Source organism: Diceros bicornis, chromosome 10 (genome assembly GCF_020826845.1).
Source record: "Diceros bicornis minor isolate mBicDic1 chromosome 10, mDicBic1.mat.cur, whole genome shotgun sequence".
NCBI classification, from domain to species: domain Eukaryota; kingdom Metazoa; phylum Chordata; class Mammalia; order Perissodactyla; family Rhinocerotidae; genus Diceros; species Diceros bicornis.
In genome coordinates this window covers 58,455,803-58,599,981 of record NC_080749.1, presented here as the reverse complement: position 1 = coordinate 58,599,981, position 144,179 = coordinate 58,455,803, and the positions used below count along the sequence as shown (strand labels likewise).

At 37.7% G+C, this 144,179-nt stretch overlaps 3 protein-coding genes and 1 pseudogene across 6 annotated transcripts; 2 read left to right on the top strand and 2 right to left on the bottom strand.

Moving 5' to 3' along the window:
• Nucleotides 1-3,078: 3,078 nt before the first annotated feature.
• On the bottom strand, nt 3,079-18,014 carry RBM45 (RNA binding motif protein 45). 4 transcript variants are annotated; one of them, XM_058549321.1, is made up of 10 exons: nt 17,598-18,014; nt 13,569-13,691; nt 11,346-11,472; nt 9,057-9,188; nt 8,111-8,284; nt 7,780-7,909; nt 7,521-7,605; nt 7,152-7,315; nt 5,996-6,196; nt 3,079-3,336 (listed from the first exon to the last, which is right to left on the bottom strand). In XM_058549321.1, exons 1-9 carry the CDS (start codon nt 17,895-17,897, stop codon nt 6,004-6,006), a joined length of 1,428 nt encoding a protein of 475 aa, XP_058405304.1. In that variant the 5' UTR covers nt 17,898-18,014; the 3' UTR covers nt 3,079-3,336; nt 5,996-6,003. The 4 variants fall into 4 exon arrangements, with proteins under 4 accessions (XP_058405304.1, XP_058405305.1, XP_058405303.1 ...); XM_058549322.1 differs by lacking the exon at nt 3,079-3,336 and adding an exon at nt 3,502-3,547; XM_058549320.1 differs by lacking the exon at nt 3,079-3,336 and adding an exon at nt 3,502-3,533.
• An 8,586-nt stretch (nt 18,015-26,600) lies between these two features.
• Nucleotides 26,601-38,543, top strand: LOC131410857 (cytochrome c, testis-specific). Its single transcript, XM_058549319.1, has 2 exons — nt 26,601-26,769; nt 38,366-38,543. Exons 1-2 carry the CDS (start codon nt 26,601-26,603, stop codon nt 38,512-38,514), a joined length of 318 nt encoding a protein of 105 aa, XP_058405302.1. The 3' UTR covers nt 38,515-38,543.
• A 20,936-nt stretch (nt 38,544-59,479) lies between these two features.
• Nucleotides 59,480-141,636, top strand: LOC131410455 (dual 3',5'-cyclic-AMP and -GMP phosphodiesterase 11A-like). The gene is made up of 3 exons (XM_058548595.1): nt 59,480-60,742; nt 120,162-120,320; nt 141,451-141,636. Exons 1-3 carry the CDS (start codon nt 59,831-59,833, stop codon nt 141,634-141,636), a joined length of 1,257 nt encoding a protein of 418 aa, XP_058404578.1. The 5' UTR covers nt 59,480-59,830.
• On the bottom strand, nt 89,463-90,878 carry LOC131410856 (cytosolic 5'-nucleotidase 3A-like; annotated as a pseudogene).
• Nucleotides 141,637-144,179: the final 2,543 nt, after the last annotated feature.

The following is a 144,179-nucleotide window of genomic DNA, read 5'->3' as shown; positions in this document are numbered from 1 at the left end:
CAAATAATTACCACCCTTTACAAACATCCCAAAATACTTCTAACATGAAAAAGCTGGCCTGACGTTTTGGTATTTATGAGACTGCTTGTGTTTTTCAATTTACTGCAATTCATATTTACTGATATTAAATTGAGGGGAAGCAGATACTTAATTCTAAAAAATGCCCAAGGTAAAGAGACTTGGAAACTTATCAATGTCTTACTTTTATAACAGTCCAACCTAAGGTCCAATATATGGCATCTCTTTAGGCCAGGATACTGCCAAGTCAATGTCATTGACAACTCTATCAGAATCACTTAGGCAGTTTGTTGAAAGACGCACCCAAACCTGCAGAATCAGTGTACCTGTATCTTAAACAAACATCTGAGGTGATTGTCACGGACACCAAAGTTTCAGAACCACTGCTTTACACAATACAGATTCCACCGTTTCAGGCTCAGAGCCATATACAAGGCTGGAACGCTGCACTTCACTGTCTGTGAGTGGCAAAGTTTATCACCACCTAGTGCTAAAATCTCTTATTTCTACTTTCCATTTGTTCATTAATATTGAGTAGGTTGTGAATTAAGAGAATAAAATTCAGAGAAGGCTAAAATTTTAGAGTAATAATTTCCTTGGTATTTTGCATTAACATTTTATCTAGGATGGGATAAAAAATTTTAAAAGTAAACTTGCAAATAAAACCACACCATACCATATGAATAAAAACAGTATATATTCTAGAAGAATCTTTCCCCAAATATATTCCTTGGACTACCAGTGCCCTGTTAGTAGTGTGCCTCTAAAAACACATGTCACAGTGCAAAGTATGGTCCTCTTTTGGAGATACAGGGATGATGTTTATTAGCATATTAAGGGCTCTGAGAAGTTGGTCAAAAAAACCTGTGGAACTAATAATAACTGAACATTTTCTAAATATATTTGACCATGAAAATTTCTTTCCTAAAGAATATCTACTGACTTTTCTCAGGACACTAGTATTTCAAGGAAGCTAATTTGGGACATGATGCTTTAGGAGCAGCAAATTTGATAGCTGCTTTCAGCACCTGTAATCTACCATAAAAGAACTGACAATGAATTTACAAGAAAGTTTTGATTAGGCTTTATTGTAAATTTTATTATTTGAACCACATATTTGAACGAGAAATTTATTGACCTGTACTGTTTAGCATTTTTTTAAAGAAATACATACCTAATAAAAACCCCATGTTAGCAATTTTAGTAACTGACATACGCACAGCATGTAATATCAATATGTCTTTATACCCAAAGTGCACTTGAGAAGTAAACATTTAGGTGAAGACATTAAACGCTAGATTATTAAATACTCTCTCTTAGGTTCTAGAATTTTCTCAATTTAAGAAAAATGTGACATTCTGGCTTTTAAAGTTTTAGGAATCAACTGCAAGAGACAGGAAGGTAGGCATAAGGCTAAATTATTGAGAGGATTAAGATTTAAGGCACACCAAAGCCAAAGTAACCACCGTTCACTGAGACATGCAACTGGGAGAGAAAACACAGCAGAAGGTTGCACTATAAAAGCAAAGAAGTGTTTCATAGGCAGACAGCTGTTAAAGAAGTCTTTTTAGAATTTATAGGACTCAAGGAAAGACGAGGCACTTCACTGAAACCACAACTGTTTGCTGGAACTGGCTACCTGACCTTGGATGCAGAATGGATAAATTGGGTTTATTTAATCTGAATAGAAAATTTGGAGGGCAGGAGGGTAGCATGATAGCTACCATGTGAAAGATTCAACTTCTATATGGCCCAGTGAATACTTAAGACAAATAGGAGAAAACTGTAGGGAATCAGATTTTATGTCCATTATGAGGATTAACCAAAGATGCAATGGACTCAGGAGGTAGGGAGCTCCCTACTTTTACATTATCTAAATTAACCGCCTGGCAGGAATATTTTGGGAGAAATTCAAGCATTACTTGAGTGGCAGAGCCAGATAACCTATAGGGCACAATTTAATTCCAATCTGTGAAAATGGAACTATGTGTGCAGTAAATGAGTCTGGGATGAATAAATCTATCTGTTGGTAATTAATCTTCAACTCTCCTCACTCAGGTTTTTCATTTCTAAAAACAGCATTCACTTTCTTTTTTAAATATGCCCTTTGGCTCACAGAAAGATACCTAGTTCAATTCTCATTCAGTAAGTCTTGCCTAGATGATAAGACTAGAAATTTTCTTATCTAAATTTACTAAAATTACTGATTCAAAAAAAGGATTTAATTTTTCAATGGAGAGATGTCCAAGTATGAAATACTCTATTATGCTCAGTGAATTTAATCTTTCACTATTTTTAATTTAACTCAGGATGTGAGAGGCATAATGAGGAGGTAATTAAGTGATGTTTTAACAACTACATTTATAATGTCTTTTTTTTAAGGTGCCAATTTCTTGACTTACATATACCTTTTTTGATACATATCATTCACCTCAAGAGCAGATAAAAATTTTTTCTTGGATTTTCAAAATACAAGCAGAGTAGGTTCCTAATTTTTAATCTTTTTTGCAATGACTATTCTTCCTATCATAGTCTGTTCTGAAAACTGCTTACGTCATACTTTTATTCTATTTATAAAGTGAAAATGTCCACCCTCCAAAGCCACTGACAATTATTCAAGCTTTATTATCAATAACATAAAAAATTTTTTTTCTTTATCATCACTGCTCTATAATCTCAAAAGATCCTTATGAAATTACCAACAAATTTTGGTATAACTATAAAAATACAGTATAAGAATATCTCTAATGATATGTCTTTTGGCTCTTGTCTTAGAGTAAGTTAAGTAGCCAATCTGCATGTGTAGATTGAGCAGCAATTACCATATTTTATTGAATCTAAGATGCAACTGATTAAAGAAGCACCTTTATTTTATGTTCCACTAAGAAAGAAAAAAAGGTTGTCAATTACACTATGGTACAAAATTGATATCAAAATGTTTCCAGTTTTAGAAGTGTAAAAATGTGCATCTCAAAATCAATGAAATATGTCATTTAGTCAAATTCTAAACACTGTCTATTAAATTTTTCCATTCTCATCTTTCACATAAATAAGGCATGATTTAGTTAAGCAAAGAAAACTTTATTTCCGCTGCACATAACAACATATTGCTCTAAGAAACAACTATCATATCAGTTTTAGCATTAATGTGTGGATTCAAAAATACATGTCAACAATTCCTGTTCCCCAGACAAAACAATTTTGTGCACAGACTATCAGGTATATGAAAAAAAAAAGCTGTCAACTGTCCACAGGGAGTGCGTCCAGTCACATTTTCAGTCAGTCAGCTGAGGATTATGTCATTACTTAGTCTTTGTTCTGTAGAAAGAACACAACACAAGTATGAAAATCATCACCTGAAAGGAAAGAGCTGTTGTATATAGTACTCCTAAAATGTTAGGAATTGTTCCTTTATTTCAATATAACCAATGTTATCTGCTTACTTAATCACAGATACCCCCAAATAAGCAAAACCAAACTTACTCAGAAGGATGAGGCAAGCAGGTACTGAATTTCTGGAGGGAAAATGCTGTGAATTAATACAAAATCAGGATGCTCTGAAATACTAACATTTCTATTTTCCTCAAATAGAAAGAGAAACATATTTGCACATCAGACCCACCTCAAATAGAATTCAACTACTTTCAAAGTTATAGTTTTAGACCAGTTTCTTCTATTTTCTAGGTAGGGCTCACTTAATCCTACACTTATTCTTCAGAGACAAAAGGAACTAGACTTCATGAGCAGTATTTGTATCCACTTGAAATTAAAGAAACAAATAAAAAAGTGCCCTCCCCCCCAAAATATTCAACTGCCGCAATCATGTAAAATTTGGGAAAGTTTTGAACCTTAAAATAGGATAATATATTTCTTTAATGTACTAACAAAGGAGGAGAATCTCATTATGGAGTCCACGGTAGATAGAAGAGCCACAGAAAAAAATAAAATAAAATAAAAAAGCCATGCTGCAACTAGAAGACATTCAAAACCAATACAGCTAATTATGTCCCACCATTTTTAACTAATCTGACTCTACTTTATCTTTGCTCTGAATATGTGTAACAATTCAATAAAGGGAAAAAGAATAGATTTATACTTTATGACGTCACGCTGAAGAATATGCACTTCTTCTAAGGGAGGGAATTGCACGAATGTACATCCCTTGTATGGGGGGAAAACGTGGTATTACAAAGCCTCATTCTCACAGCACCAGCTGGCCACAAGGTAGTGTTATATCACCAAACTTCTAGCTTCTGATCATTTGGATGAGATGACATCTCCAAGATTTCACTGAAGTCACCAACGCAAGAGTTTTAGCTTACACTTACAAAGCATTTTTAAATTTTATATTATAAGAAACTTCGCTGACTCATGTTCTCTCAACAACCCTATGAAAAAATTTGGCCTCAGAAAGGTGAAGAGATCTGTCCAATCATAGTCAGTTAAGTGTCAGAGCTGGAATTTCAACCCAGATCTTCTGATTTTAAGTCTAATATTCTCTATACCATATAAATAATCATTAGGAAAGGCTCAATCACAGGAGTAATTTATGTATTTTTCCTACACTAAGAAGTTAGTATTATTGTCCTTTTTTAAGAATAAAGACTCTTTGACTAAAAGTAAGAATTGTTACCTGTATGTTGAAATATTCACAGACATGAATAAACACATTTTTGCAGGCTATTTTAGAAGATAGCTTGTCTAAACAGAATTCAGTTCTTAACATTTTATTTGTAAACACTAAAAAACTTCTTTATTATAAGAAAGACTTGCTAATTCTTTTCACCAGCAAATTTAGTATTTCTACATTGTATGGAGTAATGTGAGTAGATTTTGTAATTAAATCAAACATTTGAAAACATTTCTAAATTAGGATTATTCATAATGGGCCCAATGGGCACTTCCTATTGCTAACTGCCTTCTAGAAAGGAGGAACCAATCACTTGACTTGCTCTGTTAGAGGAAGGGTCATGAGCAGTAAGGCTTGAGACAATTCATTCTGATACTGCTAGTTCTCATAATTGGTCAGAAAGAAAACCTAAAGTGAAAAGAAAATTGCTTTCAAGCAGTAACTTCAAACTGAATCTAAAAAGTGCTTGCCAACTGCTATCATTTGACCACCAGTGGATTTGGGAAGCTGGTGTGTATGGGAACCGAGAAACTCGGAATTCATTTCCAGAATAAAAAAGTGAAAGAGCTGAACAATTATGACTTTAAAGAATGTTTCCCCAAACCATGGAGATATGAATTGACTGCCATAGACAAGGAAATTTACGTTTAATTTCTAAAAACTAAAAGAAAAAGGAATTCATATGGCTATATGTATCATTATTTATAATAGACAAGAGTCTTTGGTAAACTGTCAGGGTTTTTTTTTAATACATAGATGCCCCTGAGAATATTTTCTGAATGTGTAGTTTGAATGCACAAACTTACAAATATAAGTCCAGAAAAACACTAACATTTAGGTTCAGGAAGTCCAAAAAGATGTATTATTTGATATTGCTTTTTAGGCATTTCATTAGTGAGATGTCAAAACATTCTTTATAAAGACTGCTATAAATTACCTCAATTCATAACTCAAGACATTAATTCTTCAAGTTAAAAATCTTTAGAAGTATTTTAATTTTAAAGTTTATGTAAGCACATAGTAGAAAGTCCAATTCTTAATATCTAAGATATTCACAAACAAAAAATTACTATTTAATTTTCTAAATTGAAATCCGATTTTATTTTATAGAAGGGCAAAAACATTCTCCCAGTAAACATCAAAAACATTTTTTTAAATTTACAAAGTTCAAGTTTAAAAAAGACACTGTAAAATTAACCCCTGAGCTGTGGTTTTTATCAGCAAAGTTTTAAGCCACAGAGCTGTTAACTGACAACTTCTAAATCCCTAAAAAGAAACTCTATACATATTCCTCTTGCTATACTATTTAGCCAGTGTGTTTTAAAAGTCAGATTAAAAAGGGCTTACCTCAAGAATCAGTAAGTTCTTTGTCGTTTGTTAGATTCTTCTCTTGGGGAATCCGCCAGCATAACTTTAAGTCTGACTCCATTCAGGATCTTTCCATGTAAAGCGGTAATGGCATCATTAGCGCTTATTCTATCTGCATACTTGGCATACCCCACATTTTTTCCTGACACAAGGTAAACCTCGATCAGGTTACCGAAACGACTGAAACAAAGTAAAAAAGTCAACTGAAATTGATAAACACAGTTGCTCAGGTCTAAAAGTTGGGGTCCATTCCTTTTTCACTCCTCTCCTCACATCCAATTTCCAGTTCATCTCAGTCTTCCCTCTTAAACATCTCCTCTATTAGTCAATTTCTCTTCATCCTCACTCAGGTCTCTCCTCACTCAGACCATCATTCTCTCTTCCTTAGAGTCCTCTACTACCTTCTTCACTAGTTTCCCTGCGCCACTGGGCTTGTCCCTGTCCAATCTATTCTCTACCCTGTCTTCTGAGTGATCTTTCTAAAATACAAATATGATCACTTCCTTCCTAAAAATCCCTTTGGCAGCTCTTCGTGCCTCCAGGGTAAGGACAAACTCCTTAATGCAGGGCCTGCGGGCCTTTCTCGACAGGGTCCTTATCCTCTCCAGCTTCATCTTCCTTCAAGGTTTCTCAAATTCCATATTCTCATCACCTCCTTTCACATTCTCTCTGGCAGGAATAACCACCTACACTCCCAGCTTTCTTCCCCGGCTAAATTACTTTTATCCTTCAGGTCTCCACTATACTTTGCTATTTTCAAGTAAAAAAGTCTTTTATTATTCTAGATTCTAGAGGACAGGTCTATACAGATGTCTCTTCTATCAAGAAACAAATGATTTGTCCATTCTATGCATGCAACTTTTCAAAACAATACTGCAGGATTTATGCCTTTAGAACAAAATAACAGGAAATTCTGGGTAGAGATTTAAGATGTGTAAATAATAAAGAAGAGAAGGAAATCATAATATATTTTAAAAGGTGATATAAATAAGGACTTAATTAAACCACAGTACCAATCATCTCTGATAGCAGATAGGTATTGGATATAGGAAGTTTCACGATTGTGAGAATGCTTAAATAACTGGTTTAAATAAATTATATTATAAAACGTAACTTTGTGGAATAGAAGTCTTACCAGAATATATCCTCTAATACATCTAAAGGTAAAGGATGAGGATTAAACACGATAAAAAGTCTTTCTTTCACAGGAGTTTCAGGAGGGGCTTTTTTTTTGCATGATGGAAGTACAACATCTGTCTGGATTTGAGGCATCTGTGATCCAGAACTTCCTCCAAATTGCTGTTGAAGAGTTAGGTACAAAATGAGAAAAAGAAAAACTGCACTTTAGGCATTTTTAAGGCAAGAGCTAAAGAGATGTGTATCATGGCACCTATGTGGTCTTTACTATAGCTCTGAAAATTTGCTTACATAGGAAATAAACAAAGGCCACATTTATTTTATATGCTACTGATGTATTGTGAAGGTTAAATTCTTACCTACTTACCAGAAATTGCTGCTGACTTGGGTTATTCCACACCATTGATGCAAGCTGTGCAGCTACCATCTGCGTTGCCATTTTTCTAAGGAGACTGGAGATAAGAACTGATAATTTACATAAAACTAGAACTATTCAGTCTCTTAACAAGCAACTTGTTTCGTGTGACTTCCTCACTTGAGAGGTCAATTGTTTTCGATTTTCATTCTTTAAGTCACATCATGTACACCCAAAGCTCGGCTTTAGACACTCCTGGAATTGTACTTACTCTGTTGCGTTACTCCCATCATCAATGAAGGAAACACCTATCCGATTCCCGGGGGGGTACTGAAATCCATGTAACTTGTATTTTGCATAAATAGCTGATGCTACATTAAAATACTGAACCACTCCATGACCTAAAACAAAGCAGAGAATATATAGGAATTAAAAAGAAAGCAGATTGAATACCGAAAGCCTGTGTTGCCACAAAAACGAAACAAAATAGAAAAGGAAACAAAACTATCACACAAACAGTATCTGACACAAAAAGTGCCACTGGAGAATAGCCATTTTAACAAAATACAGCATACTTAAAAATAATATAGACATTATTTTACCATAATTAGAATAAGGATCTCGTTGAACTTCACAATATTCCAATCCTGGTACTATATCAAAAATGCTGAAAAGCTGCTCTTCAGTGAAAGGAACTCTTGATACAACTGACAGGCGTTTGGAGATAGCTTCCTGGCCTCTGTTGTCATTCTTGTCAAAACTTGAAAATTCAGATTGTTGTTCTCCAACAATATAAAAAAAAAGTAAACATTTAAATTTCTATATGTTCAAGAATTCATTTAACAATTTTAGGTACTAGAGAATAAAATGAACTGCCACTAAGTCCACTGCATTGAACAAAGGGACTGTACTTTGTAGGATGCTCTCAGTGATCAGCATTATCAGAGGGACCAATGACGAGAAAACAGACAATTCTCCCTGCTCCCCTGCCTCCAACACAGAAATATAAGAAGAAATGTGTAGTCTGACTTCACAGGAATATGTTTAGTATGCAAAACTGCAAAATATGGCAAGTGTTTCACCTAAAAGAAAGTTTACGCCAAATAACATTCACGGGCCATCCTTTCATCACTCATTTTCCCCTTTTTCTAGCATCTACTTTTGTCACTCCTCTCCTTTCTCTAGCCCTAATTTTAAAGCAATAGTAGTTTAGGGATAAAATTTTAGGACTCATACTGAGGGGACATCTCTACATGTCTTTCGTACTTTTTGGTCAGCAGCATAGAGGCAGAAGCTCACCCAACAAAGTGGCAGAGACACAGTCTAACATCTAGATAATGCATAACTAACCACAGAAAACTATAATTGGAAATAAGTTAAACAAAATAACTGTTAAATATTAAGGACATGAGGAGTCATGACCAACTTCTTAAAACTCCAACTACATTAAGACTTATTCACTAAATGAGATTTACAGATTGTTGATTAAAGAATATTTAAAAAAAAAATCAGATTGCATACAGTACTTTTACTATTAAGTAAAGGTAGCCCACTTACCAAATGGAAACATATTTACTCTAGGTTCATGTCCCAAAGTCTCCTGCCTCATGTTACTATAATAATCTTGTTCTGAGGATTCAGATGCTTTATTTTTAGGTTCAGCCAAGATTGCCCTAAAACCTGAAAAAAGAGAATCCATGAATTTCAAGCTTCATAGCAAATTTAACAGACCTTCAAGTATACTTGATTGCTAGTGCTTGACTTAGTGTTATAAATATAATTGTATAAAACAAAATCTACACAATGGCCATCTCCACCAAAACTGCTTCACTGGTTTTTGGAAGATGGCAAAGAGTAAATGAGAAACAGCAAGAATCCCAAATTATGGGTCGATGTGACATGAAAGATTAGCAATTCTATGCTATCCTTTCCAGTCTCCCCTACCACAGGTGACATCATCACTTGCTCTCCCAGGCTCCTCAACATCAAAATCCTATGCGCTTCTCCACATTCAACCTGCCATCAAGATTCTCCCTTTGAAATACACTTAGAAGATGTTACCTTTCACTAGAACTTCCCTGTCTTTGTTTTTAAATTAGATCCTCTTCAATTAATTACCACAACCCTTCAACTGGTCTCTTTGCCTCTGAATCAAGGGTTTTAATTAGGGGCCCAAGGATGAGCTTCAAAAGGTGGGAAGGTTCCACAAACCCTCTAAAACTTTAAAGAAAATGCTTATGCATACGTGCATATGGGCCTATTTCAACGGAGAGGCTTCATAGCTTTCATCATATTATCTAGTGGCTCCAAAAGCATAAAACTAGCTACTTTGAATTCTTTCTCTGCAAATGCATCCATGATACTGTGGTTAGATCAATTGTCCTAAAAGAGTTTTTATTTCTTTCTCCTTTTAAAACAATTTACAAGGGATTCCTAACACAGACTAAGCTTGAACTCTTCATAACCTCCCACATACAGTTCCAACGTACCTAGTCAACTTTGTCTTGTAATTTCTCAACAGGAATATCATGCTTCACTCAAACTGCTGCCTTCACCGTATTAAGCAAAGACATGTTTATTCATAGCTCTGTGCCTTAGCTAACACTGCTCTTACCTTCTGTCCTGCTTACTCTATACCACATACAAATCCCACCTCCAGATGCATTCCCATGCTCATCAGGAGCACTTGTGTTTCACCATTGATAGACCGTACCACACACTTCTGAACATCTTCTCATTTGGCAAATTTTTATTGAGTCTACTATAAATGGCAGTACCTTTGATAGAGATCTCAATAAATTTTTATTGAGGGCCTATTACTATACTAGGTACTTGGGTGACAAAAACCGACAAATAAGACATACTCCTTGCTTTCAAAGAGCCTTTAAAAAAATTCCTCTATTATTCTTTAACTATTTTTTACCTTTAATTATTTTTTACCTATTAGATCTTGGCTACCCAATATGAGTTCCTTAAATGCTAGGGCTGCTATATATTCCATTTATATCCCTCTACTTAACATACTGATGAGTATACCATAGGTACTCAATTAATCCTGGCTGACTGAGAAAGTCAGAAGGATCTGAGAGGAAATTCTGGTGTATAACTTAGAGTTATCTAAGAATTCTCCTGATTAATAATAATTATTTCTAATATATAGATTTTTATAATATCCTGAAACCCACTAACTTAATTATTCCACATCTCATTTCTAACAGTCAATATAACTAGAAATATGACAACAAAGAATATTTTCCCTGGCTTCTTTAAAATTCTTATTCTTCATTATGGATACCAGCAACAGCAGAAGATCTAATTAATGTTATTCTAGCTGAAATTAACCCAATGTATATTTACTTACTTATATTAGCAAACTTTATAAATCCCATCCTTAACCTATGTTTATTAATATACTTAATTTTACTTAGGATTTAGGTTAAATATGAACAAATACTAGAGAAAACTTGAGTTTTTTTAATACAAAGAATATTAAAAAAAAAACTGCAAGGGTAGGTCAACTTTTTAATACTTAAAATTCTAAATTACTTAAAAAAACCACAAAATCTATAGAAATAATAACCAAAATATGGCCACAGCATTCTCACTTACTAAGTGAATGCAGTTGCTCATACTGCTCTTCAAGACAGTGCCTCAATGAAAGCTTAATCAGAGCCCCCAAATAATTTTCATCCTAGGACTATATATATTTAAACTCCCACTGCTAAGATTAAATTAGCAGGTATGGTTTTTAGCAAAAACCAATACTAGATTCAGTTAATTAGAATAATTAGAATTTTTTAAAAAGTCTTTAACAATGTTAAATGAACACATCCTTACTTCGATCACAATTTTCTATTGCTTGGGCAGCTTGTGATGGTTTTAAGTATCGAACATAGCCCAAACCTTTACTTTCTCCGGTAACTTTATTCTTAATAATGCTGCAATACTCGATATCTCCATACACCTATGAGAGTTAAAAGAAATGATCTTAGAGGAGTCAAAATTAATAATTGAACAGATTATTTCAGAACTAACAAGGTTTATTTGTGCTTCTTACTTGCAAAAAAGAAATCAGAATTAGAATTTACAGCCATTTTTAATAACGGAATCAAAATGTCACAAACTGATGAGGCACTAGAAAAATAACTATAATAATGATATAATCAAATAACATAACCAAAATAATGATAATTTTTATTTACTGAGATTTGCTTTACACATATTATCTTATTGTTACAATAATCCTTCAAGTATATATATATTATACTGCTTATTTCACAGACAAAGAAGCTGGGCCTTAGAGAAATCAAATAACGTGCCTAAGTCATGGAGGGAGAGGAAGAATTTGTACATGGTCTGGAAAGCTCCAAATTCTTGCTCAGTAGTGGTTAACAGCAGAGGCTCTGGAACTGAACACTCTAGATTCAAATCTTGGCTCAGCCACTTATTAACTGGGCATTAGTTATTCTCTGTGCCTGTCTCTTTATCTGTTAAATGGGGCTATTAGCTGTACCGACCTCATAGGGTTGTTTTAAGGCTTAAATGAACTAATACACCTAAAATGCTTACAAAGGGTCTGAGACATACTAAACACTCAGTAAACGTTAGCTATAATTATTTGTCTGCCTCTAAAAGGAGGAGAAATGATTCTTTTGAAGGAGAACCTCTCAAAGTTATCTCTAAAACACACTGGTTCACTCAGAAAGTTTAATACTCTGTAAGAAATATGTGGTAAACATTTACTTTTAATGTTGAAAGAAATCTAGCACAAATTTTTAGTATTTATTTTATAAATTCCTCATGTAACCAATTAGCAACTTAATTACTATGCATTTAGATAAAAATGCCATATTTGTTCACTCAGAAAAGATAAAAATTTATAAATATATAAGATAAAAACTTTTTCTTACTATTGGAGAAAGTACAGAATATGTATTTTTGGTATTATCTTTCAGGTATTTTATTCAACTCTCAATTGGGGTAGGACAGAGGGAGCTTGAGAATTACTTTTTGTTACTTGTTTGTTTTCTTTCCGTTCACTGCCCACCTGATTCACGGCATTGGGAAGATTAGTACAAAAAGGATAAAAAATTATAACTCAAACCAATTTAAAAATTGCTTTTCAGGGCCAGCCCTGTGGCACAGCGGTTAAATATGCACACTCCGCCGCTGGTGGCCTGGGTTCGGATCCCGGGCGCGCACCGATGCACCGCTTGTCAGGCCATGCTGTGGTGGCGTCCCATATAAAGTGGAGGAAGATGGGCACAGATGTTAGCCCAGGGCCAGTCTTCCTCAGCAAACAGAGGAGGATTGGCATAGATGTTAGCTCAGGGCTGACCTTCCTCACACACAAAAAAATGCTTTTCAATAATTTTTGTGAAAGTATATCACTGCATATAAAAGTCAATGGCTAAAAAGAGATTTAAAATTGTCTCCAAATTTCATTGACTATAATCTTGTTACAGTTCAGAGCTGCAGTTAGTATTTTTCTTTAAATATAACTCCCTCAGAAGCCTAATTTTGGGACAGAAACTCTATGAAGGACAAGCCTTTCTGTGAATAAGTATATCAACATGCCACAGGCTTGTAATAAATACTGGATAATACAGTTCACACACTCACGCCTGCCTGATTCATCTCTACATGAGGGGCAATAGAAAGGAGTAGTAAAAAGGTGCTTTGAAATTTTAAAGACCGAAGGCAGGCTCCGGATTCAGACAGCCCAGGGTTTAAATACTGGCTCCACCACCCATGAGGTTATGTGACCTTACTTAAAACTCTGAGCTTTATAGTTCATTTTTCTGAATCTGTATTTTCATTGTACGGGGGAAAAAACACCACCATTAATATTTTCCAGTTTTTATACATTCTTTAAAAAGTTAATTTATTCTAGGTTTAATATTTAAAAACTAGATTGAAAAAGATGACAAAAATAGTTATTTAATTCTCTACCACCAATCTAATGATCTAACTCAAAGAACACTTAAGATTTACTAACCCTACAATTGACTTAGGATTATAAATTGTCACAGATGCTAGCTGATTGGAAAATCTACGTACCTTAAATTTTTCCCGTAGATCTTCTTCCGTGTAGGACTTTGGTATCATAACAAATATTCTTGTAAGTTCTTCATCTTCAACATCTCGGTGACTTCCAGATGATCTGGACTGAGCAATGAAAACCTAAGAAACAAACAAAACCCAAAAAATAATGTGAAAAAATCAGTCAATTCTTTCCCTATTTTTTAAGTATACTTCATTATTAGTATGAGATTCATGTTAGGTTAAATGCAATGTAATAGGGTTGTATCAAAAAACATTTTTTAAAGCAATCTTTATTGCAGTGACTTTCTATATGAGTTTTCTATATGAGAAACAACAATTTCTGCATTGTTGTTTTTCCAAACGTATTTTTACTTTTGTTTTTGTCCATGAAGAGCAACAGTCAGTGCACCGAAAAAGAATGTGTACTCTGCAGTTATCGGGTACAGTGTTCAACAAACGTCAATTATATAGTTGATACTGTTATTAAAACATTACATATCTTTATTGATTTTTGTCTACTTCTTCTATCAGATACTAGGAGAGGAGTGTAAAAATCTGATTTTGAATTTATCTTTCTCCTTTTAGTTCCATCAATAATGCTTCATGTATCTTGAAGCTCTATTATTGGCTGTATAAACACTGTTACCTACTCTCTGATTTTTTGTTCTTATGAAATTACCCTATCTCTGTTAATACTCCTCGTGTTGAAGATCATTTTGTCTGACACACCAGATTTTTCTATCTTTTTACTTTCAACCACTTTGTATCTTTATACGTAAAGCATGTCTCTTGTAAAGTGTTTAGTTTGGTCGTCTTTTTTTTTTTTTAAATCCTGACAATCTCTTTTAATTGGAGTGTTTAGTACATTTATGTTTAAAGTAATTATTGATACAGTTAGGTTTAAGTCTAGATGGTCACATTTTTAATTGTTTTCTTTCTAATATTAATCTTTTAAAAAAGGTAACATAATATCCTGGGTGATCTCAACGACCATTCAAATGACTTACGTGAGCAAGAAAATGCACAGGACGACTTTAGGCTCTTTTTCTACTATTAGTAATTTTTATTGAAACATCATCTGTGACATTAGATTATTGGAATTTAATTTGCTTTGTAGTATTGCTTTTACTTAATTTGTAAAATTGTTTTGGTTTTATATTATTCCAGAAGAATGTTAAAATCTCTAACTAGGATTGTGGATTTGTTTATAGAACTACAAGCATAAGAGTTTTAATGGCTAGTTTGATTTTTTTTTTATAACTTGAAGAATTATAATAAAATTAACATAAATCATCACACAGGGCCCTTGAGGGTTTTCTTCTTCTTTAAACAGGGGCTGTATACCATTCAAGTATGAGAATACTTGGATCTACGGAATTCCAGAGTAGGAGGCAGCAACCAAAAGGACACAGAACTTATACCGCCATGGGATTTTAGAAATACTGAAAAAAAACGTTGTTATGTTTGCTTGGAAAACAGCTGGCATAGACATGTAGGACCTTGCTTACAAGATACAGCTGGAGACATAGCCCTAGAGAGAATCTACTTCTAGTTATTCCTTCAATAAACCCACACTCTCTGCCAAGCACTGTATGAGGTATTAGTAATAGAGTACTGAGTAACACAGAAATGGTCCACTAAAAAGTTAGTCTAGTGGATGTATTAGTAATGAACGGTCAATAGGGAAATACAAATAGACAGCCTTTAAACATATGGGGGAACACACTACGGCACAAAAAAGTGTCTCAAGTAAGATGATTGCAGGTGCCATCAGATCACAAATCTCTAAATTTTAGAAGACTGGAGCGTTTCAAATTTCTGATAAAGGAGACAGTATCTAAGTAGAAAACATGTATAACAACTAACCACCTAATGGATGATTTCTCCTGGATTTTATGTTCACAGACTATGGGCTCTAAATAAGAGGCATTCTTGCAAAACTAAAAACCACGATTTTTCTCTTCCGTTTTCTAGGTTTACCCCTTTCCTCCAGATAATGTAGCTGGTCACAGAATGACTCTTGAAAAATCTTTTCTGGCTGTAGGCCTGGTCCTATAATTTTCTTATTTGTCTTATAGATCTCCTTTGGAACTTTGCAAAAACAAAGCATGTGAGAAAAACTGAAACTGAATTAATTTAACTGGAAATACTGAAAAAGACTACATTCCAGTGAAAGACAGCCCAAGCAGGAGCTGATGAAAAATGAACTTAGACTGTCTAACCAGGCACTGTAGTACAACAACTCTCTGGCTGAAACTGAGTGGAGAAAAACGTGAAAAACAGAATTTAAACTTTAATTATCTTTGGGAATAGCTTAACTTCTATGTGGCTAAAAGGGAGAGTACATTTCAATGTTGGGACTTTACTTCTCTTGTAGGAATGTAATCAAGGAAAAGGGAGTCTGTAAGTTTCAAATTTGGGGCATATCTTTGGATTGCCCACAAGATTTCTACGGTTATATTATACTCAAAGTATAAAAACTGTCTCTGCTAAGATCATAATTGGAAAGAGATGATAATTATCAATCTAGTGCAAGAGTCAGCAAACTATAGTTTCCTGTTTTTCTACAGCCTATGATCTAAGAATTATTTTTACATTTTTAAAGGGCTGTTAAAAACAATAAAAAAATATGTGACAGACTGTATGTGGCTCAAAAAACCTAAAATATTTACTCTCTGGCCCTTTACAGAGAAGCATGCCAACCCCCGATCTAGTATACGCTGTGGCCTTACAATTTATTACATTGATGATCTGTTCTGACCCATTTCAGAGGGTTGGGGAGGTGAGAGGACAGGGAATGTCTACTGTATACTGTGTTGTTGGTATATTCCCAGGCTCCTTCTCTTTGGGGGGATGGTATAAGGAAGACCTCCAGAGACTGAAATATCTGAGTCTTGCATTTATATAAGTCCATATTAACAGTCTTCTCGGTTTTCTGTAGTAAATGGGAAAAAAATGAAAAAAAGTTGAGGGAAAAGAGAATTTTATGGAAAGCTCCAACAGAATTTCATCTACAGTAACTATTTCTACAGGACAGGTAAAGGGTACAGTTTAAGCAACTGCCAGATTCTCAGGATTGGGTTCTGAACTGAGTTCACAGCAAGTAAGAAGTGACATCTTGGCTACTACTGACAAACAATAAGGATATATCGATAGCTTACCTTGTGGCAGGCAGTGTGCTAAAAGCACAGATTAAATCATTTAACCCTCAAAATCACCCTTCCTGCCACGTGTCAGTTATCTTAATTTTACATACAAGTGAAGGAAACTAAATAAAAATTCCGCCAGGGTGAACTAAGAGTATACAAAGAAGCATTTAATAATAATATAACTACATTACCATCACTTGGCTCTTCCTAAGGCAGTTGACTTTGGTCTGCTTTCAAAGAAAAGTGGCAGTAACAAAACATACTATTAATACCTTCACCAAGAGGCCTTATTGTAAAATGATTTTAAAAATCACACAAGTGTAATAAATATGCAATAGTAGTAGTTTTAATCACCCGCACTTAGATATTATATACATGCATACTTTTGTCTGGGACTAGGAAAATGCCCAACATCAGAGGGCCACAGTTGAACACTTTCATCAAGTTGTTAAAGCCCCACACCCGCCTGAGGAAAGCAGTCATCTGTTTTTACACACGGTAACCCGGGGGTCTGAGAGAGGAGGGTCAGAGAGGTCCTCAGAGTAGGCCAGGGCCAGAGTTGGGCCGTGGAATCCAGCGGTCCGGATTCATGGCAGCGGGAGGAGGGGGAGGCCCAGCCACTGCAGCTCTGCCGCCCGAGTCGCCGCGGCTGCCCGGTGCCACCCGGGTCCCGCATCCCTCAAGCCTCGCACCCCGGCGCAGCCTTGCGGGCGGGGGTCCTGAGGAACGCTCTCTCCACGCCATCCTGCCCTCCTCCCGCCCCCGGACTGCCAGGTGCTGCCTAGTCCGCTCCCCTACTCCACCCTGACACAGCTTCGGGCGAAGGCGGGCCCGAGAGACCCAGCCCCCCGCCCCCGGCACCACCCCCGCGGGCACCCCGACCGGGCGCCCGCACCTTGATGGGTTTGGTGTCGTTGGGGCTGAGGCACTGGCCGTGCATCTCCTCCATGGCCCTGCAGGCCTGCGAGCTGCGAGCGAACTTGACAAAGGCGATGCCCTTGGACTCCTTCGTGTGCTTGTCCCGCACCACCCAGATGTCCTGGATCTCCCCGAAGGGCGAGAAGCGCTCCCTCAGCACCGATTCCGGCGTGTACTTGCTGATCACCAGGAAGATGCGGCTGTTGGGCGGCTCGTCCAGGCTGTCCACGCCCGGGCGGAAGCCTCCGCCGCTCGCGCAGCTGCCTGCTTCGTCCATGGCGCTCCACCCCGGCGCGGGAGCCGGGCCCGGGACCCCTTCGGTCCTCCTCGCTTCCGCCGTGCCGGCCACCGCAGCTCTCGCAGCCCCAGCCGTTGCGGGTCCGGCGCTCCGCGTCCGGAAGGCGGAAGAGCCTGGCGCCCGGCGCTGTCCAGCCGCGCAGACTGCCGGCTGCCGGGGAGCGGCCTGCAGCGCCCCCCAGCGGCCCGGGGGAGTCTGACCCTGTTCCGGCCTCCAATCCTGCGGAGCCGAGGCCCAGACATCGGTGTGCAGTCCTCCCCGCCTCGGCCAGAACAGCCCCGTCTGGTGCACAGACTTTCCCAACGCGGGCCTTACTCCGCCCCCAGAGCCCAAGGATTCTTCCCCCAAACCTGCCATTTTAGTCATATGCTCAAGAGAAGACCACCGTAGGACCATCGAGTTAAAACTATGCAGTCTTAGAGCTGAAAGGAATCTTTGAGATAATCCAATTCCGGCCTCATCAGGTAGAGATAGGGAAATTGAGGCCCATGGAATAGCGAAAGTAATAGAGAAACAACAGAGCCCAAACCAGAACCAACTCCGAATGCTGATTTACTCTACTCCCGAAAGCACCCCTGGGGATTTGAGGGCAGAAAGGGTGGACTGCTCAGCTGTGGAGCTAGGAGAAATTGTAAGGTGCAAGCAAAGCGGGAAATGCGTACTGACTTCCAAGGCTGCTTCTTCATGAGCCTTAGAGGAGAGGTCAGCAGAAAACTAGCAGAAATCCAGAAACAAGGCCTGGATTTAACAGTGGCATTGGAATGAAGTGAAAGGAATAAACCAGAAAGTGGTCCAGGAGCAGAGGTCCTTAAATGTTCAAGTCCAGGCTGCTAAGACCTGTGTTGCTAGGAAATCAAACAGATAAATATGATTTATTGTGTGCCAACTATGTGCCAGGTTCTGTGCAAGGAGCTAGACATACAGTGGGGAACAGGAAGGACGTGATCCCTGCCCTCAGAGAGCTTTTATCCTATTGTGGGACTCTTACATGTAAATATATAATGCAAAGTAATGTCAGATTGTGTTAAAAGGTTTTGCCACTGAATTGTGTGAGCTTGGATAAGTTACTTCATTTGTCCAACTTCAGTTTCCTCAACTGTAAAGTAGAAATAATGTTACCTACTAAATGGTGTACTTGTCAAGCTTTACTAATTAATTGGTCCATTCATTTAAGCAACAAATGTTTTTGACTGTTGACTATGTGTTGGGCACTGTACTATATTCAAGTGATATAGTATTAAACAAAATGGTCACTCTCCTTCCCTTATGAAGTTAATAGTTTGGGCTTGTCCAGTTAGGATTATGTGAGATAATATATATGGAGCTAACAGCTTAGAGATCAAATGAGATAATATGTGTGCAATGGCACAATAGGGATTAATTTTCTTGCTCTCTTTGACCATGGTGTCCACTCCCTGACTATTGATGTTGTGTAGACGTGTGATGGCAACTAAGAGTCAGGGATTCTGGGTTCCTATCCTGGCTTTAGCACAAGATTGTGACAATTTCTCCTTGCATTATATTCCACATCTGTAAAATAAGGGCTCTGTTTACCATGGAATTTAGCAAGTCAATGAAGAATTTTGTCTTAACTTTCCACTTCTCTTTATCTTATTCAGACCAATCAAGGTGAATGAAAACAATGTGGTAATGTAACAGTTTTATTGATTTGACCAAGTGCAAAGATTCTAGCAATACTGTTTGCACACTAGTGCCATCTAGTGGAAAATGTGTAATTTTCTTAAACTGCACTGACTGGGCAATTTCTATTCTTTGTAAAACAACATTACTGAATTGGTATCCTGAAGATTTTAGGCTGATATTCAGAGCAGTTACTTTTCTTTTCCTTAGAGAAGGGGTAAAAGATGCATAAAACAAAACCAAGAACATAAATATTGGGAAATGCTAGGAAAGCAAAATTTCTTTACCACTCAATCATGTGAAATACAGCATACTCGAGGAAAATAAGAAATTTACTTATAAATTACTAAAATACAGTAAATACATTTTTCTTCATATGACTTATCTATTTACTTTAAACAGCTTTATTAAGATATAATTCATATATCATCCAATTTATCCATTTAAAGTGTTTAATTAAATGATTTTTAGTATGTTCACAGAGTTGTGTAACCATTGCTACAATCAATTTTAGAACATTTTCATCACTCAGTAATGACAGATTTGTCATGTTTCAAGTCATATAATATCATATTTGAACATGAATCACATGTAACTAAAACAGCTGCAAATTCTGAGGTTTGAGAGAATGATTATTAATTGGTCTTATATTAGAGAAAAGAGGTTCAGGGCATTAGCAGATTAAATTTTTTCAAGGCTTTAATACATGTAGGCTATAATGCACAATTATTAGAATGATAAACACATTTATTTCACATGAAATTCAGATTTGCCTTGAAATTTTTTCTCCCAAAATACTTATGAATTTCTTTTTAAAAAATAAGAAATGATATTGTGACTTAGTTTTGACATACAAGGAGAAGATAGTAAATTCTTGTCGTTTTCCAAAATGTCTGGAATTATGATGTAGTTACAATGAGCCTCACTGGTTGTCGATATTAATCTTCATCCATTATATTTAATTAAGTAAAAACATTTTGCCTTATTTGCAAATTTTTAATAGATTTTACCACTGATATTTATTGGTTATCAATTAGTAACTTTCACATTGTTCTGTATGAATATGATCCAGAATCTTCATTTTTCCCATCTGTAAGGCTACTGGCTACTGATAATGTATGCTAGCACCTAGCTTGGCCTGTGGTAGCCATTCAAGAAATGATAGTCTCCTTTTTCTTGAGTTTGCATATCTTTGTTTGAGTTTGAGAATAATATTTAATTCCTGATTTCTTTTCCCCGGTAGACCTGGTCATTTTGATTCAATTTGATGACATATATCTTTTAAATATGTAGATCACAGGACAAAACTCATAGGTATCACTTAGAATAGTTTCATTCAACCATCGGGTAAGTGTGGTTATTTAAATTAAAATAAAATTAATGAAAATTAACTATAAATAAAGTAATTGAAAATTCAGTTAGTCACATTAGCGACATTTCAAATGCTCAAAAGCTATTTGCAGCTAGTAGACAGCCCTCATGAAGAACATTTCCAACGTGGCAGAAAGGTCTGTTGGACAGCACTTTAGAGAACAAGAATATCGGGTAAACCTCCCACTTACCTAATTCACAGAATTTTCACTATCACTTTCCCAAGTACCTTGATTGTTGAGCAATTTAAAAAATTATCTTTATATTCCTATTTCTCTGTCACAGCCTTATCACTCATGTCTCACTGAGTAATTATGTGACCAAAGGTAAGCTCCTTTCCCTTCCCATGTTTTCCTAAACACAGGTTCAACTTTCTCATCTGTCTGCCTTGAGTACCCTCGTCTTCGTGTGGCTTTCTCAGTTCTCCCCTCCATATCTCCCTCCCTTGCCCTTTCAGAACTCCTTCTCTCTCTGTTTCTAGTCATACGCCATTCCGCTCTTTTGGCAGTTAGCAAGAAGCTTGCAACCTTGCTGTCAGTTCTTGTATTATTGTATTTTTATGTAGCTCATTTATAGTGATTTAATGTATTTAAATCTTGCTCCAGCTGCATTGTAACTCATAGAAAATTGAGGCTGCAGTTCAGTGTTTATATTTCCAAGTTGCTTGGCACAGTGCCTGGCTGATAGTAAGGTCTTGTTTTCTTCTTTTGTTGACGTGACTTGATTCTTGTGATCAAATGCTAATGGACCATTCATAAAACGTTGAGTTCCTACTTCAAGCAAGAACTGGTACACGCTGTAAACATACATAGATAATTTAACTCTTTGGTAAGGTAGAAGTTAAACAAATGGAACAAAGCCGGACTTCGGACTGCTTCGCTTGAAATACAATTCACTTTGTCACATTTAGACTCAGCCAGCGACAGCACAGCAAGCGCAAGGCTTTAAGCCCCTGCGAGAGTTGCTATCCCGCGGGATCTGGGGGCCAATCAGCAGCGTGGACGGAGCCCCGCCTGTAGTTGGCTGACGTCCACCGGAAGCACATGCCTGGTGGCCCTGCAGTGCGAGTGTTTGAGGCGCTGCTGCGGGTCAGCCAACCTGGAACTTGGGACGCAGGCTTTGCCCCGGCAGCGGCCCGGGTGACTGCCAAGGGTTCCAGGGGAGGTGGAGGGTGGAGCCGCTGGCCCAGTGGTAGGTGTGGGACCGGCTGGGAAGGAGTGGGCCAGGCGCTGGTTATGAGCCGATGCATTTTGGGCCTGGGTCCACCCAGAGAGGAGCATCCAACCGTCCTGCTCGTCAGAGGCTTGCCCTAGCCCCAGCCTGCTGGGACCCAGGTGTCCTTAAATGCAGAAGACTTTTCTAGCGAGGGGCCTCCCCAGCCTTTCTGAATTCTGGGTGGGACTGATTTTGAGTAGAATCTTCCACCCACAGTTGGCAGAAGTCAGCCTCGAAATGCAGGTGGTGGCATGGAGGGGCCCAGATTGGGAGTTTGGAAAGGTGGATTCTCGTTCCTTGTCGGAGATTCATTCACAGCTGATTAGACGTGGGAAAGGCCGTAGACACCTGTATGTGTTGGCGGGTGGTTCATAGACGTGAAGTGATTTATCCAGGATCCCATCTTTGTGATGCATCTCACTTCAGTACTTTTTCCACTGCAACATGCAGAATCCCACTTAAAATCCCACTTACTCCTCTTTAAGCACTGTCACTCAGTTAAGCATGTGCAATGTGTCAGACCTAGTGTTCAACACAGGGTTGCCTGGATCACTCTTAAAAGGGAATTGTTAAAATTAAACTGCTGGGATTATACATTTAATATTGCGCTTCCTCTCACCTTTCACCATTTCTCTCCATTTCTCACCAGCTTGTGACTTTACACAAGCTGCTTAACCTCTGTGTGCCTCATTTACCTCATCTGTAAAGATAGAGATATTCATGGTATCTATCTCACTAGGCTGGTGTAGGATTAAATGCGTTAGTAATATATAAAGATCTTAGACTGTGCCTAACACATATTAACCATGTATAAGTGTTTGCTACTCTCACCCTGTCTATTTAGCATTAGAATTACTTCATTCTCAGATGAGTGATCATTCTCATACCGGATGTCAAATCTTTGCCTATTTTTAGTGAGATATTTCTTCTTAATTGCTAAGTACCAGTAGAGTGCCAAATGATTATAGAACAAAATGAATTCTCTTGATATCCTTTCTGGTTTTCCTGCCTTCTCCCTTGCTGCCACTGTTGAATCTGTTGGTTTGAACGCACTTTGAACAGGGTCATAGGTACTTGCACAGCAGTGATTAAAGATGGCAGCAGTGATTTTTTTTTTTTTTTTTTTGCTGAGGAAGATTGGTGGGGAGCTAAGATCTGTTGCCAATCTTCCTCTTTTTGCTTGAGGAAGATTTGCCCTGAGCTAACATCTGTACCAGTCTTCCTCTGTTTTGTATGTGGGCCGCTGCCACAGCATGTGGTGCAGGTCCACACCCAGGAACTGAACCCCCGGCCGCCAAAGTGGAGTATGCTGAACGTAACCACTAGGCCAGGGGCTGGCCCCAGCAACAGTGAATGTTTTAAATTCTGATAAATACTGGTGGTTTGAACAATGATAATGGAAATTTTCTCCTAAGTGACTCGCCTGTAAAATCTGTACAAGTAAAGAGAGTTTTAGTTTTTTCTTTTTTTTTTTTTTTTGTGAGGAAGATCAGCCCTGAGCTAACATCCATACCAATCCTCCTCTTTTTGCAGAGGAAGACTGGCCCTGAGCTAACATCTATTGCCAATCCTCCTCCTTTTTTTCCCTTTTTCTCCCCAAAGCCCCAGTAGATAGTTGTATGTCATAGTTGCACATCCTTCTAGTTGCTGTATGTGGGACGTGGCCTCAGCATGGCCGGAGAAGTGGTGCACTGGTGCGCGCCCGGGATCCGAACCCCGGGCCGCCAGCAGCAGAGAGCACACACTTAACCACTAAGCCACAGGGCCAGCCTCTAGTTTTTTCTTTTTTTAAAAAAAGTCTAGTTTCCTGAATTACCAGTAACATTTAATTGGTATAAAAATCAGTCCAATTTTTCTGCTTTATGTAAAAATTAGAACTAAAGATTCTTTAGTTAGTACTGAGGTGACGTTTTGTTTTTATATGATACAAACTGTATAGTTATAGTGAATGTATTTTGCTAAAAGGCTGTAATTGTTTTTTTTTGTGAGGAAAATCAGCCCTGAGCTAACATCTGCCAATCCTCCTCTTTTTGCTGAGGAAGACTGGCCCTGGGCTAACATCCGTGCCCATCTTCCTCCACTTTATATGGGACGCCACCACAGCATGGCTTGCCAAGCAGTGTGTCAGTGCGCGCCCGGGATCGGGCTGGTGAACCCCGGGCCGCCGCAGCGGAGCGCGCGCACTTAACCGCTTGAGCCACCAGGCCAGCCCTGTAAATTTGTTTTTGTGACTAATGTTTTTCTCTCTGTGGCTCCTGTACAAAGGCTCAAGGAATTGTATATCTATATAGAGAATTGGTAGAATTTATACAGAGGTAGAAATTGAATGCACTGTTTGGAGTGAAGTTTGGAATTTTAAAGTCAGCGTCTCTTGGATAAAGTGAATTTTCTTACTCCACTTTTTATCGGACCTAAAACATTGATTAACAGCTTAGTTGTTTTGGATACTGCCCAAAGAAAACTTCTGTCTTACCTTTAGGTGCATTATTGACACTGCTTTGGGTTTCCACATAGATTTGAAGAAATTAGGAAGATACTAATTTCGCAGGTTACCGTATATGAAGTACTGGCCTCTCTGAGTGATAGCTGACTTTAGTTAAACAATACTGTGCTTTTCAGTATTGTCAGAATAACACCCACATTTTTTATTTCTCACTAGAGTTATAAAGGTAAAAATCTGCTTAGAACTATAGTGTCAAAGAATTAGGTATTTTCATTATTTCTATAATAGTAACTCTTAGGTTGAAATCTATCCCCACCGCCACCTCCCCAGGACCCATTCTTTTTTTTTTTTTTTGAAATTATTATTATTATTATTATTTTTAATTTATTGATGTTTTAATGGTTTCTAACATTGTGAAATTTTGGGTTGTACAATTTTGTTTGTCCATCACCATATATATGACTCCCTTCACCCCTTGTGCCCACCCCCCACCCCCACTGCCCCTGGTAACCACAGTCCAGTTTTCTCTGTCCATGTGTTGGTTTATATTCCACATATGAGTGAGATCATACAGTGTTTGTCTTTCTCTTTCTGGCTTATTTCACTTAACATAATACGCTCCAGGCCCATCCATGTTGTTGCAAATGGGACGATTTTGTCTTTTTTTATGGCAGAGTAGTATTCCATCCTATATATATACCACATTTTCTTGATCCAATCGTCAGTCGAGGGACACTTAGGTTGCTTCCACTTCTTGGCTATGGTGTATAATGCTGCAATGAACATAGGGGTGCATAAGCCTCTTTGGATTGTTGATTTCAGGTTCATTGGATAGATTCCCAGTAGTGGGATGGCTGGATCATAGGGCATCTCTATTTTTAATTCTTTGAGGAATCTCCATACCGTTTTCCATAGAGGCTGCACCAATTTGCATTCCCACCAGCTGTGTATGAGGGTTCCTGTTTCTCCACATCCTCTCCAACATTTGTTGTTTTTTGTCTTGGTGATTATAGCCATTCTAACGGGCATGAAGTGGTATCTTAGTGTTGTTTTGATTTGCATTTCCCTGATGATTAGTGATGTTGAGCATCTTTTCATGTGCCTATTGCCCAGCACCCATTCTTCAAAGAACACAAAGAGCAGGTAACAAAACCCAGGTACTGCATTCATTAGCATTTCAAACTACATTTTTTCAATAAGTTGAAATTATTTTAATTTTTACATCATTTTAGGTGGAGGAGGCATTTATTTACTTATGTAACAGGATTTTTGGCAGTCTTAATCAAAATATCTTTGTACAAAATTTATTGTATATATCTATCACCATATAATAAAATCTTTCCTACTTAAAACTGTATATTTGCCACTACATTAATATTAAACACGTAATAATGCTGACTGAACTCGATGTTATTTGATTGCTTTCAGATAATGCTTGATCTAGTCTGATAGATTTGTTAATAGCTGAGAGTGTAAAGTAAATGAGAAATTGTGCTACACGTAGCTTGCTCTGGCCCCATTCTTTTCTGTATAGTTTTTAATTTTACAGTTCTATTATTGTACGCATATAAGTAGTCATAATAAATATCATATTTAAGCACCTTTCCATTTTGTTCTATTCTTATTTTTAAGTAAGGGAATATCAAATTAGACCTATGTGTTTCACATGATTTTTTGCATGTGTACTTTTTGGAAGTGAAAAGAAAAAATGGAACATGATTCACCTAGATAAATTACTATAATTGTTTGAAGGCCGAAGTAAAACCAGGCTTATGCCAATAGCAGTTTCTGAAGTAGCTATAGCTAGAAATTGAAGATAAACCTGATAAAGGAGATGATTAAGTCTTCATAAAATTGGATGTTATGTTTGTGTTTTTGAGCACTCCGACTAAATTATATTTTTGTTTAATATCATTAATATTCATTTCAAGATGATGGAATTCCTTTTTTTCCAACTTTGCAAATCTGGTATTTTCTTTGGTCTGTGGTTTAATGTTTCATTACAGAAGAAAATGGGAGACGCTGAAGCAGGCAAGAAGATATTTATTCAAAAATGTTCTCGGTGCCACACAGTGGAAAAAGGTGGAAAACACAAGTCTGGTCCAAATCTCTGGGGCCTTTTTGGCCGAAAAACAGGACAACCACCAGGATTTTCTTATTCTGATGCAAACAAAAACAAAGGTAAAAATAAGGCAGCTGTGGGAGAGAACCAGAAACTTTGTAGCAAAGAAGAAAGCACGTGATTTGATATTATAATAATTTCCTAATTTGCAGCATTAAAATGAAATCCCCATGTTTATATTACTGAAATAGTGATTTATATCATAAGATCTGCATTTGACTAACTGTTCATCTGTTTGATCAGAGGAATTAGCAATCCTCCGTGGCATAGGTTTTTGCCTCTACAAGGTATTTCATTTTATGCAGTACATTTATCTTGAAAAAGCATGATCTAAAAAAAAAAAATCAAATCGTATTTTAGTGGCATAATGGTAGTTTTCTATTTGTAGTGATGAGTCTTAGGAGTTTAGGGGGACTGTTATATAGTTTGAAAAAGTATTTTCTTTTTTTTATTTTATTTATTTATTTATTTATTTTTTTCCTAAGAAATGTTTGTGCCTTTTTTTAAAAAAATTTTTTATTTATTGCAGTAACATTGGTTTATAACATTGTATAAATGTCAGGTGTACATCATTATACTTCTATTTCTGCATAGATTACATCATGTTCACCACCAAAATACTAATTACAACCCATCACCACACACATGTGCCGAATTATCCCTTTCACCCTCCCCCCTCCCCCTTCCCCTCTGGTAACCACCAATCCAATCTCTGTCTCTATGTGTTTGTTTATTGTTGTTATTATCTACTACTTAATGAAGGAAATCATACGGTATTTGACCTTCTCCCTCTGACTTATTTCGCTTTGCATAATACCCGAAATGTCCATCCATGTTGTCACAAATGCCTGGATTTCATCGTTTCTTATGGCTGAGTAGTATTCCATTGTGTATGTATACCACATCTTCTTTATCCATTCGTCCCTTGATGGGCACTTAGGTTGCTTCCACGTCTTGGCTATTGTGAATAATGCTGCAATGAACACAGGGGTGCATGTGTCTTTACTCCTTGCTGTTTTCAAGTTCTTTGGATAAATACCCAGCAGTGGAATAGCTGGATCATATGGTAGTTCTATCCTTGATTTTTTGAGGAATCTCCATACTGTTTTCCATAGTGGCTGCACCAGTTTGCACTCCCACCAGCAGTGTATGAGAGTTCCCTTCTCTCCACATCCTCTCCAACACATGTTGTTTCCTGTCTTGTTTATTATAGCCATTCTGACGGGCGTGAGGTGATATCTCATTGTAGTTTTGATTTGCATTTCCCTGATAGTTAATGATTTTGAACATCTTTTCATGTGTCTGTTGACCATCTGTATATCTTCTTTGGAGAAATGTCTGTTCAGGTCTTTTGTCCATTTTTTAATTGGGTTGGTAGTTTTTTTGTTGTTGAGATGCATGAGTTCTTTATATATTTTGGAGATTAACCCCTTATCAGATGTATGGTTTGCAAATATCTTCTCCCAATTGTTAGGTTGTCTTTTTGTTTTGTTGATGGTTTCCTTTGCTGTGCAGAAGCTTTTTAGTTTGATATATCCCGTTTGTTTATTTTTTCTATTATTTCTCTTGCCCGGTCAGACATGGTGCTTGAAAATATGTTGCTAATACTGATGTCGAAGAGCGTGCTGCCTATGTTTTCTTCTAGAAGTTTCATAGTTTCAGGTCTTACATTCAAGTCTTTAATCCATTTGGAGTTAATTTTTGTGTATGGTGTAAGGTAAGGGTCTACTTTCATTTTTTTGCATGTGGCTGTCCAGTTTGCCCAACACCATTTGTTGAAGAGACTTTCTTTTCTCCATTGTATGTTCTTGACTCCTTTGTCGAAGATTAGCTGTCCATTGATGTGTGGGTTTATTTCTGGGCTTTCGATTCTATTCCATTGATTTGTGTGTCTGTTTTTGTGCCAGTACCATGCTGTTTTGGTTACTATAGCTTTGTAGTATATTTTGAAATCAGGGAGTGTGATACCTCCAGCTTTGTTCTTTTTTCTCAGGATTCCTTTAGCTATTCGGGGTCTTTTGTTGTTCCATATAAATTTTAGGATTCTTTGTTCTATTTCTGTGAAAAATGTTGTTGGAAGTTTGATAGGGATTGCATTGAATCTATAGATTGCTTTAGGAAATATGGACATCTTAACTATGTTAATTCTTTCAATCCAAGAGCACGGAATATCTTTCCATTTCTTTGTGTCTTCTTCAATTTCTTTCAGAAATGTTTTATAGTTTTCGGTGTACAGATCTTTCACCTCTTTGGTTAAGTTTATTCCTAGGTATTTTATTCTTTTTGTTGCAATTGTAAATGGGATGGTATTCTTAATTTCTCTTTCTGCTACTTCATTGTTAGTGTATAGAAATGCAACTGATTTTTGTATGTTGATTTTGTATCCTGCAACTTTACCATATTTGTTTATTACTTCTAAAAGTTTTCTGGTGGATTCTTTAGGGTTTTCTATGTATAAAATCATGTCATCTGCAAATAGTGAGAGTTTCACTTCTTGCTTTCCAATTTGGATCCCTTTTATTTCTTTTTCTTGCCTGATTGCTCTGGCTAGGACTTCCAGTACTATGTTAAATAGGAGTGGTGAGAGTGGGCATCCTTGTCTGGTTCCTGTTCTTAGAGGGATAGCTTTCAGTTTTTCACCATTGAGGATGATATTAGCTGTGGGTTTGTCATATATGGTCTTTATTATGTTGAGGTACTTTCCTTCTATACCCATTTTATTCAGAGTTTTTATCATAAATGGATGCTGTATCTTGTCAAATGCTTTCTCTGCATCTATTGAGATGATCATGTGATTTTTATTCTTCATTTTATTAATGTGGTGTATCACGTTGATTGATTTGCGAATGTTAAACCATCCCTGCATACCTGGAATAAATCCCACTTGATCATGGTGTATAGTCTTTTTGACGTATTGTTGTATGCGATTTGCTAGTATTTTACTGAGGATTTTTGCATCGATGTTCATCAGTGATATTGGCCTGTAGTTTTCTTTTTTTGTGTTGTCCTTGTCTGGTTTTGGTATCAGGGTAATGTTGGCTTCGTAGAATGAGTTAGGGAGCTTCCCCCACTCCTCAATTTTTTGGAAGAGTTTGAGAAGGTGAAAAAGTATTTTCAATGATTTCTTTATTGGTGGCAAGTGGGTAGATGGCAGTTAAAGTGAGAAAGCATTTTAGGGTTGAAATTAAAAATGGTTGGAAAAGACTATATCTTTGCAAAGCAATTTATTCCTCCTGGATATACATATACATACATACCTACATATATTATTAGAATTCACTTCAAAAATAGGGTACAACTCTAAAATAGAGTGCAACTCTGTTTTGAACTGTTCTTGGGACCTAGTGTTTCTTACAGGCCCAAATTTCAGATCACTACTACATTACTATTTGGAAAAGTTTTTATTTTATTTTATTTTTTCTTTTTATTCCTTTTATTGAGGTGAAATTCACATAACATACAATTAGCTATTTTAAAGTGTTGTAGCATATCAGTACTTCATTGAAGTTGAGGCATACATCAATACTTCATTCCTTTTTATGGCTGAATAATATTCCATTTGTGTGTGTGTGTATATCACAATTTGTTTATCCGTTCATCAGTTGATGGACATTTGGATTGTTTCTGCCTATTGCCTTTTGTGAATAGTGCTGCTATGAATATTTGTGAACAACTATTTGTTTAAATGCCTGTTTTTCAGTTATTTTGGATATATACCTAGGAGTGGAATTGCTTGGTCATTTATTAAATTTTTGAGGAAAAATCAAATTGTTTTCCATAGCAGCTGCACCATTTTACATTCCTATCAACAATGTAGGAGAATTCCTATTTCTCTATATCCTCACCAACACTTGTTCATTTCTCTTCTTTTTTTAATTGCCATCCTAGCAAGTGTGAAGTGATGTCTCGTGATTTTGCTTTGCATTTCCTTAATGAACCATGATGTTGAACATCTTTTCATGTGCTTGTTGCCCATTTGTATATTTTCTTTAGAAAAATGTCTTTTCATGTTCTATACCTGTTTTTTATTTGGATTGTTTGTCTTTTTGTTGTTGAGTTGTAAGAATTCTTTATATATTCTGGACACTGAACACTTATCTAATATGTGATTTGCAAATATTTTCTCTTATTCTGTAGATTGTCTTCATTTTCTTGATAATGTCCTTTGATGCACATAAGTTTTTAATTTGTATGAAGTCCATTTATCTGTTTTTGTTGATGTTGCTTGTACTTTTGATGTCAAATCTAAAAATCCACTGCCAAATCTGAGGTCAAAAAGATTTACCCCTATCTTTTCTTCTAATAGTTTTATAGTTTTGGCTCTTACATTTAGGTCTTTGACCCATTTTAAATTAATTTTTGTATAGAGTGAGGTAGCAGTCCAATGTTATTCTTTTGCCTGTGGTTGTCCAGTTGTCCTAGCACCATTTGTTGAAGAGACAATTCTTTCCCAGTTGAATAATCTTGACACTCTTGTTGAAAATCAATTGGCCATATATGTTAGGGTTTAATTCTGGACTTTCAGTTCTATTCCATTGGTCTGTATGTTTATCCTTATACTAGTACCACACAGTTTTAATTACTGTAGCTTTGTAGTACGTTTTGAAATTGGGAAGTGTGAGCTCACCAACTTTGTTTTTCTTTTCTGGTATTGTTTTGGCTATTCAAGGCCTTTTGCAATTCCAGGAATTTGAAGATCAATTTGTCCATTTCTGCAAAATAGGCCTTTGGAATTTTGATTGAGATTGCATTGTCCAGTGAAATTGGACCCCTCTCTTCCACCACTCACAATATTTAACTTGAAATGGGTTCAAGACTTAAACATAAGACCTGAATCTATAAAACTCCTAGCAGAAAACATATGGAAAAAAGATCCTTGACATTGGTTTTGGCAACAGTTTTCTGGATATGACACCAAAAGCACGAGCAACAAGAGCAAAAATAAATATGTGGGACTACATCAAACTAAAAAGTCTCTGCACAGCAAAAGAAACAGTCAACAAAATGAAAAGGCAACCTATGGAATGGGAGAAAATATTTGCAATCATATATCTGATAAGGGGTTAATATCCGAAATATGTAAAGAACTGATACAACCAAATAGTGAAAAACAACCCAATTAAAAAATGGGCAGAGGACCTGAATAGACATTTTTCCAAAGAAGACATACACGTGGCCAACAGGTACATGAAAAGGTGCTCAACATTGCTAATCATCAGGAAAATGCAAATCAAAACCACAATGAGATATTGCCTCATGCTTGTCAGAATTACTATCATCAAAAAGATAAGAAATAGCAAATGTTGGTGAGGATGGGGAGAAAAGGGAACTTTTGTGCACTGTTGGTGGAAATGTAAATTGGTACAGCTGCAGTGGAAATCAGTATGGCGATTCCTCAAAAAATTAAAAATAGAACTATGTGATCCAGTAATTCCACTTCTGGGTATATACTCAAAGGAAATGAAAACAGGATCTCGAAGAGATCTCTGCACTCCTGTGTTCATTGCAGCAAAGATATGGAAACAATCTAAGTGTCTGTCAATGGATGAATAGATAAAGAAGATGTAGTATTTATATACAAGAAAATATTATTCAGCCATGAGAAAAGAAAATTTTGCCATTTGCAACAACTTGGATGAAACTTGAGGGCATTATGTTAAGTGAAATAAGTCAGACAAAGACAGAAAAATACTCTATGATATCACTTATATTTGGAATCAAGAAAAGCCGAACTCAGAGCAACATAGAGTAGAGTGGTGGTTACCAGGGCCCGGAGTTGAAGGTACCAGGGAGATATTGGTCAAAGGGGACAAACTTCTAGTTATAAGATTAACATGTTCTGGGATCTAATGTATAGCATGGTGATTATAGCTAATAATGCTGTAGTATATACTTGAAAGTTGCTAAGAGAGTACATCTTAAATGTTCTTACCACAAAAAAAGAAGTGGAAATTCTGTGATGGGATGGAGGTTTTAGCTAACTCTATGGTGGTAATCATTTTGCAATACATGTGCATCAAATCAACACGTTGTACACCTTAAACTTATACAAACTTATATGTTAATTATATCTCAATAAAGCTGGGAACAAAAAGAATAATATAAGCTACTATGTTAATTGAGCTAGGGTTTTATTTATTTTGTGAGGGGATCAGCCCTGTGCTAACATCTGCCAATCTTCCTCTTTTTTTGCTAAGGAAGCCTGGCCCTGGGCTAACATCCGTGCCCATCTTCCTCCACTTTATATGGGACGCCGCCAAAGCATGGCCTGACAAGCGGTACGTGCGTCAGCGCTCGCCCGGGATCCAAACCAGGATCTGAACCTGCGAACCCGGGCCACCACAGCAGAGCGCGCGCGCACTTAACCGCTTGCGCCACCGGGCTGGCCCCGAGCTAGGGCTTTAAAATAAGGTTATTTAGAATAAAATAAGGATTTAAAAAATACTTTAGCACAGCTTGACCAAAGACAGACTTGAATAATTAAGCACAAGGACGTCAGTAGTTGAATTTTAATATAAATTGTGGAACACTGTCCACCATATTTATTTTCTATGTGTGATCTTTCTCTTGGAAATAATTACACTATTTTAGTTTTCAAAAGAATACGGAAATTCCCATGTTTTAAAGAAGATTCTTTGTCCCGTATGACTTGCTTAGTGTATAGTTTTACAAAATTCATAATTGTAGCAATAATCTTATATTGTGTGGTTTTTTAAAATTGTGGCAAATATATATATAACATAAAATTTACCCTTTTAACCATTTTTAAGTGTACAGTTCTGTGGTGTTAAGCACATTCACATTGTTCTGCAGTCATCCTTCTCTCAACCTTTTTTGTCTTCCCAAACTGAAACTCTGGACCTATTAAACATGCCCTGGCAACCACCATTCTACTTTATGTCTCTATGAATTTGACTATTCTAGGTACTTCATATAAGTGGAATCATATGCCTTTTTGTGACTGGCTTATTTCACTTAGCATAATGTCTTCAGGGTTCATCCATGTTGTACCATGTGTCATAATTTCTATTCGTTTAAGGCTGAATAATTTCCCGTTGTGTGTATATACCACATTGTGTTTATCCATTTATCTGTGAGTGGATACTTGGGTTGCTTCTACTTTTTGGCTATTGTGAATAATTCTGTGAACATGGGTGTACAAATATCTGTTCATGTCCCTGCCTTTACTTCCTTTGGGTATGTACTCAGAAGTGGAATTGCTGAATCATATGATAATTCTGTATTTAATTGTTTGAGCAACAGCTGTACCATTTTCCACAGTAGCTGTACCATTTTATCTTCCCACCAGTAATAGACAAGTATTCCAATTTCTTCACATCCTCGACAACAATTGTTATTTTCGTCCTTTTTTTTTTGATAATAGCCATCATAACGGTTGTGAAGTTGCATCTCATTGTGGTATTGCTATGCATTTCCCTAATGATTAGTGATGTTGAACATCTATATTGTGTTTTTAAATACATCAGTAAATTGATAAAATTTTTCTTTTGAGAATAATACCTTATAAGTATTATTGAATACCTATATGCTGTTTGCATTTTTTGGGCAATGATAATTGAAGCAGGTTTGAGAAACAAATTGTTTGAATTAATTCGTGAGTTGCCCAGGGTTCTATGCTAACAAGTGATAGAACTAGGATTCAAATTCAGGTCTTCCTGGGCCTTTAAAGAAATCATGTCATGGGTTAGCATATTCACTAAACTGACATTATTAGAGATTAGTCTTTTTTTTTTTGTCTTTTAATTCATTTATTTATCAAATATTAAACTGCTACAGTGTGTCTAGCACTGTCTTAGATACTGAAAATAAAACAGTGTAAATTTTTACAAACTGAAATGAACTGTATATGGAATTAAAAATAATCGATCATCACAATTACATGCAAAGACTTCCACCTCTGGAGTTTCTGATTCAGTAGATCTTGGGTAGGTCCCAAGAACCTACATTTCTTTTTTTTTTTTTTTACCCCTTTTTGTTTATTTTATTTTTAATTTTTTATTTATTGCAGTAACATTGATTTATAACATTGTAAAAATTTCAGGTGTACATCATTGTACTTCTATTTCTGCATAGATTACATCATGTTCACCACCAAAATACTAATTACAACCCATCACCACACACATGTACCGAATTATCCCTTTCACCCTCCTCCCTCCCCCCTTCCCCTCTGGTAACCACCAATCCAATCTCTGTCCCTATGTGTTTGTTTATTGTTGTTATTATCTACTACTTAATGAAGGAAATCATACGGTATTTGACCTTCTCCCTCTGACTTATTTCACTTTGCATTATACCCTCAATGTCCATCCATGTTGCCACAAATGGCTGGATTTCATCGTTTCTTATGGCTGAGTAGTATTCCATTGTGTATATATACCACAGCTTCTTTATCCATTCGTCCCTTGATGGGCACTTAGGTTGCTTCCAAGTCTTGGCTATTGTGAATAACGCTGCAATGAACACGGGGTGCATGTACCTTTGCAAATTGGTGTTTTCAAGTTCTTTGGATAAATACCCAAGAGTGGAATAGCTGGATCATATGGTAGTTCTATCCTTGATTTTTTGAGGAATCTCCATACTGTTTTCCATAGTGGCTGCACCAGTTTGCACTCCCACCAGCAGTGTATGAGAGTTCCCTTCTCTCCACATCCTCTCCAACACATGTTGTTTCCTGTCTTGTTTATTATAGCCATTCTGACGGGCGTGAGGTGATAGAGAGATTAGTCTTTATCTTTTGCCTATTGTCATGTCATATCTGTTAAGAGAGGCAATAGGACACACTAAATCATAAATGTGTTAATAATTAAAAAACTATTTTGAAATCCATGTACATTATATCAAAATTCAAAGAGTTCCAAAGAATACTTCCTAGTATGAGTGATAAGGAAATTGTATATGGTCACTTCTCCTCAGCTTTCTCTATTCCTTTCCCTTTATCAGCTAATTTTACTTGGTAATAGTATTAATTTTAGTGGCCGTGTTTATATTTTAAATAATATCCGTATACCTCTATTATTTGATTTATCTACTTTAAGTAATATCTGTATATCCCATACCATGAAGGATGAGAAAATCAAAATGGATATACAGCCTCCCATATTTTCACACTTTCTCCTACCTCTTGTTATTTATGTTGTTATATTTACTCTGGCGTGATGTGTATCATTTACATCCTATGTAATCCCATTATTACAATTGTTTTAACATTTGTCCTACATTTAAATGGTATCAGTGCTTACTCCTAGCTTTTACACAGTGTCTGTATTTATCTGTTAGTTAGTGGAAGGTTATCTATCTATCTAGTGATGCCAAGAAAGGATTATTGGAACTATATTACCCTAGTTCTTGGATGTTTGAAAACATCTGTGGATTCCCATTACACTTGGATAATAATTTGGCTAGGTAGAAAATTATTGGGTGACACTTTCAATTCCTCAGGGTTTTGTATGCTTCATTTTGAATTATGCTTTGGAGAAATCTGAAGCCAGCCTGATTGTTTTCTGTTATTATTTACTTGGTTTTATTTATTTGTTTATCTTTTATTTATTTTTTGGTGAGGAAGATTGGCCCTGAGCTAACATCTGTTGCCAATCTTCCTCTTTTTGCTTGAGGAAGATTGTTCCTGAGCTAACATCTGTACCAATCTTCCGCTATTTTATATGTGGGATGCTGCCATAGCATGGCTTGATGAGTGGTGTGTAGGTCGGCTCCTGGGATCCAAACCTGCGAACCCCAGGCCACTGAAGCAGAGTGTGCAAACTTAACCACTATGCCACTGAGCTGGCCCCAGTTTTATTTTTATTTTATTCTCTTTCCTCTAAGTTTTAGTAAATTCTTACTAAAATTTAGTAACTTTGTTAGGCTGTGTGTAAGTCTTGATTGGTCTGTTTCAGATTTTCCTAGAATATGTGTTCTTCTAATTGATGTATGTAGGACTTTTATTTTTGAAAATTTTCTTGAATTATATGGTTTAATAATTTTATTCTATTTCATTTGTTTTTTAAAAAATCTTACTTGAGCCACCAATTATGCATATTTTGAATCTCCTTTGTCTAAATATCTTCTGTATCTGGCATTTTCACTTTGATCATTTTAAACTCTTCATTCTTTCCATTTTGTTTTTATCCATATTTTCAAGCCTGCTTGTGCTATCAGCAGCATCTGTTCTTTTTGCTGCTGTTTATGTCTTGCTGTTTTATCATTTTCTCCATGAGCCTTTGTAGCTCAGCTTTGAGCCTTTGATTCATAAATACCTTTTTTGAATCCATAGGAATGTGGTCATGAGTTTCATTTGCTTCATATATATAATTTCTGATGTGTATTTTTCATTTAACTTTTGTTTTTTATATTTCTTTCTACTATGTGTGTGTATGTATGTTGTGTGTGTGTAGGTGTTTTTAATATGCTTTTGTGCTGATACCTTTTTGATTATTACTTATCTTTTGATGAGGAGAATTCTTTTTGGACTGGTTATTTGCAGAAGGACAGTAAAAGTGAGGGTCTGAGTTTTCCAGTTAGTTATGAAGTCTTCCTTACCCACAGTTAAGTGTTAGAGATATGAGTTATGTGTCTGAGTATTTATGTGTGTATGTTGGTAGGGAGTTTTTTGGCTCTTAACTTCAACTGACAAAGACTGACAGTTCTAGGGTTATCCAACAGCTTCAGTTTCTCTTCTATCCTGTAACAAGGTAGAATATTTTTTTAAAGATGGCATGTCTGTGTTTTCTTTAATCCTGGATCCCCTGACCCTCCATGGTATCGAATTGAATTTAGGGAGACTTTCACAGCCAGCCAATATACACTCAACTCTTTTGGGGGCCACAGAATTATGACTTTGTCCCTCAGGATTTGTTTCCTACTTTGGAGAATGTTTCTCTTCTTCTTTCGAGATCATTAGTGACAGTTCTCCTCTCACTCTGGTCTAGGTTTTCTGTCTGTGGTAGGCTTCTAATTATATCAAGTTTGGGGTTATAGGTGCGTCCTCAAAAATCTTATCAAAAGTGGAGTTAGCGTTTCTGTTTCTTTTTGTCTGTGTTCTTTTTGACTGATTTTAGAAAGAGAAAAAGGTAGAGGCAACCCTTCTCTCTCATTGTGGAACTATATTCCTGAAATCATAGTTTTTTAATAGAGATCTGGACAGAGGCAGCTTGGTATGATTGGCAGAAAAAACATGGAAATATTAATTAGTAGTCACAGATTCTTGACTCTAAGTAGCCTTGTCACCTTAGGGCAAGTTATTCCCCTCTCTTTGAGTCATCATTTACTCGACTGCAAAATGAGAGGTTGGATTAATGGATCTCTAAGATCTTTTCTAGAAGGAACTCTCTGTGATTCTAGGAGGATGGGGTACTGCTTAGGCATAACATGTATGGGTTAGTAGTTTATTGGTGTTACCTTGGATAATCCTAAACAGCATGTGAGTATTGGATTTTTAGAGGGAAGCGAAAGAATGGAGCACCAAAGACTAATTTTGGAATTTTCTTGTGGGTCAGAAACTGTGAGTATTCCTTGTTATAATAGCCTTCATGTTGAATCCAAGAGTAATCTTTTGTTCATGTATGTGGGTCACATCAGAAAGTAAGCCTTACGAGTGTAACTACACAAACTTAATACTTTTTTTCACCTTTATAGGTGTTATCTGGGGAGAGGAAACTCTGATGGAATATTTGGAGAACCCAAAGAAATATATCCCTGGAACTAAAATGGTCTTTGCTGGTCTTAAAAAGAAGAGTGAGAGAGAAGATCTTATTCAGTATTTGAAACGGGCAACATCTTCATGAAATGCTCTTGCAACTTCAAAAATATTAGTTATAAGCCAAATTTTCCTATTTCAAATATTGCATGTTCAAAGAAGTCATATTTGATCTTTCTTATCAGCCTGTAGTAAGTTTAACATTTTAAAATAAAAGTTGATATTTTTGATTATGTGTAATCTACTGATCAAATGCCCTTTAGAGTCTGAACTTACTTTTGTCTGCTCACTAAGGATGTGCATAAGGTCAGGATGGAGGAGGAGAGGAAAGGAAACTGAAGTTTATTGTGCTTCAGTAGTCTCTATGTATGCAAAATATTCTATAAGACTACCAACTGCTATTGATGATGGAGATAGTTTCCACATATTTCTCTGTAATTTAAATGTAAATATAGCAGACAGTAGCTTTAGTTTTTATTAAGCTGTGTTTGATTATGTGTTTGCCTTTTATTTTAAACAGCGCTTAAAGTAACTTGAAGGAAAAAAATAGAGGGAAAAAAAATGAAGTCAAAGATTTTATCTTACTTTAGGAATATCATTGGAAAAAAAAAAAGTGCAAATTGTTGACCGTGGGTGACATAAAACATAGAGAGAAGGAGAAAAGCATGTTCTATGTTAATAAACATTTATGTCACATAACATATAATCTTTTTGCATTAATATTTTTATGATATCCTTTTAATCCTGAGTAATGTAAAGCTGGACTTCAGGGGAGGGATAAGAGGGACCCTGAGAGAGAGGGAGAAAAAACAAAACAACCTTCTCTATTAATGTGGAAAGACCTCCCACCTCACAGAAGTGGGAGTGAAGCATGGTGGAGCAGGTCCGCAAGAGGCCCTGGGTGGAAGGGAACAGTGGCTGTGTGTGGTGTGAGGTGGCCCCTGAAGTGGCTATGCAGTCTACAAGTACTCTGTCACCCAAATGCTATGGCCCAATGCAAGAAGGTGAAGCCGATTCCTCACCAAAGAGGTGGGTAATGGACTGGTCAGGGGACGTTATGGGTGAGGATAGGACATTCGTTATCTCATTTCCACTTCACAACAACACCCTGTAAGGTGGATTTTACCTTCTACATTGAGACTTAGAGATATCTGGTGCCAGGACCAAAACTTAAATCTTCTACTCCAATTCCTGGTGACTTTTCACCATATTATAGGGATAATAAGTTAGCTAGTTAATTTATTAGTAGATGCTACTACTGAGAAGACATCCTAACAGAAAATTCCCAAAGTGAGGGGAACATGGTTGACAAAGCTGACTTCCAGAAGGTTCTATTAAGTCAACTAAGTGCCTGGGCTCAATTTTAATGCTTCTGGTAAGTAGGAGAGAATATACTTCTCATGGAGCCCAGTGCCAGTACTGTATAGGAGACTGTGTCCCTGGGAGCCAAGGAGGACTTCAGGCAAAGCTGAGTTTGTTACTGTCTCCTCCCAAGGAGGAATTTGGTGAGGGCAGAGACGCCTGTAGGGACTCCAAGAGTGTATTAGGGATGTTGCCAGTCTCAGAGCTGAGTTGGCTTTGCAAGGATGTAGAATTAGGTGACATACCTCATATCCTAATTTACATGAGACAGAGACCTCTGCGAGAAAGAGCTTGAAGTTAATTCATATGCATAATTACAGTTCAGATTTATACAACCCTGACAGATGGACTTGGTGGCTTTGACAAAAAGCCACATTATAGGGAGGAGCAAGAATGCCTTATGTTTGGAGTTTAAATACTTTTGGCCTAGGAGAAGTAGAAAGAAAATAGAATGAGATGAGCTGAGATGACAAAAGGCAACTGGGTGGAAATGGAGAAATATTAAATAGATTTCTTCCGTTTAAAAAATTGTTCGAGGGGTCAGCCTGGTGGCATAGTGGTTAAGTTCACTTACTCCGCTTTGGTGGCGGCCCGGGGTTCGCAGGTTCAGATCCCAGGCGCGGACCTATGCACCACTCATCAAGCCATGTTGTGGTGGCATCCCATATACAAAATAGAGGAGGTGGGCACAGATGTTAGCTCAGAGCTAATCTTCCTCAGGAAAAAAGAAGAGGATTGGCAGTGGATGTTAGCTCAGAGCCAGTTTTCCTTACACACACACAAAAAATTTGATTAGTGATAAGATGTTGAATGTTGCTCTACATTTATGTTTATCTTAACAAGAGCAAAAGAAATACCTCTTTGCTTCTAGTGATGTTTCTAGTATTAGATAGAAAAAAAAATTTGGAGGAAAATTTGCAAATAAATGCAGTAATTAAAATTCTATATTATGATAGGCTTTATTATTGAATGAATCTATGTTGTCTCTGCAAGGCTTAAATCCATTTTGGGATTAATTTACACGAAAGGACTTCTGGGCACTGTGGTAATTTTATCCTGTGCCAATTTAGCTAAGCTGAACTGTGTTTGCCAGAATTCTCTTTTCTGTATGGCTCCTGGCTCTGTAGGGCTGGTCACATAGAAGTCTGCCTGAGATTTGGGAAGCATTGGATTTGGGAAGATTAGGCAGAAGCCTTTACATTTGTAAGGTCAGTACAGGGCCCCAGGTGCAACTCATACTTGGTGTCACGAATCTGTTGACAGCAGCCTTTGTGCCATAGGGCAGCAGCCAGGCACTCAGCTCCTCCAACTGCTACCAGATCTCTTTCAGCTTTTGAGTCCTGGGTCAGGGGTATGTGCAGTTTTGAGGGGGAAGGGCCTACCATCTTCAGGTCATCCATGTAATCAAAGTTTGAAGTGGTGAGAAACAGACTACACGGGTACGAGTTTGTTCTCATGGGTTTGTCCCAGCTCTTCTTCCCAACTTTAGGCCCATCACCAGATGCAGAGCCAACAACCCTCCCGAGTCTTTACCAGCTCCCCTTTGTGTCTTAGCAACTTTGCTCTGATCCTTCAGCTGTCCCCTTCTGGGACATTATTTGTTTCCTCAGCTTTTCCCCAAATTGTATAAGGTCTAGTTCCTATTATAACTCCCTAGTTCACATCCTTCTTAGTGGTCCCGCATCCCTCATCAAACCCTCCCCGATACAGGCACCATATCTGTGCAACACACCTCCTTGTGAATAACAGGAACCTCTAGGGGAGTTACTCTCTGAGTGCTCTTCAATCTAAATTTGGTGTACCTTAACAGATCAAAGGAAAGAATAATTCACTTTACAACAATCTGAAGTTGTCAAGTTATTGAAGTCTGCCAATGTCTCCTAAAGTTGAATTAAAGATTCAGGAGAAAAAAGATTCATGTTAATAAGAGAACAGATTCCTATGATTCTGAAATCAAGAAAATGTAAGTATTCTTGTTCTATGGCACCATTAACAGGAAGCAGGAGACTTCAGTGACCAGGAAATATTGTGCTGATTGCATATCCACAAAAAGATATGTGAAAAGTATTGCAGACAGTTGGGTGATTACATAAGATGTCCATTTATTGCTTTAGCATAAGCAATTCTAATATACATTTTGATAAGGATCTGGAAGAATAAAGTGTTGTTTCATTTAATTAGAGTAAAAATGTGAGATCAGTTAACTTGGCAATAATTCGTGTGTTTCAAGAGGAACAGAGAGAACTCTTCAGAAAGCAGTGGAACATTGTTAGTTCTGCGTTCTTAAAATTTTCTACACTAGCCAGTGAAGTGCTTCCCAGATATAAACCTCTAGTCAGTGGTTCTTGTGGGAAACAACATACCGTTAATTTTTTTAGGAAGAGTAATTTTTTGGATTGAACACTTGTGTCCTACAAGATGTATATAATACAGCATGATTTTGAGAGTATTTTGTTGGCTTATTCTCCCTCATCGCCACTTTCTTTTAAAATATTAACATGGGTAGGAATTTAGAATCAAATTTTCTTCTCTGTGTTTTTCACTGAGTGATCATCATCATCAACTTGTGAGTTCGAAATCACAATTTCATGCAGTCCTTCAGCTTAAAATTCCCCACAAAGTGGGGCCTCATTTAAGCACAGAATACTATGGTGGTAGAGCAGGTGGGAGGGGGAGCCACCACAGGGGTGGAGTGTTGCATGAGGGCACAAGAGCTAACGGCAGGCACTAAGAAGGCAGAGGGAGGGGTGCAGAAAGGGGAAATATTTCCTCATCTATAAAGCATGCTGGGCTGGGCCAGATGGCTCATTTTCAAATATATTTTATTTGCAGAACTATTGGTTTAAATGCAATCCTTCTCCAAAGAAAACTCAGCCTTTGACACAGAACCACTCTGATTGAGGAAGGGTGAGACACCCTCCCTACTTCCCCACATCCTTCCTCCCTACCTCCTGTGAGTAAGACTACTTTTGAATAAAGGATATAGAAGCTAGAAAATGTATGAAAACTGATGGTCCCCATGCTCTCATTTACAGTTGAGAAAACTGAAGTCCAGAGACTTTTCCAAAATCAGACACTTAGTGTTAGTCCTCAAAACTGGGACTAGAACCTGGGTCCTCATTCCCCAATATCTGATTTTCTTACTTTTTATGTGGGGTTCTGGCTAGATCCACATACTTTTAATTACTGTTGTCCATCCACCTACTTCTTCACATTTAACTTTCCTTTATAAAAACTGCAACAATGCTATGGAATCAAAATCTTTTTAATAAAATCTTTCCTTATTAATCCTTCTAAGAAGTTTATTTCTGGTTCATTTTCCTTTTTTGGTATGGTATTTGGAATAGTATGTGAAAATCATGACTATGTAAATGCTGTTTGATAGTGAAAATAAGGGGGATAATCTTAAACCACTGTGTGCCCATCTCTACTACAATAAGAATGTGGTCTGCTACAGTGGAAGGTCATTAATTAATTAGTTTAATATTTATTGTGCGTTGTGGCAGCTGGTGTCCAAAGATGGCCCTCAATAAACCAGCTTGCAGGTATTCATGCCTTTGTGTAGTCCCCTCCCACGTGGAATCTGGGTTGACCTTGATTCGCTTTAATAATAGAATGTGGTAGAAGTGATGCTATACCAGTTCTGGTCCTAAGCCTTAAGAAGGCCTGACAGCTTCCACTTTTGCAGTTATGGAAGACCTAAGTCACCATGTAAGAAGTTCGGCAATCCCGCTAGAGAGACCACATGGAGAAAGCTTATGGAGAGTGAGAGGACCTGAGAATTTAGAGGAAGAGAGAGAGAGAAGAAGAGGGAGAGGCAGAAGGAGAAGGAGAGAGATTGATTAATTTAGCGGGGAGAGTGAGAGTGAGAGAGAGAGATGGATTGATTCAGCTGTTGCTGAATCCCATCGAGCCCAGACTTCTAGCCATCTCTGTCAAGGGGCCAGACACAGTGAGCCATCTACTCCAGTCAAGCCCCCAGATGACTGTAGCCCAAAGATCATTCTCATGTTTTTAGCAGTCACAGTCCTTTTTAAACCTAGGATGGTGGTACAACGGACTCCAAAAGTCTCTTTGATTTTTGTTTTTTGTCGATAGTATTCTGTGTTTATCAGGCTTTCAAGGAGTCACATTCTTTTTCTGAGCCATTTCTTTGCCCCAGGACTGAGTCTTGGTTTGGCCTTTGTTGCACAGAGTATTTTTAAATTTCATCTGAAGTTGAGATGAGGAACAGTTGTAGCTTTCAGGGTGGCATCTCCTAGGATTTCTGCATTCTCTATTTTCCCAGGCATCCTGCTTGTAGATAGGCCAGTCCTTTTCCTGAGCTCAATTCTTTTGTAAGATCTTATTAAATATAGCTAGTAATGACCAAGGTAAACTAGTAACTTATTTTGTTTTCGCATTTTCTTCACTCAAAGCCATAAATTCGTTAGGTTTATTACCTGTTGTTAAAATTATTTCAGGTGACAATTTCACCAAATATTTGATCCCTACATAACATGGGTCACCATTTTCCAGCTCTGAATAACAGTTTCCATGCCACCTGCTATCTGGTGCTGAAAATAGGGTCACATAGCAGCATCCCACTTCTAGGTACCAATTTATGTATTAGTCCACTTTGCAATAGTAGCGAAATCTTAGGGGCGTGCAACAATAAAACATTTATTTCTCATTTACATAGCGTGTAGCCATTTGGTCAGCTGTGGCTGTGCTTCAAGTGTCTTCTCATTCTTGGACCCAGGTTAAAGGAGAAGTACCTATATGGGATGTTCCCATTCTTGTGGCAAGGGAAAGATCCAGAGCCCTGAGAGAAGCTCCTGATGCTTCATAAAGCTTCTGCTCAGATGTGGCATATATCACGTGTGCTCATATTCCAATGACCAAAATATGTTAAGTGGCCAAGCCCAATGCCAGTGAGGTGAGGGGGTGGGTATATTCCACCTTCAGGAGGAATGGCAAGTTACATAACAGTAGTGTCTCATCTTAAAAGGAAGAGGGTAGTGAATAACGGCAAACAAAATACCATCTACCATGTATATGCATTTCCCTTGCTCATGTTTTCACTTCAGACAGTCTGTTGGACTCAGCCTCTTTGCTCTTTGATTTACCTGTTACCCTGACTGATCATACTCTATATGTTAACTTTGTTCTATTCTTTTTTTTATTTATTATTTAATTTTATTTATTTTTTTAATTGAGATATAATTTACATATAAACATTATATTAGTTTCAGGTATACAACATAATGATTCGATATTTGTATATATTGCAAAATGATCACCACAATAAGCTTAGTTAACATCTGTCACCATACAAAGTTACAAAATATTTTTTCTTGTAATGGGAACTTTTAAGATCTATTCTTAGCAACTTTCAAATATGCAATACAGTATTAACCATAGTCACCATGCTGTACATTACATCCCCAAGACTTATTTATTTTATAACTAGAAGTTTGTTCCTTTTGACCCCCTTCACCCATTTTGCCCACATTCCACCTCCTACCTCTGCCAACCACCAATCTGTCCTCTGTATCTATGAGTGTGGTGTTTTTGTGTGCGTTTGTGTTTGTTTTTAAGATTCCACATATAAGTGAGATTATTTGGTATTTGTCTTTCTCTGACTTATTTCACTTAGCATAATGCCCTCAAGGTCCATCTAAGTTATCGCAAATGGCAAGATTTCATTCTTTTTTAAGGCCAAATAATATTCCATTGTATATATATACCACATCTTCTTTATCCATTCATCCATCAGTGGACACTTAGGTTGTTTCCATATCTTGGCTATTGTGAATAATGCTGCAATAAACACGGGGTGCAGTGCAGATATCAATTCGAGTTAGTGTTTTCATTTTCTTTGGATAAATACCCCAAAGTGCGATTGCTGGATCATACAATAGTTCTATTTTTAATTTTTTCGAGGACCCTCCATTCAATTTTCCGTAGTGACTACACCAATTTCCATTCCCACCAACAGTGCAAAAGTTCCCTTTTCTCTACTTCCTTGCCAACATTTGTTATTTCTTGTCTTTCTGGCAATAGCCATTCTGATGGGTGTGAAGTGATATCTCATTGTGGTTTTGATTTGCATTTCCCTGATGGTTAGTGATGTTGAGCATTTTTTCATGTATCTGTTGATCATCTGCATTTCTGTTTTGGAAAAATGTCTATTCAGATATTTTTCCCATTTTTTAATTAAATTCCTTGTGGGTTTTTTTTGTGTTTTTTTTTTTTTTTTTGGCGAGGAAGATTAGCCCTGAGGTAACATCTATTGCCAATCCGCCTCTTTTTGCTGAGGAAGTTTGGCTCTGGGCTAACATCTGTGCCCATCTTCCTCTACTTTATTTGTGGGATGCCTGCCACAGCATGGCCTGATAAGCAGTGCTTAAGTCTGCACCCGGGATCCGAACCCGTGAACCCAGGGCTGCCGAAGTGGAGTGCACGAACTCAATGATTACACCACCAGGCTGGCCACTGCTTGTTTTTTTTTTTTTTTTCGCTATTGAGTTGTACGAGTGCTTTATATATTTTGGATATTAACTCCTTATTAGATAAAGGACTTGGAGATATTTTCTCCCATTCAGTAGGTTGCCTTTTCATTTTGTTAATGATTTTCTTTGCTGTGTCCTTGTTTCTATACTTGCTTGCAGGCTGCCTGTTCCCATTTCAGACTTGCTCATATCTGCATTCTGGCTTGTGACACCATCACCTTTGCTCTAACTATCTCTACTTCTCCAGTTCTGATATGTGAGAAAAAAAATAAAGCCTTAGAAAATTCCAATTTTAGATTAACTATAAGCTAATGATCAAATTATTGTGCAATTGTACTTGAAGCATGAAAAATTAGTTAACTGAGATCCTTTGGTAGCTAGAACTAGAAGATTCTATTCTACTATTACATACGAGAACCTTGGTGAACTACTCAAGAAGATAATCTATTGTTAGAGGTTAAATTCTGATTCAGAAGAGAAAGTTATTTCTCTTATAATTGTAGACAGAATCAATATGGTCTTTCCTCTTGGAGTGTTACTTTTACTTGAAGATAAAAATCTTTTTTGAATTTTTATATTTTTCAAAGGCTTTATTTGTTCTGATGTGGAAGGATGTCTATAATACACTGTTGAGCAAAGAAAACAAATTTCTGATCAATGTTATAGAAAAGTTCAATTATCTAGATAGTTTTTTTCTATGCACATAAAAAATACGTATACATCTATATGTATATATGAAGGTATCTATTTAGCTATTTGTTTATTGATACATACCATACCGATAAGTATGTGTTTCTAGGGAATGGAGATGGAAGACGTATTTTTTCCTTTATATAATCTTGTTATATTTAAATTTTTAGAAGCGTATATTATTCTTATAATAAAAAAAGAACAAAGGATAGCTCAAAAGTCACTAAAATTTTATTATAGATACAAAAGCAAACTCTGTGAAACTTTTCTGTGTCAGTAAATCTCATTTTATGAAAATCCAGAAAGAAGAACATTTTCATGCATAGTGAGTTATTGGAAAACTTATTTTGTATGTATTTTGGGAATGTGGTGTTATTAGTAGTACAGCTTGTCAAAGGCATGGTGGCTACGGTAGCAGGAAGAAGTAATGCTGACACTTCCTGAGAGGGCTGGCTGTGTTGGTCTGTAAGAATCCTCTGAACATGTGCGTTCTTGGCCAATCTATGGAAGCCAGCACAGCCTGTTCTTTTGAAAACCAAGTATGTCATCTTTCTAAGTAGTTTTTATTGTTTGTTTGTTGTTTTTGGTTTTTGGCTCCTCAAATTGGTCCAATTTCCTGCCACAATTGTGCTCCTTCAAATATTTAGTTCTGTTAAATTCTATTTTTTTCTACAGAGATTTTTCAGTTACCCCCAACTAGCAGAAATTATGGTTTTTGAAATAATTATTTGCGTGAGCATTTACTTTCCTTAAAAAATAGTGTAAGTATATAAGAATTAGATTTCTTTAAGGAATATGCATTGGTGGTTAAAATAATGATAACAACAACAACAATAATAGGAGGGCTAACATTTATTGAAATCTTACTATGTATCAGATACTGTTCTAAGTGCTGTCCATGTATGAATTCATTTAATTCTCACAACAATCCTGTGAGGGAAATGACTCACATCTTATAAATGTGGTAACTGAGGCACAGAGAAGTTAAGTAACTTGCCCTACCATGGCTCAATACCAGTGAAAATATACAAAACAGGGAAATTCAGATCAACTTAGAACCATTCAGGGTGGTGACAGAGTTGGCCTGTGCCCGAGGCTCCCCACTGTGGCCTTGGCTGTGACCATGATGATGACAGATAGCATCACTCTCTCTTCACTAGGGAATCTACAAAATGAGAAGAGCCAACCTACAAAGTATTGGATAGTTTCTGATATCTATTTAAAACATGAGTTTGCAATTTAAGAAAGAAAAGACTGGGTTAGAAGCAGTACAATGAAGTCACCATCACAAACAAACAAACAAACAAAAAATGCTTAATACTCCCTCCAAGATCAGTGTCAGAAAATCCTTGGTGGGTGTAGCTCATTTAATAGGGAAAATCTGGCAAAGGCCACTCTGAAAAGATGAATGAAAGAGTACCAGAAAAGGCAGGCAGGCTGAGAAGGATGTCTGTTTTGGTCATTGTTAACAAATGACACATTTTACTGTGCTCAAAAGAATAGCTGGGTGAGAGATTGAAATTAACCATATTCTTTATCTTATTATTATAGCACGAATTTAATAATTTGGCCAACTTTTGTTTTTTTCTTTCTTCACTGTATTTATAATGTTGATATTTCGTAAGGCATTTAATTTGGTCTATTTCTTGGTAGTAAAATAACTGGTAAAGAAATTTCCCACACATGTAACAGTCTCATTAAGAAGCAAGTTTTATGCTAAAAAAAATGTACAAGTGAGAAAATCTTTCAGAGGATAAACTTCAGGAGAAGTATCCAGCATCAGGTTCTATCTTGGATTGAGTGGTTACACAGTGCACAGGGCTACATTCATTAGCTGTTCTTATAACACATAGCAGTGATGTAATTAAAGTTTCCAGAAGGATAACTAATTATATTAGCTGCTATTTTACATTATATCCCATATTAGTAAGATTAATTTGGCAAGAGATTCATGGTTTCTCAAAGTTCAAATTGTCTTTAATTTTGATGTATTTATTTTAGAAAGGTAAATTCTGACATTAAAATGTTATAAATGTTTTATGAGTAACATATAGAATATTTTCAAAAATGCTTATTTGAAACTTATAGCTGCTTGGCCTTGCTCTAGTCTTTCATTTATCATGATCACTCAAAAAATAAAATAAATAACTGAGAGTTGACATGTTTGTTTTTTGATATTAGTTGCTATAAAAGTTACTTTTGGGAAGAATATTTCATCTTTGAATCAAACCATAAATAACAGATGAGATAAATGGAGACTGCCTTTTTGATGATAAAGCATCTTTATTCTATTCTTATAATATTTTTCCTAGACATGTAAAGCAATGCCTGGAATGATTAATTACTTTCGATTTAGTGAATGAAGGCATGGTAATTAAGAAGAAAAGCATCCGTGTTTAATATTTATTTCCACTCTTCTTCTTATATATTATTTCCCTAAATAAAAACTAAATCATCTATTGTTGAATTTCCTTCTAATTTTTTCCTGCTTTTGTTCTAATACTAGTAGGCCTATACTTTCAATATTAATACTAATTATGGATTATTATTGAATGTAAACAATATCATATAGCATTTAAGAATACTTCTGATTTCTTTTATAGATTTCCTTATCTGTCAGACTCCATCAATTAGTATCTTGTCAATTGTTCTTTGATGTAAATATCCTATCTCCCTAGCTAAACCGTAAATGTTCTTTGAGGAAAGGGATGATCCTTATACTATTTTGTTTCCTCAATGTCTAACTCAACAGTTGATTGTTTAAGATATTTTTAGCAAAGTTACCTTTATAAAGATTCAAGGAATTCTTAAAATATTGAATTTCCCCATATTCTACAAAGTTTGCATTTCCAAATGTAGAGAAAATAATTTGCAACAATTAAAAGCTGATCAATTTATTTTGTCCACAAACCATTCTTCAGCAAGATACTTCACTGCTGTTTTTTCTGCTGAGATAGAATACTCTATTGATTTTAAGAAGAAGAAAACAATATCTAAAACATTTACGGCATGATATTGAAGCTCATTTTCCTGTACCTTCAGGGGTCACTCTTGTTCACCTAGATATCTTTGAAATTTAAAAAATTTACCTTCCAGATACTTATTATTCTTTAATTATGAATGCAAGTGGGCTTATTCCTCAGAGCAATTTCAATTTCTAAACTGAAAAAAGAAGAGATAAATGAAAGAATAATGTGCTTTAAATGTAAAAATCTTTTTAAAATGGAAAATTAAATGGATCATGTTGGATTGAATAAATACCAAGTGTTAAATGATTTATAGCAGATATCTGACCAAAATGTGTGGAAGAAGCAGGACAGATCATGCAAGAAGACAGAACACAGCTTCTTACCATGGAAGCAGATAAAAATTAGCATAGGAGGTGACATATCAAATAGGTCTTAACGAAAAAGAGAAGTTTGAGAAGGAGGAAAGGGGAGAAGGGCATTTCAAGAGGAAGCCCAGGGGATAGAAGGGATCTGCCTCCTTGGAGAATACATGGCAGGGGGTAGCAGAAGATGAGAACAGAGATGGAAAATAGAGGTGCAATGATGAAGAGTCTTATATTAGTTTCCCAGGCCAATTGTAACAAATTACTACAAATGTGGTAGCTTAAACAACAGAAATTTATTCTCTGACTGTTCTCAAGACCAGAACTCTAAAATCAAGGTATTGGGAAGATTGATTTTTTTTCTGGAGGCTCTGAGAGAGAATCCATTCTATGCCTCTCTCCTAACTTGTGGCTGCCAGCAATTCTATTTTTTTTTTTTTGTGAGGAAGAGCAGCCCTGAGCTAACATCCATGCTAATCCTCCTCTTTTTGCTGAGGAAGACCAGCTCTGAGCTAACATCTATTGCCAATCCTCCTCCTCTTTTTCCCCGAAGCCCCAGTAGGTAGTTGCATGTCATAGTTGTACATCCTTCTAGTTTGCCAGCAATTCTTGACATTCTTTGGTTTGTAAATTTATCACCCCAATCTCTCCCTGTGTCTTCACATGGCCTTCTTCTCTATGTGTCTCTGTCTTCACTTCTGTATCTTATAAGAAAAGTGTCATTGGATTTAGGGCCCACCCAAAGTCCAGGATGATCTTATCTTGAAATCCTTAACTTAATTACATCTGCAAAGACTCTTTCCAAATAAGGTCATATTCACAGGTTCTGGGAGGACATGTCTTTTGTTTGGCTGCCACTCAACCTACTACATGTCTTGGAGAAGGACTTAATCCTATAAATAAAAGAGTTTGTAAGTAAGGCTTACAAACTCATGTAAGTAAGGCCATTATCACTCATGTTTTGTGGAAAACAATACTGTTTGGTAGAGAATGGACAGACAATGAGGGCTTGAATTAAGGCAAGTGGGTATGGAGAAGAAAAGCTGGATTCAAAGAGAAATTTCTGAAGTAAAATATACCTCAGATTCAGTGATTTAAGGTGGAGAGGAATGAGAGTGATCTTGGAAATGATAAATTTGAAGTGTCCATGAAACATTCAGAAGCAAATGTCTTGTAGCAGTTGGAAACGTGGGTTGGGAATTCAGAAGAGAGCTTGTGTGGCTGACTGTTAAATTAGTGGCTCCCAGGAACCACACCTGTGGGTATTCACATCCCTTTCCCTCCTCCAACTGACTCTGTGCTCGGCTATATGATTGGTTTCGGCCCATGGGACATTAACAAGTATGGTGCAAGATTGATAAGCTCTTATATATTGAGCTGATCCTCTTAAAACACTCCCTCTTGGAATCTAGCTGCCACACTGTAAGCAAAGACAGGCTGTCCTATTGGAGAGAGAAGCCATGTGAAGAAGACCTGGAGGATGAAACACTATGTGGAAAGAGGCCTCCTGGAGGAGAAGTGAGTGGCCCCAGCACTGAGGCCCTAGATGTGTGCAAGAGGCCTTCTTGGATGTTCCAGTGTAGCCCAGCTGCCACCTGAAAGCAGACACCTGAGTAACTCCTGTTAACACAAGTGAAACAGAAGAACCACTGGTCAATCTACAGAATCATAAGTAAAAAAAAATTTTGTTTTAAGCAACTAAGTTTTGAGGTGGTTTGTTGTGTATCTGTTATGGACTAAATGTATGTGTCCCCGGAAAATTCCTATGTTGAAACCCTAACCACCAATGTGATGGTATTTGGAGAAGGGGCCTTTGGGAGGCAATTAGGTTTAGATGAGGTCATGAGGGAGAAGCCCTGGTCTGATGAGATGAGTGCTTTAATAAGAAGAGACACCAGAGAGCTTGTTCTCTCTGCACTATGTGAGGACACTGAGCAGGCAGTCATCTGCAAGCCAGGAAGAGAGCTCTCAGTAGAACCCAGCCATGCTAGCATCCTGACCTCACACTTCGCAGCCTCTGGAGCAGTGAGAAAATACATTTCTGTTGTTTAAAACACCTAGTCTAGGCGCCAGCCCCGTGGCTTAGCGGTGAAATGCGCGCACTCTGCTACTGGCGGCCCAGGTTGGGATCCCGGGCACGCACCAACGCACCGCTTCTCCGGCCATGCTGAGGCCGCGCCCCACATACAGCAACCAGAAGGATGTGCAACTATGACATACAACTATCTACTGGGGCTTTGGGGAAAGAAAAAAAGGAGGAGGATTGGCAATAGATGTTAGCTCAGAGCCGGTCTTCCTCAGCTAAAAGAGGAGGATTAGCATGGATGTTAGCTCAGGGCTGATCTTCCTCACAAAAACAAAAAACACCTACGCTATGGTATTTTGTTACGGCAGCCCAGCTAACTTAGACAGCATCTGTTGATACAAAACTGAATCATCTTAGAACATAATATATAGATTGGGGAATATAAAAACAGGAGATAGTAATTGAAGTCATTGGAATGGACCTTAAATGAGTAATTGTAACAATTAAGGAAGACCACAGGAGGTGGAAAAACTAGTGAGATAAACTGAGAAATAGTGGTTACTTACTTTTTTGAGAGAATGTAATTCAAATCTATTCAAATAATAAAGAATCAGGAAATGGTACTGTTGAGGAAAAGTTTCAAGAACAGAGGATTATCATAAAACTAGTATAAGGATTAAAATAGGCCATTAGATTTGGCAATTGGGAGGCCATTGATGACATTGGTGAATAAACATAGAATCTTAGGGCTGCAAATGATCTTAGAGCAGCACTCTCAAATAGAAGTTTCTAATGTGATGCAAATGTTCCATATCTATAGAGTCCAATATGGTAGCTGCTAGCCACATATGGCTATGGAGCACTTGAAATGTGACTAGTTTTCCCAAAGAACTAAATTTAAGTTATATTTAATTTTAATTAATTAAAATTTAAATTCAATTAGCCACATGAGGTTAGTGGACACTATATAGGATAGCACAGTATTGGGAGCACTAAATCCAAGGAAACAGGTCCTTGAAGGTTAAGTATGAGAGCTATATTTTGTTCAAAGATTATTTAGGGAGAAATAGCTCAAAAATGTTAATAGTGAGGGGAGGGAAAGAAAAAGACAACTGAAATGGAGTAAATAAGAAAAATTAACATTTAAAATATTTTAAACAATAATTGCACCATTACAATTTACTGTACATGATTATTGCCAAGCATATAAGAGCTATTGAGGACAACCTATTAATTTGGTTAATGATACTAGGAAGTAAGTCAATTATACTTTGTAACACAGTTATATTTGTCCAGGTAACATGTAAATACCTGCTTCAGAATTTACATGTACAATTTCTTCTGCTGCAGTAAAAGAAACAGACTTCATTCCCAATTGCCCAGCTGGACAGTGCTAATCTAATTTACCCTGCCTGGCATATATTAATCCATACAGTGACTTTATATATTTACCATTCTCTTATGAGTTACTATGGGTTACAAAATTTGACTGGATTAAGATGAAATCACTACTAGGATAGGGAATGACAACTTAAACACAGACACATGTTGAGATTCTACACAAATAGAATGGGAAAAAAAAGTGCTTACAAAATTTAAAACCAGGTAAGGCACCTACAATGGTTAATTTTGTGTGTCAACTTGAGTGGGCCATGGGGTGCCCAGATTAAACATTGTTTCTGGGAGTGTCTGTGAGAGTATTTCTGGGTGAGATTAGCATCTGAATTGGGGGACTCAGTAAAGTAGATTGCCCTCCCCAATGTAGCTGGGCATCATCCATTCCATTGAAGGCCTGAATAGAGCAAAGGGTGGAAGAAGAAGGAATTCCTCCCTTTTTCCCACCTCACCACTTTAGCTAGGACATCTCATCTCATCTTCTCCTGCCCTTGGACTAAGATTTATATCATTTGCTCTCCCTGCTCTTAGGCCTTCGGACTTGGACTGAATCACACCACTGGCTTTCCTGAATTTCCAGCTTGCAGACAGCAGATCATGGGACTTCTCAGCCTCCATAATCATGTGAGCCCATTTCTCATCATAAATCAATCTCTCTCTCTCCCCATAGATAGATAGATAGATAGATAGATAGATCCTCTCTCTATATCTATCTATCTATGTATATATATATATATATATATATATATATATATATATATATATCTCCCTTCTCTATATATAATCCTATTGGTTCTGTTTCTCTGGAGAACCCTGACTAATACAGCGCCTCAGGTTTTGAAGTTGGCATAGACTGCGATGACTTCTGATATTAAATTCCTGTAAAGATAAACATCTCTGTGGAACTTACAGTCCAGAGGCTTTTGTTTGATCCTGTGGACCCCTATTTCCGAAAAGAATAATATGCCAGTTTAAAATTTTTTGTGAAGTGAATGTTTCATTTTGAAAATTGCATCAACCTATTTGATGACACCTGTTGGTCACACAATGAATGTCTGTTCGAGGAGATGGAATGATTAGAAGACAAGCTTAGGAGACAGAAGGTCATTGGTCTTCAAGAGGTTGGTATCAAGTTGTGGGATGTTGGTAAGGGTGGGATGGAACCAGCAACAGATCAGAGGTGTGCTTGGCAGGTGACTTTGGAGGAGTTACATGTCTGCTCTAGATCTCAATTTCTACATGTGCAAAATAAAAGTGGAGTGTTAGATGATCTCTAAGGTTCCATCCAGCACTAAAATTTAATGGGCCCCCTTTGGAATAACAAAAGTTATCTTGCATGTAAACCAGGGTTTTTCACATTAAGAATGCTTAATAAATGCTAATCAACAAAGGCAGTGATAAAATAAAGAATCCTTGGAACAAAAAGGAAGCCCTTATTCTTGAAAACTACATGTAGGGAGGCCCCTTTATCTTCTCCAATGAGGGGCTACTTGGTTAATATTTACAGCTGGGTGGAAAGGGGGAGGGGAAAATGGGGTGGGAGTCTGGAGGGCTTCTTCCTTGAGCTGACTGATTTATCTTCACAATATCATACCTTTTTGGTTTAGGGCCCTAGAGGGTTCTGTTGACTGCAAATGTTGTTGTGTAGTGTATTATAATATAGACAGTTTGATGGAATTAGCAGGTGAGCAGAAGAGAGCAGAATTACACAGAAAATTCTTTGGAGCTATAGCATCCATTATTTCCTAAAGGGACCTTTTCAAGTTTCCATATTGGGCCAAGTATTTTCCATTTGCCGCTCCAGATCTTATACACATCCTCCTTAGTCCCCGTTACTCTCTGCCCAGGGAGGATGATCTATATGGATTTCATCAACAAGCTCCAGCACCCTCTAGCTTCTGGTTGGGTCTGCTCATGATAGGAGGGAGGAAGGAGAATGAGTTCAAGGTATTTATTCTCGATACCCCTCCTTTGAGGTCAACTTGAGCTGTTGATGTCCTCTGACAGGCCGTCACTGCTCCTTTCAAGGCAGTTATCATTATGAAAGCCTCTCTCCTTTAGGGTCCTGGTGTCCTTTCCCTCCCTCTTCCCATCAGGTCTGAGGGGGTGACTTTTTTGCTGCCGTGAGTCCCAGGTTCCTTCCCTATCCCAGGGGTTTACCTATACTCCACCTTTGTAACTAGTCTCTTTGCAAATTAACCCTCTTGGAATTACTTTGAGTGTTCTGTTTCCTGTCGGGACCATGGCCAATACACATACCATTCTACAAATTGAGAATGAAAAAGAAATGGCAATTGGGGCTACATCAATACCCATCTTATTATGCAGCCCTCCATCACAGCGTCTGGACTATCTTATGTGTGCTCTCTGTCACCATCTCACTTTCTTCCCCAGCCATTGACTCCTTCAGTGACTTCACGAATCAAGCAGGCAAGAAGGCCACAGCCAAGCCAAACCCAAGCCAGAAATGCTCAATTCATTTTCCCCGTAGCCTTCCCCGTAGTCTTCTCTACTCCCTCTCCTCTTGGTGCTTAGACTGTGAGGTCCTCAATTAAAGGCAGAGGTTTTTGTCTTGCTCTTGGATCCTGGAACATAATAAATGCTAAATAACTGCTTGTATAATGAATACATGGAAGATGGAATTAAGGAAATGTCTATTTATTAAACCTTCTGTTTCCAGGCAGCCCGGGGCTGGTCTACTTCTCTCCTGTCCTTGAGGATGCTCAGCGCTTTTCTTGCCTCCATGCACAACGCTGCTGCTGTATTATGACCAGTTGTGTGCTGGTAAGTGGTTTTTGTTGTTGTTGTTTTATAACAGCTTTACTGAGATATAATTCACACACCATACAATTCACCCGTTTAAAGTGTACAATTCAAAGGATTTTAGTATATACACAGAATTGTGTAACCATCGCCACAATCGATTTTAGAACATTGTTTTCGTTATCCCAAAGAGAAACCCCATACCCATTAGTGGTCACCCTTTCCTCTCTATCTCCCCTTCCTCCATCTCCTGGCAACCACTAATCTACTTTCTCTCTCTTTGGATTTGCCTATTCTGACATTTCATATAAATGAAATCATGCAATATGTGGTCCTTTGTGAGTGGCTTCTTTCACTTTGTATAAGGTTTTCAAGTTTCGTCCAAGTTGTAGCGTGTATCAGTACATGTATCCTTCCTGTTTGTTATGGCCAAATAGTATTCCATTTTATGGATATACCATATTTTATTTATCCATTCATCAGTTGACGGACAATTGGATTGTTTCCACTGAATGCCAGTAAATGTTTAACAACTAGAAATCTGGAAAAAAAAAATCCTGATTCATAGCATTAGCTGATTTCCATTGTGTAAATACTCCCATCATGGCTGATCACAAGCTACATAATGTCACTGAACATGGAATTGGAGACGCTAAAAAAGGCTTTCATGAGCCCTACAAGCCAGTTCCAGCATACTGCTCTATCTTTACTGATGGATCACTCAAGGTACCAGAGATGCGGCCACAGGCAGGGAGGTTTCCACATACTGTTACTTCAGGAGAGTAATAATGATAATAATAAAAGTAATACAATAGCTAACGTTTACTGAGCACTTTTTATGTACCAGGGACTGTACTAAGCATTTCTCTTTTTATTTAATTCTCGATCACCACTCACCTCCTTAGCAGCCAGCAGCTCCACACTACCAATATTCTGTGCTTGTTCACTGTCCCTAGCTGGTCTCTCTGCTGTTTCTTAAACACTCCAAATACATTACATCTCTCAACTTTAGCACTCGCTTCCTCTACCTGGTACACTCTTTTCCCCAGATATCAACATAGCTCATTCCCTCATTTCCACCAGATCTCTGCTCAGGGGTCCCCTCCTCAGAAAGGCCGTTCCACTACTTCATCCCTTTATCTAATCCTCTGCCAAGTTTTGTTTTTCTCTATAGCACTTACCACTGATATTCTTTTATTCTGCATATTTATTTTCTTATTAGTTTATTGGATCTCTCCCTACCATGATGTAAGCTCCACGAAGGCAGAGTCTCTGTTTTGTTCATAGTTGTGTTCCCAGTGCCAAGACCATGCCCTTAATCATGCTGACTAAGCTGAAGAGTTTGGAATTTTCCTACAAGTGCCTCTCTTCCTCTTCTCTGCTCCTCTTGGTGCTGTCAGAGGAATGTTTAGAGAACATTCTGCCCCGGTCCCTGCATCTCTGTTACTGGCCCAAATCCTGCCACAGATAGGCCTCAGCTGACACAGGTGGGAGACAATCCAGTGATGTGGCTAAGAGTGTGTCTCACTCTGGAGCCAAACTAAATAGATCTGCAACCCAGCTCTGGCACGGACTGACTGTGCACCTTGGGCAAGTTCCTCAACTTCTCAGAGTTTCTCTATTTTTTAAAATGGGATAATAAGAGTCTCTACCTCATAAATCTGTTGTGAGGATTAAATTAATATGTTAATTTAAAGTGATCAACACATAGCAAGTACTCCATACATCTTGTCTGCTTAGCTCTGAGGGCACCTTCCAGGAGTAAGCTTGACTTACTGTGTAAGTCACCTGTGTGTCCCTGGCATGTGGAAGCCCTGTAAAAGTTGCTACCCATCACCTCTGCAGCTCTTTTCTATTACCCTCATCACTGGCATTCTGTAAGGGCCTTTCTAGATTGTCCTGCTGTCCCAGGGAACTGGATGGTTTTCCATCTGCTTTTGTTTCTCGCAAAAGCAGAGACCCTTGGGCTGCAAGAAAGTGTTTTCAGCCTGTTCCTCTTTCCTGGCAAATCACCTGCGCTTAACCACTAGGTCTGGAAAAGGTCCAAGGGAAACCTGATGTTATCCTCAGCCTAACTAGCTGGGACTAGCCAGATCTGGAGCATCCCTAGGGCAGGAGAAAGAAAAGCCTGCTACAGAGGAGAAATCCTAATCCACAGGCCCTAGGTTATTGAAAGTAAAGGAAGCACTGGTAGCTTTGCCAGATTGAGTGGAGAAAGAAGGAAGAGCTGGTAAATTGTTCATGAAAAGAAAAGAAAGCACCCAATATGCAGGACTGGCTGGGAAGGAAGCCCCTTGAGGCCCTCAAGTCCACTTGGCTATGTGTCCCTGCTAGGGAGGGTCTCCCTAATCCAAGTAACTGTTTTACACCCTCCCTCTATGTACCATCCTCCCCTACTCCCCCAGGTCCATAAATTTGTTTAAAGTCATGAATTGCTCAGATGGAGAACTTCATTTGCTAATTTTGGGTAAATTTAGTTCCATTAGTATTTACTGAACGCCCACGGGGAGCTGGGTAGTGTTAGCGGGCAGTCCCAGGAATCCTAGGAATCACCAGTCCACAGTCACATCCCAGAATAAGAACCCTGCCTGTCTCGGAGCATCCTCATTTCCTCGGAGTCAGCTTCTGGGTCTGATCCCTGCAAAACATCAACACTTCCTCGTACTTGGGCCCCCACTGGGCTCCCGCGGGGCCTCCTTGAAATGCTGGAGGATTAAGGGGCGGGGAATAGGGAGGGCTGGGGAGGTAAGGAAGGAACGAGGGGGAAGGAACAAGGTGCGTTTCCCCCTCTAATCGTGTTCCAATCAGGAGTCGGCCGTGTTCCCAGGCGCCGATTCCGGGCGTCCAGAGAGACTTCCAGGAACCGCCTGGCTTCCTGGGCCGTGGACTTTGGCTGGTCCAGCGCCCGCGTCTCCCTCCTCCCACCTCTCTCCTCCCCCCGGGCTCCGTGCCTCACTCAGGGGCGTGTCCTGCCCTACCTCCCTTTCACAGTGGTCCACTCATCCGGTTACAGCAGCAGCGGCGGCGGCGGTAGCCAGAGCAAGAGCAGCGATAGCTCCGGGTTTCCAGAACAGGATCTGGGGCCTCGGCAGCAGCTCAGTGGGGCACCTGTGCGGAGCAGGAGTAGCAGGACGAGGGGGTGGGTTCGTGCCAGCCACTCTCTGAGCCTGAAGGAAGGGGCATTTCCCAGCTGGGATTCCACTGCTCGGCAGAATCTCGGCAACGAGCTGGGAGCTGGGAGTACTGGTTGGGGGTATAGACATGTGCACGACCAGCTAGAGAGCTGGGGCCGGTAAACATTTGGTCCAAGTGTAGAGAGGCAAGGAAAGCTGTGTCTGGGACCATGACAGCCTCCCACCTGGACTTTGGAGAGGTGGAAAGTTTCCTGGACGGGCACCCAGAGTTGTTTGAAGATTACTTGCTGCGGAAGGGGAAGCAGGAGATGGTGGAGAAGTGGCTGCAGAGGCACAGTCAGAGTCAGGGGGCTTTAGGCCCAAGGCCGGCGCTGGCTGGCACCAGCAGCTTGGCTCACAGCGGTGACAGAGGCGGCGGCAGCATTTGTGGTGGCGCTGGACCAAATGGCTCTGCCAACAGCCAACCCACTCCAGGTGGCGGGGACTGTGGTGGGGTCCCCCTGAGTCCCAGCTGGGCTAGTGGCAGCCGGGGCAATGGGAGCCTGCAGCGGAGAGCTTCTCAGAAAGAGCTAAGGAAGACTTTTGCCCGCTCCAAGGCCATCCATGTGAACAGGACCTACGATGAGCAAGTGACCTCCCGGGCCCAGGAGCCGCTGAGCAGTGTGCGGCGGAGGGCACTTCTCCGGAAGGCCAGCTCCTTGCCCCCCACTACAGCCCACATTCTCAGTGCCCTGCTGGAATCGAGAGTGAATCTGCCTCAGTACCCCCCTACAGCCATGGACTACAAGTGCCACCTCAAAAAGCATAATGAGCGTCAGTTCTTCCTGGAACTGGTCAAGGATATCTCTAATGACCTTGATCTTACCAGCCTGAGCTACAAGATCCTCATCTTTGTCTGCCTCATGGTTGACGCTGACCGCTGCTCTCTCTTCCTGGTGGAAGGGGCAGCTGCTGGCAAGAAGAGCTTGGTCTCCAAATTCTTTGATGTGCATGCAGGAACCCCACTGCTGCCCTGCAGCAGCACAGAGAACTCAAACGAGGTGCAGGTCCCCTGGGGCAAAGGCATCATTGGCTATGTCGGGGAGCATGGAGAAACGGTCAACATTCCTGATGCCTACCAGGTAGGACTTTGCATTGTCCCCCTTCCAGAGCCCTATTGGCCTGGGAGCCAAGCCTTGGGTTACCCTTTGGCATCCAAGAACACATTAATTTAGACTCTTTATAGTATGAAACTTGCTATTTAAGTGTCTTCTGAGTTTAGGCTAGTTAGAATGTTACTATACCATATTTGATGTAATGGTCTTTTCCTAACACACAGTGACTGTGGAAAATTCATATGTCACAAGGGCTACATTCTGCACCTAATAATACCACGTGTTTCTCTGTCAAGATACTTTGTCTTTAAGAGTATCAGTGTATGGTTTTAAAATGTACTTGTGAGGTCCTAGAAAAAGATGTCTACTCCAGAATTCCAGCATTAGTCTGAAGGAAATGGGCATGTTGGTGTCTCTGATGTCTTTTTGGGACCATTGTGCATTTCATTCTCATTCAAGGTTTGAAAAGGAACAAAGTGCCTAACTACTTCCCTGTCCTCTTCTCTAGTCTACACTTGCATGAATTCCAAGGTAGGGAAGAAAAGGAAGAGAGGAAAGTCAGGGAAGAATGGGCCTCTGACCCATTTGTACCTTTTAGCATGTATTTTAACTGTTTCTGTTGTTGAGCATAGAGAGGTTGGACAAATAGAGGGGGTGTTTATCTTTAGGCTTGATACAGCATTATCTGCAGTCAGCTTTTGACAGGACTGAGCAAATAGGTTTTTAGTTTGTGAAACAAACAAAAAAAAATTGATAATTTTCTAGCAACTCCAAAGGCAATCAGCAGGGTAAACATGCTAGTTTCAAGTGGAAAAGGAAACCCAACATGCTGTTGTCTGGTATTTCTAAGCCTTTCATTTTCACAGTGATTTGAACATGATATCAGATGCCAGATCAGAAAGCCAGTCAGTTCTAATTTCTTCAGTATCTATTCACTGAATGTGATGAAACTGGATGTCACTTTCTATGAGACTTCTTCAGAGTTCATAAGAATTGAAAGTTCTTATCTTTGGTTATGAAAGTTTTGTGGTCATTTGATGAGCACTTCTTCCAGCTGTTTAATAGAACTACATGATTCTCTAGAGTTTGGTTGCTGTTGATCAGAATAGCAAAAGTGATGGGAAGGACTCTAAATGTAAAATTTTCTCTATATCATCTGAAAGTCGACAATTTTACACAGAAAATTGACTAGCTTTTCCTAAAACCAAGTTTCACATTTTTGTGAGATGTGTGTCAATATAACACTTTAATTTTAAGAGATGCTTGTCAAAATACCATTTTCATTAATCTTTTGTTATTGATTAGGTGCATTATCCATTATATCCTTCTTGAAGATTTGATAGGTTTAAGTTAAGCAACCAATGAATGATCTTTAACAAGTGTCTATTTCTCTACAATCCTAGAAAGCCATGGGAAGAAATAAAAGCATTTAGTAATTGATATGTTGAAGATTCTGTAAAAAGTTGAACAATCACAAGCTCTTCTCTTTCCTGTGATTTCCACATCCTTATTGTGTGCTTGGGCTAAAAAACATCCCTTCCTAGTTGGATGATACTTGTTATAGCCTGGAATTGCTGTCTTTTCTCTTTATTGCCTTTACTTTTCTTATTCTTTCTCAATTGATTTTCTCCCATTTCTGTAGCTTTTATTTCTCGCTTTCCTCTTTCAGCTCCTACCTTTTATTTAATACTGTTCATATACTGTCTTTTCTTGAAGAGCATAATTCCCAGCTTCCGCAGCAGTTAACTTGTCTTCCTGCTGCCTAGAATTGTGGCTAGAGGTGTTATCACAGGCAGAGAAAATCAGGTTTTAGCAGCTGATGTTTCTTCTGGGCCCTACTCTTACTCTGAAGACAGAGTGTAAAGCAAAGTTGCCTTTTAATATTTGGAAGCTGACATTGGGAAAGGAGAGTTTGTTTTTTTTCCCCCAGGGTGGTAATGATGGCTGTAAAGACCGGGTTGTCGGCGAGTTTCAGATTTTGGTTCACTCCTTGTCTTCGTTTCGATCTGCTTAGAAATGCTTGGTTTCTACTGTATATTTCTTTATTTTTAACCTGGTGTGTTTTTCTTCATTTTACTTATGCTGCTCTTCTTCAATAAATCTACTTTTGTTCTTTGTTGTGGTACACTACAGTCACCACTAGTGTGAGCTTGGAAGAATGTCTTGATCTCCGAGTCTCAATTTACTCACCTGCAAAATGGGAATAATAACACCTATGTGGCGAAGATTATTGTTTTGAAAATAAAATGAGATATTGCATTAAAGCCCCTAAAACAGTAGCTGGCGCGTTGCAATTACTCAGGAAATGGTAACAGTTTATGATGATGATGATGATATCTAGTTTGCTAGTGTTCTTTTTCTTTCTCTTTATCTCATTTTCAATTGTTTTTCTCCTAATCTGGGACTGAGATGTGAACTCAGCACATTTTGACCAGCCTAATCTTTCCCTGAACCTTGTTCCACCCTCAAATTAAGTATTTTAGAACCAGCTTTACATTGAAGGAATATAGAACTATCTACCCTTCCACCCTCTACTTAAGATTCCTCTAAATGTGATTGATAACCCTTGGCCATATCCTATCCTATCAAAAGTTCTACACTTTGTCCCTCCTAGAAATTCATGCAATATAAACGTTTCATAGAGTTGTATTAATATTACATCCTTCCCAAGTTCTAGAATTTCCCCCCAAGCCTTTCCATTTCCTGCTGTTATAGATTTATCTTAATGAAAACTGACAACCTTCCAAATGCATGTTCTTTTATCACAATGTTGTTGTAATTCTGATCATATATGTAAACATCTTAAAGTTTCTATGTAAAAATATAACCATCCTCCATGATTCTTTATTAACTACTGTATTTTTAAGATGTTTCTTGCTCAGGTTCAACTAGTGTACTTTTATTTCTTTGGGAGATAAAATTACCACACAGTTTCAAAATTTAATCATTTGATAATTATATTGACAATCCTCTTGGAGGTTCAGAATATGGGTGAGAGAAAGGCATTGGAGACACTTATGAAATTATGATAATAAGCATGGCATTCTGGAGTCAAGGGTAGACTAATGAATTACTAAAGTTGAATAAAAGTTTTGACAGCAAAAAAACTCCTCAGTTTATTTCATTATTTTTCATTACTTTCCTCAATTAGTCCTAAAAAATAGACTTGAAATTAGGAGACAAAGAATTGCAAGTGGAAAAAAAAATTCCTTTTAGGTATCCAGTATGGATCATAGTGACTGTAATTTGTCTTTTTCCTCTGACAGTTATAAGTTATTAAACAGCCCACTTTAATATAGTAATGAAAAAATTGCCCTCAAGAGGTTGAAAATAAGAGCACTCAAGTAACAGGTGTTCTCTTTGAGATTACTCTAAGCATTCAGAATATAGCACTTTAAACATTAATAAAAAGTGTGAGATGATATTTTTGTTAGTGTTGATAATGACGATACAGGTGTTTGATGGGCTTTGGGCTTGAAAAGCAGCCAGGATGTTTTGTTAGGTGAACTGAGAAGAGGAAAGGGGATGACGCAGAAGCGTTACAGGTGTGCCGGGCTTCAGAAAACCTGATCTATTTACACAACAGATTCATTTATTCATTAGTGCCAAGAAACATACACTGAGTGTCCATTATACCTAAGGCCCGGGTTGGGGGCCTGTGGGTGCACAAAGGTGAGACGACATGCTTCTTGCCTTCCAAGCACTTACAGTCAAGGGGCATGTACTATTCACAAACTAATGCCAAGATGCACTTAATAAATGACACAAACTAAATGGCGTTAATCTCAGAAGAAAATAGAGTCACCTTGTGACTGGGTTCATGATGGAAGACTTCATGGAGGAGGTGCCATTCAAGCTGGGAGAAGGGTTAGATTTCACTGTTGGAGATGGTTGTGGGATGAGGGGAAGTGATCCAGGTACAGACAGACGGGTTCAGCAGAGAAACGATAATGAGCAAGCCCAAAATATGTATGGGGGCAGCTAGTGGTTTAATTTGGCCAAAGTATTGCAGATGCTATAGAATGAATATGCGAAAGCAAGGTAAGGGCAAGAGAAGAAAGGATCTTGAATGCCTGACTAAAGAAATTGAGCTTTGCTAACGGTAGGCCACAGGGAGCCCTCACAGAACATTTTAGCATGATCAGAGAGGTGTTTTGGGTAACCTGGTGGCAGTGGCTGAATGGGTTGAACAAGGGCAGGCTCAACGCTGTGGAAATAACCAGGAATCTATTATGATGGTCTGGTGGAGCCACGATGAACAGCTGAACTAAAGCAGGAGCAGTGGGAATGGACAGCAGGGGACAGATGGAAGATGTCCTGCAGGTGTGGATTTGGGCTAGGAGGGAGGGAAGTCAGTGATGACTCAGAGATTCTAAACCTGGGTGATACGGAGAGGGTAATGCCGTCATAAAAACAGGAAGAGAAACTGGGTAAGTAAAGAGTCTAAGTGGAGCCAGCTACATCATCTGTGGAGCTCAGTGCAAAATGATAAAGCGGGAGCCTGGCTGGAGGTGAAGTCAATCTTCCCTGCCCAAGGTCTGCTGCCCCAACTCACAGCAGACGTGCTGAGTTGCTTGCTGAATGTGCCATAGTGCTGCCAGCTCTGGGTGGGGTCGACCACAGCCTTGCTCCTCCCTGTGATGGCGTGGGGCATGCACCTGACCCTCCCCACACTCCAACTCAGACCTCAACGAGGAGCAGAGGGCAATGGCAGACGTGGGATGTGGGCCTCTCCCCCAACCAGTGTGACCTAGTTGTGGCTCCCAGTCTCGGGGCGGGATTGAGGGGTAGGCTCGCTGCAGGGGGTGGGGGGGGTCCGGGACACTAGGAACAGGCATCAGTGTCCAAGAACCTCCTGGGCAGGCAGTGAGAGGGGAGACTGAGTGTGAGCCAAGGCTCCGAGGTCCAGGCTCATATGCCATTGTCCCATTGGATTTCACTTATAAAACACAAATTCAAAGATAAAATTATTAAGAATTTCACACAGCATGGCATCAAACCTCAAGCGGGGGGCCCCTGTGCAAACACACTGGTCACAAGCTGAAGCCGGCCCTGATTCTGAGTCGTATTGAGTCTTAGGTGGAGAAGTTCAGTTTTATTCCAGCCTGGTGTCTACTGCTTTCACATGGTCTCAGCTCCATCCTAATTAAATTGCGTGCCATTTTCAGTGCCTGTGTAGTGCTTTTCTATTTCTGTGCTTTTCATCCTTTCTGCTACAACTACTCTTTCTCCATCTTTGCTCATTCAGATCTTGCTCTGCCTTCTCATGATATAAGAAGGGAGAGCCGATTGCTAATCCTTGAAGAAAGGAGATAGACAACAAAACAAAAAATTATACACAAAGTTGTATTTAAGAATGTGTTGTACTATACCGATATTATATATTTATTATATATATTAAATAATAATATAAATAATGATATTTAATAATTAATTTTCACTGAATTACATTTTTCATTTCATTTTAGAATAATCTCCATTGAAATAACTACATTTAAAAGTGGCCACAGAAGGGGTTAATTTCACATATCTAGAAAATTCAGAGATGAATATGCTTCATTGCCTGGTGAGCCAGTGCTGACAAACATGGGTCTACAGTCCTGTGATTGAGTTGCTGGGATTTGCTTAAAAGGCAAATGTTGATCCTACTCCAACACTAGTATTATAAAAGTGTTTTCATGAAATCTTATTTCAGCTTTGCGCATTGTGTTTGAAACGTTCCCCCAAGCCCACAGACGTGTTCACTAGCCCAGAACCAGAACTGATTTTCTGCTCAAAGCAGGAAACATTTGCTATTTCAGCCCCTCTTCCTGACAGACACATGATCATGATAAACGCAGTGACAAATTGTATTTGCTGCTTTGTACATGAGGATAGATTACGAAAAAGTGCAGTTCCTACAGAATCATGGGGAGGTAATTTAAGGTTAACTTAATTTTTTCCCAACCCATAAGCTAAATGTTTACTAATCTGAACAATTTATTTTGGTTCCTGAGGTTTGGGTCACCTGTTTATTTACAAGCCTGGCTTAATTAGGAAGTGAGTGTTTCATGTTTAATATAGTGTTGAAGAGTCATATGAAGCTTTCCTCTGAAATAGCTTTGACTTGTTTTATAGGAAAGTCAACAAGATCCTTGAGGTCCACTCCTTGCTACTTTAGTCACTTATTTTAAGGGTAGTGTTTTGCAGTATAACCACATTCTTTTGGAAAGTGGAATTTGAATCATAAAAAAAGCAGTTCAGTCATAAAATGGTGGGTTGGATTTCTAATATTTTAGGAGAAACTGTGATTCACGGTTGTTTATAGGCATTCAGGCTAAATTTATTTATTTTTAGGATTAAAATAGTAAAGAAGTTTTCCCGGCATAAAAAAAATGTGTATTTTCTATAATTCCAAGGGTTCCTTATTAATTGGTTGGTTTCAATGACTGAACAGTGGTTTCACACATTAATGATAAATTCTGTTTCCTATCATAAAATATGGCTTTAGGCTGTTGCAAATTTAGAACAAGAAATATTTTTCACCTGAATGAAGAAATGAGGGACCTTGGGGATACCTCTTTAGGGTGTCAGTTTTTAAAAAAATTAAACATAATGATAGTCAGAAGGGAAACTGAAGCTCCGCCGATGGTTAACAGTAACTGTATTTATGGGGCACTGACTCACTGTGAGCCGGGATCAGCTTGTTAGCAAGCATCACCTCTTTTAATTCTCTCACTAATCCCCAGAGGTAACTATTACCACCTCCATTTTCCAGAAGGAGAAACTGAGGCTTGGAGGGGTTGTGTAATTTGCTCAAAGTCACTCAGCTGGTAAGTGAGGGAGCTGGAATTCAAACTGAGATCTTTGGACTGCAGAACCTTCATGCCCGGCCACTCCCGGTGTGGCCTCTACTGACCATTGTATGCACACTCACATCTGTCCCTTTGCCTTCCCCTTTTCTCTGCCGGTTTAAATCCTGTCACCCCTCAAAGCCTATCTTCATGAAACTCTTGGTAATCCCTGCTTCATCCCGCCCAAACTGGACATGAGCTCGCCCTCCTCTGAACTTCTGTAATGCTTTAATATGCTCCTTTCTATTGTCTTAGTATTATAAGTATTTGGGTACTTAAGCGACCTCTTGACTCTGAACTCAAGAACAAGATCATGACTTCTCATTTCATCCCCTGAACACATCTTTTCACTTTTTGGACCATATTTTGTGGGTTTTTTTTTTTTAATAGTGCTTATGAAGCCCAGATAACTGGTGAATTATCTAAATTACTTTTCTGCATTAATCAAATCTTCATTTTAATTGCTGGACCCCTATCTCCCTGTCCCCTCCGTTGCTTTTTTGTTTTTTTCTTTTACTTAATTCCATGTGAAGACCATGTTATAGAGAAAGCAGACTGCCACTATCAGACAGTAACAACTAACAGCAGCCTGCTGCCAACTTCTTCTAGGCAAAAGCATAGGATGGAGCATGACTGTTCTGGCTAACTGAATTTTTTAGTTTTCTCCTGACTTCCCCATTCATACAATACAACTTATTGAAGGTAAAACACCCCTTCTGGCATTAGGTCTCCAAGACTTAGGATTTTTCCTTTGAACATCCTTTCAGATATGGAAGATTATATTGACCAACCGTATAACTATTTATAATGGGGCCTATGAAGCCCTATTATTATACTGACCAACCTTATAATTATTTTTCAGGAGCAGTGCACTTTCAAGTTTATTGAATACTTATCTCATGTTTCACATATTCTCAAGAGGTCTCATGAAAATTCAAACTTCTGTGGTGGTTGCCTTGATGTCTTACTCTTTCCAAGTTGTGGTTATTAGATGTCCATTCCATGGGGCATGTCCAAGTGAGAGCCATCTCTTTCCCTTCTGTCCCTTATAGTTGTCACCAATAAGTTGGGCTGGTTGCTCTACCTCGTCCTCATCCTGCCTCCCAGATGAAATAATAAAGTTTTTAAGGGTAAACAGTACAGCTACTCTTGTTATATAGAAATTAACTGCCATCCCTAGATCTGAAGAGGAGGGTGCAACTACCAGAGACGTGAGAGAGAGCTCCAGCTGGGGCAGAGCCAGAGCTGTGGCCCTGCTAGAAGGAACTCAGACACTGGCAAACCATGACCTGGACAAGAGGGAGCTAGGGAACGATTACCCTCCTCACATCCTCGATCTCCTGCCAGTGCCACTCATTGGTTGAGCACAGCCTTGGTTGAGACCAAGAGGGCTAAGAGAGCCCTGGTGCAGCAGTTCGTAGGATTCATCCTTCTGGCATAGAACAGGGCAGTGAAGGTGGCAAATCTGGACAGCCAAATGGGGACTATCCAGACTCACCAGGGATGTTAGTTTACTCACCAGGGATGTAAGTGTGTGTAGAGACCAAGTCAGGTAGGAATATCCTTTTTTGACTTGAACACTGAATTTCATCAGTATATGGAGCATAGTGATTGAACTCTGTTGAGAACAAGTTCAGAAATGCCATCATGGTATCTGACTGTCTTATTCTCTCCAAGTAATTCTGTTCATTCCCAATCCCTTATTTCCCAGAAGAAACTACGTAGGAGGTAACCTGGGCCAAACACACCTGCAGGGAAGCGATGACTTTGGTCTAGTTTATGGGACCTTTTCCCTGCATTAAGGGATTAAGCCCATTTGTTTGATAATTGAATTCTTAGATTACTAATCACTTTGTTAAACTGTAAAAGACATGAGTATAATAGAACATGCTCTAGACTTGGGGACAGGAATCTTAGATTCTATTCTTAATCTTAGAATCTTAGTTCTGCTTTAGTTTTTTCAGCTATAACATAGGGATACTATGTCTGCACATGTCTATCCCATATAGTTTTTTGTAAGGATCTAATTATCAAATCTAATCATTAGATTCTAATGAGATAATGGGAAAGCATATTCAAAAGTATAAAGTAAGAAACGTAAGGCTTTATTAATATTTTTAAATGCACAGTCCAGCAGGCTTTATTCACAGGGCCTGGCCCTGGAAAGGACCTTGCACATAAAAGGAGAACTTTGACTTAAAATGTGGTAGTACTTGTATTGACTATATTTTCTTGTTTTCTGTATTCTTGATATTCTGGTGTTTGGGGCCTTGATCCTGGAGAGATTGCCCCTCCCAGGGCTAGCAAATAACTGGAGATAGCAAATGACTCCCCTGCAAGCATGCCTTTGATATACAAACCAGCCAATCCAGAGCCCACATCCTCAACCCACTCCTTTTTCAAACTCGCACACACCAAGCCAATACTCCCCCTGCCCTAAGTCACTCCAGGGCCAGGTATTGGACAACTAGGGACCACCTTATAGTCCAGAGTCCATTGAAATTATTCAAACTATCCAGTCCTAATCTGACTCGGGGAACCTACCCTCCTTCACCCCTTCCTTCCCGAGAGAACCCCTCTGGTCCATGCTCTGCCCTGTCCTTTTCTGCCTCCTGACTGACCCTGGTCTGTCCCCGTGTGGCTCTGCATGGCACATCGTGCCTCCTGTTTCTAGGAATCTGTGAGTATAAACTTCCTCCTTCATGACAGTTATTTCCAAGTCTGCATGTCTTCCCATACTGAGTAAAACAAATCCTGGGTACATTTTAACACATCACCACACATACATGATGTACACAGGTAATGATTACTTTAAAATGTAAAGTAATCAATAGATTTAAATAAACATTAGACTGTCAGGATTTACTGGCCATAATACATATTCTGCATTTGACAAGCATAAAAAAAGTTTTGTTAAATTTTTTTTTTTTACAATTGCTCAACATGCCTATTTTTCTAGTATAATATGTAATCCTAAAATTTTTCTAGTATAATATGTAATCCATTGGATTTCTGTGCTATAAATTCACATATGAAGTCTCCAGATTGATCATTTGTAGTTTTACTCTCGAAATCCTTGGCATTTTTAAAGATGACAAGATTTGGATTCAGTACCTGTAAACTAAATAAATTCTAGCAACTGACATTAAAGGATAAATGGACACTAAATCTCGATGTTTGTAATCAAGTTCTAATAATTTATTAGGCTAGGTGGCCTCTATGGCACAATTTTATTTTAAATGTGTTGATTATTCACTAAAAAGACAGGCTTTCTTTATTTTATGTTTTCTGTTTGGACATGGTGTTAATTTTAATACTATGCATTATCCTTTTGGTACTTATGCTGCCTATATAACTTTATCAGATTATCGGAATGTTTTAACCTTTACTTTTTTCAATTTAAAGCAATTAGATGGTACTGCTTTTTCGTTTAAATAGCTGAGCACAATTTAATGAGCTAATAGTTTTTATGGATATTTGGCAATTTAATGTGCCTGATTACATATTTAAAGTTTTAATAATGGCTGTAGTGGAATTAAGAACTGTAGGCTTGGGACATTGTGGGAAAGATTATCCCAGGGTTGCTAAGGAAACCAGTTTAGATTTTTATTCTTTTCTGCATAAGGTCCTCTGGAAAAGTGAAGCCATAATCCCATCTCTAATGGCCACCTTTATGGAGTACTCACATGTCCCCTTAGCCTCTTCTTCCTTTTGCTTCTAGAGGACCACTAAGTGAGAGAGTGTATGCTCTATGCAGCTGTTAAGCCTGGCTTCTTTTTTTCTGTCTCCAGGTATGTGAGGCTGGGGTCAGATTCTTCTCTCACTTGCTCTTCTGTGAGCACTGGCTTTGAAAGCCCAGGACAGTCATAGCTTCTCCTTTCTATCACAGCCCGGAGATTATCATGCAGAGCGGTGAGGAGGAGAGGGGCCAGTGGCAGTGATTGTGCCAGGCACTGACCAAACAGGCAGAGGAACACAGAATCTCTGGAGAGGAGGCTGATAGCACAGCTGGGATCCGGGGTCTCTCTCCCCTCTCTCCTTTGCCATCCATTTCTTAAATGAAGAAACAAGAAGAACAGCCTCTGATTTGGTCCCTCCTTTTTGCCATGCCTGCTGTGGAAAGGAAAACCAGAAAGAAACTGACACTCAGGGAGTGCCTACTAATTTAAAATAGAAAGGGCAGGAAAACATTTTTCCACCTCACAATGAACCGAATTGAGCTGATCTGCTATGTTAAAGAACAAAAGGGTCAGCTGGGGAAAGAGGAGCCACTGTCATCGTAGGGATGTTTTATGCTTAAGATCTTGGGTTTCTGTTGAAGAAACAGCCAATTTTATTCTTTAGAGATAGCCTTGAAATAATCAGGATAAAGCATTCATGTATGTAGCAATATAACAATATTAATCATTTGTCCTAGCAACCTTGTGAAGCTGTATAATTTAATGCAAATTATATGGAAATTATTTAATGTAAAATTACATGGAAAGATATGAAGGTATAAAATTAAATAGATGTGCTTTCTCTCTAGCAAGTATAGCCAAAATTTACTGCCAAGCCACCTTCTCTCTTTACTTTTGGTTGTTGATCTGACCCTCCTCCTTGAATGCTAGCTTCTGGCTATATGGTAGATCTGGCATGTAGTAGATCCTTGGTAAATCATGTTTGAATGAATGGCAGAGCCCTTATTATAGCCTTTATTTCATCTCAACACTGACACGTACTGATGGGACCTTTATGTAGGTTAGAGTTTCTCAACAGTGTCACTGTTGACATTTTGGACCAGCTAATTCTTTGCTAGCGGGGTGGGGGACTGACCTGTGCATTATGAGATGTTTAATGGCATCCCTGGCCTCTGCCTACTAAATGCTTGCCCAGTCATGACAATTAATAATGTCTCTAGACATTATTATCTGCCCCTGCCCCGTGCTTTTTGGAAACCACTGATGTAGGATAATTTGGCAAAAACCATGTACTACCTTAAGAATATTAGTATCTTCTGATGTAGCCATTCCAGATTGCCCTAAGGAAATTTCTACAGGTGTGTGCAAAGATTTGTCTATATGAATACTCATTGTACTATTATTTATAATAACGTAAAATTATCAACCCAAACATCCAACTAGAGGGTTAGATAAATAGATTACACTACATCATAAAATGGAATATTTAATCAGAGGAAATTGCTCACAAAATATTAAGTGAACAAAGCATATTAGAAAACCACCACATCCCGGTTTTCTTAACAATCACAGCAACAAAAGCGTGAGAGAAGGAGTTGTGTTCAGAATCAAACAGATTAGATTTGATACCCAGTTCCACCACCTAAGAGATGTGTCATATTTTACTTCCGTAGCTGTTAGTTTCTGCAATCCTAAAATGAAGATAGTGATACCTATCTTAAAAGGTTGAATTAAATAGAATTATATATGAAAACAGCTTAACATGCTGTTTGTTACATTGTGAGGACTCAGTAAAAAGTAATTGGAATAGTGCCTGGGGAAAAGCTGGAAGATGATATGCCAAAGCATTAATAGAGGTGATCTCAGAGTGGTGGTCTGAAGAGTAATTTTTCTCTTTTATGTTTCCTTTTATGTATTTTTCCAAAATTTCCATATATATATTCATTAATAGTTAAAGGTAAGCGTAGTTGCTTGAACAGATATACCTCCTAAGCTCGGTGGCACACAGTAGTAACACAACAGAAGCTTATTTCTCACTCTTCTGAAGCTCTGCACAGGTCTGCCTGAATGATGGGTAGCTCTCCTCCAAGAGGGGATTCTTTTTTTCCTGGGCCTCCAAGCCTTCAACGAGGGGCTTCAACATCCGGTCAGCAGATGAGGGGAGAAAGAAATGGACAATTGAAGTGGGAGGATTTCGTGGGTCAGGTCTGGAAGTGGCACACATTATTTCCTGCTCCCATTTCATTGTCTTTCTAGACTCTAGAACTCAGCCTCACTGCAGGGAGGCTGGCAAATGTGGCTTAGTCCTACCCCAGAGTAGATCCCAGCTCCAAGTCCTGTCCAGTCACTGCAGGCAGCTCAAAGTCCAGGACCTTCAAGTGGTGAGCTGTGTTCTCCAGCAGATCTTCTGGTTCTCACGGGCTGGCTCATGTGCATGATTAATTGCCTACAACAAGATTTGAGAGGGAAAATCAGCTGGGCTTTGGAAAAGGGATCAGAAAGACTTGGGGAAAGGATGCTTGCTGTTTTATTCTTTATTGTTGAGAATGAATTGGAGATTAGGACTCTGAAGTCCTAATTTTTCTCTGAAGGCAGGAAATTTGCTAAAGAGATTGTTGCCTCTAAGTTCAAAGGTCTGAGGGTTACAAGGTCAAGGCGTGAGGCCAGACATGGCTACATAATTTGTGGGACCTAGTGAAAAATGAAAATGGGAGTCTTGGCAGGAGGTAGGGAAATCGATCTTCCCTTCCTCCAGGCCAGCTTCCCCAGGACAGCCACTCCAACCTAGGACAGATGTGCAACCCTAAATGATTGTAACCTCTGTGCCAGAACGTGCTCCATACCTGGATCAGAGGTGGGCGAGAGGCCTCCACAGAGTTGCTTACTGAACATGCCGTGGTGCTGTCAGCCTGGGGTGGGGATGGCCAGCACCTTGCCCTACCCTAAAACACTCCAGGGCCCCTGACCCTCCCCATACCCATGCCCATGGCCTCACTGGGAATGGAGGGCAACAGCAGAACACGTGTCCCCTCTGTCAACCTGACCCTGTTGCCGCCGTGGATAAAAAAGGCAGGGATTATGGAGCTGGGGCGGTGAGTGGGAGGCTGAGAACCCATTAGGAGGGGGACAGTGTGTGAGCCCCTGGGGCATGCTCCATCAGACTTCACATACAAAACACAAATTCAATTTATTAACTTCAAGTGGGGAGGCCCCTCATTGTGGGGCCCTGTGTGACTGCACTGCATGTACACCCATAAAGCCATCTCAAGATGGTGCCTATACTATGACTTTAACTGTCAGAATAAATAATGAGGATGGAAAACTTCCTGTGGAAGTTCATTTTTTTTTCTACTTCCTATAGCATTTTGCCCATATGACTCTTGCTATTTATTACATCTTCGGTAATTTAAATTTTGGCTCACCTGTCTTTCTCTCCATTAAACTGTGAGCTCCTAGAAGGCAGACGCTATAACTTTCTCCACCTTGTAGCACTCTCTGTGTGTGGCACAGTGCCTAGCATGTAGTAGTTAGGTACTCAATAAATATTTTGTTATATGAATAAGTGATGAAAAATGTACTTGAGAATTTGGTTACAAGGGCAAGTGGCCTAGATACTAGAACTAGGTTACAAGGTCAGATTAAGACCAGAGATTTAGCTAATAATGCTGAATTAGGCCACTTATAGGCCAAAGGTCCTTTCATTTTCTCATACATAGGGGTGAGTTGGGTTCCCAGGTCCAGTGGTCAGGTATGGGGCTATGGTGGTCCAGGCTGTGAATGTTAGAGAGATGAAGGTGCAGGGAACAAAGCAATTCATCTATTACCAGTAGAGAAGAGGAATTAGCAGGACTGAGAGGATGAAAGCAAGAGAAAAAAGGTATCAACTATGACTAATATAACAGGCCTGGGGCTTTGGGAAAAATAGTGATTATGTAGTTAATAATGGCAATATTGGAGCAAAGGAGATGTATTCTGCTTTTCATATGTTTATTTAAATGGCAGTAGTGATGTGTTTTAAGCAAGGCAGAATGATTCACTAGGGACAGTATAAAAGGTCAGACTGGGAGCTCTCTGATTTAGGGGTGGTCATTTAAACCAAATTACCAGAGCGCCCAGCACCAAGCCTTTGCTGAAAGCAAATGCACCATCATCACCACCACTTCCATTTCCCCCCAAAGAACCAAAAGTATTTGTTTCTCTAGTGTGCACTTGTTTTCAGGAAGCATCCTCCAAGATTGTCAGATTCTTATTTGGACTCTAGATTTTTTTTTTTTTAAACAAAAAGTCTTCCTTTTATTACCTAAATTTTTGGCTTATTTCTTGTATATTCTTTGGAATTAACTTTCCTTTTAATTGATGTTTTGGTAGTTTATAACATTGTGAAATTTTGGGTTGTACATTTTTGTTTGTCCGTCATGATATATATGTCTCCCTTCACCCCTTGTGCCCACCCCCTACCCCCATTGCCCCTGGTAACCACAGTACAGTTTTCTCTGTCCATGTGTTGGTTTATACTCCACGTATGAGTGAGATCATACAGTGTTTGTCTTTCTCTTTCTGGCTTATTTCGCTTAACATAATACCCTCCAGGCCCATCCATGTTGTTGCAAATGGGACGATTTTGTCTTTTTTTATGGCTGAGTAGTATTCCATTGTATATATATACCACATCTTCTTGATCTAATCATCAGTCGAGGGACACTTAGGTTGCTTCCACTTCTTGGCTATAGTGAATAATGCTGCAATGAACATAGGGGTGCATAAGCCTCTTTGGATTGTTGAGTTCAGGTTCGTTGGCTGGATTCCCAGTAGTGGGATGGCTGGATCATAGGGTATTTCTATTTTTAATTCTTTGAGGAATCTCCATACCATTTTCCATAGAGGCTGCACCTGTTTGCATTCCCACCAGCTGTGTATGGGGGTTCCTGTTTCTCCACATCCTCTCCCACATTTGTTGTTTTTTGTCTTGGTGATTATAGCCATTCTAACGGGCGTGAGGTGATCTCTTAGTGTGGTTTTGATTTGCATTTCCCTGATGATTAGTGATGTTGAACATCTTTTCATGTGCCTATTGGCCATCTGTGTATCTTCTTTGGAGAAGTTGGACTCTAGATATTTTTATTTGGATTGTCTATCATTATCCTAGAAAATATTCAATCCTTTGAGAAGTATGCAATTCTTCTAAAGTCATCTGTGACCAGTTGTGTTACATAGTTAAATGACATTTCCAAAGACAGTGATCACAATTATTAATGCTCCAAAGCGCAGCAAAACAAAAGTGTCAACAAACTCATTTAGCCAGCATATTTCAGAATCCTCTGAACCACTGGCTTGCCTCAAGCTCCTTCCTTTTCCTCTGTTTTCCTGTATTTCCTTTCCTTCCCATTGTCCCTCCCAACTTTCCCTGTCTTCCTCCTCCTTTTCCTACCCTTCCACCTCCTACCCTTCATCTTCCCTATCTCTCTTTTTCCTTCTCTTTCCTCTTTTTTCCCTGTCCTCTGCTTGCCCTCTCTGACATTACCGATCTTAACATAAAATGGATATAACATGAAATAAGTATTTGTTCCTGGTTTTTAATTTCCAAATCAAATTTTAAAATCTCATAGACCTCCCTCAGAAAACAACTGAGTTTCTTTTTTATGTCCACGTGGCCTGTGATTGTATCTTTCTTTTTGATTTTAAAGTCAGATACGTGAAATATGTGTCTTTCTTTTAAAACACACAGATTTTAATTACATTTCAAACTGTTACCCCGTGTGGCCCTTGGTTGTAATTTATTTCCTGAGGGTCAATGCCTTGCGATATGAAAAAGACCTTTCTCCTCAAGTATGTTCTAAGTAGAACAAGTGACAGGGAAATTGGTATTTAAACACTTGGTATACAACATCCAGGCTTTTATTAAAATGAGAACAATGATAAATATTCTTTCTTTAGTATATTTTTCTCTTAGTCTAGTATCCACCAGGAATTCTTAGCAACAGCAACACAGAAGTTACCATGCCAGCAATTCTCAGGCTGATTGATTGTTTGAGGTCTTCTCTCTGTTAACCTAAAGTTCCTGATGGTGAATGTCCCTTGCAGCGTTCTTTTTTTCTTTTGTACACAGAAAAGAAATATTTTCCATCCTCCTGAATCCACCACGAAGCATGTGGGATTTAATCACCTCTGTTATTATATTGCTTCTCCCCCATCGTATCAACGTCTGAAACTTGCTTAGTCATTTGTAAAATTCAGCCACAGGACTTACTGCTGCCCTTCTGTGACAAGCCATCAAAGGGCAAGTTAACCAAATTTTATAAGCTGTGTGACTGTTTCCCAGAGCTGACGTTTTCACTTGACTGAGAACCACGTTGAACCTTAAGATCTGCATCTTGCCTCATTATTCTAGCAGAATGTAATGCCTGGCTTCTGTTTGGAAGTGTATTTTTTTTTTATCACTCCAGCTTTATGAAAGATAATTTTTTTCCTTCCTTGATAAAGGAATCCATTCATATGTATGCATTTCTAATTCACAAATTCTCTATAAATGTACAAAGCTAAAGACTAGGGTAGTTTTTCAACATTTGAAATAGGAAAACTTGAATAAATGAGCATTAGACTACTTTTTCTGTCTTTCTTTCTTTTCCTGCATGGCTGTTACCTTTGATAGACCACCATTTGCCTAAAGAGACATGTACAGTAAAATATTTCTGATAATTATTATTAAAATAGAAACATTAGTTTGTCCATTTTTTGTGTTCTCTTTGCAAAAATTTCACCTTTAATTTCCTTAGTCAGTGCATTTGGAACTAAAAATAACATTTCCTATATTTGAATATTAATTTGAGCCTAGCACCTTTACAGCATTATCTCATGTGGTCTTCATGATAACCTGGTGAGAAAGGTGGAGTGCGTGGTATCCTCTCCCTTTTATAGATTAGGAGGCGAGCACTGAAGCCTTTTTCCTGAGGCCACAGGACCATGAGTGTTAGAGTTAGGACTCTGTATTCCTCCATCACTGCTTCTCTCACTCTTGGGCTTTGAGAAGCCCCAATAAATAATATCTCTCTTCCCTGCCCTGATCTGACTAAGATGAGAAATGAGACAAAAGAGGAAATGAGACATCAAAATATCACATTTATAACTTATTAGGCAAATACTGGAGTATGGGCTTATATTTATGGGCTTATAATACTCACTTCCAGAATTAGATAGACCTACCCTCCCAGATACAGACAATGCTAGATGCCTGCAGTCCTCCCCACACAAGGGGCCTATCCCTTTGAAACTTACAGCCTTGAGGAACAGAGTGGAGGCATGCTTCCTGTGGGCAGCCTGATGCCAGAAGATTATGGGGAAGGAGGGGCTGGGCTACGCATGCCCAGTTAGTCTCCCTAGCACCCTAATCAGGTAAGTTACCCTAGCACCCTAATCAGGTAAGTTACCCTACCTCCCTGAGGAGGAGCAAAGGGTAGGTCCAAAGGCTGGTCCAAAGGGAAATCTCTCCTCATGGACTCCAGAGATGGGTGAAGAGTCATTCCTCCTCTGCCATGTGCATGCCGCCTCACAAATGGATTGTTATATCGGAAACATTGAGAGAACTCTTTCTTTCACCAACCATTCCCTGCAGCATTCTCTTGCCCCCATCTTATCTTCCTTATCCTCAGTTACCCAAGCCAGAAACGTAGGCATCATCTTTGATTCCTTCCTTTTACTCACCCACCATATTCAATCTATCAGCAAGTTCTTTTGATTCACTTTTTAAAACAGATCTCAAGTCTGTCCGTTTTTCTCCATCTCCATTTCCACAGCTCAAGTCCAAGTCACCGTTATCTTTCCCCTAGATGATTGAATCTGCCTCCTAATGGGTCTAATTACATTCTTAACCATTTCCTACCTCGAATGTTTATGAGGCAACAAGGAGTCCAAGCAGTGGATAGGAAGGTGGGGCCAGATTTATTCAAGGGATTTATTATCTTAGTCACCTTCACTTTGAAGACAAAGAACTACAGAAGGCTTATGAGCAGGAGAGCAACACAGATCTGGGCTTCTCTGCACTTGTCACATATGGGAACTAGGGCAGATGACCTGCTCTCTGTGGACCTCAGAATCTTCACATGTAATCCGAGAGGGCTAGGAAAATGATTTCTAAGACTCTTCCAGCTCTAAAATTTCATCTTAATTATGAAAGCAAAGAGCAGAAATGTTACAAAACAATTCTGCTCCAGAGTTGGAAAATTAGTAGCTTTGTAGCAAGGTATGCTTAGTGTTGAATGAGTCTCATGTCTCAGCCACTCATACTATTACCAGTGGCTGCTCCAGAATGTTACAAGGAGGGCTCAGGGCTACCCTCTGGCTGGAAGTGTAGACTAAGGGACTTGTAATAAAGCTCTATTTGCATAACAACATGTTGTCTGTATATATCTTTGGGAAGGCTGGGGATAAGCCACTCCTTGGTATTGCCATTGGATGATATCTTTAAGAAATAAATGATTTGGGTTCAGATTTGCTTCTGGGTCTTGCCATTAACTGCAATAGAGAATATAGCCAACTATTATGTCATAGGATCTGAGTCTCTTTGTCTCTAAGTCAAAAATTAGAGAAAATTTTTCTGCATAATTATTCCAGTCTAAGAATACTAATGAGTCCACAGGAACAAGATAGGCCCTAGACATAGGAATAGTGAGCAAAAGATATTGGGCAATGGTCTCTACCCCCAACTAACAACTTCACAACCTATAATTCTACTATTATAGCTTAATTCCCTTTAATATTTCTGGCTTTTCCATCTGTAAGACTCTCTAAACATCTCTGAGAGCCCATTATTAGCAGTGAATAAGTTAATTAGCAGTTAATGCTAACAGAAATAAATTGGCCACTTGATAAGAACAATAATGCAACCAGGATAGTTTCAAGGACTGAGAAAAGTAAAGGAAAGCTACAAGGGAACCAAAGATGAACTGAATAGCTCAGCTTTGCGAAAGGCAAACCATGGTTAAGTCATGTCTACCTGACTTGAATGGGGCAGTCAACAACCCTCCTCAACTAGATATCCTCTAACCTAACTCTATAACTTTATCATTCTGAAGTTCTGATCCCAATTCTTAAATTATAAAAACAAACAAATAACTTAAATAGAAAGAAACATTGATGATTCTATTACAGAGGCCAACCACCTTCTCAACATATTTCTGTACATTTCATAGACAACTACTCCAGGATTGTTCTAAATTGTAAGATTTATAATAAAACATTCCAAAAATGCCTCTTCAAGTGAACTAAATCTGACATTATAATGACACAAGAAAAGACTTCCGCTGTTAAAACTTCATACTTACAAATATAGGCCTTCAAGTATCAACTGCAAATATAATTTGTTTTTCAATTAACACACAGGAAAAGAACTCATATCAACTGGATTAACCAAACTAAAGAGAAATTAATAGCAATAGCTAACATTTATTGACTATATGCCTTGTGCTAGGCACTGTGCTAAGATTTAGTTATCTCGTTTCATCCCCACAAATCTCTGTAAGATAGATACCATTACTTTCCACATTTTACATATGAAGACACTGAACTTTGAGAGGTTTAGTGACTTCCTCAAGTTTACACAGCTACTAAGTGGCAGAGCCAGGGTGCAAACCCAAGTTGTCTGACTTTGTCTGGACTCTACACTTTTACTACTGTGGGAGATATTAAGGATTATACTCATGTTCTGCTCACATATTCATATGTATTAGTCCTGTCTGTGAAAGAAGAAGGCTTCTTGACAGAATATGAAGTCCAAAAATCTGTTAGCATGCCTTCCAAAAGCTGTGTTAGCAATTCACATCCATTGACATCAGTTGATATTGATTATTTACATGCAAAGATCCCAGCAATTGTATCATGTTTGGAGAGTTTGTGACGAGATGCCTCTGGAAGATTCAGTGCATGCAATATAACCCATTAATGCCTGTGAAGGCAAAATAATAGTAGTAGTAATAGTTAACATTTATAAGGAGCTTACTGTGTGCCGGACATTGTGTTAAGCACTTTATATATATTAACATATTTATTTTGTGCAACAATTTTATAAGGTAAGTCTATTATAAATCCACCGTACAGTTGAAGAAACTGAGGTATGGAGAGATTAAGTAACTTCCTCAAGATCACACAGCTAATAAGTTGGAAAGTCAGGGTTTGAACCGAGATTGTTTGGAGCCACAATTTGTGTTCTTAAGCACCTGCTGCCTCTATTGTGTGTATAAACAATAAGTAATGAGCTATTCAACAACATCTTTTCACAATGCCCTTTATCAAAGTTGTGAGACAACTTTGACGTGGACTATACAGTTGATATTTCTGGAAGCTGGGTTGTGAGTGTGAAACATGGACAGTTCCTTTAAAAATTAAAACCTTTCATTTTTCATCACAACTGGTCAGTACCAAAACCTGCTGAGAAAATCTGTTTACATCATTAGGAATTGACTGGAGGAAATTGTTAACAGATTTCCCATGATATTTTAGAGATACTGATAGTGTTCAAGGCAGAGCTAGAGTTGTTCTCTGCAGATCTTATAATTGCATACATCCATTGTAAAATAAGAGATATACACTTGTCTCTGAGAAAAGACTCAGAGCTCTGGAGGATATAAGCAAGCAAATAATCCTAGAATAAATTGCACATTTTTCTTTACTGTGAAACATTTTGGAAACTATAGGTGAACTGTAAGTAGGGTGTTGAAGTTATAGCCATAACAGTGATTTATTGGTCCAACAACTCTTTGCTGTTTGGGTGGAAGGGAAGTCCTTTGGGGGCATATGAATTCTTTTGATGAATTGGTTTGATTGCTGGGGGCAGATCCCACTGAAGCAATCAAAAATAATAAGCGTGGTGAGGGATAACATCCCGGAAATAACGTCTAGGGAAATCTCACAGACTTCAAGACAGAAAGTTAGTCAAGCCATGGGGACAGGATTTGGGAAACGGAGAGTTCCTAATTCTTCTAGTCTGATTCCTGTTCTGTATTCTGAATGTGGTGGTATATTTGTGTAGCACTTTATGATTTATAAAATGCTTCACCCTATACTATCTCAATTCATCCTTATTGCTGTGAAAGTAGGAATCATTGTCTCCATTTAAAAGATGAAGAGACTGAGGCTTAGAGAAGCTAAATGGTCCAGAATTTTGGAGCTAAACAGTAGCAGAGCTGGGACAGGGAATTCAGGATTTTTGGCATCACATCTAGTGTTTTTTGCACTTCCCAAGAACTTCCTATGTGACCATGATCACAAGAGGTTTAACTCAAAGGAAAGTATCAGGAAATCATACATTATACTTACATATCAACTTGCTGTTTTTGGAAAATAAAGTAAAATCAGGATTCTAGCTTCAATTTCTTTGGTCATTTCATGATTTCTATGAAGTGGGCTGAGCCTGAGAAAATATATTTGCAATTCATAATGTGCCTAATCTTCATGAGGCAAGAGTTTCAATCTTTTGGGGGGCATACTTGATTTCTTCTGTGTTTTCCTTCTGCATAGGTCAACCTTTGCTAAAATATTTAATTATAGACTGGAAAAAAGTGACCTTGGTGTTGCACTGGCCACCAAGAAGAATGACAAATGGTTAACTTCTGACTCTGTTCTAGTACATTAAGTTGAACATAATCTACTGTTTATTACCACTGACAGATCTCTTTGTGGTTTTGGAGCTGCATTTAACAACATGGGCAGTGGCTCTGAGCATAAATGGCTAACTCTTCAAAGTGGCATGGTATGGTGAAAAAAAGCCCAAGCTTTAGACTCAGGCATCTCTGAGTTAGCACTCTAGTTCAGTTATTGGTAAATTACTTACATTAGGTGAGTTGCTTACTTTCATGTAGCCTCAGCCTCATGTAGCCTACATGAAAGCCTTACTTTCATGTAACCTGAGGCTACATATACTATATGTATATAGTATACATATAGTATACTATACTATACTATATACTGTATATAGTATAGTATACACATATACTATGTGTATAGTGGGGCCAATCATACTCACTTTGCGTGGCTGTTGTGAAAATTATATGTTTGTAAAACACCTGGCACAGATAATGGGTCCATGGTAGGCTCTTGGTAAATGATAGCCATCACTTTTATTATCTGAAGAATCATCCAGTTCCATAATTACCTCAATTCCTTTACAATTTAAACAGATCACAGGCCTCATTTAGTACCTCTTTTAAAGGCTAACTTACCACATGCAGTGCTGGAGTAATTGGTATGACACTGTCTACTTTATGCTCGTCTGCTGGCTTGGAAGACCAAGATTGAAAGCCAAAGTCATGAACTGTCTGCTGCTGCAAAGCCAGATTGTGTTGCTGCTTTCTCTTCAAGGCAGGTTTTGTGTCAGTAGAATCCTGACCTGTCTTTTCTGGATGGGTAAATATATATAAATATGTGTGTGTATATATATATATGTGTGTGTGTGTGTATATATATACATATATACATAGCATTGCAGGATTTGGCTAAAATCTTGAATTTAATGTGAGAGGAGGGCACAGTGGAGAAATTCCTAAGGAATTCATGCTATTTATAAGGCATCAGTGTGAGTCATCTGCCCATGACAGATACTGTCTGTGAGGAAAATAGCATTGATTCTTATCAAAAAGCATACCATTCCTTAAATTCCACTTCAGAAATGTGCGCTGATTACCTAATATCAGCCAGGTACGATTATAATAGTATAAGGCCGCATTGCATGAACCACAACCAGAAATTGTCTTTATGACAATACTGGTTAGAATTTATGTCTAAAAGCTTATAATTCATCTTTATACTGTAAAAGGAAAAAAAAACCCTATAAAATCTTCCTCTCCAGCATCTTAAGTGGGTTCCTCATCACCCACACCCAAGGGGACCAGTAGCCCCTCATCTCAGGAAATTGTTTCAGGTGTTGCCCCCCACCATTCTATCTCCCACCAAATGCTCTGAACTTCCCACTCTTCTTTGAAATGGTAGACATAGATTGTTCCTCTCTTGCTTGCCCCTCTGATTGACTGCTTTTCTTATGATCTTCTTAGCTTTCTGATTTGGCCTTCTTTTCATATGCTACCTCCGTTTGCCATCCTTTTCCACCTTTTGACCTCATGAACAGCATGAGCCCATCCCTACATTTAACCAAAGCTTCTGTTGTAAAACACACTGATCCAGAGCCAGTGTCCTGAGCTCTCGATTGACTGTTGGAGGAGACAGGAACATGTCTTGACCTGTCATGACCCGTAAAAAACACTTACTTTTCTTTAGAAATTGATTAAGAAAGCTTGTCCAAGATGTATTGAATTTTGCAGGATCATCCCTCGGAAGAATATTTTAGTTGTGGTAATTTCTTCTCTTGATGGCTTTAAGGAGAGGGTATTATCTCAGATCACTACTGCAGGAAGCACACCTCTAAATCAGTTCTTTGCAAAGATATGGCTTATCAGAATTATTTCTCATATGCTTTTTTCTCAGTTGAATCTAAGGAATTTGTGGCTAGGAAATTTACAAGCTGTCGTGATTCTATTTCATTGAAGAGGCCAATCTGAAAAGATGGTGTCAAATGCTAAGGATGCCCTTGGGATGGTTGGGGATGATAGGTCAAGGAGTTTAGGCAGGTTTCTGTTCCTCAGCATGTCACTCTATGTGCCACAATTGAAAACAATCCTGATGAATTACTAAGGGCCTTAAGACCTCCATCGAGACTAAATTTAGGAGCTCAAGACAAAAAACAACAGGGAAAATTTTTATTCCAACTGTAAGTCTTTGCTAGTTGCTGTGGATCTGGACCAAAGTTGGTTAAAGTTTTTGTAATTAAGGTTCAGACCACAAGGCTTATAAAATCTGAGTACACAGTGTGTTGTGTGGATTTGGAAAATCAAGCAGCTCTCTATTAATATCCAGGCTCAGTCACTTATTGCCCTTGGCCTTGGAAGCATTGCTTAACTGCTCCTTGCCTCAGTTTTTATATATATAAAATACCTCCCATGCAATTCCCAAGGTGTTCTTCCAAGTTGACGAGAGCAGAGCCATTAGAGGCATTAGAGTCTTCTGTCATTGGCGTTTTGGATATATTTCCTTAGTACCCTGAATCACCAAATGGAGGAAGCCTAAATCCTTTGTTAGCCCCTGCTGTCAAAGTTGAGTTGTAGTTACGCCCACAAGATACACCCTCAATAATGCAAAAAAAAGGATCAAAAAAGGTACCTTATTCCTGGTTAAAATACTATGTCAGCTAAGGGGGAGACGGGTGTCATGACTACTTGGAAGCTTTGGGGTTCAATATTGGTGAATTGTTCAGATTTTCTTACCTGTCGTTGCCTGCTGCAATGGTTTAGAATGAGGTTTCTCAGGAGCAATTTTGTAGCAAGAAGCAATGTCTTGGTTACAGCCCTCTTGCCCCTGTTGTTTTTTAAAAACTTCTATGCGACATAATAATTTTAGAGACTTCATGGCAGAGTATCTTATATACTTTCAGCATTTTAAAATCAATTTTTCCAGTCTGAATATTACTTAACAAAATCACATATTGAGGCCCATTGTGGAGAGAATGGAAGTTATATCATAGAAAACTGATTACCTACAATTTAATATCTTCCAGTATGCACACAAGTCTATTAATTTTGATCGTCTACCCACCCTTTAAAATTGTATATATAAAGTTCTGTATTAGATCTTTTAGAATATAATAGATAAAATACAACCAGTGTGGATTTTAATTATATATATTTTTAACATTATTACATATTTATGTGGTATGTGAAGCCAGCTGAGCCTATGTAATAAAATTACCATATTTACCAGTTGTCCCCTATGCTCACACAAGAAAGCACACTCATTACTTAGACACCTATAGAAAAAAAGAATAGTAATATTTATACCATTTCTCTTCAGAAATTTTTGTAAAGAAAGCAAAAACTTATGTGGGAAAACTATTTTTGTGTGATCATCTAAAGTTTTCATCAGATAATAAATGTGAGTCTTATGAGAAACTTATGCTCAAGAGAGTCCTTTAATTCATAGGCAGATTCAGTTAATTGTCCTGTAACATACAGGGGTAATGCTTGAAATAGTGTCTTTTCTTAGAGAAAAGGATACAGGACAGGTGTGTGAAACTGGACAGATCGTTCAAAAGGGGAATTAAGCGCTTTGGTACCTGGACAATGACATCTGTCATACAAAGTATTATGGAAAAACTGCAGAAATATTGGCACATGGACTTAAAATAAATATTGAGTTCTGCCACCTTTGAAAAAAGCTTTTTTGCATGTGAAAATAGCTCATTTTAGGTTTTATCCAATTAGAGGTTAATACTTCTTTGGAGAAATGACATAGTTTTTTTTTTTTATTTTAAATTCTGACTACTCATTATTATCAATCTATATTTGTTGATTAGATTATTAACTTCACATTACATGTCAATAGTATCAAAGTCATAAAAGTTATTTGGACAAAACAATGTGTAAAGGACTGTAGAGAAGGAAGGCGATGCTATTTAGTCAATTATCTATAATACCTGGTAATGTCAACACAGTAAAAGAATGAGAGAAGTGAACAAATTGAAGTGTATGATTCTCTGAATAAACATTCAGTTTTAGTACCAATAACTCTGTGGAGTAGTCTTAGTTTAGTGGTTTAGCCAGAGTGTTCCCATTAACGTCGTGGGAGTTGGGTTGTTAACTGCTCGTCTACGTTGCTAAAGCATACCCCTTAGGACTCTGCAAATGAAAGTAAAAACAAAACGTGTGCTGAGCACATGGACAATGATAAGAGCTTTGGCCCTTCAGTTTTTATGGTATTGTCCATTGCATTTTTTTGAAAATTGTAAAGTGTATCAAATATCCAAAGGGGAGAAGAAAATATATACATATAGCATAAAGAATAATTATAAACTGGACATCCTTCTGCTTATCCCAGGTTAAGACATAAAACATTGCCATTACCACTGAAGTCTTCTGCTGCCCCTTCACGATTATGTTGTCCTCCCTCCCGAACCTTACCGCTATTATCACCATCCTGAGTACTGTGTGATTATTCTCTTGCTTTTTTTTGTTTTTAGGGCTTTGCCGCCTATGTATGTTTTCCCATACAATATGCAATTTAATTTTCTCTGCTTTTGAACTTTGTATAAATGGAATCATTCTATGTACATTCTTCTGTTTCTTGCTTTTTCTGCCCAACATTATGTTTTTGAGATTAATTCATATTGAAATGCATAGTAATAATATCTACTTCTGTAAAATATGCCTTTGAATAAATATGTCACAATTTATCCATTCTACCATTGATAGACTTTTGAGTTATTTCTAGTTTTTTTGGAGTTTTTTTTGCCATTGTCAATAATGCTGCTATAAACAGTTCGTATGTGTCTGCTGGTTTACTTGTGCAGTATGCTGAATAATGGCTTCCCAAAAATGTCCGAATCCTAATCCTCGGAACTTGTGAATATGTTACCTTATATGACAAGAGGGACTTTGAAGATGTGATCAAGCTAAAGATCTTTTTTTTTTTTTCGTGAGGAAGATCAGCCCTGAGCTAACATCCATTCTAATCCTCCTCTTTTTGCTGAGGAAGACCGGCTCTGAGCTAACATCTATTGCCAATCCTCCTCCTTTTTTTTTTTTTGCCCCAAAGCCCCAGTAGATAGTTGTATGTCATAGTTGCACATCCTTCTAGTTGCTGTATGTGGGACGAGGTCTCAGCATGGTGGAAGAAGCAGTGCGTCGGTGCACGCCCGGGAACCGAACCTGAGCGGCCAGCAGCGGAGTGTGCGCACTTAACCGCTAAAGCAGGGGGCTGGCCCTAAGCTAAAGACCTTGATGTGGGGAGATTATCCTAGATTATCTGAGGGGGCCAATACAGTGACAAGGGTCTTTATAAAAGGAAAGCAGGAGGGTCAGAGTTAGAGAGAGACTGAGGAGGATGCTGCGCTGCTTTGAAATGCATTTGAAGATGGAGGATTGGGCCGTGAACCAAGGAATGCAGACAGCCTGCAAAAGCTAGACAAGGCAAGGGAATGCATTCTCTCCTACAGCTTCCAGAAGGAATGCAGCCCTGCTGACCTGGATTTTAGGATTGCTGACATCCCAAACTGTGAGGGTAAATTCATGTTGTTTTAAGCCACTGAATTTGTGGTAATTTGTTATCGAAGCAATAGGAAACTAATATACTTGTGTAGGAGTTTTTTTTGGAGTATAAATGTAGAAGTAGAATTGTTGGGTCAGACTTTATGCACATGTCAAATTTACTATTAATGACAAACTGTTTTCCAAAGGAGGGCTGCACCAATTACACTCCCTCTAGCAGTGTGTGTTGGTTTCTGTTGCTCCACATTCTTGCTAACATTTGATATTGTCAGATTTTTTAGTTTTTGCCAATCTGGTGTGTTGAAAATTATATCTCATTGTGGTTTTAATTTTTATTTTCCTGGTCATTAAAGAGGTCAATCAATCATTCCCCTGACCCCTTTTTTTTTTCAGGAGATTTTGATACCATCAGCATGGTTTACCCAAATTATGAAAACAGCAACATTTAAAATCATGCACATTATTTGACCATTTCATGAAACTTCTTTTCAAAACATTTTTTTATAAACTTTCCCAGTATAAAAAGACTCCTCAAAAAGTGTGTGATAATATTAAACTGTAAAATCAATTTTGGAAAAGTAGGGAGTTATCTTCTAATTTTGGCTTTAAGTTTTTTTTTTTTAAATTAATCACTAACGTCTTTCTTTCTTTCTTTCATTTTTTTGAGGAAGATTGGATCTGTGCTAATATCTGTTGCCAGTCTTCTTTTTTCTTTTTTCTCCCCAAAGCCACAGTTGTATATATAGTTGTATACATAGTTGTATATCATAGTTGTAGAGTTGTAGCTCTTCTATGTGGGACGCTGCCTCAGCATGGCTTGATGAGCGGTGAGTAGGTCCACACCCAGGATCCAAACCAACGATCCCTGGGCCCCCAAAGTGAACTTAACCGTTGTGCTACTGGGCCAGCCCCAAGATTTTTTTGTTTTGTTTTGTTTTTTATACTGTTTAAAAAATATGGTGGGGAGTGTGTTGGGAGTGGTGTAGAAAAAAGGAGTTTCCAGCTGATGGATTCAATATATTTGAAAATACAGAAGTAATATAAAGGAAAAACTTTAAGAGCAAGAATACATTGTAAACAGCAGTCTTTCAGCAAGATGAGCAGTTCTTGTATCAATCTCTTCTACGGGAGAGAGGTGTTCCTGAAGAATACTTGTTTATAGAAACTTCTGTAGGATAATGTTGGCTACCTCCAATGAGTACTAAATTGTACTAAAACAATATAAGAGCCCATGTTCTTTTCTAAAAGTTCACCCACTCTGTCATTTGTTGTTGTTAGTTCTGTCATGTTGATTCCAATTCTTAGTGACCCTGTGTAATGTAGAATTGAACCCTCAACTTCTGGCACTGTATCAGACAATGCTCCAGTGCTATTCATAGGGTTTTCATGGCCAATTTTTTCATGAGTGGGTGGCCAGGTCCTTCTTTCTACTCTGTTTTGATCTGGAAGCTCCATTGAAACCTGTCCACCGTAGGTGACCCTGCTGGTATTTGAAATACCAGTAGCATAGCTTTCGGCATCATAGGCGCCACAGTACGACAACCAACAGAAGGGTAGTGTGGTTCCCTGACCAGGAAATGAATCCAGGCCGTGGCAGTGAGAGTGCCAAATCTTAACCACTAGACCACCAGGGCTAACTATACTCTCTCATTTAGATATCCAGTTTTCTGAATGTGTTCAACATTGGCTACTCCATCTGCCGTTCTTAAGTCTCCTTGGGAGTCTCCCAACAGAATTATGTTGCTATTGTCTTTTAGTGGATTGAAATATTCTGTTTTTGTTAAATATGTAGATTAAATCCCCTTTACGTCCTTTGAAAACCCGTTTTCATCAGAATCCATGAAATTGGACACTACTTTGACATTTGGATGATAACACTAGCTTGGATGGTAACACAGATAGCCTCTTGTAGCACATCACCTATATAATGCAAAAATATGAACACAGGGACATTGTATTGTTGGAGCTCATAAAATAAATTCTCATATCCTTCCTTGAATATGACATCAGATTCTTCCATAATTTCTTTAAGTTTAGCTTTTGATAAAACTTGTTCAACAAGCAAATTATGTGACTTAGTGTACTATTCTACCATGTGAGGGTACTTCTCTTCTCTGGCAAGAACTAGGTCAACTTCAGTTGCATAATATTTTTCCTTTAGTTGAATATCTTTTTTTGACAACTATCTATAGCCAATTTACAGTTGTTAATGATGCTATGGCATGTTGAGCATCTTTTCCTTTGGAGGGAAATCTACTTAGTGTCATATGAAAGTCTATTATTATCTGAAGTATGACAGCTCCTTTGACAACACCTCAGATAATTTCTGCTACCCTCGTAGGGTTCTTGAGGTGAATTGCATGTTTCTGGAATTTTGGCATCATTTTCACAAGGACAGCAGACTCTTGATTAGTCATTTCTTAGTTATCCAATATTCATCTCAATGTTCTAGATCTTCTGCTGTGTCTGTCTTCAAGGTGAATATGTATTGGGCCAGCACCACCACGGCCACCAGGGCACAAACTCTGGCTCTCCCTACTGAACCCACTCTCCCTGTAGCTCCTTGGTCCATGGCCCTCATTTGCCTTCCAGCCTACTGACAGTGGACAGCAAGACATGCACATACTCCATGGGAACCCTGTGAATACCCTCTCTGTCATCTTTTCATATATTTGTGTTATTTGTGTTTCCTCTTCTATGAAATACGTGGCCATGCCAGTTGTGCATTTTTCCTACTGAGTTTTCCTTTTTCTTATAGGCTTATAAGAGTTCTTTATATAGATATATTCTGAATACCAACACCCTTATTGGTTATATTTATTGTAAATATCTTCTCCTTCTCTATTGCTTGCTTTTCATTCTTAATGGGGAGCTCAAGTTCTTAATTTTAATGCAATTTAATTTATGGATCTTCTCATTAAATTTTTCATTATTTGCGTCTTGTTTAAGAAACAAGAGGTTATAAAGAAAAATATTCTATATTGTCTTTGGAAAATTTTATAATTTGGTGTTTCATAGCAAGTATTTAATCTAATTGCAGTGAATTTTTGTGTTGGAGTGTAGGATAGGGATACAACTTCTTTTTTTTCCTATTTGGATAAACAATTGACCTAGTGTCATTTATTGAATAGTTCATATTTTCTCATGATCTGTAATGTCTGCTTTGTCATAAATCCATTTTCCATATAAGCATGGGTTTGTTACTAGGCTCTCTATTCCTTCTTTGGTGTATTTGGTCTTTCTTTGGTCTGCAGATTTGGTTTGCAACAATATCACACCGCCTTAATTTCCGTAATTTATAATGTGTCTTGATAGTAGTAGGTAGAATCTCCCAAACCCACTCCACACTTTGTTCTTCTCTCATACTGTCTTGGTCTTTGTTGACTCTTTATTCTTTCCAGTAAATTTTGTAATCAACTTGCTGAGTTTCACATGCACATATTCATTCTGGTATAATTTCTATTGGAATTGCACTGAAGTTGTAGATTTATTTGGAGAGAAAGATGATATGCTTTATGATAGTCAGTCTTCTTACCAAATAATGATAGATCTTCCTGTTTATTTAATCTTCTTTAATGTTTTTCAATAAAGTTTTTTAGTTTTCTCTATGGAAAGCTTACACATTCTTTATTTTATGCTAGATATTTAAGAATGTTTATTGCATTTTAAATTGTATCTTTTAAAAATGTACATTTTTAGCCAATTGTTGTGGGTATCTAGAAATACAATTTACTTTTGTGTATTGATTTTGAATCTAACATCCCTCTTATTAATTTAAATTTTTACTTTTTAAAAATCCTTTTCCCACATGACATAGACACCTAAAAGTAAATTTTAAGGGAAAGGAAATTAGTATTTACTAAGTTCCTACTATGTGCTACAGGTTATTTCACTTAATCCTCACAATTGTTTTATTGCTTATTTTCCTCAACAAATAAATAACCACTATGTGTTAAGCTTTTTCTTCTTGAGTTTTCTGTGTAAGCAATCATATCATCTGCAAATAATGAAGGTTTTGTTTCTCTCTTTCCAATTCTTTACCTTTATTTCTTTTTCTTGCTTTACTGTGCAAGGACCTCCAGTACAATGTAGAATAATATTGATAAAAACAGTCACCCTTATCTTGAACTTGATCTCGTGGAGGACGCTTTCAATGTTTCATTGTTAAGTATGAGCTGTCTGTGGGTTTTTTGAAATGCCCTTTATTGGGTTAAGAAAGTGCCTTCTTTCTCCAAGGGGAGAAAGGATTATCAATTAAAATATGACATGATTTCTTAAAAAAAAAAGAAAAGTGCCTTCTATTGCAAGTTTGCTAAAGAGGTTGTTGCTGTCATTTTTTTAAATCACAAATGGATGTACAATTTTATCCAATTTTTTCTGCCTTTATTAAGATATGATTTTTTTTCACCTTAAACTGTTAATGTGGTGAATTACTTTAATTGATCTTCTCATGATAAACCAATATAGAATTCCTAGGAAACACCAACTTGGTCATAATAAATTAGCCTTTTTATACATTGTCTGATTTATTTTATAAAAATGTTTATTTTTAGAGCTTTTATATCTATATTTCTTCATAAGTGAGATTGACCTACATTTTTCTTTTCTTATAGTATCCTCATCTGGTTTTGAAAGCAAAGTTTTATCACAAATGGATCTTTTTCCATTGTGTGAAATAGTTTGTGTAAGATTAGAATTGCCCAATGCTCGAATGTTTGGTAAAATATCCGAGCTAACCATCCAGAACCTGTGTGTGTGTGTGTGTGTTTAATGGGACTATTTTAAACTACTGATTCAATTTCTTTAAAGCTTATAAGACTCTCCATGTTTTCTCTCTCTTTTTTTTTTTGCGAGGAAGATCAGCCTTGAGCTAACAGCCACGCCAATCCTCCTCTGAGGAAGACTGGTCATGGGCTAACATCTGTGCCCATCTTCCTCCACTTTATATGGGACGCCACCACAGCATGGCTTGACAAGCAGTGCGTCGGTGCGCGCCCAGGATCCGAACCGGGGCCACCAGCAGTGGAGCGCCCACACTTAACCACTACTCCACAGGGCCAGCCCCTGTTTTCTCTTTTTTTAAAGAGTTGGTTTTTGTTAACCTGTATGTATCTGTTTATTTCATCTAAGTTTTCAAATTTATAGGCACAAAGTTGTTCATAACATCTTATCTGTTTAATCTCTGTAGCAACTATAGCTTTGTCCCTTTTTATTCCTGATTTGAAGAATTTTAATGCCTCTCTCTTATTTCCCCTTGATTATTCTCTCTAGAGAGTTGTATATTTTAGTACTTTTTTGACCTTTGTTGCTCCTCGTAATTCTATGTTTATTTTCTTTTTCATTAACTTCTGCTCTTATTTTTATTATTTTCTCTCATCTTCCTGAGTTTATTTTACTGTTTTTTTTCCTGAATTCCTTATGGTTGGGTGATCACTTCACTAAATTGAGCTTTTCTTTCTTTTCTAATGCAAGCATTTAAGACTAAACCTTTATGAACCTCTTTGATTGTGTCCTATAGTTTTGGTACATAATATTTATATAATCATCCTGGTATTTTTCTAAATAATTTTAAATTTCTGTTTTGATTTTTTTGATTGGTAGGTTGTTCAGAAATGTATTTTAAATTTTAAAATATTTTGTTTCTCTAGTTATACTTTTTTATTGTTTCTAACTAACGTATATTGGGGTTAAATGATATGTTTTGCAAGATACCAGTTATTTGACATGGTAATTTCAAATTGACTAGCTTGAATGACCTAGCTTTCAGTCAGTTTTCATAAATGCTTGATGTCAGCTTGACCAATAATATGAAGTGTCCTGTTGTTGGGTGTAGTGTGTAGCCAGATGTATCAGATGTACTTGTATATGAGCATGTTGGTGGGTGGATTATGGTGGGGGGACAATACCCAATGATACCCATAAGTTAATCTTTCTTTTTAAGTAAGGTAGAGGGACTGGAACACTGAAGTTTTAAACTTGGAGTTTCCATAGATATTGGAAGTCTGTTATTACTCTGTCTGAAGGAGCATATGGGAGTCTTGTAGATTTGGGCAGCCCAGGGTTTGTTGTGGTTTTTGCTTTTGTTGTTTCATCCTATGCAGATCCTAAACCAGGAAAGAATTGTAGTTGGTTAAATTGATTACTCATTTTATTGAAATATCTCAGAAATGAATTGAGATTTATAGAAGGTTCCTGACCCTGTTGCTTCTATGAGAGTGAGTGCTAGCTGGTATATCCAATCTTTCTAACCCAGCAGAATGCAGACCTGAAAAATATGATGAATAGTGTATTTGGCTGGCTCTGCCAAGGGCTTGATCTGGTTTGTAAAATGGCTACTGCAGCATCTTGCCAGCTGGCCAAGGAAATATCTGGAGCAAGGCAGTAGGCAGGAGACCAGTTCTGGGAGGGGCTAACCAACCCTATCCAAGGTGAAATAACTTAGATAAGGCTGCCAAAAATCAGGCTGACTCAGTTCTCCAGTGTGTCTGTCTAGTAGGCTCCTACTTACAAGCATTTCTTAGAAAGCATTTTGGTGCTTTATCCTGGAAAAGTTACCCTGGGTGCTGAGACAACTCCTGTGTCTATCCATACGATTTATGAATGATTCTTGCTGATGGAAACAATCCTCTCAAAGACGTAACCACGTTGACACCTTCAGGTTGATACATCATTCTTCCCCTCAAATTGGAGGGCTGGAAATTCTTGCCCCCATTGTTTTGTGGAGCACATGGCCATACAACTTCTAGACAGAGTCTAAGTACTCTTAGCACTGCTGCTTATTTGCAGTCGGGCTGGGGTGAGCACCAGTGAAATGGAGAGCCTGGCCTAGGGACGGGAAAGAAGGGCTTCAGGGACACAGTGGCTTACAGTGGGGAAGGGAATGTGTATGGAACCAACCAGCCCCAGGGATCCACCTGGAAGTTTGGTGGGAAGTAGTGACGTGTTTGCTTCCAAGTCCTCTTCCCAATGGATGATGCCTGATCTTTTCTAACCTGGGCTTTCAGTGGTTGAACACACGCTTATGGCTGGAAGATTTGTTCTTATCCTTTTCTTCCAAACTTATATCTACTGGTTTAATAGTTTGTTGAGAATTTTATTTTTGGAACCAATATCAGGCCACAAGCTTTTGGTTTCCAATATTCATCCTTTTGGAAAATCAGGATGTTTTCCAGCATTATTTATGCTATGCCGCATAAGATGTTGTGATGGTTAGCAATTAAATGTGAAGAGGGTCAGAGTCTGAGAGAGTTGAAAGATCCATCCATTTCACATATCAGAATGTTGCCCAACTGTAGTAGCTTAGCAATCTTTTTGTTCTTAGTTCTCTGTGAATTTCAGAAAATGTTAAATTCCTTTGGCATTCTGTGTAGCAATTCAATTGGACTTAATTTTTATGGCAAAGAGTTTTATAGTGAGGACGTTAATGACTTAAAAAAAATAACAGGGCCATTTAGACTGCTGCTATATCCTGCTAAAAGTATAGAGTGCTATGCTGTCTATTTTTCACATATTTATATTACTTATGAAGATTGACCCATCTCCATCTTGACAGTCATTTTTTATATCTTGCCTATCTATTTTACTGGCAATCCAATAGTATAATGACTTCTATCCTTTTGGAGGGCATTTTTGAAGCTGTAGTGCTGTCCTGGATGGTAATCCCATCACCCCAGGTAACTATGCTAATTAGTACTGCTTTCTAAAATTCTTTTCTTCAGGTCTTAATAAAATCACCTTTAACATGTTTAATAATAACCTATAATACTTTTTTAGTGGTAGTGTGGATACACCATAATATAGTCAATTTCCTGTTGAATATTTAGGTATTTTTCAATTCTTCTTATCATAAATTACTAGAAATGAAATTACTGTATTGAAGACTATGAAAATTTTAAAAGTTTTTGTCACCTATTGCCAAATTGTCCTCCATATGTGTTGTACTAATTTGTATTCTTGCCAGCAATGTATAAAAGTAGATTTTTCACAAAAACTTTCAATAAAGCCAAGTATCTTGACATCTTAAATGTTTTAATTTATTTAATTTATTTTTATTTTATTTTTTTGGTAAGGAAGATTAGCCCTGAGCTAACCTCTGTTGCCAATCCACTTCTTTTTGCTGAGGAAGATTGGGCCTGGGCTAACATCCATGCCCATCTTCCTCTAGTTTATATGTGGATCGCCTGCCACAGCATGGCTTGATAAGCAGTGCATAGGTCCACCCCAGAGATCCGAACCCGCGAACCCTGGCACCGAAGCGGAGCACGCGAACTTAACCACTACACCACCAGGCCAGCCCCGACATCTTAGATTTTTAATCTTTGCCAATTTTATAGAAAAAACTATAACTGTTGTTGTAATTTGATAGTTTTCACATATTTATAGCCCATGAAAATTTTTTCTTTTGGTAATTTCTTTTCCTATCCGTTGCTCATTTTTTTCTCATTGATTTGTAAGAATTCTGTATCTTAAGGATTTAACACTTTGTCAACCATATGTGTTTAAAAATATTTTTCCAATTTTATTTTACTTTTAATTCTGTTTATATTATTACTATTTTTGTCAGTTTTTTAAAATTGAGATCACATTGGTTTATAACATCATACAAATTTCAGGTGTACATCATTGTATTTTGGTTTCTGTATGGGATGCATCATGTTCACTGCCAAAAGTCTAGTTGCCATCTGTCACCATACACATGTGCCTCTTTACCCATTGTGCTCTCCCCTCACTCCCTTCCCCTCTGGTAACCACCAATCTATTCTCTGTATCTATGTGTTTATTTGTTTATCTTGCACATATGATTGAAATCATATGGTAATTGTCTTTCTCTGTCTGACTTATTTCATTTAGCATAATACCCTCAAGGTCTATCTGTGTTGTTGCAAATGGCAAGATTTCATCTTTTTTTAATGGCTGAGTAGTATTCCATTGTGTATATATACCATCTTCTTTATCCATTCATCCATTGATGGTCACTGAGGTTGCTTCCAAGTCTTGGCTATTGTGAATAATGCTGCAATGAATATAGGGGTGCATATATCTTTTTGAATTAGTGTTTTCATGTTCTTTGGATAACTACCCAGAAGTGGAATAGCTGGATCATATGATATTTCTATTTTTAATTTTTTGAGGATCATCCATGTTGTTTTCCATAGTGGCTGCACCAATTTACATTCCCACCAGCAATGTACAAGGGTTCCTTTTTCTCTGCATCCTCTCCAACACTTGTTGTTTCTTGTCTTTTTAATAATAGCCATTCTGATAGGCATGATATAGCCATTCTGATGGGCGTGAGATGATAGCTCATTGTAGTTTTGATTTGCATTTCCCTAATAATTAGTGATGTTAAACATCTTTTCATGTGCCTGTTGGCCATCTGTATATCTTCTTTGGAAAAATGTCTGCTCATATCCTCTGCCCATTTTTTGTTGGGTTGTTTGTTTTTTTGTTTTTGAGTTGTATAAGTTCTTTATATATTTATGAAATTAACCCCTTATCAGATATACGACTTGCAAATATTTTCTCCTACTTGGCAGGTTGTCTTTTCATTTTGTTGATGGTTTTCTTTGCCATGCCTTTTTAGTTTGAAGTAGTCCCATTTGTTTATTTTTTCTTTTGTTTCCCTTGCCTAAGGAGACATGGTATTCAAAAAGATACTGCTAAGACCTATGCCAAAGAGCTTACTGCCTATGTTTTCTTCTAGGAGTTTTATGGTTTCAGGTCTTACATTCAAGTCTTTAATCCATTTTGAGTTTGTGTATGATGTAAGATAACGATCTACTTTCATTCTTTTGCATATGGCTGTCTAGTTTTTCCAACACCATTTATTGAAGACACTTTCCTTTCTCCATTGTACACTCTTGGCTCCTTTGTCAAAGATTAGCTGTCCATAGATGTGTGGGTTTATTTCTGGGCTCTCAGTTCTGTTCTGTTGATCTGTGTGTCTGTTTTTCTGCCAGTACCATGCTGTTTTAATTACTATAGCTTTGTAGTATATTTTTAAGTCAGGGATTGTGATGCCTCCAGCTTTGTTCTTTTTCCTCAGGATTTCTTTGGCTCTTTGGGGTTTTTTGTTGTTCCATATAAATTTTAGGATTCTTTGTTCTATTTCCATGAAAAATGTCATTGGGATTCTGATTGGGATTGCACTGAATCTGTAGATTGCTTTAGGTAATGTGGACATTTTAACTGTTAATTCTGCCAATCCATTAGTACAGAATTTCTTTCCATTTCTTTATGTCTTCTTAAATTTCTTTCAACAATGTCTTATAGCTTTCTGTGTACAGGTCTTTCAGCTCCTTGGTTAAATTTATTCCTAGGTATTTTATTCTTTTTGTTGTAATTGTAAATGGGATTGAATTCTTGATTTCCCTTTCTGTTAGTTTATTGTTAGTATATGGAAATGCAACTGATTTTTGTATGTTGATTTTTTACCCTGCAACTTTACTGTATATGCTAATTATTTCTAATAGTTTTTTCTTGGATTCTTTAGGGTTTTCTACATATATAATCATGTCATCCACAAATAGTGACAGTTTTACTTCTTCCTTTCCAATTTGGATACCTTTTATTTCTTTTTTCTTGCCTAATTGCTCTGCCTAGGACTTCCAATACTACATTGAGTAAGAGTGGCAAGACTGGACATCCTTGTCTTGTTCTTGTTCTTAGAAGAATAGTTTTCAGTTTTATGATGTTGGCTGTGAGTTTGTCATGTATGGCCTTTATTTCCTTCTATATCCATCTTATTGAGAGTTTTTAATCAATGTTTGTGTGATTTTTGAGGTACTGAAATTTAAAATTTTTGTTAGTCAAATTTACCAGTCCTTTCCTTTATGCTTCCTTATTTTGATCTTATGGGTTGAAAGACTTTCCCCTCATGAGATCAGACAAATGTTCAGGTATATTTCTTCCATTCTTTTATTATTTTATTTTCATCTTTTAACTTTTTAAATAACAAAGTTGTAATATAATTTTCAAGTAAAGTAAATGATGATTTTGTTTGTTTTTTATCATGTCGTTATTTATTTTTCTACTGAAAACTTTTGACCATTTGTACTTCTAATAAGAATCTTAACTGAAATAGAACAAATGAAAGAAATGGAATTAATCTTACTTTTATTGGCTGCTTTGGTTAAAAGTTTGGTGGAAAAGAAGGCCAACATTTGAATATAAGCCATTGACTTTTCTGAGTGCACATTTAGGATTCACTTGATAATATGTGGGATATATACATTCTCATAATATTGACTATAATAATTAATATTCAAACTTGTTTTTCTCCTAGTATTTTATGTTCAAATAAGAAATGTGTCTTGGCAGGATTTGAGTAAATCTTCTGTCCTATTTTTGCAATTCATCAAGAGATGAGTATATTTAACTCCTTATTCTGCTTGAAATTAATTTTGATGTATAATGGGAGATAAGTATCTTACTTATTTTTCCTAAATATGTCACTAATTGAATAATCCATAATTTTCTTACTGATTTGAAATGCTACTCTTATGATTAACTAAATACATTTATTTACACACATATATGCATATGTATATATACGCATATATATCTGGCTTTCTATCCTCTTTCATCAATTTTTCTATTGTTAGAACAGTATCTTACTGTTTTAATTATTGTAGTTTTGAGGTATATTTTAATATCAGGTAGTCACTGAATTTATCATCATGTTCTCACAAGAAAGAATGATTTAAAATATTTTAAAGAACATTTTATTTTAAAATGTGTTTAAAATGTTTTAGAAGTTTTAGAGCTTTTTAAAGCAAACTTTAAAATTACTTTTTAGCATTAAATATTGTCAAACAGAAATGGTAACTTCCACATATCAACAATAAAACCTAAATAAAATATGTAATTAAAATATAACATACACTATGATACTAGAAATTACAGTACTTGCCATAAATGTGGGAAAGGTCAGGACCTGATTGATACAACTGCTTACAAATCAGTTACATTTTAGGGCCGCTTTTCAGGTTGTCTCAATTGACCACAATGGGAAGAGTACAAAGGGCTTTCTGTTGGAGGTGGCCCTTGTTAGGTTTTAACCAATGGATGAGACCAAGTCTCTACTGTATCACTGTTACATCTATACTCCTGACCCAGACCTGGCTTTTCATGCATCACTGTCTTGACCTTGGCTTTTCCTGTATTCCCTGGTTCCTGACTGTTTGGCGTCTGAACGACAGCTCCATGCTGACCATCCCTTGTCCATATTTGCAGAGTTCTTGGCCTTCCTGGTTCCACCTTACAGCCTCATCTCCCCGATTCACTGCAGTTCTTAGGTGGCCCCACTGTGACAGGAAGAAAGGTGCCTCTGGCTAGCTGACTCTTCCCATAACTCTCTCTTTATGTACTGGCCTTTTCTCAGACATTTTAATTACACACCATAAAGCTTGTAGAGCGTGGAGTTGCATTTTAACTCCACTTACAATATATCTGTAATAGATATCTGTGCTATCTATTAAAGAGCTTAAGAATTCGTCATTTTCTTTTGTACCACTTCACTTGCAACTTTGGTTTCAGCTGTGCTGTGGTTCTTTCATTTTCCTGTGTCTTTTGCCTTGCGATGTAGTTGTGTTTATCATAAGAAAGATACATAATAATAGTCATGATGACAACAATAAGGATCAAAGAAAAGTGCCAACTAAGAAAGGAAGAGCAAAGAAATAAGATCAGCAAACCAAGTTTATAGTCATGTGTCGTATAATGATGTTTCAGTCAACAACAGATTATACGTATGATGGTCCCATAAGATTAGTACCATATAGCCTAGGTGTGTAGTAGGCTATACCATCTACGTTTGTGTAAGTAAACTCTGTGATGTTGGTGCAATGATGAAATCATCTACATATGTATTTCTCAGAATGTATCCCCATTGTTAAGTGACACATGATTGTACTTTAGCAACACAACTAAAGGACGGATAATCTCCCAAGCAACTTGGTAGTAACAATGACTGTTTCAAAAGCGCATATTAAATTCTTTTATGGTGTCTGTTAACCACTAATTCAGTTTGGAAGACTTAAATGAAAGTGTGCCCATTAAACATTTACCAAATAAGCTGACCTGTACGTATTTACAAACTGTTCCACCCCGCGCCGCATCACTTCAGGTCCAGAAAAGAGGGAAGTTTCAGGGCCGGCCTGGTGGCGTAGTGGTTAAGTTTGCATGCTCCTCTTCAGTGGCCCAGGGTTCTCGGGTTTGGATTCTGGGTGTGGATGTATGCACAACTCACCAGGCCGTGCTATGGCAGCATCCTACATACAAAATAGAAGAAGATTGGCACAGATGTTAGCTCAGGGACCATCTTCCTCACCAAAAAAGAGAGAGGGAAGCTTCAAAAGATACACATTTTTTGTACTATTCAAAACTCTACAAGTTTTTTGTGAAAGAATTCAGAAAGACAAGATTTTTGTTTACTGTAGAACAATGACATTCTGTGAATACATGTTAAGAACAACAATGATAATTTTGCACTTTTTCTCATCAAGTAGCAAATTAGGAGGCCTAAAGCATTAGCTATTTAGTTAACATATGCCATGTCTTTGTTTTTATGCAATATAATCTCAAGCCTGCCATCAATTCATAGTTGAGAACAATTAGTTATCTTTCTGTGTATGGAGAAAAGCAGAATAGTACATTTCAAATCATTAAAGACTAATCAAAAATTTCAAGAGCTTAGCCTTACAAACATTTTCTGGAAAATAAGTGATGTTTATGATAAGTCATAAATGTAAGGAGATGCTTTTATGAATTGGAATTAAATGAATGTTACTAATTGATGTATCAGTAAAAGGAATTAAAAATAATTTAAAACATATATTCAGATAGAAAAGCAAGCATTTTACATTTCAAAAGAGACTCAATTCTTTTCAAAAGGTGTCATTGTGTCTTTACATTTTTAATTTTTTAATCAATAACAGACATATATTTAGAAAAGAAAATTAACTAATGACTTCTGTATAATTTTTATTTACAAAAGAATCACATACTATCAATAATTGCAAAGTATTAAATGTAAGAATTCAATAAAAATGCATTTTCATAATTATTTCTACTCAATGATTAGAAGTAATAACTTAGTAGGCTTTCAGGAAATATAGTGCTTTAAAATTATTTAATAATCAATTTTATGGGCATTGTAAAACACATTGCATTACATGTTGCATGAGCAATGAAGCACAAATACATCTTAAAATAATTAAGGATAGAATTTTCTTCCAGTCATTTATTGTTTTTTTTTTTTAAAGTACTTATAAAATACACCATAAAGTGTTACCCAGATTAAACATTTTTGTTTTACAGCAATCCTACTTCTTGTTTTACAGCAATCCTACTTCTTGTTTTTGAGACACTTCACAAGGAAAAACCAAGGTCACTTAACTTGCAGTTTGGAGTCCTACAGGTTTTTCAATTTTTATTTCTTCTGTGACTGAACTTTTTGATAAAAATGAGACACTGGAGATTGTGAAACCTGAATAGATTTTGTCCTTGAGTTTTGTATTTTAGTTACCCTTGCAACATTGACTTTCAAAAAGGTTGATGGGTGCTGGTAAGGTTTCAACCAATTTTAAGTGTTTGGGTTTATGATTTTTCTTAATTGCTTATGTAACCTACAGCTTTCTACTACAGTCATGTGCCACTGCATAATGACATTTCAGTCAACAAGGGACTGCATATATGATGATGGTTCCATAAGATTAATACCACATACCCTAGGTGTGTAGTAGGCTATACCATCTACATTTGTGTAAGTACGCTCTATGATGTTTGCACAATGACAAAAATGCCTAATGATGCATTTCTCAGAAAATATCCCCGTCGTTAAGCGGTGCATGACTGCATTCATTAAAATGGTTTTGCGAAGGACTTAATGCCTGTTGCTTTGATAAATAAAATCCAGGCTTCTTATTCCGCCTGTAATTGAACAATAATTATGGTGTTGATTATCTTTTGTTGGGCCTGCTTAATAAAGCCTTAAGTAGTTTCGTGTGATTTATAGCTTCCAAGATTTGAACAAGAGGTCATAGAGGTCTTTACTTTTTTCAGCTGACCTTTTGTTCGAGTTTAAATTAACGTAATATGTGCTGCTTTTTATATCTGCTCTCAAAAGTCAGGCCTGCACAGTACACTGTATAGATCTCTACAGCTGTCTAACTAATGAAGCTATTTTTATTTTTTTATTAAAATTTTATTTAAATATCTAGATGATTTAAACTAACTGGAGTTAATCACTGCAAATGCAGGAATGTAAATGACAGAAGTTAGATCAGCCACATACTTGAATGAATATTAAACTGCTCTCTGCAAACTCTTAGAAATATTGGTTGTTGAAGACAAGAAGACTTTCTTTCTATGCACCTTTCTGATACTCTTTTTATTTCCCCACTTTTACTGAGAAATAATTGACATACATCACTGTATAAGTTTAAAGCATAGAGCATGATGGTTTGATTTACATATATTGTGAAATGATTACCCCAATAGGTTCAGCTAACATCCATCTTCTCATATAGATACAATTAAAAGAAAAGAAAGGAAAAAGTTTTCTGCTTATGATGAGAACTCTTAGTATTTCCTCTTAACAACTTTCCTACATATCGTACAGCAGCGTTAGCTATAGTCATCATGTTGTACATTACATCCCTAGTAATTATTTATCTTATAAATGGAAGTTTGTACCTTTTGACTACTTCCTCCAATTCCCCCTCCACCCACCATCTGCCTCTGGTAACCACAAGTCTGATCTCTTTTTCTGTAAGTTTGTTTTTTTTCTTTCTTGTTTTTTTAGATTCCACATATAAGAGAGATCATATAGTACTTGTCTTTCTCTGTCTGACTTATTTCACTTAGCATAATGCCTTCAAGGTCTATCCATATTGTTGCAAATGGTAGGTTTTTCTTGTTTTTTTATGGCTGAATAATATTCCATTGTATATATACGCCAAAACTTCTTTATCCATTCATCCATTGATGGACACTTAGGTTGTTTCCATGTCTTGACTATTGTAAATAATGATGCTGTGAACATGGGGGTGCAGATATCTTTTCAAGTTGGTGTTTTTGTTTCCTTTAGGTGTATTCCCAGAAGTGGAATTACTGGATCATATGATAGTTCTATTTGTAATTTTTTGAGGATCTACCATACTGTTTTCTATAGTGGCTGCACCAATTTACAATCCCACCAATAGTGCACAAGAGTTCCCTTTTCTCCACATCCCTGCCAGCATTTGTTATCTCTTGTCTTAATGATGGCTATTCTAATGGGTGTGAGGTGATATCTTATTGTGGTTTTAATTTGCATTTCCATAATGACTAGTGATGTTGAGCATCTATTCATGTATCTGTTGGCCTTTTGTATATCTTCTTTGGGGAAATGTCTGTTTAGGTCCTTTGCTCATTTTTCAATTGGGTTATTTGGTTTTTTGCTATTGAGTTGTATGAGTTCTTCATATAGTTTGGATATTAACCCCTTATCAGATATAAGGTTTGCAAATGTTTTTTCCCATTTTACAAGTTTTCTTTTCACTTGATGGTTGCTTTTGCGGTGCAGATGATTTTTAGCTTTATGTAGTGCCACTTGTTTATTTTTGATTTTGTTGCTTATGCTTTAGGTGCCATATCCAAAAAATAGTTACCGAGACCCATGTCAAAGAGTTTATTCCTATGTTTTCTTCCAGGAGTTTCATGGTTTCAGGTCCTACATTTAAGTCTTTACTCCATTTTGAGTTAATTTTTGTGAGTAATGTATGATATGGGGCCAGTTTAATTCTTTTACATGTGAATATCCAATGATCCCAGCACAATTTATTGGAAAGAGTGTCTTTTCTCCATTGCATGTCTTTGGCTCCTTGGTCAAATATTGGTTGACCGTATATGCTTAGGTTTACTTCTGGGCTCTTGATTCTGTTCCGTTGGTCTATTTTTCTGTTTTACATCAGTATTACACTATTTTGATGAGTATAGCTTTATAGCATAGCTTGAAATCAGGAAGTGTGATGCCTCCTGCTTTGTTCTTCCTTCTCAGGATTTCTTTGGCTATTTGGGGTCTTTTGTGGATCCACATACATTTTAGGAGTGTTTTTCTCTACTTCTGTGAAAAATGCCATTGGAATCTTGATAGGGATTGCATTGAATCTATAGGTGGCTTTTGATTGTATTGACATTTTAACAATATGAATTCTTCCAATCTGTGAACATGGGATACTTTTGCATTTATTTGTGTCTTCTTCAATTTCTTCCATCAGTGTCTTCAAAGTGGTGATCTTTTACCTCCTTAGTTAAATTTATTCTTAAGTATTTTAATATTTTTGATGCTATTGTAAATGGGATCAATTTCTTTATTCCTTTTTCAGAAAATTAGTTGTTAGTGTATAGAAATGCTACTGATTTTTGTATGCTAATTTTGTATCCTGCAACTTTACTGAATTCATTGCTTATATCTAACAGTTATTTGGTTGAGTCATTAGGATTTTCTATATATAAAATCATGTCACCTGCAAATAGTGACAGTTTTACTTCTTCCTTTCCAGTTCTGATACATTTTATTTCTTTTTCTTGCCTGATTGCTCTAGCTAGGACTTCTAGTACTATGTTGAATAAGAGCGGTGAGAGTGGGCACCCTTGTTTTGTTACTGATCCTAGAAGAAAAGCTTTCAACCTTTCACAATTGAGTATGATGGTTGTGGTCTTGTCATACATGGCCTTTATCATGTTAAGATATATTCTTTCCATACCTAATTTGTTAAGAGTTTTTATCATGAATGGATGTTGGATTTTTTTCAAATGCTTTTTCTATGTCTATCGAGGTGATCATATGATTCTTTTCTTTCATTCTATTAATGTAATGTATCAATTGATTGATTTGCATTTGTTGAGCCATCCTTGCATCCCAGGGATAAATTACACTTGATAATGGTGAATGATACTTTTAATGTGCTGCTGAATTTGGTTTTATAGTATTTTATTGAGAAGTTTTGCAGCTACAAGTCATGCAATGGATAATGATGTTTCAGTCAATGACGGACTGTATATATGACGGGGGTCCCATGAGATTAGTACCATATAGCATACGTGTGTAGTAGGCTATACTATCTAAGTTTATGTAAGTACTATAGGGGAAGGAGAAATTTTTCTCTATGCTTTTAGGTTCTTCTGGCTGGTTTAAGAATTAAATTGACATGAGACAGTTTAATAGGAGAAAAACAAACGAAAGTTTAATAACATGTATACATGAGAGAAACCCAGGAAAACCAAGTAACTTGCCCAAATGGCTGAAGCCCTCATCTTAAATACCATCTTCAGCTAAAGACAAAAGAAGATGTTGGGAGTGGGGAGAGTCAGGTACTTTAAAGGGAAGGAAGGCAATTCATAGGTAGGTGAAGAGGAACAAATGTTTGGAAAACAAGTGTTTGGCCACACAGAAACAGAAGAACACAGAAAGGAAGCCCAATAAATAGGTTTTTCTGAATTCCTCCCTATCTACCACCCAGTTCATGTTTTGCTAAGGTGATAGCTCGCTTCCTGAGATAGGTTTTATTGTCTGAATTCTTTTAGGCAGTTAAGGGGGAAGTAACAAGAAAAACTTTCTGAGTCTTTTGTTTCTTAAATATAATCAGCCTAGGGCCAGCCCTGATGGCTTAGTAGTTAAAGTTTGGAATGCTCTGCTTCAGTGGCCTGGGTTTGGTTTCCAGGTGCAGAACCACACCACTCATCTGTCAGTGGCCATACTGTGGCAGTGGCTCACATAAAAAAAAAAGAGAGAAACATTGGCAACAAATGTTCCTCAGCAAAAAAATTAAATAAGCAAACAAATAAATAAATAACAGCCTAAAATAATCCTCATGTTAAAGAGACACATTTTTGGGGTGGCAAATTTTGTTCCCCTTCAGTACACTCTATGCTGTTTGCACAATGATGACATCATCTAATAACATGTTTCTCAGAATGTATCCCCATTATTAAGCAATGCATGACAGTATATTCATCAGGGATATTGGCCTGTAGTTTTCTTTTCTAGTAGTGTCCTTTTCTGGTTTTGGTATCAGGATAATCCTGGCCTTGTAAAATGAGTTTGGAAGTGTTCCCTCCTCTTCTACTTTTTGGAAGAGTTTGAGAAGGATTAGTGTTAATTCTTTAAATCCTTGATAAAATTCACCAGTGAAGCCATCTGGTCCTGGGCTTTTCTTCATTGAGAGATTTTTGATTACTGATTCAATCTTCTTACTAGTAATTGGTTTTTTCAGATTTTCTATTTCTTCCTGATTCAGTCTTGGTGAGTTGTATGTTTCTAAGAATTTTTCCATTTCTTCCAGGTTGTCCAGTGGGTTGGCATATAGTTGTTCATAGTAGCCTCTTATGATCCTTTGAATTTCTGTGGTATCCATTGTAATGTCTCCTTTTTCATTTATTTGTTTTATTTATTTCATTTCATTTGTTGATTTGGGTCCTTTCTTTTTTTCTTTTGCTAGTCTAGCTAAGAGTTTGTCAATTTTTTTATCTTTTCAAAGAATCAACCCTTAGTTTGCTTAACCTTTTCTATTGTTTTTCTGTTCTCTATTTTATTTATTTTGACTCTAATCTGTATTATTTCCTTTCTTCTGCTAACTTTAGGCTCAGTTTTTTCTTCTTTTTCTAGTTCCTTAAGGCATAGAGTTAGGATCTTTCTTGCTTCTTAATGTAGGCATTTATTGCTATGAACTTCCCTCTTAGAACTGCTTTTGCTTCATCCCACAAGTTTTGGTATGTTGTGTTTTCATTTTCATTTGTCTCAGGAAAATTTGTTTATTTCTCCTTTAATTTCTTCTTTGATCCACTGGTTGCTAAGGAGAGTGTTGCTTAATTTCCATATGTTTGTGAATTTTCCAGTTTTCCTTGTGTTATTGATTTCTAGTTTCATGTCATTGTGATCAGAGAAGATACTTGGTATGTTTTCAATCTTCTTGAATTTGTTAAGACTAGTTTTGTGGCCTAACATATGGTCTATCCTAGAAAATGTTCCATCTGTGCCTGAGAAGAATGTATTCTGCTGTCGTTGGGTAGAATGTTCTGTATATGTTTGTTAGGTCCATTTGGTCTATAGTGTTGTTCAAATCTGCTGTTTCCTTATTGATTCTCTGTCTGGATGACCTGTCCATTGTTGAGAGTGGGGTATTAAAGTCCCCAAGTGTTACTGTATTACTGTTTATTTCTTCTTTTGGCTCAGTTAATTTTTGCTTTATATATTTAGGTACTCCAATGTTGGGCGCATAAATATTTATAGTTGTTATATCTTCTTGAGATATTGATCTATTTATAATTATGTAATGACCTTCTTTGTCTCTTTTTACCATTTTTAGTTTAAAGTCTGTTTTGTCTGATATAAATATAGGTACCCCTGCTCTCTTTGTTTACCATTTGCTTGAAATGTCTTTTTCCATCCCTTCACTCTCAGTCTGTGTGTGTCTTTATGGCTAAAGTGAGTCTCTTTTAGACACCATATTGTTGGATCTTAATTTTTAAAATCCATTCAGCCATTCTATGTCTTTTAATTGGAGAATTTAGTCCATATATGTTTAAAGTAATTATTGATAGGTAAGGACTTACTATTGCCATTTTGTTAGTTGTTTTCGACATCCATTCTTCCTTATTTCTTATCCTGCTGTCTTTTTTTGTGTTTTGATGTCTTTTGGTATCAGTATGCTTTGACTTCTTTATTGTTTTCTTTTGTATAATTACGAGAGGATTTTCCCTTGTGGTTACCATGAGGCTTACATAAAATATCTTAAACTTACAACGTACTATTTTAAACTGATAATAACTTAACTCCAATAGAATTTTTAAACTTTACACTCTTACTTCTCCTTCCCCTCAAATTTTAGGTTATTGCTATTACAATTTACATGTTTTTTATATTATACAACTGATAACAGATTATTGTAATTATGGTTATTTTTACTAGTTTGTTTTTTTAACTTTTAAATTAGAGTTGTGAGTGAATTATGCTTCACTGTTACCACATTGCAGAATCTAACTATGACTATATATTTATCATTATCAGTGAGATTTACACCACCTTTTTATGTTTATATGATGTTAACTAGTGTTCTTTTACTTTCACTCAAAGAACTCCCTTTAGCATTTCCTATAAGATAGGTCTGGTGGTAATGAACTCCTTCAGCTTTTGTTTGTTTGAGAAAATCTTTATCTCCCCTTTGTTTCTGAAGGACAGCTTTGCTGGGTATAGAATTCTTGGTTGACAGTTATTTTCTTTCAGTATTTTGAATATGTTGTCCCATTATCTCTTGGCCTGAAAAGTTTCTGTTGAGAAATCTGTCAGTAGTCTTATGGGGGTTCCCTTGTATGTAACTTCCCTCTTTTCTCTTGCTGCTCTTAAAATTCTTTCTTTGTCTTTGAATTTTAACAATTTAATTATAGTGTGTCTCAGTGTAGCCCTATTTGGGTTCAACCTATTTGGGATCCTTTGGGCCTCATGGATCTGGATATCCATTTCTCTCCCTAGGTTCAGGAAGTTCTCAGCCATTATTGCTTTAAATATACTTTCTGTCCCTTTCTCTTTCTCTTCTCCTTCTAGAATTCCCATAATGCGAATATCGTTTCTTTTCATTGTGTTCCATAATTCTCATAGGCTTTCTTCACTCCCTTTTCATTCTTTTTTCTTTTTGCCTCTCTGACTGGGTAATTTCCAGTGTCCTATCTTCTAGGTTACTGATTCTTTCTTCTGAATGGTTGAGTATACTTTGAAGCTCTCTGTGGAGTTCTTCAGTGCAGTTATTGTGTTTTTCAACTCTAGGATTTCTATTTGGTTTTTTTGATGGCTGTTATTTCCTTGTTGAACTTCTGATTTTGTTCATGCATTGTTCTCCTAATTTTGTTTAGTTGTCTGTTTGTGTTTTCTTGTAGTTCACTAAACTTTCTTAAGAGGATTATTCTGAACTCTTTGTCTGACAGTTCATAGAGCTCAATTTCTTTAGAATCAGTTATTGGAGCTTTATTAGTTTCCTTTGGTGGTATCATATTTAGCTGATTTTTTGTGATCCTTGATTCCTTACGTTGGTATCTGTGCATTTGAGTAATTTGGTTCCTCCTTCAGGCCTTACAGGTTTGCTTTGGCAGAGCCAGTTCTTCACCAGTCAGCTTAGTTTGGATTTCTGGGTGTGTCTGCTAGTAATGTCCTTGGGCAGGTGGGGCCTGCTGTTATGGTCTATTTTTGGATGAGGCAACTATTTGAGCTCTGAGGATGGGGATGGTGGGGGTGTGCCACTGGCTCAGAATAGTTGTATAGGACTGCTGGCTTGGTTCTCTACTCAAGTGAAGCTGTAAGATGGGCTCCACAGTTTCCAGGATTTTATGGCCAGGCTTAATATATGGTTGCTACTGGGTACCATATTCAGTGCTACAAGGGGCTGCGAATTAGCTTCCCTGCCCTGGCAGGCCAGCAGGATGGAACACAGGGCATACAGCTTGTTGTTTGGAGACCCAAATCAGGCCAGGGTGTGCACTGAATTTCTTGGCTAGGTGAGGCCACTGGTTTTGCTCTGCAGTCAGGGGAAACCACAGGCTGTGCTCTCTGTTCAAGTGCCACTGTACGTAGGGCTGTTGAATGGGCTATGCAGCTTCCCATGTTAGGTTCCCTGGCTAGGTTCCCTGACTGGACAGGCTGAAGGCTGTATTCAGTGATGAGCAGGGCTACGAATTAGCTTCCCTGCCCAGATGCAGTGGAAGAACCAGCTCTAAAGCCAGTAAAGCTCTTTGTTTATTGTCTTAAGTGAAGCTGACCTGCACCCCAAATTCTTTGACAGGATCACTGGCTTTGCTCTGCAAACTGTCTGCTCTACCTGCCCACATATTGGCTTGAGTGCTGCTAAGCTGCACAGCTTCCAGGAGTTGTCATCAGCCTTTCTGGTCAGACGGGGCCAGAAGACATTCTCCGTAGTGGGTGAGGCTATGTTGCAGCTCCCTTGCCTGGGTGGAGGGAGAGGGGCCACTCCAGGCTACTCTCAATTTCCCAAACAGCTTGGGAGGGACTGGGAGCTACCCTCAGCCTTGGCTATGAATTAATCCCCTTGCCTGTGCATAGCACAGAAATGTTCCATACCCAGTACCGGCTTTGCTCTGAGGGTCATCAGCTCTGCCCACCCACCTCTCGGCTTGAGTGCTGCTGGGCTGCACTGCTTCCAGGAGTTGTCACCAGCCCTTCTGGTCAGATGGGGCCAGAAGACATTCTCCATAGTGGGGATGGCTATGATTCAGCTCCTTGTCTAGGCGTGGGCAAATTGGGCTCTAAGGCCAGCAAAACTCCTCATTTGAGAATCCAAATCAGGCAGATCTGCACCCCACTGAGTTCCCTGGTCAGAGTGCACCCCCAACTTGGTTCTGCAGATGAGCAAATCTGCTGGTTGGGATTACTACTAGGGCACTGCAGGTATGAACTCGGTCTGCCAAGATCCATGTGCTGATTGTTGCAAGCCCCTCCTGCCTTCTCCATCACTGTCAGATTCCCAGTGGTTGAGCCCCACAGATTCCCCTGCAATCCCTGAGGTGTGAGATCAGAGTAGGGGCTCCTGCAGGTGACCTACAATGCTGGTGGGAGCTGGTTGTCCCCCTCGGGTTCCCTTTTCCCACTGGAGGAACCAGAGGCTTAGGGGAGACCTCTCCACGTGGTGCTGTGCTGGCCTGGGAGAGGGGCAATGCGATCAATGTGTAGCCGCTTCTCTTAACCTGCTAATGCAGTCTGTCTTGGTCTCTGAGCTGCACGGGGGTACTTCAGCCTCACCCCTGTGTTCTAGGATTCTCTCAGTGGTGTCCTGTTCTTGAATAGTTGTGAGTTGTTCTCGTGAGGGAGAGTGAAGTCAGGAACAATGTATGTCACCATCTTGGTCAAAAGCAATTTTCTTTTAAGCTTCAGAGAGTTTGGCAATCTATTGGTTCAAGTTTTAATGGCTTATTCATTTTATACATTGTATTTCAATTGGTTTCTCTACATTTGAGCTCCATGAGGCAAATGTGGGACTGAACTTTGTCTCCAAACCTTCCTGTATTGGGGGTGGATAGTAGGGTGGGTGGGGATGGTGTGTCAGCCCAGTATGTTAAGCCTTTGTGGAAAGTGGATGGAAAACATAACGAAACGGAACAAAAGCTAACATGCAAACTCGTCTTGAAAGATCTAAAGCAGTGGTTTACAGTCTGTACCCCTCGGAACCCTAGAGGCCTTGGATTTATTCAGGGACCTCTAATTCAGTGGTTCTTAACCCTGAGCAACAGCCAGAAGTCAGATCCCCCGCACAGCCCCTCCTCCCACCAATTATGATTCAGTTGGTCAGGGCATCAGTGGTCACCTAAAGCTCCCCAAGTGATTCCAGTGTCAGCAAGGGTTGCCAACCACGGTTCTATTCCTGTGAATACCTAACTGCGTCTGTAGACAGAAAAAATATCATATATGCACCTGTATCTTCTATCACCTTTCCTCTATAATTTATGGACACAATAACTCAGATACAAATTCATTAAACATTTTGTGGAATTAATAGGGGCTATTTATATGTACGTGTTTCCTCATCCATATGTTCTAAAAGCATAATTACCATCATGTGTACTTGAAGGATTTGATCATCTCAACTATGAAGGACCCAAGATGGAGTTGAGATTGTGATTAAAAATAATCACCCTTATTGGTTAAATGGTGGTCAAGACTACTTCTTAGCTTAATCATGAGCACTGGAAAATTTGGCCATAAAGTGTTGTGGAGAGAAACCTTATATACAGAGGGGCAGAAGAGATCTTATGCAACCCTTCCTTGCCTTGCTTTTGAGACCTGGATAAGATTCTTCACTCTGGCTCCTGCCTTGGGGAGCCTTGAGTGGCTTCTCTGAGAAAGTGAAAAGAAGAGGGGATGGATTCTCTTTTGCTTTGAGGCTTCTTATGTGCCTCTAAAATATGTCTCTTTGAGACTGGCTGGGATTCTTAAGTGCAGTGAACATAGCTCTTTTCTCAAGGACCGGAGAGCTCAGACTGCAGAAGCTGGTTCTTTCTGCAGCTTTAGTGGACTTTGCGAGTGGGACCCATTTTCTGGGTGTATTCGGTGGCATCACATTCAACTCAGGAACTTGCAGATGAAGCAGCAAGTGCAAGATCCTGGGTCAAAAATGTATCCAATTACTGTTCTCTATGTAGCAGGCATAGGTCAGTTCCATTGCTAAAAAGTAAAAATTGCTTTTGGCCTTGTGACTCTGACTTTTTAAATATTAAAATTATAGCTAATTGTCACATGCAAAAAATAGATCTGCACAAAAGGCACTGAGAAGATCCTTGCACTTCTCAAGAGGAGTTATACTTAAAATATCTGAGATAGGAAAAATATTATGACACGAAAATACTTGAAGCAAGAAAAGTCTACCACAATCATAAGAAACTCATTCCAGATTTTAACAACCTTATTAAAGAAGCCTTTACTTTATTAGAAAACTCTCCTGTTGTAGATCATTTCTTGTTCTTTTGTCCTAAGGGAAATGAATAAAAATTGGACACTATTCTCCATGTGATGTTTCAATATAGACCTAGAGGCATTTGTTAGTTTGCTATTCAAGTTTCTATTTTCAGCAATAAATAGGCCCAGTGTTTCTACCTTCTTATTTGTCCTGTTTCTTCCTTACCTGGCCTTCTGTGAAGCTTTGCTGGTGAGTGTGGTGAACTCCTAAAGACCTCAGATTAAAAGTTATTGAGCAGAGTCCCTCATCCTTACCTAAACAGTCTCTACTTACCATTCCAGGTCCTTTTCCTGAAATTAAAAAAAAAAAAAAAAAAAAAAAATATATATATATATATATATATATATATATATATATATATATAATGTATGTATCAAACTACTTTTGAGCCTAAAAATTTTCACAAGGGAACCCATATTCCCCACCACAGGATCTGTCCCTCCCTGTGATTCTCCCTCAGTGAATCACCCTACCACTCACCCAGGTATCTGCACCAGATATACAGACTCATTTTTGACTTTTCTAACTTCAACAACCCTTCATCAAATTAATCAGCAAGTCCAATTGATTCTACCGCCTAAATATCTTTCAACTCAGTCCATTTCCCATCACCCCAACCACCACTAACCACTATCCTAGTCCAGAGATGGTTCATCTCTCATCTGGATCTCTTGCTTCTAATCCATTCCTTACATGTAAGCCAGAGTGGTCTTTCTAAAATGAAGAATCAGTCATATTAAACTCCCACTCACCTTCTTAAAACCTTCTAGTGACCTCCTTTCCTCTATGATAAATTTCCAATTCTAAAACTGGTCACTAGGCACCCCTTCATCAGCCTCCAGCTGGTTTTTCCTGTCCGCTCTCTGACTCTTCCCTTGAGAACCATCTTCAACTTCTTTCATTTCCTCAAATTCGCCAACTTTCTATTGCCTCTGGGTTTAGGAACCTATTTCCTCTTTCTGGGACACTGATCCCTTGAGTATCAGCTTAAAGATTTCACTTTCTTTAGGAGATTTTTTTCTGACTTGAGACTAGATGTGGCCCCAGCTATATGTCCTACGTTTCCCCTACTATTACACTCATTTTGCGGTCATTGCTTGGCTAGCAAAATCTATTTTTTGCTATCTTCCGTTTTTAAACTTTTCCTCCTTCTATAACATCAGAGTAATATATCCCTTTATCTGATTATTTCCCTAGCTTTCTTCGTCTCCCATGATTAATTTATACCTCAGTTTTGGGCTCAGCTTTCTTCACTTTTTAAATTGGAAAATTAATCTAGACATTAATATACATTAGGAAAATGTATAATTGTATCAACTCTTCTGACCTCCCATTAGATGGATTATATCAAGTTTTGAGTTACTTTTTGAGAATTATCCCATCAGTAGTGTAACGAAGATATGGACAAAGCATGTTTTAAGATGCATTATTTTAAAAAAATCACTAAGTCTTATTAATGAAATAAATCTTTCTTTCCAGCTTTTCCCATCATCTTCCACAAAGTTCTTAATTTTTAAAAAACGGTCTTAAACTTTTCATTATAAAATATTTCAAATATTTAGACAAGAATAAGCCATCAAGGTTTATAAAATCTTAACATTGAAGTGCATTTACTTCACAGATTTTTTTGTTTTTTTTTTTTTGGGTGAGGAAGATCAGCCCTGAGCTAACATCCATGCTAATCCTCCTCTTTTTGCTGAGGAAGACCGGCTCTGAGCTAACATCTATTGCCAATCCTCCTCTTTTTTTCCCCCAAAGCCCCAGTAGATAGCTGCATGCCATAGTTGCACATCCTTCCAGTTGCTGTATGTAGGACGTGGCCTCAGCATGGCCGCAGAAGCGGTGCGTCAGTGCGCGCCCAGGATCCGAACCCGGGCCGCCAATAGTGGAGCGCGCACTTAACAGCTAAGCCACGGGGCCGGCCCCACAGTTTTTTTTTTTAAAGAAGGAATATTTTGTGGTTAGAGTTGAAGACTCTTCTATATACCTCTCCTTGATGCCATTTTCTCCCATCCTTCCCACAGGTAACCACTTATATAAATTTAGAGTTTGTTATTGCCATGCATGCTTTGCTACACATTTGAATCCATACACAATATTTAGTATTGTTTTTAAATATTGGTAGTATTATATAGATGGTATCAGATTGCAGCTTGTTTGTTTCACTTAACATGTTTTTGATATTTGTTCATGTTAACACAAGTAGCTTTAGTATTCATTTTAATTGTTGTATAGTATGCTATCAAAACAAGAGGTCATAATTTGTTTCTTTTTGTACTGACCAACATTCAAATGATTTTCAAATTTTCTTTTCATAATTGATGTTGCAGTAAACATTTGTGTATCTCTCTTCTGTACATGTGTAAAAGTATCTCTAATATATGCCAAGGAGTGAAATGTGGGGCCTTAAGGCCTTTTCAACTTTTCTATATTTTGCATAATCACAGCACAGTCTTTAAAAAAAAAAAAACGCTATTACTCAAAAAAAATATTATGGAGCACCTACAATATGCCAGTACGAAGCAGTAAACAAGAGAGCCAAAATCATTGCTCTCTTAGATCTTACACACTAGTGGGAGGAGAACAAGTAAACTAATAAGATGGTTTCAGAGAGTGCTAACTGCTGGATAACGAAGCATATCATCTTTCTGCTTCAAGATCTTCCATCATTTTCCATTGCATTTAGGATTACTATAACTCCTTTCCAGGCCTATAAGACTTGGCACCATCTGGCCCCTGCCTCCCTCTTCCATTCTCCCTTTGGTTCCCTATGCTCTCACTACATTGACCTCTCAGTTTTTGGAACTTACTAAGCTTTTTCCTGCTTCAGGACCTTCACATGCATTGTTCCAGCTTCCTGGAAAGTTGTTCCCACCATTCTTTAACTGGCCAATTCCTACTCATAATTCAAGTCACAGCTTAATTGTCCTGTTTTCAAAGAGACCTTCCTTGATCCCCATAAAAATAGGTCCCTACTTTTACGTCTCTCTCATGAACCTTGTTCTTTTCCTCAATGTCACTTACCACAAGCCATGGTTATACATTTATACGTCATCTGCCTCACCTACCAGATCATGAGTCCCATGAAGGCAGAGAGGGTGCTTCTTTTGCTGCCTGCTGTATCTCCTAGCCCATGGCCTGACACATAATCGTTCCTCAGTGAATTTTTTAAAAAGTTAAAACAAGTTAGTGTTTTTCTGAAAGTTTGGTTGCAGGCTCATTTTGAATGGGAGATTTGGTTTTGTTCGGGTTTTGATTTCCCTCTCTCCTTCAGGGCTCTCCTCTCCCTAACTAAGGGTTTAAGTTGGCCTGCATAGGTCCCCAGACCAGAACCAGGCCTTGTTATGGAGTTTAAGGGCTCCTGTCCTTGTGACATTGGCAATACCATAGACCTCATCAGAAGGCCAGCAGTGTTTGGTCTTGAGGCTATCACCTTGCCCACAGCCAGCCCCTAGGTCCTTAGTCAAATAAAACTCATAGTTTTAGATGGTGGTAGACAGCAGTGCTTTGTTCTTATTTTGTAAGCCTCGTTTAACAAGGGGGTATTAAGGGCATTGGGCGAAGCCTCACTTCAGCTCTGGCTTGAAGCAGTGAGCCTGGATCCAGTTTATCATCTTCCTTGGAACATTTCTAATTCCTGTTACCCTTTCAGGAGCCGGTCTTTCCTCTCTCTGTCTGTCTAATCTCTCTCTCTCTACCCTTCCTCCCTTCCTTCCTTCTTTTTCTTTCTTTCCTTCTTTCCTTCTTTCTCTCTTTCTCTCTTTCTCTTTTATCTTTCTCTCTCTCTCTCTCTCTTTCTCTCTCTCTCTCCCTTTCTCTCTTTCTCTCTTTCTCTCTCTCCTCCTTCCTTCCTTCCTTCCTTCCTTCCTTCCTTCCTTTCTGCCTTTCTATTTAAAAGTAAGTTGACGGTATTATGAAATTTCACCCCAAAATACTCTAGCATGTATATCCTAAAAATAAGAACATTCTCCAACATAATTACAATACAGTCTCGTGCCACATAATGACATTTCAGCCAATGATGGACTGTGTATACGACAGTGGTCCCATAAGATTATAACGGAGCTGAAGAATTCCTGTTGCCTAGTGATCTCATAGCCATCATAACGTCCTAGTGCAACATATTACTCACATGTTTGTGGTGCTGCTGGTGTAAGCAAACCTACTACCTGCCAGTCATATAGAATAAGGATATAAAGAAAGGAAATATTTCTATATAGCTGTATGATGTGTTTGTATTTTAAGCGTTATTACAGAAGAGTCAAAAAGTTAAAAAAATTTAGAAGTTTATCAAGTAAAAAAGTTACAATAAGCTAAGATTATTATTGAAAAAGAGAAAATTTTTAATAAATTTAGTGTAGCCTAAGTGTGCAGTATAAAGTCTACAGTAGTGTACAGTGATGTCCTAGGCCTTCACATTCACTCACCACTCACTCACTGACACTTAGAGCCACTTCCAGTCTTGCAAGCTTCATTCATGGTGAGTGCCCTACACAGGTGTACAATATTTTATCTTTTATACCATATTTTTACTGTACCTTTTCTATGCTTAGATATGTTTAGATACACAAATATTGAACATTGTGTTACAATTGCCTACAGTATTCAGTGCAGTAACATGCTACACAGGTTTGTAGCCCAGGAGCAGTAGGCTATACCATATACCTAGGTGTGTGGTAGGCTCTACCACCTAGGTCTGTGTAAGTGCATTCTATGATGTTCCCACAACAGTGAAATTGCCTAACGACACACTTCTCAGAACATATCCCTGTTGTTAAGCCACACGTGACTGTACCATCACACCCAAGAAAGTTTATGTTGATACAATGATATTACCTAATATAAAGTCCATGTTCAACTTTCTCTAATTGTTCCCCCCAAAAATTACATAACAATTTCCAATGAGTGATCACACATTTTATTTAGATTTCAGGTCTCTTTAAACCAGCACAGCTCCCGTGGCTTTATTTTATTTTTATTTATTTATTTTTGTCTCTCATGATATTGATATTTTTGAAAAGTTCAGGTCAGGCTTCTGAGAGAATGACCAATAATCTACATTTTTCTTAATTTTCTTTGCCCGAATGATCAGATTCATGTTACACATTTGACAAGAACACTCCATGTTCTTGGTGATGCTTTGTGATTCTCATTACATCACATCAGGAGGCACACAATTAATGGCAATGCTAAGTTTGATTACTTGTTTAAGGGGGTGTCCACCAGATCTCTTCGTTTAAAGACATCTTTTTCTCTTTGAATTTAATAAGGAGTCTTTGGAGTGGCACTTTGAGATGATGTGAATATCCTGTTTAATGATAAGCTTTCACCTAATGGTATTAGCATTTATTGATGATCTTTGCTTGTATCCATTATTATATTGGTATTTGCAAAATAGATATTGTATAATTTTATCATTCCTTCTACATTTTTTGGCTGACATTCTATAAAGAAGCCTTTTATCTCCTCTCACCCCACCATACTTTTTTTGTTTTTCCAGTATTTTTGAAGTATCACTGTGGGCTCATAAATTCTTTTTTCACAGGATCATTTTGACCAGAAATAAAGTAGTGCTTTTCTGCATATTTTTATAGTGCTTAATATATTTTAATTGTGTATTTTTCTTATATGATACTTCATAGCCAGTTGTCTATGTGAAATAACATATTTTAATAAATAGCATAGCGTGGAGTTCCATTAAAAACACTTGCCCCTGGGGGTCGACCCCGCGGCTTAGTGGTTAAGTGCGAGCGCTCTGCTACTGGCGGCCTAGGTTCGGATCCTGGGCGCGCACCGATGCACCGCTTCTCTGGCCATGCTGAGGCCGCATCCCATGTACAGCAACTAGAAGGATGTGCAGCTATGACATACAACTATCTACTGGGGGGCTTTGGGGAAAAAAAAAGGAGGATGATTGGCAATGGATGTTAGCTCAGAGCCGGTCTTCCTCAGCAAAAAGAGGAGGATTAGCCCGGATGTTAGCTCAGGGCTGGTCTTCCTCACAAAAATAAATAAATAAATAGATAAATAAAAGATTAAAAAAAAAAAACAACAAAAAAAACACTTGCCCCTGTCCCAATTTTGATATGTTGTTGTAGTCAGATTTAAACTCTGTCTCTTCTTTTACCATGGTTAACAACTATGGTAGTGATTTATTATCATTTATGTTCCTTTGGTGAATTCAACATGAAATCAAATCTGTCATTGTTATTAAAAAATCCGTGGGGTAAAGTTGTCAGTGATAAGTTATCATACACAGAATATGTATGTGTGTATATCATACACACATACACTTCTCTCTCTTTCTCCCTGACAACAATGCACCTGCAGTTAATGCCCTCTCTGTCTTATTTTAGGATCGAAGATTCAATGATGAAATTGACAAGCTAACTGGATACAAGACAAAATCACTATTGTGCATGCCTATCCGAAGTAGTGATGGTGAGATTATCGGGGTGGCCCAAGCGATAAATAAGATTCCTGAAGGTGCTCCATTTACTGAAGATGATGAAAAAGTAAGATTTCCTGCCTTTTGTGACTTGTACTTTCCTTCTTCATCGTTGATTGCTATTTTCCCTGAAAAGGACAGGAATTACATGAATAGCTCCTGGATTAGCCCATTCATGAATCACAGCACTTTTTCTCATGTTAATACAAAATGTAATGGGGGTTTTTTTGATATTTCATAGAATATGATATAATCGACAATAATTACTTTAACTTTTTTTAGCTTGCTTTGTATTGAAAGCCTTAGTAGTATTCTTATTATTCCCTGGTCTTTATCTTCCTTATAAGTAAGCTTTTTAACTGAGGATCGCAACACCACCACACTTGGCCCAAGGGGAGATCGGGGAGATAGGAAGTTTACTGTGTTTCAGAAACTCAGCACTTTCTCTTACATTTTCATAACTACTATGAAGAATTGTTTTCTCAGTTCTTATATAAAAATCTCAATAAAATGAATGTTATTTAATTGTTATTCCAAATTGCTAATAAAAAGAACATTATTTTTGTCCCTGAAGAGCAGTTGACCTTGGTAGAAGTGATGTTCTTTTTGCTCTGAAATTTTAAGTTCTTTCACCAGTAGTTTATTCACCAGTTATGTTAAAAGAGAGACTCTTCAAAGAACTAAAGTTCTTACCTTCATATTGAATAGGATCTGGTGGAATATATATAAAATTTGTGGTAAAAGCAAATCTGAAGTTAGTTTGTTTAAGTTTAATGACTGCCTTACTCCTATTTGATTAAAAAAACACTTTATAAGTTAGGGGCCGGCCCAGTGGCGCGGAGGATAAGTGCGCACGCTCTGCTGCGGCGGCCTGGGGTTCGCCGGTTCGGATCCGGGCATGCACTGACACACTGCTTGTCAAGCCGTGCTGTGGCGGCGTCCCATATAAAGTAGAGGAAGATGGGCACAGATGTTAGCCCAGGGCCAATCTTCCTCAGCAAAAAAGAGGAGGATTGGCATCGGATGTTAGCTCAGGGCTGATCGTCCTCACAAAAAAAAAAAAAACAACACTTTATAATTTAACCTTATGGATATGGGGTTGCTATTTGCCAGTGCTAATTACTAATGCATTAAATTAATGCAAATTTTCAGGTACAAAAGGTCAATATAAAATATGATTATAAGGAAACAAGACTTGTAAGTGAAGACAGTCCTTTACTGAGGTCATTTCTATAGGGGAATTTGAACAGCCAAAATCCCCAAACAGGTTTATAAACTCTTAGAACATGCTAGGACCTCAGATGCTTTCCTACTAATTTCATAAACAACCACAAGGAATAAGGAACCACCCACTTGTCTGTTGTTTGTCGCACAGTGGCAGCTGCATGTTGCCGTGATGCTGAAAGCTATGCTACTGATATTTCAAATACCAGCAGGGTCACCCATGGTGGACAGGTTTCCGCGGAGCTTCCAGACTAAGACAGATTAGGAAGAAGGACCTGACCACACACTTCTGAAAAATTGGTCATGAAAACCCTATGAATAGCAGTGGAGCATTGTCTGATATAGTGCTGGAAGGTGCGTGGATAGCACAAAAAAAAGAAAAAACCTAGGCAGCGTTCCACTCTGCTGTGCACAGGTTTGCTAGGATTTGGAATCGACTTGATAGCTCTAACAGCAACGATATACAACTAAAGTATAGAAGTTACTTGTGTTGGGGCCATAGGAAACACAAAGATAAATCCCAAATGTGTTGTGCCATCCTGGAGCTGCACAAGGCAGGAGGCAAGATCAGCAACAAGATGTTCTAGGACGTGCTATGGGCATCTAGGAAAGGGAAGGTTAGTCTCACTTGGAGAATCTGAAGAGGCTCTTGGAGGAAGTGACACTTGATCTGATCTCTGAAGAAAGCATAGACCTTCATAAGACAGAGCTAGGTGAGAAGATAAGGATGTTTAGAAACATAGACAAATGTAGACAACATCATTCACTATGCAGATATTTCCATGGAATGTGCAAATAAAGCAAAAATTTCATTTTGTGCATTTTGTACCATAGATGACAGAGTCCCATAAAAATGTACCTCTTACAGGGATTTAGATAGAAGGATTTGAGTTTTGTGTCTTTCCAAGCATAACAACTACATGCCATGACATCTCCCAAAAAGTTTAGTTTAGGGGCTGGCCCCAGGGCCTAGTGGTTAAGTTTGGCACGCTCCACTTCGGCGGCCTGGGTTTGGTTCCCAGGCACGGACCTATAGCACTCATCAGCAGCCATGCTGTGGCGGCGACCCACATACAAAATAGAGGAAGATCGGCATAGATGTTAGCTCAGGGCAAATCTTCCTCAAGTGAAAAAAGAGGAAGATTGGCAACAGATGTCAGCTCAGGGCAAATCTTTAGCAAAAAAAAAAAGTTTAGTTTATGCGCAGATAGTAGTCCTGCTTTCATTCTGCCTCTTTTATTTAAAAGGATCCCATTATATATTTAATTTTTATCGCTGATTCCATTTGTGTTAGATTTGTTTTTTTGGACTTTCTCAATGGATTTATACGTATGAGCTAGGGCTTCATGGGATCTGCATGATTTAAAGAGAAGGTCTGCACAGGGCTTTGTACCTGTCTGGAACAGTATCAGTGTTTAGCTCTACTGAGAATGAGGGCTGGGACTGAGTTCCAGCTCAGCTAACAACAAGCTATCTGCTTTGGGTGAGCCACTGAATCTCTGACTCTCAGTTTCTTATTCTATATAACTATACTGTGTACCATTTTACAGCATGAGCATTAAATAAGATCATAAATAAAAAATACTTTGCAAAATATAAGAAACTAGGTAAGTATAAAACATAAATTTTTAAACTAGTGTTTTCCCAAAGAATTTTAAAATATTCTTCTATATATAGTCACTTATCCCCAGGCAATTTATTTCTTAGATTCAACCTCCTTTGAGTATTTCCTTGCTCCAAATGTTTTATTTTTTTCCTCTGCAATTATCCCATGTGCCCACAGTAGCATTTTATCTTCTAGCCTCTACAATTCCCCCCCGTAATTTAAAAAGCATAGTCTAGTCTCACTTCCTGGAAGAAGCCTTGCCAGTTAGGGCACGTAGATTGTGTTCACGCAGGTGACACTGGATGGAGAGTATTTATCTCAACATCTGTATCTGATTATTGTTCTTTCCTGCAAGGATTCTATATATGTTGTAAACCAACAGGAGTGAAAAAGAAGAAAAGCAGAAAACAAAATCTGGAAATGGTTAATGGGAAAGAACAAGATCTAGATACTTCTTCCAAATAAGAGAAGACATTTTGTGGCATAATGGCTGCATACAGGCCATATGATGAGTCTACCTGGGTTGAAATGCCGTCTCTGCCATAGCGTTTGTAACCTTGGGCAGGTTACTTAGCTTCTCTGTGCTCCAATTTCCTCCTCTTAGAAGACAGATGACGATAAAACTTATAGCCTAGGGCCATAGGGGGATTAAATGAGAGAATACAGGGAAAGAACCTGGTAGAGTGCCCAGCACATAGTAAGTCCTCGTAAAAGATGAGATTTTACTGACAGCACATTAATACATGTGAGATACGGTAGGGTCTCAGTTAAAAAATTACCCTGTATAATTTAAGTCTATAAGTTATTATTCACCACAATCTATATGCCAGGTAGCCTTCCACTGTTGGAGTTTCAACAATGAAATTGGGGATATACTTCTTTATAAATTCACAATTCTCTTGTGTGATTGTTAATGCATATACTGTTTTACTTGGTTGTACAAGATTATGCTTATACTAACATGTATTCTACTTTTTAATGTAAAGTTTTTTTCACACGTATGTCCACATGTGAACGTAGTCTGCCTTTGCCATTTTTAGGGGTTATAAAGTTTTCTTCTTTTTCTTTTTTTACAGAGCTTAGTTTTCTTAATCATAGTCCTATTACTGGAAATTTGAGTTGTTTCCCATTTTTCACTAATACAAATAGCCCCTGAGTGAACATCTTGAACAAATTACTTTTCTTTTGTGTTATTTCCTTGGGGCATATTCCAAAGACTGAAATTACTGAGTCAAAGGGCAAGAAAAGTTTCATGGCTCTCATTTCAAGTCATCAGATAGCTTTCAGAAATATTGAACCCATTGACAATGGTAGCAGTATGCATAGACCTCTTTTCTCAGAGCCCTGCCATCATTGTTCAATTCACATTTTAAAACTAGAGTTAGTTTTCCTTAGTCTGCCAGGCAGGCTTCAGTCAACCTCCTCCCACATTCACCAGAATAAACTCCAGCAACAGAAGTTTCAATGTTGCCTACAAATAATGAAACAAGGAAGGGAAATGGATGCCTAGTGGTTAGTGTTGGGTAAGGGTCTCTGGATCAGACAGCCTCCAAGGCAGGTTCAAGTCTTTGCCCTGCTGCTGACTAGCTGAGTGACCTTGAGCAAGTTGCTCAATCCCTCTTAGCCCCAGAACCACCATGATAGAGTTGTTGGGGGTAAAATAGATAATAGATGTAAAGGGCTTGGGGTAGCACTTATCAATAAACAAGCTTCATGAAATCTCACCATCTATTTCAAAGCCAAACTAAAATAATTTGAACCTATTTGTTATTTTACTTTATATACATAACTGCTATGTCATCGTTCATATGGATAGTCGTAAATCTATTGCACATTTCGCATAATATGATTCGTATGCCCTGATATCTTAAAATGTCAACTTCTGGAGACTATTAGCTGTGTTATGTTTGGTGTAATTCCAAAATATTTTGCAATATGAGAATCAGTAAACTATTTGTCTGAGATAAATTAAAAATGTGGTAGATTCATTTCTGGGCTATTTATTTATCTAACATGATTGTGCATAGGATCATATTGTGTTTCTTGAAAATTCTATAGCTATGTTTCAATGGCTGTGGTGTATCATGTAATAGTTGATGGAAGAGCCTGGAAAGGTCATCAAGTCCATTTCCTACCAACCCTGCCCTCATCCAATGCAAGAATCTTTACCTGACAGATGGTCATCCAGCCTCTGCCTAAAAACTTCCATTTTAATGACTTTAAAATCATCATGCTCTTTAAAGTTCTTGCATAATTAGCAATAATTTTATCAGCAGTGGTTAGAGTTTTGTGTGAAATATAGTCTGCCATATGCACATATTAATAATTTAAGTTACATACTGACAAATTACTAGTTTGGTAATTCACATTGCAAGCGCATGCAAAAGCAGACCATACCAAATTGATGATCAGAATTTCCTGGTTCACTTCATGGGTTTCTAGCAAATGTTCTTGTTTTTCAGTGATATGTATAACCCAACTGATTTAGGTGGTATGACTAGACTCCTTGCACCCCATTAATTCATAAAAGGAGGTATTATTTTGTAAATAAAATAATGAGACCTGGATGGGTACAAACATTTATGATCTATCAAGATATATGGGCACGCCAGAAAGAAACCTGGGCTATGGAAATGAGCACAGACTCTTATCCACCCTTCCCGGGTTGCCTGCACCTCGGCCCCAAAGGGGCAGTTTCTTATTGCAGTGTTGCATAAAGAATAACACGTCTATTGCAGTTACTTTCCAACAGCCGACATATAAACAGTTGTGGCTTGAAGTTCTTTGGCTAATCTCTATAGTGTTTCATTAGCCTGTGGTCACCTCTCTTCAGCTCATAATTTGGAGTATTTAGCTATCCCGCTGCTGTTCTCCATGCGGACATGTTCAGACACCCTGCAGAGCTGGAAAGCAGCCAAGTGAGCTTGGCGGCTGCGGGCGGGACTGGTCACGGTCCAGGAGCTTGTTACGGATGACGCTGCCCTGCCAACTGGTGTTGAGGATGGTGCACGGATGATGCGAATACGTCTCACAGAAGCTGGAGTTTTGTTATTTGCAACAGGCCTGAGACTCACAACCAGATAACGGGGAGGATTTTATAAACTCTTGGCCTTACATGCTTAAGCTGTTCCTGATTATGTGAAGTCTAATGTTTAGGATCCTGGGAGAGATGTCAAGGGTGGAAAAGGTATTAAAGTTCTTTTTAGTGAGGAGGAGGGTTGTTGAATACATCACACTGATAGGGGTGACAAATTGGTGGTCCCAGAAGACTGAATGCAGCTCACAAATGTGTGACTTGCATGGGATTTGACTGGGATAGGATTAATTTTTTTTTTAATTTGAAAGCCTTTAGACATAGCTGCAAACTCTAGTTCTACCATAATAGCCAATCCCCAAACAACTAGTCAGTTTAATAAAATCAACTTAATGGGAGCAAAGATGGACAGGTTTCTTCTGTCATCTTCTGAAGAGTTACTTTCTACACAAAGGTACTTTTCAAAAGTACTTTTCAAATAGTTATTTTAAAAAAGCTTGCTATATACATGGCTAGTGGTATTACAACAACTCTGCCGGGCAAGTTTATGCGTTTTCTATTAATACTGCATTGTCTTTTGGATACTCAAATGCTAAACGAGCAGTGAATTCACTAATTGTAAGAAGTGACATTTGTATTTACATCTCATTTTTTCCCCTTTTCTGTGTATATTCCAATTAAGTTAGATTTTCAAATCTGTTGCAATAAATTTATAATTAAAAGTCAATGTTTAGCAAAAAGGTTTCAAAAGTCCTGGCAGATGGCTCATGATTTCAAGTTATATTTGATCACTAAAATTTCAGTTCTGGGAAAATTTGGATTGAATCTCATAACTCATTAATTGCCATACTTTATCTACATTTAAACTGTCTAGTCACTACACTATTTACCTTTAATGGCTGTTAGCCAGATCCCGTATAATCGCTGTGAAACTACAAGAGCTTCAGAGACCCATTTGTTCATGTTCTTTGTGTTCCCTGGACTATATTTGACTGAGAGGTTCAGAAACAAACAAGATTTACGAGAAAGCTATTACCAGCACAGTCCCGTCAGAAGTCAGGTTACACTTCAGGGAGATTTTTCTAATGCAGACATATTGTTGTGGACTCCTAGTGCTTTTCTCTGCCTCTTCCTTAGGCAGAGTCTAACTTTGAGGTAAGAAGGCAAGTCTACCTGCCAGGGCCCAGCTTAGGGGGTAAGACAACAAAAACTCATCACTCTGCCCCGATTTGGTCCTGTGCTTCCTACTATTATATAGTAAAGAATTAGTAAAGAATTATTATATTCTTATCTCATTGATGAAATTCTCCTTTTCTTCACCCTCTCTCAAGGCTTGAGTCAAATCCTGTCTTCTCAAACTTAAGTAGGCAGTATTCCAAAAGTGATTATTGTTTGTCTTTAATAGTGGTTCCTAATATTTTATAGTTCAAAATTTTTTTCAGATGTCCCCAATGATTTCAGTTGGATTTTGACTAACCATTCACTGAGAAAATATATAATGACCAAATATTCAGGAAGTAAAAAAAAAAATCAATAACACAATTGACAAAATGAAGGGCAATACCTACATAGTGTGTTTTATATTCCAGATGTAAATAATGCTTGGTATGCATGCAGATTTACAGGCCCCTTGCAAAAGTTCTAGTGTTCTCAGATGGCTGATATGCTGGCATTTGTAATTTCCTGCTTCCTTAGCCTCTCTTTTTGTGTTTTTAAGAGTTACCAAGGAAATGATAAGTGCTTAGATGCAGCATCTTCTTTCTATCTCTTCCCTTGTACTTTGCAGAACCTAGTAAGGTAGTTTGCATTTAGCAGGAACATGAAATAGCAGGAACACAGAATAAATGAACTAAGCAAGTTAAGGGCTGTAACTGTTACCATGTGTAACAATTTGAGTGATCATTGACCTGAACATCATTTTTAATGACTAAATAGTATTCCATTGTGTGGAAGAACCATTCATTCATTCACTACTTACTGAGTTTCTACTTAGTAGACATTACTATGTTTGAGGTACTATTCCAAGTCCTGGGGTTAAACTGATGAATAAGACAGACAAAATTTCCTGCCTTCTCAGAGTTTACATTCCTGTGGTAAAGACAAACAGTAAACAAAGTAAATATATAAGTAGATAACATAACTTCAAGTAGTGATTAGATACATAATTTTTATAATTTAGATAATTCAACAATTTTTTTTCTGTTGATTTTGTTCATATGCTTAATTAGGTCTAGGTAATATCAGGAGGGCTCACAGTAAAATGGAGTCTTTCACTAGGGAACAAGATTTGTCCAAAGCTCTCTCTCAAATAAGTATGGTAAATGGTGACAGACTCTTTAACTGAATGTCTTTCTCTTTTCCTCTAAACTTCAGGCGTTCACATGAGGTGTGGGTCCCTCCAGGCTGCCTTAAGCACTAAATGTGAAGTACAAGGAAGTGTTGTCTTTTTATTATATTCACATCAAGTATCTTTGTGCCGCATCTTCTCATAAGTATCAAGCTGTAATCACAATATCAGTTTACCATCATCTGAACAGGGAAGTTAAGAGACTTGACCATCTTAACCTGACAAAGCCGGGCTGTAGATATATAGTGCTGGGCGGACAGGACTGTGGCACAGCTGGGAGGAGAAGGCCGGGGGCTGAGAGCAGTTCAGTGCATTCTGATTTTCAGGGACCAATACATCCACAACTTTGAATAGCTGGCAGGACATGAAATAGTCTTTTAGTCAAGCCACCTCCAAAGTGCAAAATGACAAAAACCTGTCTTATAAATTCTCTCTCTGATTTATACAGGGCTTAGACAAGGGAGAATGATCTGTAATCACAGATTAGAAATAAATAAGCACTTGTTGGCTGGAAGAATTATTATTAAAGAACTAGAACAGGGTGTTGTGGATTCTTGTTTACTGGATATTTCAAATTGAGACAGATTAACTGTTTTCTTTGAATAACTGGTTTAGTGTTATCCTCTGAATAAAACAGCAAGGTTGCTTCTTTTCACCCGAGAATGCTGAAATATTTGAATTGGAATTTTGAAAACTTAAGTCAAATTCTTTTTTGATTAAAAGTGGAGTTTAATAGAATTCCAACTATATTTGGCTATCTTTCTTGGTTTATTTTCCTTTTCTTTTATGATAAGATTATTTCCTAACTATAAAAGTAATACAAGCTTATTATATAAAATTTTCAAAGTCCAAAAAAAAAAAAAAAAGGAAAACCTAAAATCACCCATAATCCTAACTTTCAGAGATAATACTGTTAATATTCTTTGTGTATTCTTTGTATTTATTTATTTTTACCTATAAATAAAGATATATTTCCAAATTTGCATCATGTAATACGCATGGTGTTTTATCATGCTTTAAATAATTCTTCAAGGATACAGTTTATATGTTTGCATTATATTCTACCATGTAATTACACATAGTTTATTTAATCATTTTATTCTTCAGCATTTAGGTTGTTTTCAAAATCATGTTATAATAAAATTACAATTAATGAACTTCTTTATAAATAAATCTTGGACCACATATTAGGATTGCTATATTAAATTGCTGTTTTCTGGGTCAAAACTATTCGTAATTTCCATTGGTTGAAACTGATGCTTAGGATTACTGGGTCAAGGAGTTTGAACATTAATTTTTTTATAACAGCCTTAATGAGATATAATTCACATACTATACAATTCACCTATTTAAAGTGTACAATACAATGGTTTTTAGTATATTTGTAGAGATGTGTAACCACACTCAATTTAAAACCTTTTCACCACCCCAAAAGAAACCCCATACCCATTAGCAATCACTCTCCATTTACCTCCAGGTCTCTCAGTCTTAGGCAACTGCCAATTTACTTCCTGTCTATGGATTTGCCTATTTTGGACAATTCATATAAATGGACTCATACAATATGTGGTCCTTTATAACTGGCTTCTTTCACTTAGCATAATATTTTCAAGATTCATTCATGTTGTAGCATGTATCAGTACTAATTCATTTCTTTTTGTGGCTGAATAGTACTTCATTATATAGATATACCACATTTTATTTATCAGCTGATGAATATTTGGGTTGTTTATGCTTCTTGACTATTATGAATAATGCTGCTATGAATATTTGCATACAAGTTTTTGTGTGGACGTATGTTTTCATTTTTCTTGGATATAAACCTAGGAGTGTAATTACTGGGTCATATGGTAACTCTGATGTTTAACCTTTTGAGAAACTACCAGATTTTTCCAAAGTGGCTGCACTATTTTACATTTACACCAGCAATATACAAGTGTTCCAATTTCTCCACATCTTTGCCAATACTTGTTATTATCTGTCTTTTTGATCATAGTCATCCTAGTGGATATGAAGTGGTGTCTCATTGTGGTTTTGATTTGCTTTATCTTGATGGCTAATGATGTTGAGCATCTTTTCTTGTGCCTATTGGTGGAATATTTATTTTTAAGGTTCTTGATAAATTTCACACATTTTCTCTCCAGAAAATTGTAATGCCAATAGCAGTGTATCAACTCACTGAACCTTTACCAGCTTCAATATTATACTTTTTAAATATTGCATTCCTTTGATTTCTAATTTCATTTTATTTCCACTCCTTTTATTTATTCTGTGTGTGCATGCATTCCACAAGAAATTAACGATTGCTCTAAGTAAATTTATTTTTTTAACTAGAAAAAAAAAGACTATCATGATGCAAACTGACCTAAGCCAATTTGATCACACGTAACTACTAGGTTGTTCATAATAGCTCCTAGGTACATCATAATAGCTGCCAAAAAGTTTGAAGTAGATAGCAGTTGACTAATCTCCCATAACTTTGCTGCTTGGTTTTAATGAAAACAAGTCTCAGACCAAATTCTACTGCATATAAAGACACTTATTTAACAAAAATTTATTGGCAAATTGGGTCAAATTGTTCAGATGCTCTGCTCAGTAAGCTTCATGGTCAGTAAGCTTTCCAAGCTCTCTTTGTTTTAGCTAATCTAAACACTTCCTCATAATATTTCAGAAGCAGAATCTAGTTGCTCTTATGGTGGGCATCAGGCAAGCAGAATCCTTTGACCCCAGTGGCAAGATTGGACAGCCTCAGGGTCTATCCCTAAGGATACAGGTTTGGGGCTTGTTAGATTTTTATACCTTATTAACACAAGAGTTAGGAGGTGTCTCTAGAATATTATTACCAATACACATATCTTGAATACCACTAATTTCAGTAATTAGAGTGTATATCTAATGTCCATTGTGCTGATTAACAATCTACAAATTTCACCAGTGAAAGTCTGTTTCTAACGTTGGCAAAGCCCAACGCTATTGCTGGCAGGTAAAAATCGCTGAAGCACTTGTCATAGTCACATTTGGAATATGGCTTTCTGATTACTCCTGGAGGGTAAATTCTTGATAGGGCAACTGTCTGCTCTATGATGGCATATTAAACCTACCCCCCTCCACATGCACACATAATTTCACATTATCTTTGTTTAAAGAACTTAAAACAAATTATAGACATCAAAAGAGCATGCAGTATCTCTCAGTGTTTGTTTTTCTTCTCAAATGAGAAAACTAGAAAATAGCGGACACCATTACTTAAGTGCCTATTCTGTGATAGGTGCTTTGCATAGTTATCTCACTTAATTACCAACAACCCCATGGGTAATTATTATCACCCTCAGTTTATGGATGGGAAAACCGAATTTGAGAGGTTTTAATAATGTGTCCAGAATGACTTGGCTTGTACGTGGCAGAGCTGGGCATCGTCTCTGCCTGTCTGTCTCCTCATGGCACGTGGGGATGCTTGGTGGGTGTTTATTATTTTTCTGTTGGGTCGTCTTCACTTCAGGGACTCATGACCACATAGATCATGTTTTACCCGATACACATATATAGGTGGTTAAATAAAATTTGAGATTCTACGTATTTAATAAATTTTGGGGTGAGTGTATGACTGAGCAAAACATTTTTAAATTACATTGCCTGGTGGCATTTCAGCCTTTCATAAATATCTGTAACCAAGTTTGAGCTTTACGTCTATAAGAAAAACAGAAAAACTAACAGGCTGAAGAGTTAACGAATTATTAAAAAAATAATTGATAACTTTGAACACATACAACTATAAAGTAGATAATTTAATATTTTCCTTTTATTATTGTTTTGTGTTTTCATTGACAATTAACAAAACATTTTAAATTTATGGGTTTTAATGTATTTTTTTTCCTCCTGAGGATGAAAAGGAGGTGAGGATCTGTCTAACTGTAGCTTTCTTTTGCTTTAAGAAGCTGTACTTCAAGTCATAATTTGCAAATGGTGTTCAATTTCACTGAGCAGAGAAGTAAGGTGTTCCAGTGTAAATTACCCTGCAGCCTACTTAGAGAGTTTTTTTCCATGTTGAGCAAAATTATGAGTATGCTGCTTAAATGAAGCTATATTATATTCCTTGTTGGAGAATTTCAAATAGAATATAAAATGACTTTGTAGCATGCTTTGTAATTTTTATTTTTAACAATATATTGATTTTTAAAATATACTTGGATATTTATTTTTTCTTTTTCTTCTTTTCTGTATTGGAGGTAGAAATGAAACCATTTCTTTTTGTCATTTTCCATTATTTCCTTTTATTTCTCCCACATGTGCCCTGGATAATATCCTGGCTAGATGTGATTGTAGGCTATTTTCACTGGCAGATTCTGATTCCATTGCCAATCAAAAACATTAAGGAGCATTGCCCCCACCCCCTTCATATTCTGCACACTCCATTTAGAAATGAGAAAGAGTCTCAAAGGTAGGCGCTACTATATTACCAAACCAGGCAGCAAAGTCCCCGCAGGGAGGCCCTGAGCTGGAGTGAGAGCATGTTAAGAGGGGGAGAAAGTAATGAACAGTTTTGAAAAATGAGGTTATGTAAGTTAGAGCTGCCCAGAGATGCTCTGAAGGTCTATTAGACACAGTTTTTGAAAAGGGGTTTAAATGAAACTAAAATGCAATAATGAAACTCTCTCGCTGGAGAGAATTTAAAATGATTCCTCACTAGAATTAATTGACACCATCAGAAGGCCAAAACATGCTTTGTTTGTCTGAAAAGTGTGTTTGGTGTTTTGGAAGAATTGCTGTCTATAGCATATAATAAGTGACTGGGAAATCAATACATTTTCTTTAAGGATGCCACCCAGTGTTTAGTAACACTACTAAGTAATTGTGTCCACCATAACATCTGGGAAGTCTTAATTTCATCTTCAGTGCTTGGTTTTTTTGGTATACTTTGTTTCCAAAAACCTATCCATATCTGTTTTCTTTCTGTCTCTTAAAAAAAAAGTGTTTCTGATTAATTTTGTGAACCATTTAATACTGACATCAATTTTACTTAACATTATTTCTCAATAGTACTTGTGGTTTAATATAATTGAAATTTGTTCTAGGTATTTTGTCCAACTTTCTGGTTCCAAATGCAGGATGAGACTTCAAAATAAGCCTTGAATTATTCTCCCCTGTCATGAAGACAGAGAATCACAGTCCTTGATGAACCTTTAAGTGACCATTTCTCCTTTTCAATGTTTGACTCTAAGTTTATTTTAAAATCTCAACTTGGTAGTTTGACATGATATCTTCATGATTAGGATAATCATGACACAGGATGGGGGTTTTGCTGTTCTTATTCTTTTAACCTCTGAGACAGGGTGACAGGAATAATCATGTCTTTGAGACTGAAAATAAATTCGTTTTGCTATGGATCCAGATGTCCATTGTTTTAAGATTTGATCTTGATGCTTGTGGCTTGTTGCCATGGATCTTTCCGTTGTTTTATGCTTTCAAGACCCTTACAGATAAAAACAGCAAAACTGTACAAATTATGGCAAATGTCTGGTCTGCAGCTTGGATTTCTTAAGTAAAAGAAAACTGGAAACCAAACTTCTTCTTTTCTTGTCTTCAAATTGTTGCCAGGGGGAAGATTATGCACAGATCATTGGGTTAAGCAAGGGTTATTGTTCCTCCTGCCGTGCACAGAATAATAAGTCATTCTCCTTCTTGAAATTACATCTTCACTAGGACCAGTATATAAAACACTGTTCTATTTGTGGTGGAAGTACAAGGTCACAGCCATTCACCTGGAAGATGATCCTTCATAATTATTCCCAGAAAAATACTTTGGAAAAATACTCTCTGCTCTTCATGGTTCAATGATGTAGAGTGTTTGTACTGCACTTGTTATGGGCTCTAAAGGCCAGGAGCTCATCCAACAGATAGACCTGTGGGTCTGGTGCTATATTTAGAAAGATAGTCAGCTGGAAGGTGGTAGAATACATACCAGGTATACAGTTCGTTACATTTACTATCTTAGAAGCTATTGGAAACATCACTCATGATAATAACATCAAAGTTTACAGGTGCACATTCACACATTTATTAACTCATATGATTCTGTCAATATGCTTATGAGATAAGTAAGACAATTGTTAAATTTTTTATGATAGGTGAGGTAACTGCAGTCTGTCTTGTCTAGCAAGAAGTTAACAGTGGAATTGGGAGGTCAGTATTCTTCCCTCTCCTTCTTCCTGGCTTGTCATTTTTTGCAAACAGTGCTTTGACTATTCCCATTACTTACAAAAAGGAGAGCTCAAAGCAAAGAGTATCCATTGGGTTAATTGTAGAAATGATGCCATTGAATATGTCAGAATATACAGCTAACTGATCAGTAGGGAAGGGAAGATCATAACAATGAAATCAGAGTACTTCACGTCTGATGCACAATGAATTCGTTAAAGAGATAAAGGCAACATGAAAATCTTACCCATAAATCCTCATGGAAAATTAAGAACAATCTGCTCTGAATGTATGAAAATCATAGAAAGCAAAGATACCTCAGAAATTGTTTTGTTAAAACTCTCATTTTACAGCTGAAAAACAAAAAGAGGTTCAGAGATTTTAAATGATTTGCTCCAGGTTACACAATTAGAAAACGACAGAGCTGAGAGTTGAATCTGTGTCTTCAAACTCCAGCATTTCTGGACCTTACTCTATACCTTGCACATGTTTGATTGCCTATTGGCAAAGGGTCAGACAGCAGGGGTGGACCCATTCAACTCTGAGGTTCTTTAGTGGACAACACCACACAGCGCCATTTTATGGGTAGGAAAATCCTGGTTGAGGAGTGTGAGGAGCAATTAGTATGTCAGTGGTATAATGTGTCTCCCAAGTGCTGCCTTGCCTGTCTTCTCACAGATGTTGGAACCTACAATGTTCCTGCTTCCACAGTAAAAAGGCTTTGTGGAGAATCATCTATATATTTCAGCTACGAGAGTTGAGAATGAAAAGATAAAAAAGACTCTCTGTTCTGTAGCCAATATTGAAGTAAAGTAAATATTGTCATGTTCTGTGACAAACTCAGTCATGCTGGAATCACATCAGAATGCTAGGGTGAAGATTCTAGGCTGGCATAGTTCTGACCCTCTTAAGCTGATGTTTGGATAGATCAAGGTTATATTATGTCAAACTGAGGAATCTTCAAAATTTGTTGTGTAACTCAGTAGCCTGCTTGGTTCAAGAACCTTAAAAGAGTGCTAGAATTATTTAACTATCTACTGGTGATCATTGATTTTTGATAGGTAACACAATGTACTTAAGAATAAAATGAATCATTGGAATAAAGCTCTATATGGAATGTACTCTTAAGAACTATATGAAATAGAAATGTTGATGGAAGTGGGTTAAGAGTAAGTAGGAGGCAGATGTTCATTGAAGAGGCAAATGATATGAATGATGGGAATATTTTAATAACTTCTCTTTATCATCTGTCTGCATAGAACATTTTGATTCAAGTGTTTTTGATGCAGGAATTTTGGCAGAATTAAAGCCAGCAGATACCCTGGAATCTTGTTCCAACCTTAACCTCCATCCTAATTCTGGGCAATTTTTACTTTCCACTTTATTAATTTATGTGCTGTTTGGAAACTTGTTAACTTTGGGTTTGTATTGCTTTTGCTTCTAGGATGAATCCTGTTTGGTAGTGTATTATTATTTTGATATATTGTTGGGTTCAGTTAGCACTTGATAAATGAGATTGATCTATAGCTTTTCTCATATTATTTTTAACAAGATTATGTCAGGCATATTATTTTAGAATTAGAAAAACAGTGAAATATTGTTTAGTATTATAATGGGGAAACCTCTAAGAGGTTATCAGATACACCTCCAAGCAAATTATTATAAATGAGTTTTACTATAAGTGTTAAGTGTGTTATTTAGAGAAGGGTTAGGACTTTAGTTAGGGTCTTCTGTGCGGTCTGAAGCTGAGAATAGGAGATTTTATTATGGCCCAAATGTCCTTCCCACCCTCTCTAATACATACCCAAGTAAGAACGAAACTCAGAAAACTTACAGGAAGAAAATCATGCTCTTCCTTTGGATAGATGTTTTGCAGCATTTAAAAACTCATGCCCTTCTAAGAATCTACAAGAGCCGTATCTTGACTGGCCGAGAAGATGCTGTCTGATGAGACCTTCTGTGGTTTGTTTTATGGAAACAGAACATCTATTTCCATTTCCAAATATAAAACTATATTACATTTTAAAGAGTTTTTCAAACTATCTCCCCAGGAACTTGTAACTCTGAAAATTACTGCTATAAACTTTTAAGGTAAAAATTATAAGTTCTGTTATTGATCAACCACATTATTTAAAAGGCAAAAGTGAGTGTCACTATTGTGACATTAAAGGTGGAATTGCAACATCTGAGATGCAGAAAATTCAAGATACAAGTGAATTCTCATTGACTAAGCAGCTATTTGATTGGAATAATTCATGGTTCCTTTTGAGATGAGGGCATGATTACTAACCATGTGTAGTTTGTACTAGGTTAACTTCACTCCTATCCCCACCTATCTTCATTGGTACTAGGGTGAGATTCACGAGAGAAAGAACGTCAGTTTTTGCTTATTTTTTATTTGAGATATATATATATATATATATATATATATATGCTAAAACTGCAGTAGCGTATATTTTAGGTTGGATTTTAGGTTGGATCAAAATGCCACACAGTCAATTCTCTCTCTCTCTCTCTCCTGCTTCCCTCCCTCCTTCTTCATCTTGTTCCTTAAAGGATTTGAGACAACTGATAGGAAACATTGGGACCTGAATAAAAGTCTCCTGGGCAGACGAGGTGATGAGCTGAGAATTCTCAAACGTTTTTGTTTGTCTGTCTGCTCTGCAATGCAGATTTGGGGAAATATAAGGACCTCCAGCTACTGGGATATGATGGTAATCTCTGACTACATTCAGGCTTGACCATAATGTGTCGTTGATCCACCCTGTCTTTCTGGCATGGGGTGGAGCTGGAGGATTCCAGTGGACTCCTGGTATTTAGATAGATACTCCTAAGTCTAAGGTCAAAGGAATTTCAGACCAGGGGCAATGACTCACCAAGAATGCACAGGACAAATAACACTATTCAAGGAAACAAAACAGTTTGTGACCTGCCAACCAGGAAACCTTCTCTCTCTCAAAGTGGAGAAATTTATCAACTATAATGAAGAACTTTACCAGTGCCTAAGTATAATTATTAGGATTTTGGCCCCAGTGGATCAGTTAGTGGATCCATTTCCCCACAGTGTAAATGCCATAAACCCCTAATTTGTACATAAGGGAATTCACAGAAAAACGTCCTCTGCTTTACAGAGGAAATGAGCCTTCATTTCCTTTCTTATTTGTAGCTTGCCTCAGGGTGTGTTAGGAAGATTTAGCCCAGGGCAGAGTATTCCTCTGAACTTCATTCATTCTGTGCTGTGACAAATAGCTTTTCCTCATAACCACGTCAAGAATTGTCCTCATAACCACGTCAAGAATTGATACTGCTTTAGGAAACAGCATTCCACGTCTCTGGTGAATTGCTTATCTTTCTTGAAGCAGAGTGAATTGCTCATGTTGTCATTCTTATGTATTTTCTGATGCAATAGAGGCACTAAGCCTATTGATTGCTGTAGACTGTATGATGGGTATTGAGGACCACTTAACAGGATGCTGTGCAAAACAACTGAATCCCACTCTGAGCTCACCAGAGTTCAGCAGCAAGCCCATTTTGCTGTCCTCTCTGAGATATCATACTGGAATTTGGCAAGCAGAAGGGATACGTTTTTACGTACAGATAACAAACTAACCTTGGTGCATCTGGAAGACTCTGGTTAGTCTGGAGCAAGGGAAAAATAATGGGGCTACAGAAGACCTCAAGAAGGTTTCAGAAGCTCTAATTTCAATGTGTGTCTCTTGCTGCCCATACATTTGTCATAGGAAAAGATTTTCCACAGCTGATCTCTGTGAACCTCAGCTTGGCTCTCCTTGTGACTTCCAACATTAATTCTAGCCTTAATCTCAAAGCCACAGACAGTGAAGAGAAAATGAGCTTCCACATGAGAATAGACCTAGACAATTCAGACTCTGTAGCAGGGCTGGCTACATAATTTGTAAGGCCCAGTGCCAAATGAAAATGCCAGGCCCCTTTTCAAAAATTATTAAGAATTTAAGCCTGTGACAGTAGAGCATTAAACCAAGCTCAGGACTCATCCAAGCATGGGGTGTTTTGTGAATTTACAGGTTACATGCCCAGGAAGCCAGCCCAGCTCTGGAAATACAAAGGTAGAGAGGGATTTGCTTTAAATCTACAGAGTTTAGAAAGCAATAATAGAATAAATGAATTTTGTTTTCGCCACCTCAGAGTACTAAATTTAAGGAAACCACTGAAGTTCCAGGGTGGATGATGACAGCAAGTGCTCCTTTACGTAGAAGAAGGAAACTCCTTCTTTGAGAAGTTTCACAGGGTGGATGCAGCCACAGGGTCAGGTGGAGCCATGGGGGCATTGAGAGGTGACTCCCAAAGGCTCTGTCTGCATGACATTCTCAAATTTCTGAAATAATCTTAGAAGGCTAAAAGTGAATGTTTTGTTTATGGCTCCAGACATGGTTTGCTTTCATTAGTTAGTTTTAGAGTGAAGATTCTCACAAAACTCTGAAGAAACAAGAAAACACTGCCTCACAAGAATTGAGGTGTGGCAGTGTTGTCACCTAGTGACGTCTCATGCTTAACTCACTAGAAATTATGTTTGTAGTCACTCTTCTCACTGACTTTAATTGTACACAGCTGGTCAGCTTTTAATGCATGGACTGTGACAACGGAGGAGAAAGCATTAACTTGAGAAAGACTTCTCTGAGGGAATGTTCTAGAGCCACTGAAGAGCTAGTTAAAGAATATTTGCCTGGTTCTTTTTGCATAACACAAAGTATTAAGCAAAAAATAAAAACATATAATAAAGGATAAAAATGAAAACACAACAGAGAAATTTCTTCTAAATTTCCATAAGAAGATAGTAGACTCCATCTTTTTAATAAAATAGTCACACGTAGAATATTTGTTTCCAAACAAAATAATTCTAGAGACAACAGTCGATTTTCTGTTCAGCTAGCAGTTTAATAAAACATCTATTTATTACTGATGAAAAAAATGACTCACGCAGGGACACGAAGCTAACATTTATGGAGTGGCTCCCTGTATTAGACACCTTCGTATGTAGCATCTTTATTTTACATGACTACCTGGTTTGGTATGTACCATTGTCCCCACTGTGAGATAAGGAAAATGTGGTTCAAAAAGTAAGCATAACACTAGCGATGTTCCTCAGAATAGTGCTTCTGTAAGTTGTTCCATGGTAGTCAGATGCTTAGGAAAATATTTGATTTTATCAAGCTTTAGGGAACATTAGGAAACTGGGAGAATATAATTGACATTCGTAGGCCCTTTGCTCTTTGCCGTTTTCTCTCTTGTCCCCTGTGAGGGTTAGAGGGTTCTCTGGCCTTTAGTTCTCACTATAGGAAAAACTGCTCTCAGAAAGCAATAAAGAAAATAATATCAACTAGAGCATTGTAGACACCTACAAGCTGGTGGAGGGTATATTTAGGGGACAGAGGGTCTTCAAGGAATCCTTGAAATTTTACTGTGTAAGCAGACATCAATGAGTGAATCTGCCTCTGTTTGCAAAAATACCCCGAAGGATGTAGTTTCAGGAATGTTTGTTGGAAAAAACTGGACACTAAATATTGTATTCAATTTTCAAAGTTAACATTTTAATTTCCAAGAGTTGAAGCAGTTATCCAACTACAGTTCTTTAAGTAAAATAAATGTTATTTTAAAGTTATTGTGTACTCTGTGAAACCTGGAAGATGCGACTGTACTAGGTTAGGTCAAAAATAGGGTCCCAGTACTATAGAAGAAGGCTTCTTATCTCATATGATCAGGACTAATAATTGCTTAGTTAAGCCCAAAATTTATTAAAATAGTGAATTATTTCAAAATATTACATACACATCTTAAACATTATATTTTAATTAAAAATATAGATGTACATTCATTGGACAATCTTTTCTTGTTGGGCAAGTGTTTGTGGATCTACTAACTTTGTTCTCCTTATATAAACAACCCCATAATGCATTATCTATGATTGATAATTTAGTTTGATTTAAAATGGAGCTAGAGTTAAAAGGTGCTTCTGAAGAAATCTAGAATTCCTCTAGGCCTTTATGATTTTTCTCCAATTTTTTACAATTGTTTTACCCATATCTATCTTGAGAGGTCTTTCTTTTTGATGACACAATTTTATCAAACTCTCTGGATTTCAGCTTAATTTTCCTGGAAAAAAATAAAACAATTCTTTTCCTCTTTTCATGTTTTTTCTTTTTTTCTTTTTTTGGTTTATGTAATAAAAAAAAAATCTGAAGTATCTGCAGGAGTACTGGTTTCCTAGCCATACCCTCGCAGCATGCCACAGATATGTCAGTATTTTTTACAGAAGTCATCATTTTATTGTACAAGTGGCTTAAGTGGAGGTTATTAAGAGAGCTTCTACTGTAGTAACAAATCATATTTTTCTACCTCTCAGCCACCCTTGATACTTCAACCCTTCAGGCCCTTCCGTTTGGGAAGCCCCAGGGTGATGGTTGACATGTGCTCATAAACAAGTCTTTTTATTTTCCTTAAACATTCTGAGCCTTATGAAGGCAACGTCCCTCAGATGGCTACCGCTAGGCTGCCTCCTACAGAATACTCCATCGTGGTTGGAAACCACCGTTACCCTGGGAGTGAAGAATTTTCATCCCCTGAATGTAACCAGCTTTGCAGACTTTACTCATATCTTTCTTTATTTTAGGAATCAAACATAAGCATATGGAGGCCAAGTCAGCTACAATTATGAATGTCAACAAACAGGATATCCTACTAATCACTCCCTCCCCTCTGACAGTTGAGGCACTGTCACAGGGCTGAGCTTATCGTCCTGCCCTCTGTTCCCTTAGGAGGAATTATTTCCCAGGAGGCTCCTCCGTGTCTCATGCAAGCAGACTCCTGACAAATCCAGGCTGCCAGACGTTTCTCAGACATGGGCCCACAACTCAGACATGTCTCAAGTCTCCATATTATATCAGGCCTCCATGTCTTTTTCTTCATTATTAGCTGCAGCTGTAGCAGCAATGGTAGCATAACCTAGTGAGGTATTATAATCCCTATTTTTAAGAAGAGGAAGCCCAGCCCCAGAGACTAAGACACACAACAAGTAAGTGGTGTAATTAGGATTGAAACCAGCTTCTTAATCACTCTCCATGCTGTGTCGAAGAGAGACAACACAGAATGTACAGCCCGTTCATGAAGCATGGCCTGTAGTGGCCAGAGCAAGCCCACAGGGGCTGTGAAAGGCTACGATCAGGCATCATCTTTCCCGCTGCCGGAGATGCTTCTGCTTGTCTTCTGCTCTGTCCAGTTCTATGGCTCCTCCAGGCTGATGCTGCAGCAGGAAGGAAAGACACAGCTGAGGAGAGGGGAAGGGAGTCAAGAACGTCTTCGCCTGATGGTAGGAGCTGGAATCCCCACTTTCCTAAATGTCTCAATGTGGAAGATGGTAACAGGTGTGTTCTTACCCCCAGGGACATGATAGTTCAGTGCTGTCATTTTCTATTCCTTTCCGTGTCTGTAGTTGCACACGCAACAGGGTGGGGTTAATCTTACCCTAGTTTTGGACAGAAAAAGGGACTCTGAAAGTTAGGATCTCTTTTTCCCTTGCTATATTTTCCCTGCTACTTGAAATAGTTTGGCAGTCTCTTGTTTGAGAAAACTTGTTCTAGATCAAAGAGTTTTTGTCAAAGATTTAATAATGTCTAAACTTCAAGGAAGCAAAAAGAAGTACCTGGACATTACTTTGGCTCTTTATGTAGCACTTTAAGAACTCCTGGGATCCCACCTAGATAAATATTTTTGTCTTTGCACTGCACCAATTCTTAAAATTTTAAATTTCAAGCACAGAAATCCTCTTATTTTACAGAAAAGGAAACTGAGGGAGACAGGAGAAGTGACTTGTCCAGCGAGACACATCTGGTTAGTGGCAGAGCTTGGATTAGCTCAATGTTTCTTCACCTTGAGGTCAGAGTTCTTTCTACTACATTGTGTTGTCTCCTATGCTGCTGGTTAACAGATTAATGAATTTCTCTGAATATGGCAGCTGAATGCCCAAAATGCCTTTGAAAGTGAGAAGAGAATATTCTGCCTTACTGATTGTTGTGGTTTAAATGAGTCACCAGAAAATGATAGGAACTTCTGTTATGCTTCTGTGTTCCTTGCCTTAAGTAATTTTAGCTCAAATCACAGATTTCCCAGTTCTCCCAGAAGGCTATGGATGTTTGGTAAATGAAAGCAGCACACAGATTAAATGAAATGAAGCTGAAGGTAAACTGTGACAATCCTTCAATAAGGTTCAGTAGTGTTAAAATTCAATACTCCAAATTATTATTTTCCCAAAAAGGTGTACTATTCATCTACACTATTCATTTCAATTGCCAACCCTGCTTGACATGTAGACATTTCAGCAGATTTGTTGAAGAAAGAAAGCACTATTTTAACTATAATAGCCTGAAATGCTAGTAGTCACAGCACAGTGTCACCTATCAGAAGCCATTGAGGACCAGTACTGAAAATCAGATATACATCTTATTTCAGTTATGTCCAATGCCTGTTGATTTATTCGTCTGTTAGAGCAACAGGAGTATGTTTCCCAAAAGGGCTTTTTTGTGCAGTTTGGAGGTACCTGAGGGAAGTTGGAAGGTTCTTAGGAAAAGTTTTTGAATTTCTACTTTATAAATTGCTGGGTGCTATAATAACAACTAAATTGGGACGAGGAATGCCAAGTAACGTGCCAAGACCGTAGAGCCAGGCAGCTTGGGAGGCAGATAGACCTCAAGGCAATGTGCCGTTAACCACCATGCCTCTACCTCCACTCTGCAAGGCAAGCCGGGGGCTTTGGCAAAAGGTATTCTTGGATTCAGAACTTGGCTCTGCTACTCGTTTGTAAACTTGGCAAATTAACCTACACCTTTGTTTCCTCTTTATTAACAAAGAGAGCATTAGTACTAATCTCATGGGAGTTTTTGGCAAGGTTAATGTGAGAAGATAGCTACTTATCACAATACCTAGCATCTAGTAAGAACTTAACAAATGGTAACCTTTATTATATTATTATTATTGTCACTGTGAGACTTAAAAATTAGAAGATACATTACTGAGTCCAAGGAGCTTTTGATTTAATTGGAGACTGAAAAATATAAGTAGGTGTAAATTAATGTAGAATCAAGAATAAAAGCATAAAGAATAAAACTCCATAATTTGAAAATGCTCCAACGTGGCACTAGTATAACCTATATTTGTGTTCCTTTTGGGTTTGCTTTTGCTCAATTTGGCTCAATTTAAAGTATATGAGCAATATATATAAATATCGATTATATCTAAATTTTAAAATGTGTACATATGCCATTCGTACATATCTTCAGCAATATGCTATTGATTTCACGAGAAAATTATTAATTCTAGGTTTTTATATGTGGACTATCTAACTTTTCCTTTGCCCCAATGTTACAATCTGTTTAGATGAGCAAGCAGCTTCACGCCTTTTTGGTACGCATAGTTTTAGCTCTTCCATTCAGTGCCAATCTAAAATCAACATAGTATTAAGACACTCTCAAATATCTTTTTCAGTAATTGG

What these genes read in the sequence shown, in the direction of transcription:
- RBM45 (XM_058549321.1), bottom strand. Translation starts at nt 17,897, where the DNA reads ATGGACGAAGCAGGCAGCTGCGCGAGCGGCGGAGGCTTCCGCCCGGGC. An exon ending in ACGACACCAAACCCATCAAG is followed by an intron (nt 13,692 to 17,597) that starts GTGCGGGCGCCC and finishes TTTGTTTCTTAG; the next exon opens with GTTTTCATTGCTCAGTCCAG. An exon ending in AGATCCTTATTCTAATTATG is followed by an intron (nt 7,910 to 8,110) that starts GTAAAATAATGT and finishes GCTTTGTTTTAG; the next exon opens with GTCATGGAGTGGTTCAGTAT.
- LOC131410857 (XM_058549319.1), top strand. Translation starts at nt 26,601, where the DNA reads ATGGGAGACGCTGAAGCAGGCAAGAAGATATTTATTCAAAAATGTTCT. An exon ending in TGATGCAAACAAAAACAAAG is followed by an intron (nt 26,770 to 38,365) that starts GTAAAAATAAGG and finishes TCACCTTTATAG; the next exon opens with GTGTTATCTGGGGAGAGGAA.
- LOC131410455 (XM_058548595.1), top strand. Translation starts at nt 59,831, where the DNA reads ATGACAGCCTCCCACCTGGACTTTGGAGAGGTGGAAAGTTTCCTGGAC. An exon ending in ACATTCCTGATGCCTACCAG is followed by an intron (nt 60,743 to 120,161) that starts GTAGGACTTTGC and finishes GTCTTATTTTAG; the next exon opens with GATCGAAGATTCAATGATGA. An exon ending in TTACTGAAGATGATGAAAAA is followed by an intron (nt 120,321 to 141,450) that starts GTAAGATTTCCT and finishes CTGTTCCCTTAG; the next exon opens with GAGGAATTATTTCCCAGGAG.